Consider the following 144179-nt stretch of genomic DNA (forward strand, 5'->3'; position numbering starts at 1 on the left):
AATAATTAGCCACGACCCGGCCCGGCCTGGCCTGGGCTGCTCGTTACTGCCTCCCACGCGACCCGCCCCCCCGCATACTGGCGCGTAATTGTCGCTCGTCGTGGCCGTGCTCCAGAATCCTGCCGGGGACGCTGCCAGCGTCATTATCTGAGGAAGCTCCACTCACAAGGCACCCGCCGCCCAGCCTTAATGAACGCTCTTGATCGCGGTCACGGAGCTAGCCGGACAAGTGCACTAATTTTCGCAAGTACGGCGTGGACAGTAGTCTTTTCAACCCAGGAATGCATAATGCCGTACAGTGTTCAAATGGCTCTGAGCACTATAGGACTTAACATCTGAGGTCATCAGTCCCCTAGAATTTAGAACTACTTAAACCTATCTAACCGAAGGGCATCACACACATCCATGCCCGAGGCAGGATTCGAACCGGCGACCGCAGCAATCGCGCAGTTCCGGACTGAGGCGCCTAGAACCGCTAGGCCACTGCGGCCGCTCCGTATAGTGTGTGGCGCACGGTATGTACAGGCACGGCTCCAGGAGGCGTGGGTGGGGATCGGGCTGGGGATGATGGGGAGGGGGGGGGGGGGGAGGTTCGTCATGACATTCTCTCCCGCACCCCCCCCCCCCTCCAAAAAAAGCACAGTAGAAGTATTTATATTTTTACATATTTCTATCATTTTTCAAATTTCCAGAATGAGATTCGAGTTCGAGCCTCGGTCGGGCACTCTGTGGTAATCTGCCAGGAAGTTTCATTTTTAAATTAATAGGTTGGTGCGTAAGTTCGTAGCATTTTTCTGTGAGTTTAGTAAACAAAACAGATACGCATAAAGGAGACTTTTGTCATCAGTAATATGTTCTCCTTCACAATTTACATCAGGCAACACTGGAATAACTTTTCGATCCCACGACTGCAGGAATCACACAGTTCTGGGCAGAACAATCTGACGAGCCATTATAGATGACATCATATTTACGCCAGTGCTGTAACACATTCTTTATTTCACGATTGCAATTTCGGCCTTAGGCCATTATCAAGTGCAGATTTTTGTCACTTTAAGCCATGTCAACTTAAAATGTGCTCACACATTTATATGTCGTTGTCATTACTGTCAAATAGTGCATAAGTGACTAGTGATGGGCTAACGAACATGAGTGTGTACAGACTATGTTGTTTTATGACATATGGATATGTGTCCTCGCAATATGTAACAGCGTCACGAATGTATTTAATAGCCTATTTTAACAAATACTATGTACCTTGGCGTCACCCTCGACCGTCGCCTCTCCTGGACTCCCCATCTCCAGACAATCCAAGCCAAGGCACGTTCCCGACTCCGTCTCCTCAAGCTCCTTTCCGGCCGCACGTGGGGTCTGGACCCCTCCACAATCCTCCACACCTATAAATCCATCATCCGCCCTATCCTTTGTTACGCCCATCCAGCCTGGATCTCCGCCCCCCCTACCTTCTATAAATCCCTCCAAATCCTTGAACGCCATGCTCTCCGCCTTGCCTATCGCATCCGTCTCCCCTCCCCCACACGGATCCTGTATGATCTCATCCCCTTCCCCCACCTCCTCCTTTTCCTTGAAAGGATACGTATCCTGTACACCTCACGTAAACTTGATCCTCCTCACCCGCTCGTTTCCTCGCTCCTCTCCCACCCCCGCCCGCTGCCGCGCCTGTATTCGCACGTCCCACCCGGTCTCCATCTCTCCACCCTCCATACCCTCTCCCAAGGTGGCTTCCGCCAGCTCCCTCTCCCTGATGATGTCCTCGTCCCCTCCATCTACCCCTCCTATCAACTTTGACCCTGCCCCACCCCCCACTTCCCGTGTCCTTTCCTTTCGGCACCCTCCCTCCCTTCTCTTCTCTTCCCTTCTTTTTCCATCTCCCTGTCCCCTCCCTTCCCCCTCTTCCCCCGGGCTTCCTCTCCCCCTTCCTCCCTCCCCCCTATCTCCCCTGCCCGTGGCATCTCTGCTCTCCCCTCTCGCTCTCCCACTCCCCTTCCTCCTCCTCCTCTCTTGGCAGGTCCCCGGACTCGCACACGTATAGTGAACATTCGCGCGCCGGAGATCGTCGCCTTTTGTGCTTCGTGTGTGTGACGTCATATAGTGTTTTTGGTGTCCGCCATCCCACTCCTACGTTCACTTGTGCCGTCGGACTCACCAGTGTTTTGTGCGCCGTGCCGACGTGTTTTCCGTGTTGTTATCATCACATGTGAACGACTCCGTGTTTTTTTTTTATGTCTCTGTGACCTCTCTCTTTTGCCCGTCACTTTGTTCATTGTTATTCACCATGTTTTATACTCTTGTAAAACGCTATGGCTGAAGAGCGGCGTAGTGTGCCGCTGCCAGCCTACCTGAATTGTACAGGTTTTAAAATAACAATAAAGTAAAAAAAAAAAAAAAAAAAAAAAAAAAAAAAAAACAAATACTATCACTTCTCCAGAACGAACGCGAGAAAACTCCCCCTTTACAAGTGGACGCAACACTCGTCTCTGACAGTGTTCTAGAAGTAGTGGTCACGAAAAGATCCTGAGGAAGATCCCAGCGGAGAGGTCGAAACGTCGAACATTTTAGAAGAAACATGACGCGGCCTAATAACCCAGTAGATTTTAACTTCAGCTGGAACGTTTTGTTTCACTTCTTACTTGAGCATAGCTGCTCTAAATTATGACCATTGCCTTTTTAGCAATGTAGCCTTACTATTTATTAAAATTTCATTCTGATGAAACACCTTAGTAGGTGTCGAAACATATGCACCTAACAGTTATTTGCAACCGGTTGGCTGTATAATCTTTTGTTGAAACTAGTATATTGTTGCGAAGTAGCGGCGATGTTTAAAACTATAAGTAAAAGAAAAGAATGGTTGAGCCCAAAAAAAGCAGCGCCTCATCGTACAAATATCCGAGCGCATTCACAAACGATAAAATGTTGTGTATCTGGTGGAACTAGGCTAATATTCCCGCTCTGATGCAGAAGAAGGGGCATTGGTAGCTCATCTCCTGTGGATACCATTGGCGGTCCATCGTCATTGGATAGAAAGGCACTATTCCACACTTATGCTAGAGAAGGGTTATTGGTTGGAATGCCTGCTACCGCCATTGGTTGGTCGTCACCAGTGGCTAGATTCGAAACGGACAGAGCAAGGGAGGGGGAATGTTTACCCAAAATATTATTGTTCGCCGAGGTGACTTGCAGCGCGTTGTTTATGCCGCTCATACATCACGGCCGCGTATTTACTTCCTTGATGGCGGGGAGCCACGATGCCGGAAGCCATAGCCGTCCTCTCTATTGAAATTAGATGCATTCTTAGAAATTTCAACCGCTTCTCGGACCTTTCTTCTATAAATGTTTGTTTCTTTAGCCAGTACACGTCCGTTATTAAAATCGATGTCAGAGCCACGGTTCTCGTGATGTTCCGCTACTGCCGATTTTGCACTTTGTTTTACCCGCATGTGCCGTTCGTGTTCCTTAATGCGTTCTTTTACAGTTCTTCCCGTTTCGCCTATATACACTTTGCCGCAGCCACATGACACTTGATAGACGCCTGCATTGTGGAGGTAATCAGGTGCATCCGTCTTCCGTCGGAAAAAGTATTTTATTTTGGTTTGACTAAACAAAGATGTCTGAATACCATTTTTCTTTAAAATTCTGCTTATGTGGTCAGTGACCCCAGAGACGAACGGAAACCGGACGGAGTGAGAAGGCGGTTCCTCGTCATTCTTATTAGCGGTATAAATATTCTGCCCATACGCCCTGTCGATTGAATAACTATCATACCCATTTGCCTTCAATGTCCTCTTTAAAAAATTCATCTCCGATTCCAAGTTGTCGTCATCGCTGATACGGAAGGCACGTGAAGACAGAGTGTTGAGTACTGCTTGCTTCTGGGCTGGGTGGTGGTGCGAAGAGGCATCTAAATACCTGTTTGTGTTAGTCGGCTTTCTGTTCACTCTGTGACCTAGAGTGTTATCGGAACTTCTGTATACCAACACATCTAGGAACGGGAGACCGACCTCACTCTCAACCTCCTAGGTGAATTTGATTTAGCCGGCCGGTGGGGCCGAGCGGTTCTAGGCGCTTCAGTCTGGAACCGCGCGACCGCTACGGTCGCAGGTTCGAATCCTGCCTCGGGCATGGATTTGTGTGATGTCCTTAGGTTAGTTAGGTTTAAGTAGTTCTAAGTTCCAGGGGACTGATGACCTAAGATGTTAAGTCCCATAGTGCTCAGAGCCATTTGAACCATTTTTTTAATTTGATTTTGGGATTAATTCCATTTAAGAAATTATGGAACGCATGAAGTTCTTCTTCGCCGTGTGGCCACATAACGAATGTATCGTCCACATAGCGGAGCCAGCAAGAAGGCTTCAAAGGAGCACTACTTAACACTTGTTGCTCAAAATGTTCCATAAAAACGTCAACTGCAACTGGGGAAATGCGTGAACCCCTAGCAAGGCCGTCAGCCTGTTCATAGAATTCACCATTGTATTTAAAATAGCTCGAACGAAGACATAATTCAATTAAGTGACAAACATCTGGAGCAACATTCTCTCCTATGATCTCCATTGTATCTGATACTGGGACGTTAGTAAATAACGATGTCACATCGAAGCTAACAAGAACGTCACTTGCAGATATCCTCCGTGTGCGTATGATTTCTAAAAAAATGTTTCGAATCTTTTATAAAAGTATTTGTTTTACCAACTACATGTCTCAGTTTGCCAGATAAATGACGTGCTAAAAAATAAGATTTTAACTTCAGTGACAACGGCCACAAAAGCCTGCAGACTTACATAAAACGTTCCAGCCTTTGCTACGTGTGCCCAACTGGGAACGACATCAGACTGATGAAGGCACCCTTAGTAGGTTTCTAGTAGGTGTCGAAACCTAGATCAATGTAGCTAACACTTATTTGCAACCAGTTGGCTGTATAATCCTATGTTGAAATATTTTCCTTAAGTTAGCATAAAGACACCAATTCTCGTCACATGTACGGATGCAGGGTATGAACGGACGGTGCTGTTCGCTGATGACGAACAAGCTGAGGTGCTCATATGGCCACCCGCAAATTTTTCTGATTTTGGCTTAGAGCATGCGGTTCCCACACATCCGATTTTTGAACCTTCCCCACTGCATGCAAATGTCTAACGATGGTGGAATGATCGCAGTTCATCACATTTGCCAGTTCTCAAGTACAGTGACGTGGATCGTTGTGGATTAATGCGTTTAAACGTTCTTCATCAAACCCGAATTTCTTCCTGAACGTGGAGAGTCACTAACACCGAAACGATCCTCCTTAAAACGACAAAACTTTTTTCTTGCCGTGCTCTGTCCAATGGCAGAATCCCCATACACGGAACAAATGTTTCTGGGTGCCTCCGCTGCTGTCGCCCCTCTATTGATCTCAAACATAAGAATATGTCGAAAATGTGCCGATTTCTCCACTTGCCACTCCATTATCTAGCGTCCATAGCACCACACACTATCTCCACATCATAAAATGACAATATGTAAATTCAGACATCAACACTGAACTACAAATTAAAAATGATAATCTATTAATAAAGCGATAGCAACCAGAAGACCAACGTGCAAAACAAGAACACTACGAACTTGCTCACCAACCTAATACGCAACTAAACACCGGAGGATAAAGTACCCCGAAAACTAAGTGTCTCTCAAATGGCAAGGAATTCTAGCAATTAAGGTCGCTTCAGTATACTAGTGTGGCTGCCTGTAAAAGGCGCGGTAGTCTGTGCTAACAGCAGCTGGCAGGCTTTAGCGACAGTAACACGTCACACGCTATGCAAGTTTGAAATAGAACTAAAGAAATGGATCGTAATAAATTAGTTGCGTAGATGTTCTTTAACAGTTGCCTGAAGAAAAAGGAGAAGTAGGAAGCAATAGCTTCATGAAGTCAACATCATCAGGGCATTCTTTGTACATTTTGAGGACTCGAGAAACAATGGTGATAAATTATTCAACTGTTTTAGGATGAGTATGCAAACTTTTGACGATCTGCACGTAAGAATAAAGGACTCAATCCAAAGCCGCAACACATCAGAGAATATATCCGACCTCTAAGCATGTTGACAGTCACAGCCAGGAAATAAAAGATTATAAATTTTGTTTCAAAGTACTTTAATTATTATAGTATTTTGTATTTGACAGATATTTAAAAACCAAAGACGTAAGCATTAAAACATAATATTATAATAGACAAAAATCTTTAATGCGAAACAGTGTTTAAGAAAAATTTTAAATATTAAATTTAGAAACTGAATTAAGTTATGAGGTTTCGGATGATCTGAGACAACGGGAGATACACAAAATGTCCTTGTAAAGCCTGGGTAATGGGGATGTGGGATATGGTGTTGACTGGCTAGTCTGTTCTGTATGGTGTCCATAGGATGTTCAAATAGCTCTGAGCATTATGGGACTTAACTTCTGACGTCAACAGTCCCCTAGAACTTAGAACTACTTAAACCTAACTAACCTAAGGACATCACACACATCCATGCCCGAAGCAGGATTCGAACCTGCGACCGTAGCGGTCTTGCGGTTCCAGACTGTAGGGCCTAGAACCGCTCGGCCACCCCGGCCGGCGTCCATAGGATGTCCTACAATGAGCAGTCACGTTTGCATTTAGTAGCTTGTTTGCGCGTTTTAACTTCAGAAACAATTTATCATACTCTCAACTGGAATTTCACTGTGTCACGGCCGCGAGGGATTAGCCGAGCGGTCTAAGGCGCTGCAGTCATGGACTGCGCGGCTGTTCCTGGCGGAGGTTCGAGTCCTCCCTCGGGCATGGGTGTGTGTGTTTGTCCTTAGGATAATTTAGGTTAAGTAGCGTGTAAGCTTAGGGACTGATGACCTTAGCAGTTAAGTCCCATAAGATTTAACACACACACACACTGTGTCACCGTAGCCGGAACCGTCTAAGGACGGAGTTATCCCACTGAAAAACACCGAGCGAGGTGTCGCAGTGGCTAGCACACTGGTCTCGCATTCGGGAGGACGACGGGTAAACCCACTGTCCGGCCATCCTGATTTAGGTTTTCCGTGATTTCCCTAAATCGCTCCAGGCAAATGCCGGGATGGTTCCCTTGAAAGGGCACGGCCGACTTCCTTCCCCGTCCTTCCCTAATCCGATGAGACCGATGACCTTGCTGTCTGGTCTCTTCCCCCAAACGACCCAACCAAGCAACCAACTGAAAAACGACGCACACGGATCAAACTTTGGCATAAGGACACCAGTTCGCTCTAGTTGAGCTGGATCTGGTTTCCTTCCTTTCGTTTTAAGTAATGTTGGTTTCCAAAATGTTTACCGAGCGAGTTGGCGCAGTGGTTAGTACTCTTGTCTCGGATTCGTGGGGGGAGGACGACGGTTCAAACCCGCGTCGGTCATCCGATTTACAGCAGGTTTTCTGTGATTTCCCTAAATCGCTTCCGGCAAATGCCGGGATGATTCCTTTGAAAGGGCACGGCCGACTCCCTTCCTCAGCCTTCCCTAACCCAATGGGACCGATGATCTCGCTGTTTTTTCCACTCCCCCAAATCAACCAACTAACCAAAATTATTTCTACGTCCGTCATGATAAAAACATATAACAATTTCACGCGAAAGAACATGAAAGCATTGGAGACTACAACAAACGCCAGATACATACATACATTTGTTCGCCCACTGCTTCAATATTGCTCACCAGTGTGGGATCCGTACCAGATAGGGTTGATAGAAGAGATGGAGAAGATCCAACGGAGAGCAGCGCGCTTCGTTACAGGATCATTTAGTAATCACGAAAGCGTTACGGAGATGATAGATAAACTCCAGTGGAAGACTTTGCAGGAGAGACGCTCAGTAGCTCGTTACCGGCTTTTGTTGAAGTTTCGAGAACATACCTTCACCGAGGAGTCAAGCAGTATATTGCACCCTCCAACGTATATCTCGCGAAGAGACCATGAGGATAAAATTAGAGAGATTAGAGCCCACACAGAGGCATACCAACAATCTTTCTTTCCGCGAACAATGCGAGACTGGAATAGAAGGGAGAGCCGATAAAATGTTCAAATGTGTGTGAAATCTAAATGGAGTTAACTGCTAAGGTCATTAGTCCCTAAGCTTACACACTATTTAACCTAAAGTTTCCTAAGGACAAACACACACACCCATGCCCGACTCGAACCTTCGCCGGGACCAGCCCCAGGAGAACCGATAGAGATACTCAAAGTACCCTCCGCCACACACCGTCCGGTGGCTTGCGGAGTATGGATGTAGATGTAGATGTAGATGTAGATGTAAATGTACAGCCAGATGTGAACGCCAGCATTGCCACAGCTGCCACTCCATTGGTCGGTTCAGTTTGTCGTTTGTGACTGTCGGGTTTGACAGTAGGGGCTGCCAGCTCCCTAAGGCATCGACATGGCAGTCGTGCGCCGTTTAGCCAGTGCCGGGCAAGTATGAAATGTCTCACAGAATGTACCTCCCGACAGCCGTGTACTGGCGCCGTATGTACGGCAGCCGGACAAGTGCGAAACGACCCTTACGAGCCATGTTTAATACAGGATAATTTTCAGTTGCTAGCGTAAAGATCTGGCCACATGGATGGGCTTGCCGCCTGACCAGTAACATTCCTACGAGATAAAATGCGCATATGCACCGTCTGACCTGCTATGAACAACAAATCCAACACAGTTCGAAAACCCGCAGGTAGAACCAGCAAACAGTAAAGGACGAATAGACGAATAACATACGGTAGATGAGAAAACGCTCTCCACGCCCGCGGTGACTCCGTCGCCGTCGTATCCTTATATTTAACGGCGGCCTACACTTCCAGATCGGCTGGTATCGTTCCTTCTTCGGTAGGGGCTTCAGAAGCAGGAACATTCCGTTCAGCTGATGCGAGAGCGACTGAGGGCCGCCGTTCCACAGACGCACTGACGACGCCCCGTCCAGGGTTTCAGGCACTGAAACGTTGATTTCCTCAACAGGCAGTGTATCATTTTCCCGTTCCGACGTCGTACGGCGCCTGCTTTTGTGTCGTTTAGAGTAGCGTTATTGCCGGCCGGATTGGCCGTGCGGTTCTAGGTGCTACATTCTGGAACCGAGCGACCGCTACGGTCGCAGGTTCGAATCCTGCCTCGGGCATGGATGTGTGTGGTGTCCTTAGGTTAGTTAGGTTTAATTAGTTCTAAGTTCTAGGCGACTGATGATCTCAGAAGTTAAGTCACATAGTGCTCAGAGCCATTCGAACCATTTGAGCCAGTAGCGTTTGCGCAATCGTCCTTCCGTGTCCGAAGACGGGAGGGAGTCGGGCCGGCCTGGCAGGAAGGCTGCCGTCGGGACAACCAGAAGAGTCGGCCAAGGAGTCACGTTCGACATCAGCGTTGGCCACAGGAACAGCCGGAGCAATCACCGGAGCTGAGATCACGGCTGAAGTCTCATCGCCAGTCACCTCGTCCGCAACCGGTTTGGGAAGAAGCGGAACACTATCCATCAGCTGCTCACGTGATTCCGAAAGCCGCCGGACGGCCGGCGGCCAATTAAGCGCCGTCGCGTATGCGTTCGGAAGTACCATAGACGACGAGGGAAGTACCACTTCTCCAGTTGGTAGCTGCGTTATTCATCGTTGCAGACATCTAGATCTGATTGAACCGTGAATTTACTGTCAAAACCTTGAACAATCTCTGAAAGACTGCACTGGTCCTGGCCGTGCGGTTCTAGGCGCTTCAGTCTGGAACCGCAAGACCGCTACGGTCGCAGGTTCGAATCCTGCCTCGGGCATGGATGTGTGTGATGTCCTTAGGTTAGTTAGGTTTAACTAGTTCTAAGTTCTAGGGGACTAATGACCTCAGAAGTTGAGCCCATAGTGCTCAGAGCCGAGCCATTTGAACCACTACACTGGTGCGAATCTGCAACACACCAGATTACTTTAAACTAAAAATTTTAACAACTCACACAAACACACAAACTATGCACCCCGTAGGAGGGATGGAAATGGTACAAAAGACTCACATTAAAAAAATTACTTGTCACCGAAAGTGCAACTTGTTTTTAAAAGAAAACTGTTACGGTGGAAGGGTGGCAACTTTATATGCTAAAATAATCATTTAAATAAAAACCCATGAAATGCAGTCTTACATAAAATGTACAAACATGCTCTACATTACACAAAAACCGCCTCTCAATATGATAGGCAAGATAAAAAAATATATTTCAGCAATTCGGCTTTTACACCTTAAGCAATAAATTCGTTAACAACGAACCCGACAAACATGACAGAGGCAGCTATAACGTACGGCAGACCGACAGACAGACAGACAGACATTAACTGCCTAACAAATGCGGACGGGAGTCAGACGAGCAAGCTGGGGACGAGAGACTGACCAAGAAAACAAGTAGAATTTAACAAGTAAGTGAAACAACATATCACGAATCACTTAACTTCTAATAAACTGCGATATCTGGCGAACACATGGCGCAGCACCCCCAAAACGCTCTCCCGAACCGTCCGCTGCCGGCCGCTTCAACGGACGCAGGAAGGCGCGCCGATCTCCCGTCTCACGGCGTCGCAGCTCGCGCCGGCCAAACCGATATCGTGGGTTGACTCCTGTTTCTCTCGTGTCGACCGCGAAGCCACTACCCGTCGCTATACGACGCGGCCCACTGGACTGACGTGGCGACCTTACATGCGCTCAAGGCGGACAAGTCATTTCGTGTCTCAGTGCAGGACCGACCAACCGATCGATCCAACCGCCAATGACCATTGCCTGAACAAACTCGAGCAGACTGGCGGCCTAACACATACTAGCACTCCGGGCGACAGACAGACACTGACTGCCCCACACTGACCCGGCTGACCAACTGACCAGACTCGCCCCCTAGCGAGCTCATAGCGACCTTTAAATGCACGTGAGCAGGCTACCTTTCCCCTTTCCCACCAGAGGAAGACACCAAAGCTGCGATTGCCACAGCGGCGCCACCGCCAGAAACGAAGGGCGACTGCTTCACGCTACGCGCTGCGGCGCGCTCTTCAAAACAGCAAATTTTACCACAGCTCACTGATGTGTCCCTCTTTTCCACACGCAGAACAAGTAATCGGCTGTACGTCGTACATGATTACTGCCCGGCATCCGCTGAGGGTCACATAAGACGGAACATGGTTGCGCAGATCAACTGTGATCTGTCGCACCCCGTTAAGGACAGGGTATGTGCGGAAGTGGGCCCAGCGTTCTGCCTTATGATCGTGAACAGCGCCCTATGACCGGAAAGCCGCCATGACGTCCTCTGCAGGTACCTCGAATGGGAATCCGAACACCAAATAGTTCTAACGTCTGATCCCAAATGTTCGACTTTGACCACACCGACATAGTTCGGAAACGGATTCACTGTTTGGTCGCATTCAAAATGAGCTCGCTTGCAGCGTCATTGATCATTTTAACGTAAACGATGTTGCTGCGAATCGACAGGTGGATACCCAGAAGTTCCGATGGAGGGATCGTCGCCTCCACACGAGGGAAACGTTCTACATCTAAGGCTTTCGGTCGTGCAAAGTCTGTGCAAAAGTTGAAACATAATTTCACCAGCTGCGACATAGTCGCGTTTACGAACAGTGATCCCATAGTGTCAAATGTTTTTTATTTCAGTCTTTGATCAGCATATCAATTCTTTTGACGATGACCGGTTTCAGTCCGTAATGACCATCCTCAGATCTACAATATACAAATATATACACCTAGTGAGCAGTGTGTCTTTCAACACAATACAGCAATACGTATCACAATATAATATCATAAAACCACGGAAATGTACAGCCTTGCTTGATGATTTATGTCGAGAACAGTAGGCATTTGCCTTACTTCCATACGTTAGTCGCTCTAATCCTGTAACTGATTATGTCCTACCTATTCATGGAATGTATAGCCAGACTGTATAATTTTATTTATTGACTGTTAATATGTTGTTTAAACGTTTTCTGTGGGAGACATATCACGATGTATGTAAAGCCCTCTAGTGGTCAAGTTCTTACGATCTGTGCGCGCCTACATAACATCCTGGTGGCCGACCCAACAGAGGGCGCTGATCATTGATCTGTCTTTTTTCAGCTGTCATACAGACATTTATCTTTCATAGGTAATTTATAGGTTGCTACTGGCTATGTATTACATATATTAATCTGACACCGTAAATTCACCAAAAAGAGGGTCGGAGCTATTATCTTCATATATTTCCATTTAATAATTTTATATGGGTAACTGTATTCGTCTTTTACTTTATCACAATTGGTTTCTGTGATAATTATCAATGTTTAAAAGTCTGCTTCATGTATTTTACCTAATGTGTTTTTATCAGATTATGTTTTTTGCGTAAGTGATGACTAAATCCAAGCCCACAGTAGCGACATCTAGGTAGGATGTAGGCAAACAGATTTTTGGTAGCTACTGTACTTAAGTAGCCAGTAACAATAATGACTGTGTGGACGATGTGGCGTATTTTGCACCTTATTTTAGATCTATGTGACGATGCTGTGCTGACTATATTTATATTTTTGACGATGCCATTATGGCCTTATCACTTTAGGACGTGGTGTAGAAAAGGTACGTTTTACCGTATTTTTATATATACATTTCCCTGGTTTTATTATAGTATATTGTTATACGTATTGCTGTATTGTGTTGAAAGACACACTGCGGGCTAGGTGTATATATTTGTATATTGTAGATCTGAGGATGGTCATTACGGACTGAAACCGGTCATCGTCAGAAGAATTGATATTGTAATCGAAGACTGGAATAAAAAACATTTGAAACATAATGTCGATTTTCTGAACTTATTTGCCATTATCTCAGTGCGCGAAGCCCGTGCGCAAGCTAAGTCTCAATGTAAACAAATACAAGCTCACACGCTCCGCAAGCGGAAATACGGCACGTCCACTCCGGGCGACCGCTAAAGCCAGACCGTATTGCAGTATCTACAGCCGTAGTGAACTTCCAAGCGTATCTCTTCATTCACTAGTACTTCCATATCGCATTTTTTGCGTATTAATTCTTCCGGGCTAATATCTTAAACTTCAGCCTACTCTTCAACACTACTACATTGTGATGTGAGTCTGTATCTGGTTCTGGGTACACGTTACAATCCACCATTTGATTTCGGAATCTCTGCTTGACCGTGATGTAATCTTAAGTGAAATCCTCCCGTATCTTCCGGCCGTTGCAAGTATACCTCCTCCTCTTGCGATTTTTGAACAGAGTATTCGCTGTTACTCGGTGAAATGTATTGCAGAACTCAATAACTTTCTCCTCTCCCTTTGCTAGTACCAAACCCATATTCTCCCGTAACCTTTTCTTCTACTCCTTCCCCTACAACCGCATTCCAGTCCCCCATGACTATTAGATTCTCTTCTCCGTTTACATACTGTATTACCTGTTCCGTCTCCTCGTATACTTTCTCTGTCTCTTCATCTTCAGCTTACTACGTCGGCGTATATACATTGAACTGTTCACAGCAACACACTCTCTGCCCTACCTTCCTATTCATAATGAATCCTACTGCCTCTATAACATTTTTTGCTGTTGTTCATATTACCCTATACTCATCTGACCAGAAATCCTTGTCTTCTTTCCATTTCACTTCACTCACCCCCGCAACATCTAGATCGAGCCTTTGGATTTCCCGTTTCAGATTTTGAAGCTTACCTACCACGTTCAAATTTCTGGCAGTCCATACTCCGACTCGTAGAACGTTATCCTTTTGTTGGTTATTGAGTCTTTTTCTCATGGCCATATCCCCTTTTAAAGCCCCCTCCCGGAGATACGAATGGGGGACTATTCCGGAATCTTTTGCCAATGGAAAGATCATCGTATTACTTTTTCAATTAAAGGCCACATGTCCTGTGGATACGTATTATGTGTCTTTAATGCAGTGGTTTCCATTGCTATCTCCTCATGCCGTTGATCATCAATGATTCTTCCGCATTTAGGGCCAGTTTTCGACCCCAAGGGCAAGAGAGTGCCCTGAACCTCTATCTGCTCCACCACCCTCTCTGAAAAGGTCATTGGCGGAATGAAGGTGATCTCTTATGCCGGAATGCTGATGATGTCCGCGAACATATTGAATACTAATCAAAGACGCTACTATTTGTTCCGCGTATGTTACGTCGTTGAAGCCCTCTTTGAAGGCTCTTAGCAGTGCCACAGAAAAGTTACATAGCTCCTTTTTTTAAATTCGTGTTATAATGCGGCAAAAACATAAAAGATTACTAGAACCCGTCAGAAAATTTACATTGTTTGCTATAACTTAGCGAAACCTTTTAGAGAGGGTTACTAGTTGTGGATGTATCTGGCGTCGCTTGTCGTAGCTTTCTCACCATGTGTAATGTTGCTGAGAACAACGGCCAACCTTAAATCTGGTGGTTTTTCACAGTTTTCAAGGCAAATATGTAGCTGGTTGCCTTGGTTACATGCTTCGAAGAGAGAGAGAGCGCAAGTCACGAGTACTTGTGACAGGCGACATTTGTAGTGACAAGGTATCCAGCCACAGCAATAAAATCTCGCTCTTTCTCTCTCTATGTATCTTATACTATATTCCACATCTCCACAAAACCACTGGATTGGTTTCAACCAAATTTGGAACACACCCTACATATTGTCTGGAAAGAAATACTGTGGGTATAAGTAGGGGCAGGTGAAGGAAAAAAAGTTGGTAGCCTCTGACGTCTAGTCTGCCTTGAATGACTGGTATGTTGTGCAGTTGGTATCGGAGTGCATTCCAGTGAGTATATGCGTGGATGGGCAGGCTGAGCAGAGAGAGGTGGGAGGTGTTGGACGGCTGAGGGAGCATGAGATGTGCAGAGAAAGGGGGAGAAGGAGGACAGATAGCGGTGGGATTATAAGACGGACGACACAGGGTTGGAGGGGATGGACATGTGAAGATAGAACTTTGAGATGAACAGACAGCGAGAGGCGAAGAGATGGAAAGGTGGATAGGGGGGGGGGGGGGGCGGAGGAGATGGACAGAGGGAGGTGTAAGAAGAGGTGGACAGAGAGAGGTGCAGAGGGGGCAAGGAGGTATAGTCAGAAAGAGGGAGAGAAAGGGATGATCAGAAAAAGGGCGAGGGGGATGGACAGATAGAGGAGGAGGAGCTGTACAGAGAGAGGGGGAAGAAGAGAGGGGCAGGACATGGGCAGAGAGAGGAGGGAGGAGCTTCAGGTGTAGAAGGCAGGTGGAAGGTAGAGAAGGATAGAGGGCAGGTGGAAAAGGAAGAGGGGAGGAAAAGGGGATGTACAGAGAGAGGGAGAGAAGAAGATGGATAAAGTGGGCGGAGGAGAAGATGGACAGAGAGACAGGGGAGGAGAAGATTGTGCGGTATATATGACATATGCGCACGTAGACGACGCTGCGGGTAAAAGACTGGGTACTAAGTAAATAAAAAAATCACCAAATCGTAACCGACCCAGTTAAGGTACATGATGCTTATGCGTTATTTTACTTCATCATTTGTGACCCCTGTTGCTGTGCCACTCACGGATTTCCAAAACACTCAGGAAAAAGCGCGACTAACGCTGCAGAGAAAGGAGAAGAAATATACATCGTCCACTACAGCTGTGCCGCTGCGTGGTGGTGCGATGAAAGCGATTCTCCTCCACATGGAACCTGAGACCTCAGCTAAAGGAGGCAGCAGTGGTTCTGCTGGGAGGGGCTACAGTGGACGCGACCTGTACACTTCCTGCTGCCGAGACTGGTCTAGAAATAAAAGCACTACAACACTGGTTCTTTGGACGCACCACACGACCGTACCCAGAGCAGTTGTGATTTCCTTGTCGCCGCGTGCGGAGCTTGGTGTATTTCCGGGAAAATCGATCAGAATTTCATTTGTTGTATACCACACAACCCCGTGATTACGCACATTTTAATTATTTTTAGCAAAACGTTCTCCACAGATCTATTTTTGCAGAAGTTCATATTTCTACCATAAGCTGCTTTTAGTGAATAATGATCTATCGACGACTGGTTTTGTAAGGTAGTTCCATTGCCAATTCGACGTGAAAAAAAGTATAATAAAAACACCTTATCTATAATAACAGTGGTTTTGTCAAGAAAATTTACATCAAAACCTTCTGCACTACAGTCAAATTTTCTCCACACCAAATGTCAACACTGGCCTATCACAGCTGTACGGTGTACATCAAAAGGTCTGGCATCTGCAGATTGGACTTTTGCTGTCGAATTAAAAACGGCGATGTTACAAACATGTGCTTTTCAAAGAGGATACTGCGTATTGATTTATGATTGTAATACGACCCCTGTCACAGAGCCCAACGCGTGATGTAAACAGCGACTTGTATACTTCAACAAAACTCGTCTCACAAATTTGACGCTTCATTACAGTTGTAAGTATATACACTGGTGTCCAAAATTAAAGCAGCAAACCACTATTTCTCCTTTCTGTGTCCAACTCGAGATATAATTATGCGAACTGTCGACACATGTCCGTACGATCCTCTTCTTCACGGAAGATGGCATTCCGGCCAATGGGCAACTGCGCCAACGATGATGTCAGGCCGCGTATCTAACGGGGTAGTGTTTGCCGGGTAGTCCCACATCTACAGTCGCTGTGTACATAGTCACAGACGGTGCGGTATGGCACAGAGAAGATGCTTACTAGATTCTTTGCTTTGGTGACCATAAGAAGAATGGAACCAGGACAGTCGCAAACTGCTGTGGCCCAGTGGTTTAATGTGAATCGTTCTGTTGTTTCTCGGAGTGGTAACAGTTTATAGAGTCCGAATCAGTATCCCGGAGGCCAGGGTAGGGTCCAACACGTGTGCACCAGAAAGAGAGGACTGTTGTTTGGCTGTAAGGGCACAGCAGTACCGCCTTAGTAGTGCACAGCCTCTGGTACGTGACCTCGCAGCATTCACTGGACGAATTGTATCGAGGGAAACGGTGTACAGAGGGCTTCGGCAGAGTGGCCTTTACTGTGGGAGGTCTGCTGTATGTATACCTCTGACACGTCTTCACAGAAGGAAGCGTCTAGAGTGGAGTCTCAACATGGCACCTGGACGGTTGAACAGTGGCCCAATGTTCGTTTCACAGATGAGTTCCGATATGGTCTGGAGAGTGATTCTCGACGGATTCGCATCCTTAGGAAAATTGGAACAGATTTCGAGACCCAAACATTGTGGATAAAGCCTGATATTAAGGAGGATCCCTAATAGTGTTGGCAGGGATTATGCATGTTAACCATTCGAACACCTCTGCGCAACTGTACAAGTGAATCGGCAAGGTTCAACTGCTGTCAGGTATCGTGACGAGATCTTGGGACTTCATGTGCGGCTGTTGCGAGGTGCTGATGGATGATAATGTTCGACCTTATAGAACAGGGGTGGTTGATGTTTTCTTGGAAACGGATGATATTGCGCGCATGGCGTGGCGTGGGCGCTCTTTCGAGCTGCTCATATAGCATGTCTGGGATGCACTGTGGAGATGGGTTGCATCACGTCGGCATCCACCAACCACTCCCCAAGACTTATGAGCAGCTCTGCAGGAAGAATGGGCGTTATTGCCTCAACATGACATTGACGATGTTATTCATAGCATGCTCCGTCGTTGTCAGGCTTGCATCGCTGCCAGAGGTGGGCACATCCCAAACGGAGCACATTAACGAGTTGTCGGAATGTGTATGCAAATCCGTTAAGTTGGAAAAAACGAAGAACATTTTTGTCTACCGTTATGTATGTTACTGTTGTTTACGTTCTGCCTTCTTTACATTGTTTCTACTTTACTGTCGCCTGTTTGTGTTGTTTCGTGGCAAAATAAACGCAACTTTGCAAATTTCCCTTTGTTGCTTTAATTTTGGGCACCAGTGTAGTACTTTGGTCTAACCGTAGGTGGCAGGACAGTCACTAGAAGTGTAATTCCTGCGCAGCGCACCCCACTCTCCAACTGCTGTCATTACGTGAGGGGACAAAGGGAATTTGATCATAAAGGACAGCGCAGGATCACATGACTTCTGTGGAGGAAGGATGTAAAGGTTGCAGATATTCACTGGCGATTGGTGGCAGTTTGTGGAGAGAGTGCGCCGTCACGAAAAGTGCTCTTGCGACATGACAAAACTCGTTCCACACGAGTCAGAAAACCACGGCTGCCATCGCTGAAATACGGTTCCAGGTACTGATACATCCACTGTATTTCTTGACTTGCCCCCTTTAACTTCTGTAGTCACTCCTCGCCTCGAACCACTTTTCTGGAATCTGTCGCATCCACCCCAGGACAGCTGCTCTCAGTTCCTGGAAGTCTGTGAAATAGTTCCGAATTGGTAATAATCAGAAGGGGCCAAGCCAGAGAATACGGTAGTACCTGAAACCCCGTTTCAGGGATGGCAACCATGGTTTTCCGAATCGTATGGGGCCGACTGTTATCGTGCTGCAAGCGCAGTTTTGATGACGATGCACAGTCTCCATACACTAACACCAATCGGATGTAAATATCCGCCTTTTTTACACCCTCCTTCCACAAAAAAACAACGTCGTCCGCTACTGTACTTGATGATCACACTCAATGTTGTCGGCTCACGCAATAACAGCAGTGAAAATGAACTGTACTGTACAGATTTTAGACTTCTAGTGACTGTCCTGTCACCTACGGTCAGACCAAGTACTACATAGTTGCAACTGCAAGGATGAGTAATCGGAGCACCTGCATGATGGGAAAAAATAAAGTGTAAACCAATATGAAATGTCCTTTATATAATACGTAAAAATGGTACTTTCTACCGAAACTAGTCGTCAGGAAAGCTCTATTCAGCAGAAGCAGCTAAAGTTGATAACATGAATTTCTTCTATGTTTGCTCCACTTTTTTCAATAAATTACGACCTACATCCGCCATCAGCGTTACCCACGGCGAGAGATGCTGGAGGAGCGCCCTTCACCAATGACTGCGGCCAAGTCACGCTCCGTCAGGCAACGATGTAAGTCAGCCTACGTCAAACGCGTCAAACGGAAGTACGGCTGACTGAAGAACGCAGTTGGCGAGACCAACCTCTCGTCGGGCACAGATTCCTTTAGGCTCACAAAGTTTTAGCCCAGTAATGCCCAGGTTCCCCCAAATGATTAGTCATGTTCTCATGTTTGACGAGTAAGCGTCGGGGATGCTTGCGCGCTACCTCTGTCCCATATCTCATACTGCCTGTAAACACGCTTTGCCCTGGGAACTCTGCCAGGATTGGATAGTTACAGACAGTTTTGTGGACTACCCGTCCTGCCTAGGAGCTACATCGGTCTCAGAAGGTAACGTGGACACTAGAGATTCCTACACGTGGCTCGATACCTCAAACGACTGTCCCAGCAATTACCCAACAATCCCCCTCGCTTACTTTCCCAGACAGCGTCAGCATAACTGTAACTACAGCGATGGTGAAGGGTATCAGACGGATGGGGAATCTAGCAGTGCTGGTTAAACAGTCCGATAAATGGAATAACGTACATACAGTTCTGTCAGTTTTGAACGTTCTCAGGCTTTGGTGGAATGGGTCTGTTCGCTGCTGGAAACGGATGCAGTATCAGTTACTTGGCACTACTCTACAGCAGCATAGCAAAGTTTAGCGTCTTATCATGTCAAGAACATCCATTCCTCTACCAGAATAAATTTCTCGTTCAAAAAGTATTGGTAAGATGCTTTCAGTCTTCTGCACTTCTGCTCTGAGAAAATTCTTTGCTACCCGTCGAATCTTCGACATGTTCATAAAGAAGCAGTTTATCGTTCGCATCAACCTGGCTCCACTAAAAGTAACGACACTACGTGTTATCCTCCAGGGAGTAGCCGTTATTCAGACGGTACTACCACAGTCTAATAAATACAGCCACGACGCTCTCTGCTGCGAAAGCTGTTGCCGTTTGACAGCTGGAGCAACACTAGCGCACCAAGCGGTGAGAAAGGAGACCTGCGTCGGATGGGTACTGATTGTTTTTAATTATGTTCTACTTAATCAACGGAACAGTGGTTACATTTTTGCGTACCATGCGTTAATAAGTTACCAAGGGACATAAATTGGCGTGAAATACTTGTTGAAACAGCAGAATCAAGCTACAATTCATGCATGAAAAAATACTTTAGAACTTGTCGATATTTGCAGCTTATTCCGCTGAAAGCAAGATAATATAAACACATTTCAAGCATGACAAGCATATATTTCTGTTGTTTTCCGTTGTTATTATCATTGGCACTTTTGTCGACGTTTAAAAAAATCGTGGAGTCCAGTGATACGCCCTTTCATACACTTCAGTTGGCTTTGTAATCTGCGAATATTTTTGTAAATGTAACTACTTTTGCTTCAAAAGCGAAATTTTTGAAGATACTTCTCATTTGTGGCTCAGATTTAGCAACAATTGTGGATTTGCTTCTGCCTATGTTGGGAAACAGTTTTATTGTTATTGGCGATTTATTATCACATCCGCATAGTTTTCCTTAGCCTACAGTTATGTTGGCTTATTTGGTGCCGGCCTCGGTGGCCGTGCGGTTCTAGGCGCTGCAGTCCGGAACCGCGGGACTGCTACGGTCGCAGGTTCGAATCCTGCCTCGGGCATGGATGTCTGTGATGTCCTTAGGTTAGTTAGGTTTAAGTAGTTCTAAGTTCTAGGGGACTGATGACTCAAGATGTTAAGTCCCATAGTGCTCAGAGCCATTTGAACCATTTTTGCTTATTTGGTACGTTAACTAATATGGGTATTACAATTCGTATTGGTGTCCTACGTTCCATATTCACTGATTTGGCTGAAAGCGTAACGAACAAAACTCTGCTTTGTTGAATAGATATACGGCGTTTTCCAATAAAAGTGTTTGCTGTCAGTTTTTGTAATTAAAGGAAAATGACACTGTTTAGTAAACGTCTGTTCGTTACAGAGCATCGTAAATAAACTGTCCTGGAATGCACCGTTTCGTGTTTCCCAAGGTCCTGAGGAAACTACATAATTACATATGTCGGTTTTAATTTTTTGTTATTGTCGATATTTATGGCAGTACGTACACTCCCTATTTTAAGAACTACGTTACAAATTAGTATAAGCGTTAGTATTCGCACTCAACCCATATCGTTGCCTGCCACGGTGTTCTAGAACTTAGAACTACTTAAACCTGACTAACCTAAGGACATCACACACATCTATGCCCGAGGCAGGATTCGAACCTGCAACCGTAGCAGTCGCGCGGTTCCGGACTGAAGCGCCTAGAACCGCTCGTCCACTCTGGCCGGCCCGTCCGGAAAGCCGTGCGTTAGACCGCACGGCCAACCGAGCAGGCATACACAATGGTACTGCCTCACGTCCCCAAAGCCTACAACTTCCGTGGGATTGTAGAACAGCGGCTTTGTTGTCGTGACAGCGAACGGACACACTCCGCTCTGTGGACGACTTACATGCCACGTAAAGTCATATGATATCGTAAGATAACAATAACGGAAGAAGGATCTCATCAAAGACCCGTGTTATACGCGAAATTTTTGATAATCTTTGTTTAAACGAGAAACTTCGCTCCAAATTCCATAAAAGACGTCTTCGAAGTACCTAAACACAACGTCAAACATTGCATCAAATATCATTTATAAATGATTTGTGAAAAAGTTCTTTTAATGTGTAATACGGTCTTAACTCATATCGCAGTGCTACAGCAGCGCAGTATGGCCGAAAATCTATGGAACTGGGCGTTACGAAGGTACCAGTCACATAAATAATAACATATAGACGTTTGTATAATTATTTATTACGTCACACTCGCTTAGACATACTGTGTGGTCAGGAACAGTCTGAAAATCTTGTAAGAGTGTTGCAGGGTAGGTTTCATGAAAAATAACTGTTGAGAAAAAAATTTCAATATGTTACGCCGTTTCCAAGTTAATTAGCATTGAAGTTAGCAAATCAGGCCGTTGCGCGCGCAAATTCGAGCGCCCCACGAGATAAAATTAGAGTGTTCAAATGTGTGTCAAATCTTATGGGACTTAACTGCTAAGGTCATCAGTCCCTAAGCTTACACACTACTTAACCTAAATTATCCTAAGGACAAACACACACACCCATACCCGAGGGAGGACTCGAACCTCCGCCGGAACTAGCCGCACAGTCTATGACTGCAGCGCCTTAGAGCGCGCGGCTTCGAGTCTGTTGTTCTCATAGAGTGGATGACAGCGCACGAGACTGCTCAGCCTCAGGTTCGAGCCTTTACTATCGTCCCATCTTGTTCTTTTTTTTTCCTTTTGTATCGCTCCCTTGTTCGGTTTTAGGAAACCAAACGAAGAACACTTTTGGCGACAGCGTCTCTGGCGGGCCGGATTGGTTAACTTCAATGCTAATAAACTCGGAAAAGGCGCAACATATTGATTTATTTCAACAATTATTTCTCAGCACAATCTACTCTGCAACATTTGTTACAAGCAGACCGTTTCTGACTACCTTGTTTAAAAAAATTCACATTACTGGGTACAGCTATTAGTTACCATCGTCAGATTTGCTTTGTCCATAAAAAGGTTCATGCAGAACAAACAAATATGCTTCGGCAGTTTAAATATCTTGAAATCATTTAGGAGCGAGCGGTACAGAAAAATGAAGAGGAGGGATTGAAACGGAGAGGATAAACACAAGCGAAGCCGGAGGATAACGTACCGACATTCTACATTCTGTTTTCTATGATCCATAATGTAAAATTTGTATTTTAAAAAATGGCAATATGTCATTTTTTTAAAAAAAAGACGTATGGACACCTCCTTAGTATCGTGGCGTTTAATCTTCATGTAGATTTTCTCCGGGTTCTGATACGTTGAAGTCGACGTTTCCCGAAACTTTGTTATAGTGACAAAAGATACATTTCATTTCCCTACATTTATGTTGGTGCTAGTTTCACATGCTATCGATTTCGAAGCCTTCACTGGACACCTTTAATCAATCGAAATTGGCAAAGTTGTTTTGGCACAAATTTACCTAACCATCTCATTAAAACAAATCTACAGGGCTATTACAAATGATTGAAGCGATTTCATAAATTCACTGTAGCTCCATTCATTGACATATGGTCACGACACACTACAGATACGTAGCAAAACTCATAAAGTTTTGTTCGGCTGAAGCCGCACTTCAGGTTTCTGCCGCCAGAGCGCTCGAGAGCGCAGTGAGACAAAATGGCGACAGGAGCCGAGAAAGCGTATGTCGTGCTTGAAATGCACTCACATCAGTCAGTCATAACAGTGCAACGACACTTCAGGACGAAGTTCAACAAAGATCCACCAACTCCATTCGGCGATGGTATGCGCAGTTTAAAGCTTCTGGATGCCTCTGTAAGGGGAAATCAACGGGTCGGCCCGCAGTGAGCGAAGAAACAGTTGAACGCGTGCGGGCAAGTTTCACGCGTAGCCCGCGGAAGTCGACGAATAAAGCAAGCAGGGAGCTAAACGTACCACAGCCGACGGTTTGGAAAATCTTACGGAAAAGGCTAAAGCAGAAGCCTTACCGTTTACAATTGCTACAAGCCCTGACACCCGATGACAAAGTCAAACGCTTTGAATTTTTGCGCGGTTGCAACAGCTCATGGAAGAGGATGCGTTCAGTGCGAAACTTGTTTTCGGTGATGAAGCAACATTTTTTCTTAATGGTGAAGTGAACAGACACAATGTGCGAATCTGGGCGGTAGAGAATCCTCACGCATTAGTGCAGCAAATTCGCAATTCACCAAAAGTTAACGTGTTTTGTGCAATCTCACGGTTTAAAGTTTACGGCTCCTTTTTCTTCTGCGAAAAAAACGTTACAGGACACATGTATCTGGACATGCTGGAAAATTGGCTCATGCCACAACTGGAGACCGACAGCGCCGACTTCATCATTCAACAGGATGGTGCTCCACCGCACTTCCATCATGATGTTCGGCATTTCTTAAACAGGAGATTGGAAAACCGATGGATCGGTCTTGGTGGAGATCATGATCAGCAATTCATGTCATGGCCTCCACGCTCTCCCGACTTAACCCCATGCGATTTCTTACTGTGGGGTTATGTGAAAGATTCAATGTTTAAACCTCCTCTACCAAGAAACGTGCCAGAACTGCGAGCTCGCATCAACGATGCTTTCGAACTCATTGATGAGGACATGCTACACCGAGTGTGGGAGGAACTTGATTATCGGCTTGATGTCTGCCGAATCACTAAAGGGGCACATATCGAACATTTGTGAATGCCTAAAAAAACTTTTTGAGTTTTTGTATGTGTGTGCAAAGCATTGTGAAAATATCTCAAATAATAAAGTTATTGTAGAGCTGTGAAATCGCTTCAATCATTTGTAATAACCCTGTATATGTAATCTCTGGGAAGAAAAGTAAATATTTATTTGTCTGATCGGTGTTGAATCAAGTGAAGTAACCAGATAGGTGTCACACTCACCAAAGATTTCCATGTTGCGGTGAGATCACTCCAAAGATATTGTAACAACGCGACATGTGACAGTAAGATCAGCGATATCGCACTGAAGAGAAATTTCCTTCTAAATGGAGAACAGGAATAGCATTTAACATGTGAAAAGTGGAACAACACAGTGAAAGTAAAAGAGGTAACAGACGCAACTGTTTCGGACGCTTCGTATAACAGTATGCATATGTACACAACCAAAGCGTGTGGAAAATGTCATTTTCAGTAAAGGAATTTCACTGACAGGAAGTAAAGCAGTTTACGTGAAACAGATGAGGTACAGCTGTGTGTCGAGCTGTTATTGTATTGTATATGTATACTGCGTTGAAAACTAGAAGGATAATGTGGCCTCACAACATTTACTATGCGTTAATTCCAGGAAATCTGTACGCAAGTTGTTCAGCGGAAAGAAAGTAAGGGAAAATGCATCCACGCCAGCGACCACTACAATGGGTGATTCTCAACTTGAAACAAAGCGCAGAAAAATGCAGTTGTGAGTTCAGTCTGAAATTTTGAACAGCTATTCAAGGGAGTAGAATAGTTAGTGAATGTGCTTTTGCAGAGAGTATTGTTTACTAAACGAGCGCAATGGCAGTCTTCACTCGGACGTTTGTCGGTTGTATGGAAGCGTGTTGGTAAGTAATCGCCGTGTTTTAGGATTGAGAGTGTTACTGATTTCTTATTTATAAATCAGATCTCTTTTGTTATCTTCGAAGCTGATCCACCAACGTGCCACACGCTCTACTTTGCGGTACGTGGTGAAGGGTAGTTCGTACCAGTTTTGAAGGCTGTGTCTCCTATTCCGTTTACATAGCGTGCGAAGGAAAAAAAGACAGTTCATGTGCATCCGTTTAAGTGCACTAACCTGTCTTATTATCGTATTCGATACTCTAAATATACGAGGTAGGCAGTAAAACCGTCCTTAACTATCGCTCGTGTAAATGTACCCATCTGGATTTCGCGAGAAAGTAACATACCTGCTAAAATTTTTAGGTTAGACTACTTTTGCCTTAAGAATAATTGCTAACTTTGAGAATGTAGAAATTAAGAACTTAACATGTTTTGCATATTTCGATTCACTGATGTGTTGTGGAATAATACTCTGGGCTAACTCCTCACTTCAAAGGCAAAAAGGAATTGAGAGTAACAGAGATATTCACAAGTGCAACATTAGAAGGAGAAATGATCTCCATTACCCATTAATGAATCTAACTTTCGCACACAGTGGAATTCTCCTTAGCTTCTTCTTCTGTACCATAGAGGAAACGTGATAGAAAAAAATTAGTCATTCTTACAAAGCAGTAAATGACCAGTGTGCAGCCATATAATGTTTTTCGACATATTTTGTGTGTGTGTGTGTGTGTGTGTGTGTGTGTGTGTGTGTGTGTTTTGTATGTTTGTTCTGTTGATATGGTCCACGTCATAACATTTATCGTGAATATGATCTATGGAACAAGTTACTAACTATCAGCGTCACATTCCTCCCAAAGAACTACATTTAAGTTCCTCGTACATATATGTTACGCCTTCATCATGTCTTGTACTGGCCTGATAACAATCCTTGCGAAACGTCTCTTAATTCATTCAATATACCCTTTCCTATTTGTTTATTGCGACAGTGCAGTTTTCTAGAATTTTTGCACTATCGACTTGTACACTATTTACTTTGCAGTTTCATCACACTTACACGAAACTCAAAACAGTTTCTCACCTTCGTTCCATTTCATACCTCTTCACACTAATGCTCTTAAATACACTCTGAGACAGAAAACAAAACGACGGGGCATGAAGGAATTATCCGAATGGGACGGAAATCGGTAGATGTGATGTACATGTACAGACAAACAAATGATTACAAGTTCAGAAAAATTGGATAATTTATTCAAGATAAAGAGCTTCACAAATTGAGCAAATCAGTAACGGGCTGGTCCACCTCTGGCTCTTGTGAGCGGATTTTTGGCTTGGTATTGATTGATAGAGTTATTAGATGTACTCTTGAGAACCGTCGCGCCAAATTCTCTCCAATACCGAGCTGGTTAGCCGGCCTTGCCCATAAAGATCCAAACGTTCTCAATTGCGGAGAGATCCAACGACCGGCCGGTGTGGCCGAGCGGTTCTAGGCGCTTCAGTCGGTCGCAGGTTCGAATCCTGCCTCGTACATAGATGTGTGTAATGTCCTTAGGTTAGTTAGGTTTAAGTAGTTCTAAGTTCTAGGGGACTGATGACCTCAGATGTTAAGTCCCATAGTGCTCCGACCCATTTGAACCATTTCTTTTCATAGATCCAACTACCTTGCTGACTAAGGTTGGTTTTTGGCAAGCACGAAGGCAAGCAGTAGAAACTCTCGCCAAACTTCACAATTTCCTGTTTTCCCTCTATACCCGCAGAACATCAATTTGTGACCAATTTGCACAATTCTATTTGCCAGGGTATTCACTTAATTTCATCCACATTTTAAAAAAGGCTCCGTTTAGTACAATTGGAAATATGTTTTAAGTCGATCTGAATTTCCCTACGTTATCTGAACGATCTTACTTTCCTACAGACAAAAGTATCGACAGCGAGCAATCTGGGAGTGCCTCTGACCTTACCCGATACATCGTTTACGCATAAAGCGAACATTGGCATTCTGATACATTTCTCTGGAGCACACGCGATGTTGTTTATGTTTCTGTTGAACATTTGCCATCCAGTATAGTGCACTGAGGTTTGTTGGTCAAACATTTTTCGAGCCAACACATATTTTTTGAAGCTACTTTTCAAGAATCGTTTCTTAGTTATCACTGGACAATATTGCACAGTCTCGACTGACTTTCAGAAATCTGGGATGGTGGAATCTATCGGTTGACTTACATCTATTGTTTGCAAAATATCGTGTGTGAAAGAACCCACTTGTGGAAGAGGAGATTAGTGTTTAACGTCCCGTCGACAATGAGGGCTTTAGAGACGGAGCACAAGCTCGGAGTAGGGAAGGACGGAGATGGAAATAGGCTGTGCCCTTTCAAGGGAACCATCCCGGCATTTCCCTTAAGCGACTTACGAAAATAGCAGAAATCGAAAATCAGGGAGGCCGGACGAGGGGTTTGCACCGCCATCCTCCCGAATGCGACTCCAGTGTGCTAACCACTGCGCCACCTCGCTCCGTAGCGAATTGCATTTTAGAGTGATTGGTGCTTCCAGAACCCGTGCTGCTTCTTTGAAATAAGTTACTTTCCTTCCAGGAAAGTCTCAATGTTTGACCTTAGAATATGCTGTAGGATCCTACAACAGACGGACTTTAGCAGTATTGCTCTGCAATTCTGTATAACCATTCTCGTACTATTTCTCTAAACGGGAATGACCTACTTCAGTTCCTAGTGAGGTAAGACTCTTGGAATGGGAGAGATCCTCGTTAAGTATGGCGTAGGAGAGGAGTTACGAGGCTGAGAGAGCATCCCCGTACAGGCTGTTGCGTCATGGGTGACAGAGTGAGTGTTGGCTGAGTGGGAACGGCAGTGGGTAACAATAAGCTATTGCCGGTCAGTGAGACTATTCACCCACGGTGCACATACTTTCGAGCTCAACGAAGGGACAAGTGAGCCTCACTCGCCTTCCTATCGACCACTGCGTAATGACGCCTGCATATCTTTTGCAGCAAGAACATCCGCCGGAATACAGCGCTCACGGAGTCAGCACGGTGCACCATGTTTTAACGTTCTGTGTGTTGCATGCTGATAGGAGGAAAGCCTTTGGCCTAGCGAGGGACGTGCCGTCCATTTTAGCGATGACAAACCAATGGCACGATAATTGTTGACATTTCATGTGGCATCAGAACTCCTGCCCAGTTTAATTGGATATAGGTTTTAATGTGTTTTCTAGTGGCTGGCTCCTCTTTTTGGTTCGCAGTTATCCTCTGTTTTCTTAATTCTTTGAATAAGTGTCAACAGTATGACTAAGTCTCCTGGCACATCTATATGTGGCATTTTCTATTGCTGTGGCTATCGTTATGTGGCCTTAGCTTTCCGTTCATTGAGAGTAGCCCTCATTCAGCAGTACCTCCATCTCGTGGAAGGGAGTTGATGACGAAGCTGTTTAGCGTCTAACAATTTTAAATCCATCCATCCATGAACTAGAAGAGGAGTTAATTTCGCAGCATATTGAATATAATGTCTAATTTGAGTTTCGTTAGTGCTTCGTACCTTGTTTTTCATTACCGGGAGTGTTGTTTCAAATTGCACGTATGAGGCGGTATAAGATTCTCTACGTGATAGTAGCATCACTCGTGAAAGCATTTTAGGTGCAGAATGTAACATTTTGGCTTTCTGTCTCTTGTCTTTCGTTGAAGTACGAGACTGAATCTCTAAAGCCTTAACACAACTTTTGGATCACTTTTTTACACAGGATTACAAGTTCCTGGGTTTTTCGGATAAAACTTTAGCCACGATTTCTGACTAACATGAAGGCCATGCCTACTAGTCATCGCCTATTTCGTCCAGATTTGTGATATATAGAGAGCTTGGCCATAAATGAAAATGACGGAGGTGGAAGCTCCAGATGGCTACGCGTTTAGCAAAAAAAACAGCATTTTTGGCGCGGGACGGGTGAGGGATGAGCCAGTTACGTTTCCAGACAGTAGTTGGCGCAGCGGAAAGAGTGCAGAACGCTAATACGAGGGTCGTGGGGTCGAGTGCCTATGAAGGAACTTTCTTTAATTGTTTTACTTTAAATATTTATGTTACTTACACCGAGATATGAATGAAGTAACCGACAACGCAGTATGCTATAACCGTTTCTGGAAAATCATTGCCAACAGTCTGTGTAGGCCTACAAGATAGTATTGGCTCTTTTGGGCTGAGGATTCAACAAACGTTGAATGAATAGGCGGCAAATTATAGGAATGTTAGCATTACTTCGTCAAAATCTGGGAAACTTACAACAGTTTCGTATAAAAAATGTCTGAGCGATGTGATGAAACTCGACGTGCAGAACAAATTTCTTGTCTTAATTGATTCGTAGGAAAGACAAACAAATCCAAAATTATACGACGAGATTTTTCAAGCTGAAGACAGATTGCCATCGTGTGGTATTAAAGTGATTTCTCCCAAATGCCGTGCGCTAGTGCAACCCTACGATGTCTATTTTTGCCATCAGGTAAAGAATTCTATCAAAAAGCTTCGAAACTGCTCTTATCACATCGAAAGAGAAACAGAAATCATTAGCCGAGAAGACTTCTTCAAAGTACTTTCTATTGTAGGTCGTCAGCTCTCCTCGTTCAGCTATCCTCGCCCAGCACGTGTAAATCGTCAACCGTAAAATAATAAAAAGTATCTCTTTTTATACGAAGTTCTCGTACACGTCTTGTAATCTCATCCCGGAAATTTATTACCAATCTTAAATTTTCCTTCACCTTTTCATGGCTTTTATGAAATGTATTGGACATTGCAGTGTGTGATGTCCTTAGGTTAGTTAGGTTTAAGTAGTTCTAAGTTCTAGGGGACTGATGACCATGGATGTTAAGTCTCATAGTGCTCAGAGCCATTTATTTGCAGTGTAACGTAAAAGCTAAAAACAAAAAAAAGTTCGTACGTAGGAACTCGACCGTTGCACTCTTCTCTGTTGTCTGGAAATTAAGCTTACACAAATGGCTGAACTGCATCCAACACGCGCCAAAAATGCTTTTCTCTAAACACTTGGCCATCTGGAGCTCTCATTTCTGTTACTTTCATTTCTAGCCAAGCCCCACACACTCCACAAATTTTGACGAATTTGGTGATGTCGATTAGGCGCCGTCTCCTTGTAAGAATGTTTGCACACATAGCTCATTTTATGAAAGCACGAGTTGCCCTTAAGTCCTCTCTACCAGTTTTCCTACAGTCTCTTAGTTGTGATTGTGGGACCACATCCGTATTCGCTGCATTCTTCGAAACATACCATTATACCAGGTTGGTCTTTGTTGTCTTGTATTACTTTATTAGGTACTTTTTTGTGTACACCGCTATTTGTGATATGTTTGAGCTTTATACATAGAGGGTTTCATTGAATATAAGAATCCCATTGTTCCTCTATGAAAAAAATCTGAACATGGAAACTATTTGATGAAATTTATAATCAGTCAACATTATTCTGATACTTAATGTAAACATATGTTAGGTGCATTGCATATAGTTGCAATAGGCAGTGTCGGTGAGAAACTGGTTTTGAGTGTTTCCGATATGCTGAACTGCTGGACAGTTGCTGAAGGAAAGAAAGCTAAACTCGGTGGTAGCTTCGTCCTCTCGAAAAGTACAACGTTACCCCACTTCCCAATCCGATGAACGGGTTACCGCTAATTATATTTGTATCTTTATTCCGTAACACACTGCGTAAAGTTTTTGAATTAAATACAGGAATGGGAGTTCAACCTGGTCAACATAAGATCCGAACCATCCACTCTACTCCTCTTTCTGATGATATTACGGATTTGAACTTACTTTCTCCTGCAGGATTCCAGCCTGTTAGGGAAGGATGAGCAACGAAATCGACCGTGTTTTTCTATTTTTTTTTAAGAAATAATCTCGGTATTTGCCTGAAGCGGTTACGGCGAACTACAGAAAACTTAAATCTGGATGCCCGGACGAGACTTTACACTATTGTCCAACAAAATACGAGTGAAATGTCTAATCACTGCATCACACCGCCCACTAAGAAGAGGATGAAGGGAGTTAGTTTACAGGATAACGAATCGTTCACATCGGACTCGTTAGAAATGGAGCACTAACCGTTGGTGAAGAGAGGGTAAGTAACTCAGTTGTGCTTTTATTGAAGGATTAATTTTTTGATCACAGAAAACCTGAAGTTGAACCTTCTCCCACCTCCCCCTCCCCCCTCGAAATATAACTCTGTAACACAAGTGTCTTGAACAGCATGTCGCTTCACTTGGGCTCATCAGTGAGACTTAATTACCTCGACCAATGAGTTTCCAAATCATAGTGCTTATTAATGAGCGTATTGTCATTAATGGACGTACCGCATTTTTATGGGGGCATGTCCGTGGTCGAAATGGTTTGCCGTTGTCGTCGTCCGAAATGTGAATATTAAACACTGCTCAGAATAATTACGGGAACATGACTTTGGACGTTTGCCATCCTCCATTGAACAATAATTGAGGACTGGTTTTGCTACCAAATTATACCTTTACCTTTCACAAATTGAGTGCATAACAACACACCACTACATCCTCGTTCATTTTCGTAATAAGAACTGAAACGTCCGACAAGTGTTGCAAACAAAGTGGATACAGTCATTCATCCCGTCACCCTGGATCCTTTTCAATGGACTTTGAAAGCTTCAGTTACATGTATGCCCTCCGTGACTGTTAATCACCGCCCGACACCTAAGTGACGTGTTCCCATATAGGTCTACGGAGGTCGCCCAGTGGTATTCGTTCCTATTCTGCAATGAGAGTTCTCGGTGAGTCAGCAATATAACAGTACGACCACGAACACGTCTATCAAGCATGTCCCATATGTTTTCGATGGGGTTTAGGTCAGGAGCCACCATCGGGAGTCATCACTGGCCATTCCATTACTTCAATGTCGAGGCTTCTCAGGACATCCCTGTTGAAGCCCGCCATTGAAGCCCGCCACATCGTCCCTGGCATTATTGTGCATAAGAAGGAACTCAGGGCCACCAATGTATTCAGCAGCCACCAAAAGCTCCACCAAAGATCTGGTTGATGTATTGCCGGGCGGTAAAGCGACCATGGACAACGAACAAGATTCGCACACCTATCAAAATTGGCGCCTCCCCACACCACCACAGGACCTTCGCCGAATCTGTCGATTTCCTTGACAACATTTGGCAGCTACCGCTCACCGCTGCGTGTCCACAGATGAACACGCAAGAAATTTGGAGTCTGTAGATATCACGTTTCACCAATGACGATGTTGCCAGTTGACATGGGAAGGACAGAACTGAAGGCGAGCTGCGAGATGATGTGTCAAGCGGGGTACTCGAACAGGACGTCCGAGTCGTAAGGTCCTCCCTCGTAACGTGTTCTTTACAGTCCGGCTTCAGTGGCCCTTAAGAGACTCTTGCAGTGCTCTCGAGTTAGCTGTACGATGTTGCAATGCAGAGATGGCCAGATATCGGTCTTCACCTGGGTCTGTAACGTGCCGGCGACCTTGTCCAACTCGCCTTGTGTGGTGACCTGTCTTCTTCTTGTAGCCTGTCCACAGCCTATGGATGACAAATGGAGGGACATTAGCATCTGCAGCAACATGACGGGAAGTTCGTCCTTCTTGAATCATACAGACTATTTTTACAATTTGCAATTCATTAGGATGTTGCTTTGCATGCGCTTGGTTGAATACAACGTCCACAAATGACAAATGTCGTCTATGTACCTCACTAGAAAACACTAGGACGCCGATGCTGAGTTCCTTCCTAGGAGTCACCTGACACTGTAATGCATAACGCAGAATATAGATGACGAATGACTTCAGTTGTGGCCTACAGCGAACATCTCATGCTATGCAACAAGACCACAGGTACTGCCAGTATCTAAATAAATTTAACATACTGGTCGTTGATACACGGGTTCCCCTAATTCTTACCGAGCGGGGTGGCGCAGTGGTTAGACACTGGACTCGCATTCGGGAGGACGACGGTTCAATTCCGCGTCCGGCCATCCTGATTTAGGTTTTCCGTGATTTCCCTAAATCACTCCAGGCAAATGCCGGGATGGTTCCTCTGAAAGGGCACGGCCGACTTCCTTCCCAATCCTTCCCTAATCCGATGAGACCGATGACCACGCTGTCTGGTCTCCTTCCCCAAACCAACCAACCCAACCAACCCTAATTCTTTTGAGCGGTGTTTACCTGAACTTTGTGACTTTTTGAACCGTGAGGATTTGATGAATACCTGTGCGGTCTAGTGTAGTACTGCGTTATTGTGTATGATTACAAAAACGAAAAGAAGGGAGAGCATCAAAGTCGGAGATGGCATGTATAATCAAGGAGGCGACTGATCTAAAAGTCCACACGTATAACAATCACCAGTGTTACACACCCTCCCTAAAAAGAGCTGTAGGACTCAACTCAGCACTTTGAAGCGCAGATGGGCAGTCAGGTCACCACACTCCATGGTGTCGATAATGTGACATAAATATTTACGTGCCAGCGAAATAATATACGTGACCTGTCTGAAATGAATTGAGCTTGTGCTTCAGTATGATCGTCGTCCTTTCTGTGTACCACGCTCCTAGTGGTATAGGAAATGGTGCATCGATATTTATAGCAATAAAAGAAAACAGAATTTACCATCTCTTACGCTACGTCGTGAATTTCAGTGATAGAGTGAGATATTCTGTTAAACCCTAATGTCAGTGGGATATTCTGTTAAACCACTGAAGTGCTATATTGTTTCTTTGTGTGTGTGTGTGTGTGTGTGTGTGTGTGTGTGTGTGTGTGTGTACTGATGATTTTATAGAAAGTCACAAATATTGTATGACAAGCAGTTGCTAGTTGCCGTACACAACTAAACAGAGTAGCGTTTGTAGAAAATGAAGGACTGTCAGTTTCGTGCTGTTATTGAAGGTATTTTTCATTTGGCTATACGAATAGCTGCAAAGATCAAAATGGAACTGAATTATGTCCATGTGGACTCAGCCCTTACATGCAAAATCATTTTTTTCGGAACAAATGAGTTTAATCGTGTACACAGGAGTCGAAGCGTGCCCCGACCGAGCAGTTGAGATTATCAGACGGCAAAGCATTGAAAAAAATAAGTGATAAGGTAATGGAAGGTTGCGTGAGAACACACATTGAAGGCATTTCAGCTGAATGACTCCATTAAATTCTTCACGAAAAAGTCGTTGTGAAAAAATCCTGTCTGAATTGGGGGTCCCACGATAGCTGCCGTTTGGAAGAGACAATAGCTCAGCCCTTACATGCAAAATTATTTCTTTCGGAACAAATGAGTTTAATCGTGTACACAGGAGTCGAAGCGTGCCCCGACCGAGCAGTTGAGATTATCAGACGGCAAAGCATTGAAAAAAATAAGTGATAAGGTAATGGAAGGTTGCGTGAGAACACACATTGAAGGCATTTCAGCTGAATGACTCCATTAAATTCTTCACGAAAAAGTCGTTGTGAAAAAATCCTGTCTGAATTGGGGGTCCCACGATAGCTGCCGTTTGGAAGAGACAATAGCTCACGCGGAAGAACTTTTCAACGTAGAATCTGGCAATCCGGACACTATTTACGCAGTTTCATGACTTAGACGATGTTCGGACTCACGCTCACATTCATGAATCCAAGACACAACAATGCTGTAGTCAACAGTTTGTGAGAGTTGGCCAAACAACTTGAAGATATATTCTGGAAATTTTTTTTTATGCCAACAGCTCTACAGTTTTATTCTTTCTCTACCTGTTTCGGGACTGGGTATCATCTTCATCAGATGGTCAAAAATACAGATCATGCTCTGAATGAGCCTCTGATGATTATTCGATGTTTAAGATCAAGTGTGTACATGTTATCACACTTCGATAAGTAGAAATTCAGTGAAACAATTATTGTGGTAGTGTGATCAAGTGTGTACATGTTATCACACTTCGACAAGTGGAAATTCAATGAAACAATTATTGTGATAGTTCGTCACATGTTGCAGTTGATGTTGCCGTATTTGGCAGAGATGTATTTTTGACCAAATGATGTACATTAGTATCCCCTATGAAGACGGTAGCCGGGAGTGAATAAATAAAATTGTACAGTTGTTGGCACAAAAAATTATTTTAAAAAAATGGTTCAAATGGGTCTGAGCACTATGGGACTTAGCTGCTGAGGTCATCAGTCCCCTAGAACTACTTAAACCGAACTAACCTAAGGACATCACACACATCCATGTCCGAGGCAGGATTCGAACCTGCGACCGTAGCGGTCGCGCGGTTCCAGACTGTAGCGCCTAGAACCGCTCGGCCACAGCAGCCGGCAATTTTTTTTTTTTTTTTTACAAATATTTAGCGGTTGAAGATAAACACTTGAAGAAAGCTTTATTAACTTGAAGATAATTTTGTCGGATGAAAAGTCATTGCATTTTGAAATTCACAGGTATAATGCTTATATATTACACAGACAAAAGCAAAAGAACAATAGTTGGCTCTTATTGTGTTTGTTTATTAAACTGTTTGAAAGAGGGGCTTACTGAAAGACAATTTCGGCTGCCAAACAAGATTATTCTGTCTCACTAGGATAGTGCTGCGTCTAATAATGGCGAAAAACCACCAGTTTATATTCGAATGGGTACACCTTATTCTCTTGACTCAAGCCTATTCTGTAGTTTTAATGTTTGGCTTTTAGTGTTAAAATTTTAATCAATGAGATAGTAATCGTGTCTCCAATGGCCTATTTTGCGTAGTTCAACATAAACTCCTTCTCCGATAGAATGGAAGAGTGAGAATCTCGTCACTTCAAGCGCGTTGTCGTCGAAGAAGGATGTGCTGAGATATAATAAAAATAAGTACAATTCTTTGTTGTTTTTTACCTGATTCATCTATTTAACGTCGGAAGACGCGTAGCAAATGGAAAATACTTTTTGTTGAAGCATGACTTTAAAATTTGTGCATTAAGTAACAAGTAAAAAAAAATCCTTTCTAATCAAAGAAAGAGTGTTCTTGAAGTGTTTTCCATACCTGATGGCCGTGCGCTCATTTTCCTTTCCCTCCCCAATATTGGCGTCCTGTCCTATAACTCACGCACGTAAAAACAACGCGTCAGTAGCTACCGGACGTCTGTCTTTCCCTACATGGTTGCGGAAGGCGACTCACCCGACTTAGGTGTGTTTCCTTGCTCTTCATATTGCGACGTCGTTTGTTGTTAACTCCCAACGTAACACAATAAAGCTCCAGACCTTGCATTATCAATGCCTGCCGAACTTCAGTCTAAATGTTTCCATCTGATACTCATTCTTATCAGTGTAATCAGTCTTCATTTTCAAAACAGATGTCTTCAGAGGTCGGCCTGCAGTGCTATTAACGTGGCCTCTTCCTAATCCGTCCTGACCAAGGGCAAAGCAGCGAGAGGGTCAGGTGCCGTCCCAGGGACGAGGCGAAAGCGAAAACGCGGCTGCCAGCTGGTTGTCGAAGGAAGGGGAGCACATCGGACGGAACCAGCAGCCCAAGTGCGTGCATGTGTGCGTGAGACTGCTCGACAGTGTTGTTCGCCTCCCCACCAAGTCGGACGAATGCGGTAATTGGCGGGGGAGAGGGGGCGGAGTAGGAGATAACACGGAGCGGCTGCCGCCGCCGCCGTAACTACCACGCGAGAAGTCGGCGTCGCCGCACCAGTGCGTTGCTAGCCACCGACGAGGAAGCATCGGGTGTTGTGGAACGCCTTCTTCCACAGCATATCGAGGGAGCGCGAGCGGAGACAGGCTACTGGAGTACCCCTGCGTGCTAGGCAGCTGGACGCACTGCGCACCTCACCTTCAGTCGCTTTGCGATAGCGCAGCCTGCAGCTCGGCGGCAGTGAAGTTTCCAGTTTTCTCCACTGTTGGCGCTGCTGCGGCACTGGCGCCGCTTTGACAAAAGCCTTCAGTTGAGTCAGGGACGCGAGCGCGTGCGCAGCTGCTAGAAGGAGCTGGCAGATCTTTCGCTTCTTCGACATTAACCGAAATCCGAAGTGACGACTGCTGTTGAGGAGCTCGCTGCCGGCATGACGGACGCGATCGAGACTATGATGCTACGTAGCTGTGCACAGCGGGAAGCCTGCTCTTGCTGAAGACGCGATATTTAAACCTCTTCGTACTTATTTCAGCCAGACAGGTACGTCTGTGTGTAGCGTCTGGATTAGTCGTTTCGAAAGTATTAGTGTAGGCTGTTCGTGATGTGACTGCTTATTGAGGCTGTTGTCGCAGATAGGTCTAGCTTGACCATCTGCTACGCGGCACACTACTTTATGTTCAGTGTCCGTGAATGTTTCGTCTAAATGTTCCAATTTACAGTCTTTGCATCTCTTCTATTCTTCTATCCATACAACGCTGTATGCTAATATTGACTCAGGGAGAGATCAGCATAGCAGAGATCAGCATATTCGCATGAGCTACAACGCAATAAGAATAATGCGTGAAATTGGCAACTAAATTAGATTATCAAGACGAATTATGCACGCAGCATACTACCAATAAGAAGTGAATAACACGTAGTCTACAGTGAAGTGCTTAGTGATAGACGACGTAGGGGTGCAGTCTCTCCTTTTCCAGCGTCGTCTTGATTGCAAAGTTGGTAAAGATTTTAATTTGCTTCAACGTTTGCTAGAAGAAACATGTTGTTGGTCATTACACACCGCAAGCTACATATCGACGACTTGTTTACATCATAAATGGCAAACAGTTTTTTATATTTAGGCCAGTTCTATAGTTTGTAGGGTATCTATTCCCAACGTAAGCACAATAAAACAGGTATATTCGTTTTCTACTGCAAGCATATTCACATGATTGCTCAGTTAAGCGTAAGGAAGCTATTGTAGTATATAATGGTACTGTCACTTGCCCTCTTTAGGAGTGTGTGTCCGATTTATTAGAACAACTAGATGGTTCTGTCTAGAAGGCTTGCGTCTAATAGAAGTAATTTGACTCTTGCCTAATATTGACTTGATCTGTAGTTCTGTGTTACCACAGAATATTCTTGTTTTGAAACAATAGCTACAGTATAATTTATTGCTTGAAATAAAATCCTTAGTTGCGGCTGACGTGCGCCAGCATTGCCTTTTGAGGCAAAAATAAGCTGTTTTGCTCTGGTCATTGTGTTGAAAGAGATTGTTGTTTTAGCACTAAAACATTTGTTCTCAGTGTTATCAAGAGTTTCCCTAAATGTTGTATCAGCAAGGAGGTGAAGACGGATATTGCTTCGTGATAAATAATAGGCCAGACAAGCTCACAAACTAAGCAGTTTTTTTTTACGCAAATCTTGCTGTTAAGAAGTTAGCACTGATAATATTTTCCTATTGAAATCAGGATAAATTTTCACGGGAAAGTAGTAATCGAGAGCATTTATGTTTTGCAACAGTGGTGTTTAATGCGGGGTGTCTATAATTTGTGTACATGAATGCTTGGTATTTAGTCTGTAGCGTGGTAGTTTTGATGAAGTCTGGGAGAAAGGGATTTCTGCCTTTTTTTTTTTTTTTTTTTTTTTTTTCGCTTTCGAGATGAATAGATGTTGCGGGTAACGCATACAAAATTGATGCATTATTCTTCCTTTCTTTCGTCACAGATCTGTATCAACATCTCACTTTTGCTTCAATATTTGTTCAAGACACATGAAAGAAATTGACTGTACCGCCCTGCATTGCACTAGAATAAGGTGACTATCATGTCAAACTTGCGGATATTGCCAGAAGTTTTAATCAGAATCGTGCCGCCCTAAGAGAATCCTCAATCCTTAGCTGCATTTGCTTGTCGCAGTGTGATAGTATTATTGTAGTGATTCGGCATCGGACAGGCCTTGCAACATTGATCAAAGTTTCGGCTGTTTTGCAACGTCTAACAGCTTCCCTGGAGCAATATAAACGACTGCTGTTTTGGGGAGGTAGCTACTTCATTATCGATCCACTCGTTGCGGCTCTATCCAGTGTGCTGCTCAGCAGTACGATACTTTCATAGAATGTTTGTCAGATGTGAGGAGACCTTTGCCAACTGTTTCACTAAGTGAAAAGAAAGTGAGGAAGAAAGGCCCAGATGGCGTATGTGCATAGCGTAGGCAACAGGCTACGAGAGTAGCAGGCGTCGTAGAAAGAATCCATGAGTTATGTTTATAATTAGCAATGAGTCTATTCTGATGTAATTTACGCTCAAACTCTAAATGGAGGTAGTGTCAGAAATGCAGTAAATTGCTAAATTCCACTCATATTCGAAGAAATATATAAGAGTTTCATATGAGAGTTTCATAAATGCCATTTACTCAGCTTGAAACAGGTGTTAATTATGCACGCATCGGAATTACATTTGTTGATTGACATAATGTGGGTTCACAGCTTCTATAATTTGTTTGTTTCGTCATTTTCGCTTCAAGTTGTAACTGTCTTTTATTTCACAAGTGCAGTGTCACTATTTGTACCAGTTCCAAGCGTTGTACATATTTGATATAGGTTGTGATCTGCCTCGTATTGAATTAATTAAACCTACCAGGCAGTTACTACTTGTATTTTTAATAACGACTAATAGCTGGATCCCAAATGCCGAGATTACAATTGTGAAATAATAATGTTACAGCTAAAAGCGAACATGAAGTCACTTAAAAACATTAAAACATTCTAAAAATCTTACCCCAGTACCAGTCTTCGTTAATATTTCCTTTACTTATTCGAGAATCCTTGACTTTTACGAAATATTGGGGCATGCCGTCAGGTGTACTTACCACGTACTGCGCAATGCAGCTGCAGCAGTTTACTGTAGATGTTTTTCACGTACCGAGCCACTGAATCCTTAAACGAGCCTCATGAAACTAAACGGTTAAGTGCCTCTGAAGTGCATCCCACCATAATAGATGTCCACCTAAAATGGGCATCCATAATATTTCACTCTCCCTTCAGAACGGCATTTTTATCGTTGTAGCAACTACGGACATTTTTGTTTTACACCCTCGACATTTTTCGTGCAACAATGTACTAAAGACTCAGTGTTGTACTTGTCTCGGTCGTGAATCTGTTGTTTAATGGCGCGACTCACATTTTAACAGCAAAGTGGGGTGTATATGTATATGACGTCTGATAACGCTGGGCTGGACCTGAACCTGAAGTTTGCAGCACGGCGTTGCTGTAGGCGCGATGTTTACCTGGTACTGGGGATAAAACTGTGCTGTATTGGAAATTGGGACGTTTATGCAAAATAAAAGGTACTAGCATTTATATTCTACTTTACTGCTATTATGAGGACACGAATGTCTTAAATGAAGTGAATCGTTATTATGCGCTGTCTTTGCTGCAGTATTTTCGTAGATAGAAGCCAAAGCTGTTGTTGTTGTTGTTGTTTTCAGTCCTGAGACTGGTTTGATGCAGCTCTCCATGCTACTCTATCCTGTGCAAGCTTCTTCATCTCCCAGTAAAGCTATTAATCGTACGAAAGAATATTCTCTCCTTTGGGTGGACTATTACTTGCAAAAAATGGTTTTGTTGTCTTGAGTTATTTATGATATAGTGTCCATTTGTGTGTGTTGCAGAATCAACCTGGTTACAGAGCTGGGGATCGGTTGACGGCACTCCTGTCTGTCCTTGGTAAATCCCAACGTGCGATGTGACGTGCTGCTTAAAAAAAATTAAAAAAACCGGAATTCGAATTTTAGAGGAGCAGCGTTCAAATTCCTTTTCAACGTTTCCCGTTTGACGCATTACTTCAAATTACTGGGATGGTCCCTTCGGCTAAACCGCGGAAGTTTGCCTCTTACATTATTAATCTGTCCCTAATGAATATGCCGTACGCTCATTTCATTTTGGATATCGACGAGACGGCGAACTCTGCTAACCTTGTGTTGCAGGGGGACCAGTAACGTTAAAGACGTAATAATCTGTCCGTAGAACCACAATGCTGTTTGCAAGCTGACAGAGCATCGCGTATGATCTCATGTATTTAGACGTGTTTGCCGTTCGCTTTTTGTGCTCGTCGCCCGTGTGGTTAGGGACATGTGTGCGGCGATGGTTGCCGGCGTTTTGCGCCTCACGCCGGTGACCACAGGCCCGTTTGCTCGTAATAGGCAGCGCTTACGTTCTGTTTGTTTGGTCAGCCCGCGGCAGCAGCAGCAGCGACCTGGTCCCGTTTCGAAAGTAGTCCCGCCGCGCCTGCAGCCGACGCCGCCGATACGGCGCCCAGGGGGACATTTGCATGTGATACCAGCCGCCAGTGAAACGCCACTTTCCCACCGTGGTGAGCGTTTTCGCAGGTGGAAACCACTGGCCTAGTTCACCGTTACGAAATGTGTTTGTATATTGTACAGTGTGTTACGTGATTGGCAGTTGCTGGGCGAAAACACATTGCCAGTTTGTTGTATGTCGCGCTTTCCCCGTACCATATGACAACGAAAATGTTCACCGAATGGGTAACAGTGCGTGCTGTTGGATGTAACGAACGCTGCTGTAGGGCGATGCGCTTCTCGATTGTTTCGGAGAAATGGTGGTTCAGTGTTTGACAAGCCCACTCATTAGCATACAGAGCGCCAACCGCCAAGCAGCAGCGTTAACACAACAGACTACGTCGGCATACTACAGCAGAACTCTGCTCGTGCCGCGTTCGTTTCAAGTGTCTCTTTTTTTCCTTATCTAGCAAACCCTTGTATCATGTTTCTTCAGAAAGGAATAACAATAATGACTGTGATTAATTTTTGGTTATGTATAATAACGATCGTTATGAAATTATCGATACATTGGTGCGTGTACGCGAAATACAATGTAAATTATTCACAGCAGTTACATCCTAGTATGACTGTGCTGTGTGATACTCTGTAACACACCCGCTTCCGAGACACGATGAGACGCTCCAGTCCCGGTTCGAAACCGACCGGCGAACTGACGAGAATCGGTGTGGAGGCCAGCGTGGACGTGGTTTTTAGGCGGTTTCCTACATCGCACTATGTGAATACGGGACTGATACCCATGTCCCGCCTCAGATACACGCTACGCATTTAGAAAAGTGAAACTTACTGGTACATTAAAACTGTGTGCCGGACCGGTATCTTTATCTTTCTCAAGGAAGTGCTCCACCAATTGAGCTATCCGAGCATGACTCGTAACTCTTCATAGCTTTACTTCCGCCAGTACTTCACCCCCTAATCTGCAAACTTTACGGAAGTTCTCCTGCGGGACTGGCACTCCTGGAAGTTAAGGGTATTACGGAGGCGTAGCTTGCCCACAGCCTGGGGACAATCGAGAATTAAAGCTGTGAGGACGGGTCGTAAGTCGTGCTCGGCTAGCACTTGCCCACGAAACGCAAAAGTCCTGGCTTCGAGTCTCGATCCAGCACACAATTTTAATTTCCAGGACGTTTCATATTACTGCACACTCCGCTGCAGACTGAAAAGTTCATTCATTTAGAAAACATTCTCACACTTGCATATCGAATTCACTTTCAACTCAAACAGATGGGACACACACATTTCGCTCTGATGAATGAACTGGAGACTGATGACCTTACATGTTTCGCCTCCTTAAACACTTAATCAGCAGATACGCTCTATCGCCGCAGTTTGCGGGCATGGCACTGTATACCCCCGCGCTAGGGGAAGTAGCATCTTGTAGGCATGTCAGTTGGCGCCGACGCTAGTCTCAGCTGCCAAGTTTCGTCCGCTTACCACAGTTAAAAAATGTTTGCCGCTAGGATCCAGCTCCCCTTGTTGCTAATGTGCACGCTGCACATACCGCGTTCTGTGCCCCTCTGCGACAGCGGGCATCTCATGGCGCGACTATAGTTTTCAGGAGGAGCATGAACTTCGAATCTCGAATTCTAGAAATCGCTTGAGAAGTCTATCGTACGAGAGTAGCATTTTTTAAAATCTTGTTTGTACTACAGTTGTGTGAAGAATGATAAATGTTGGTGATCCGTTGGATGTGTGCTTCCCTTGTGAGTGTGAAGGTTTCTAGGACCAGAAACTTAGTATTTTGGCTACATGCATGTTGATACCATTAGAGATGGAACGCTACCTCTGATTGGGCAGGGACAGACTGTCTCCAGTTGTTTCATCAGCATTCACCCGAAGCGAGTTAGGTAACTGCGGCAAACCTAAGTCTCGATGATAGGGAGGAAGGAGTATTGGAGTTCTGAAGTCAGGTCGACGGCACCAGTGGCGTCGTCACACAACCACAGACTCTGAAGAAAATCGGTCTTATCCTTTTTAAAGGAACCGTCCCGGCATTTGCCTTACATGCAGTTTCTGGAAACAAAGCAAAATCTAAATCAGCTGTGTCTTAAAGTGCGCCAACCCGGCATGGTGCTTCTTTGGTAATATTAGTGGTTACAAAAAGCCGTTACATAGGCATTGGAGAATAATTTATCGACACAGTATTAACAACGCTTGACACAGCATGCGAAATTCGTTCTCGCTAAACAGTCCAGTTGGTGAAGTATTGCAATGGTCAACACACTTGATTTGTGTTCAGGAGGACCGCGTTCAAACTGCCGTTCAGTCATCCCAAGTTAGATTTTGCTCTGTTCCTAACTCACTCCAGGCAGTCGCTAGACTGAAAAGACTGCTCTTGATTCCCTAGCTTACAAATTACGAAATGGTCTCCGTCTCTGGCGATCATGATGTCGCTGGGACATCACATTACGTCGTAATCAGCTACGGTTGAATTCCACACTATTTGCAGAAGAGCTTGTGGGGGTTTTCAGCTTGATTCTGTTAACAGAAAATTGAGGAAGAAGCAATCCAAATTTGTGAATTAGCCAAAAAACAAAAATTCCAAAAACTTCAGTCAGAATCAGAAATACTACAGCAGATATCCCTTATATCGTAAGCAGATGGAAGGGTCTAGCGTAAAGTGATCACATCTAATATTTGAAGAAACTGAAAAAATCAACAATATCCCACAGCAGGGACCATTTATAGTCATTAAAAACCCGTTTTTACAGCCCCCGATGTTATTTATTCAAACAAATCTATAGTTTTTTCGGCGTCTCTTGTTAGAGTGATATGAAAATCAAGCAAGCAGTAAAATGCTCGTACCTTTACACTCAGTACTTCTTTAGGTATCTTGAAGTGTTAGTTGATTTTCCGTACTGGCGAATTCTATATTCATCGAGCATTGAAATCTTGCAGTAATCTTTGATAACACGTGAGACTTATCAAAGCGTGGGTTTGTTCTCTCATCAGCCTTATCTATCGGTAACGGCTCTGTAATTGTTCTATGGATTTTCAGATAAGCAGGTTTCGAAGAAACAGGGTAGTGGATGTAACCATTCATCTGCGGTCAGTTACCGAAATAGATACGTTACGAAACAGCGAACGACCTATGCTAAGTGGTTTTGCCATTCTTCTCCCAATATGAACGCTTCGATTGGTCACATGGTCTTAGCTTACTGGCTAAAAGGCCTTCTTTCTCTTCAGTCAGTCTCAGGATTCCATTTCCATTAAAGTCGCGTGAGTGCTGTGAAATAGATTTAGCACTAAAATGGTCCAGTTACAACCTTAAGAGTCCTTAGGCTTTATAACTTTGTGTGCGTGTGCATATGCGTGCGGTTTTTGGGGGGGGGAGACTAAAGCTGAACTTCCTGAGTGTTAAATATTATCCTATCTGAATTTTCATACGTATTCAATCTGTTCGTGACACGGGAGCTGAATTTTGATGTCAACTGGAAATAGCAGACTGTACCGGAGAGTGCGTCGGCTAGTTAAATGGAGTACAGAGAGTGATCCACGTTCCTTGCTGCGACGCACCTGTGTATTGATTCCCTAGGTGTACAACTGACCTGCAACCTCCTTACTGCCGATCGCATTGCTTTGTTGTGCGTGTGACTTCGCAGCCGTTACATAATGGCCACTGCTATAGGGCGTTCACAACCACGTCCGGTACGCGCTGATGATGCTCCGATCGTTTGGTTGGTTCCGAAAAGCACAGATGATCGCCAGCCCATTAACACTGATTCAGAGTTCTGTCGCTACATATAAGTGTAATTGTATTGTAGTTTTGGAGCCTAAGTCGGTCTTTCCCTCGCCACCCCCCTTCCCTCCTTCAAGGGGGAAATTGGTTAAGAACCAAAAGAGGGCCATGCAACTACGGACTGGAAGTTGCCAAGAACATTATTCTGTTGATGGAACCGCTGTCTGTTCCGCTCAAGGTCGCTTGTAATTTAAATGCCCTGAGAGGTGAGGAAGTGCAATTTCGTATAGCCTCGAGAACTTAACCGCTATTTTTTTTCTTCTCGTTCCTCTTCTGTCGCCAGGTTGTGACTTACGCAGGTGCCAGAGAGAAAAGTAGCAGCTAAACGAACGAGTTTCCTGAAAAGATTCCACGGACATAATCGAGGTGCCGCGGAGTATCCTCCACCGATTCTGTGATCCATGTGATAGATAGTCGTGCATGTAGTCTTTCGTGGCATCCATGGGCCAGGTTTTATAAATCGCTCATCAGAAAATCTGTACTAGTATCCTAAAAATAAACGTATGTTTATTCCCTGTGCAGTTTTTCTAGTTTTTTCAAGGCGCAGGAGGGTGGAGGGCTGCGCCTACTGTAGGATAGTCGCTGCAATACAAGGTCAGCCACCAGGTCGTGAAAACTAGGATCATTTCCAGTGACAGTTGTTACCCAGTATGACGTAATCACATTCATAACATTCGACAGCCAACGCAAATGGATGCAACTGCTTATACTGCACGTAAAAAAAGTGAATGGCTGTTTATACAGATCGTGATAGCACAAAATTTAAGCCAGTCATCTGTTTTTCGGGAAGTTCAGAGTTCATATCCCCATCCTGACATACTAATTTAGTTCCCATGGTATCTGCACCACCTGAGGCGAAAACTTTTTGTTTGTAAAAAATTTGAAACAGACTAGCAAAATTTTACACCTTTTACTTTATTCTTTCGCCTCTTCTGTAATCAAGATGCAAATCTTACTTCGATGAAACCTCAGATGAAAGTGACGACAAACAGTATTTTAAATATTTACAGGCGACAGAGGGATTCTGCAACTGTGTTAAAGTAAAGAGTGTGCTAGAATGGTAGCAGTCACTGATTCCATGTATAGTCTCTTACATTTTTTGTGATTTTCTGCTTTCGAACTTCATAGGTACCTGACTTGGTATGCTTTAAATGAGCAAAAACCGAACATTATTTTCACTATTCCTATATAAAACTTTCACCAAAGTTTCGAAGCTTCAACGACGTGCTCTTAGTCAAAAGGCGAACGATTTATTCGTCTTGTGGCCTTTGCATAAAGACTGGATTACTGGCATTTCTCCTTATTTATAACGATGTTGAACTTTCTGGGGTCGCGCTGTTGCGCTGACACTTCAAATAGGAATGTAAAAATCGTTTAAAAACGATATTTGTTTCAGCATTGAGTTGCGTGTTCGCAGTGATTAAAACGCGCGATGTGAATTCGTAATAGGTTCAGAAGCTCGCCCATCCATTAAAACGTAGGTTGTCTGTCGGTGTAATCGCCAGAGAAGATCGTCTGTATGGTTCTACAGACTAACCCTCGCACGATTTGTGTCTGCAGTCTTCTCCTAAGAGAGCGTGCGCTCCGCCTCTCGTTATCTCCGTATCGACGGGACGTTAAACCCTAACCTCCCTCCTACAGTAGTGATACCTTCTGTCTGCTTTGTGGCGCTATCAGCGGCGTATGTATTCATTTTATGTTCAAATAAACTGTTGTTGCCGTTTGAAGCCAGTGTTTATCGTTATTGTGAACTGAAATTTTGTAGCCGCTGCGTGAAAATGTGTACATTTTTGCCCAAGGAACCGGAACAAGTTTTTATGGTGATGGTGCCAAAGGTAGACGGCGATTAAATTTGCCGGTCATGGCACCGCTAAAAAGCTGTGGAGTGGCTGTAGCAGCGAGTCGCGGTGCCAGCGGAAGTAGTCTTCGGTTCGCGGCAGTGTTTCTTGCCGGCCGTGGCCCGCTGCGGCTCTGCTTGGGAACCGGCGGCGGGTCGACGGACTCCGTGAAACAGCAGGAAGTGCGCCATAAAGAGCCCAAGCTCCGAGCCAATTCAGCTCTCTTTCCGTTTTTACTCCTCCCCGTAGAGCTGAGTCCGTTCGTAGAACAATTTGTGCTAACTGTTCAGAATAGTTCAGTCCGATCGGCGTTCGTTGGCTTTCGCGTGCTGCCGGTTTTTCATTGAGCAGGGATTGTCGGTAATTTATCAGTGTGGTCCATTTCTGCTTTAGTTACGTGTGGGCACATACCCTTCCCGACGCCACACCGTCACTTTGGTCTAACGACGGCAAAGTCTTATACGTCGTCTGTAAATTAATTTGGGATGTGGCGCAATGGTTAGCACATTGACCTTGCATTCAGGACGACGCTGGATCTAATCTCCGTCCAGTCATCCCAATTTAGTGTTTTTCCTTGGTATACCTGACTCACCCACGCCAAATGATGGGGCGGATCCTTCGAAAAGGACATAGCCGGTTCCGTTACAATTCCTTCCCCAATCGATACTTCGGGTCCGTCTCTAGTTTCTCCGTCGTCAGTGGGAATTTTAACGCTAATCCTTCTTTCATTACCTTCACTGTAGGTACAACATGCAAAAATTTATTAAATGGATGCAGCGTTTGCCACTTAGACTGTTCGTTTCACAGTTACTTTCGTCTTTGTAAGCCGGTATCTAGTGATTAGCTAGGAAAAAAGGTGCCATAGTTTAAAAATAGCTGCATATTCACATTATGTGTTTCCGTCCGTTTTGCTTTACAAATTTGGCTCAAAATGGTTCAAATGGCTCTGAGCACTATGGGATCAACATCTGTGGTCATCAGTTCCCTAGAACTTAGAACTACTTAAACCTAACTAACCTAAAGACATCACACACATCCATGCCCGAGGCAGGATTCGAACCTGCGACCATAGTGGTCGCACGGTTCCAGACTGTAGCGCCTAGAACCTCTCGGCCACCCCGGCCGGCGGCGCACAGGGACATTTTCCGTCTGGGCAGCTGTAACCAACATCAGCCTTGTTCAATGAGGAAATCCCATTTACGTGAAACACGCTTGGTACCAGAGGAAGAGAAAGGGCGGTGAAACATGTAAAGGAAGTAATGTGTACTCCTGCTTTCCTTCCGTTTTTCAGGAGCTGCATTGAATACGATTTGATGACGTCGAGTTGACTGGTTTCTGTCATTGATATGTAGTATTCTTAGAGTTTTAAACTGCAGATGCCCTGTTGCTATTTCGTCATCTCTAGTAAATAATATGACACTAAGATTAGTTTGCAGTATACGGCACATACAAGTAGTACTTGTGTCTCTGAAGATGTCTGCTGTTGGACTTGTTGCTTGGACGATATTTCTTCAGCTCTGATCCACTACGGAATCAAGACTCGCTATTACGATCTTCTTTCGGACAATGTTCGTCGATATTGAAAGAACGGAAAGTTTAAACTGTTCGTGTGGATTGTAGCGACGCGTTAGACAGATTTAAGACCCGGAAGCAAGGCAGGTGTTACGTTTCCGTGAGAATTCGCGCACCTGTACTGTGAAGCGGGGACAGGGGAAGTAGGCCCTCATGTACGAACAACTACCTTGTCTTTACTCTATAACAACGCGATAACGGCGTGGTCCTTTTTCTTTGCACTTGAAGTCCTTGTTTAACTGCAGGAACTATTTCATAGTATGTTGCTTAAATTGGTGGGCTGTTCAAGGTTCTATCAAGGAAATTATACACATTCTCCCTATTTGAGTAGTGTCGTGTATGATCAAGTTGCACAGCTGGTGAAGTATTAGATAACATTTCAGAAGTTTGTGGTTTTCTGTTCTGGCGGTACTACACGAGCATCAGTGAAGGCGTTTCCTACGATAAAATGTAAAGCTGTCATCAAACCGAAGCATGTTTTGAACACAATCATGCTTTACAAGGCGTGGCCTTATTTTGATGCGGTGCTCTCGTTCTTCTCCCGACTCACACCCCAGTTATAGGGAATTGAACGTGGATTCCGAACCGCGTTATCAACTCGGCATTTTTCAGGTAAACAAATATTGCCAGGGGTGAAAGAAATGATAAGTTACAGATCAAAATGCTACGACTAACGGGGAATCGAACACCAGATCCGTTGTCTGGCGTTTAACCATTAAATCAATGAGCCACGTGCTTCCGATGTGTGTGATATAAATGAGTCTCGATAACTACACCAACCATCTCATGTATTGGCTCGTTTGGATCTTCCTCGACGAATACTTTCCGACACACTTTTCGGTTGAGTCGATAAGGCTTGAGTATTGATTGTCGGTCGTTATCAACCCGTGCGTGCCCTACTTGGACAGCGCCAAAGCTGCTCTAACGTAAAGAGGGATTATTTATAGAATAAAAATTGTGGAAAACGTTGTTCTTACCGACAATAAACTACCCGAACCGAGAAATTAGGACAACAGAGCACAGCTGAAAGCACAGTTCCCTTCAGCAACGCGCAAAGAGGCGGAGTTATGCAAACAGATTTCAGTTATCTTAAGTCTTTGACAATGGCGTACTTAACATTATCGATTAACCCGTGTCATTAGTGCAATGGAACTTACCTGCTCGTATAGCTTAACGCCTACGCTAGCTTGGAAGACAGGAAGGTAGACCAGACGGGTGTCGATTCCCCGCTGCGGGTTAACGACTATATTGGTCTGGTAGTACGTCCACACTGAATGTGGTTTTTAGGGGGTTTTCCACGCTCGCTTTAGGCATATTCTGGGCTAGTCCCCCGGTGTACGCTTCAGGAAAGACGTGACACACACTAAAAACACGCAGATCTAAGTTTAGACGATTCACAAAAAGATGACAGACATGCTTAGGTTAGTTGACGACAGGAAGCACATCCGGCCACAAGTCAAGAGCGTTAGCCAAACCATGGAAACAGCATACGACGGCAGAAACACGAGGAGACATAGTTCTGAAATATCGATAACCTATCAGAATCGAAATGTTTTATGACAGTTCGTAGTTGACAAGGTTACACCGCCGACAGTTGACCATCAGTTGTTCATTCGGTGTGAGGTGCCGTTGCTCGATTGTGGCAAGTCGTTACAATGTCTTTTCGATGTCGACTTCTAATTGCGAGGCATCTTGTTATTTTGAAGTGTGCTGTGGACAAACCGTTTGGCTTATTGCCGTCTCCAGTGGTGTGTACGTGGTCCGGAGAGCCAGGCAGTCCACTGTCGGGTTTCGGGCGGCCGCTCGCTTCAGGCCGAAGATCGACCGCCCCTCGGCGCCGAGCGCAGCGGCTGCTGCATCTGGGTTACGTCATCGCCGCGTGTGGGCGGATGTCGCACCGCAGCTATCGACGGTTGCCCTCTTCTGGTCCGCCTCGCCCATCCCGCGTATGGCGCATCCTGTAACACCGCGGTATTCATTTAACTGAGCACAAGAGGAGAGCCTCCATATATTATCGAGTAGTCAGAACATTATGACCACCAAATACTCTCTCTCACCCTCCACCCCTCCCCCCTCCCCTCCACTATACATGGTGGCATTTTTAAGAAAATCGACCAGTCTCCAGCTTCTTAAATTCAACAGCCTCATTTCTTTACTTTCCTTTAATTCGGAAGGGTCGTACATCCATTGCGATTCAAAATAACGATTTGTTCGTTCCAACTGGATAACTAGTGTTCCAGATATGATACCTAGACAAGTGTCACATCCTTAAAGCTGACAATCATGAATTCATTTTGCGCTTGCGTAGTTCGCGACGTTCGAGAACCACGAATGTTAAAACTGTACTGACGCCAAATTTCATATTTCGTGTACAAGAGGAGACTTGAAAGGCTGTGTCTATTCCTAGCCGAATGAATCACGTTTGAAATTGCTTGCACGTATCTGTAGCCCATCTGTGTGCGATTGCGCCCCTATACGCGACATCGATTGAGACGCTTTAAAGTCAAAAGCTCGCAGGGCAGGAAGTAAGTTGCAAAGAACGATGCGTTCACAGTGCTACGGCGTGTTGCATTGTTTAGTGGTTGGGTTTGGCAACAGGGAAAAACATTCCCTACCGGTCCGAAGTCATACGAGCTCCACCGATTCCTTCGCTCTCAGAAAAGGGGTCGAGTTATAGGCTCTATTGTGCGTACAGTACAGTACAGTCTGAATGTTTGAATGCTACCAGTTATTACCGGTAGAGCAGAAAAATCGCTACCTCCCATCCAAGAAACGGATAGTATTAAACTATGCGATTAACAAATCTGTATGCTTTGCAATAGCCTTCCGTCCCTGTTAAGAATATTGTTTACTGTCGATAGTTTTTATCTGTCTCCGGATTGTTATTTTATCAATTTCGAGACGTCTTAAGAGAGAGGAGTCATCTTACTAGCCTCTCGAGACACAAGACAGTTTTAAATACGTCCTCACCTTTGAGGCTTTTGATGATAGCCAACATGTGTTTTGATTTCTCTGGGTGATAGACTGAAGGAGTATGATTTCGGCTGTTCACCCTACTTGTTGATCCTATTTTTCTGCACACTGTTTCGGCGTCTGCCACTGTCTTTATATGTTGCAACTTCGTTACGCGTACTGGAGTCCAACGCAGCTCGCAGCATCTGAAGACGACGACTCGGCCTTCGAGATATTGTACATAAAAATAAAATCAACAATTCGGCTGAAGCGATCTGTCAGGTTTTCTCGCTACTATTGATTAATGACATTCTTCCGGGTGTTATGCCGAGGTGGCGCTACCATTATGTGCACAGGATTTCGACGACCTACCCACCCATCTTGTTCACGTACGCGAGGTGTGCCGTTGGTTACTCGCTGTCTGGACTCATCTCTCGCCGAAATATATGGCAGAGTTCGATTCCTGGCGCCTACTACGCCCTTTTATCTCTCTTTTTCAGAGCTCGCACTGATGTTCCGTGAAATACAAATTGTATCAGCTGTTACCTACTATGTTTGACGTGGTGGCCGGCGAGATTTTGACAAATTAAGTGCCGAACCCCCAGGCGTTACGAAAATTCAAACCTCTGTCCCTGCTTGTGAAGATTTCCGACATCTTTACTTCGACAGTCTCTTTAATTATACTGGCCCAGAAATTTGGCTTTTGCACGATGATACAGATCTCATTGTATTTTATTTCATTGTTGTATTCCAGGGAGAGCTCGGCGGCAGCTGATTGTCTTGGTTGTTGCAGTCTGGTCGCTGAAGTTCCATGCGTCTCTCCTTGATGTTCTGCCACATTCGGATGGAATGCGATACACGTGGGTCTTTCGGAGACAATGAATACTTTTGCCTTAGTGCGAGACATGGTGATACAATAAAGGGAGATGGCGCTACAGATTTAGGCTGCACGGTCCTTTGACGTCGTTGCCGCCGTGTGAGATACTCCAAAACATTAGCAGACTACTGTTTACGATTCTTTTTTGTTCTTAATTTCTCTCGTGTAAACAGAACAGTTGCATGAAATAGTAAATGTTACAGCGTTTTCGTGAATAACACCGTGTCTGGAAGGCATTTTCAGACGTTTTATGGTCTGACATGCATATTGATCCAGTAGCTTTCGTAATTCAGCATTTTCCTAAATACGGACCGAGGAAGCTGAGATTTGGCCTACGTCTTCTCGAAAACTATAAGAACATATTTTATTCTGTTTGGCTGATTTCCAATATTTCCTTCCCACAGTATTGACCGAGAATGGTTTTCGAGTTGGGTTGGCAGGAAATGTAAAGTCAAATGACGAAAATAAAAGCACTACGGTAAAATTAAACAGCGCAAGCAAAATTCATGTACGTAAGAAAAACATTGGTGAAACAATTCCATTTACACATGAAATGTGATTCCTTACCACTTTAGATAATAATCAGAATCATTGGTAAGTACGTAAATTGCACAAGCTGGCATTCTTTATCAAAAGGCTTCCAACGGAGGACAATATTTGCTGCAGCTGACAGGCGGACGTCGACTTCAGGTTCGTGACGTCGTGATAAGTCTCGGCAAGGCCCACGAGAAAGACAGGCCGCGGCGCGTACGTCATAGCATGTGACACTACAGGTCTTACGAGCTGCAGCGACCGTCTCCAGCAGAAAGCGATTTACTATTTGAGACCAGTTTAATACTTCGTAGCTGCACGTTAAGAGAGATACACGCTCTCATTAACATGTGACAAATATAAGGTCTCGACTGGGTGCCATTTCTTTGATATAGTGATTCCCTGCCTGGCCCCGGACGAATCGTGGTGTATGTCGGATATAGCGACTAGTGCGACGCCATAAGTTCGCTGCTGGAGTCCGCTATTTCCCAGGGGCTCGACGGCCCGCACTCGTGAGTGAGGAACGAAAGAGCATAAAAGGGCATAATGGCCGACGGGAATCGAAAGCGGCTATAAACAGCGATGTGAGACCAATAGATCAATCTGCTTGCAAACCAAGCAGCGAGTACACAAAACAGCAGAAGTGGCAGCGCAGAAGGAAGGTGGGTCGGGTGTTGAAATACTGTGCAGGAAATTGGAACAGCAGCTCGGGAGAACAGCCGCAAGTAGACTAACTCGGCGGAACACCTGAAAGCGTTGCTGAAGGAACTCGCGGCTAGCGACTGCGTCGCGCGTAATTTTGGGCAGGAAGCAGGCAGCCTGGGCCACGGAAGAGAGGCTGCCCAGCTTGGTCTGAAGTAGGCCACTGGGTGCCTGCCTGCTGGTGAGGCCGCCCGCTGTACACGCAGACAGCTGGGCGCCGCGTCATACGTGCGCCCTCTCACCGCCTCTCCTGGCTGCCACGGGCACCACATGTCTTGAACTCCACTGTACAGAGGTTTTGCAAGGTATTGGGCAATTTCATAAGGCTATATACCCACCACCACTGTACACGATCTCACGTTAACCTGAAAGAGAGAAGATATAAGTTTCTACACTAATCGTGGATCCACTAGATGTGAGTCTCATATGTACTACGACAAAGTGCAGCAACAAGATGTGGCATGGACTCAAAAAGACGATACAAGTCCCCGGCAGAAATATTGAGCCATTCTTCAAACCAATCTCGAACAACTGTGGGCCGGTGACATGGCGCATTGTCATCCATAAAAATTCCATCGTTTCTTGGGAACGTGAAGCCCATGAATGGCTGCAAATCGTCTCCAAGTAGCCGAAGTTAACCATTTCCAGTCAATAATCGGTTCAGCTGGACCCAGTCAATTTCACATTAACACAGCCCTCACCATTATGGAGCCACCATCAGCTTACATAGTGCCTTTTTGACAGCGCGGGTCCATGGCTTCGTGGGGTCTGCGATACATTCGAACTCTACCATCAGCTCCTTAAATGGACCAATCTTTCAGTCGATATACGAGTGACAGTAATCGTAAAGTTTTGATTATAACCTCGAAAAAATAGTTACTTAATGAATTTTTTGTTTCAAGTTATATGTCTGCAGATCTGTGGTCTACACTAAATCCCCGCACCACAGTACTGTAGAACGCCGCTAAGGGAACCAGGGTTGCACAGACGGCTGATGAATCGTTCACGGCGTTACAGAGGCGATGTAGCTGCGTCGGATCGCGGAAGTTTTTCTACGTTCACATGGAGTCAGTTTCGCCTCAGACTTCATAAATTTCAAGCAAACAGCATGTTTAGTGCGCTACATAAGGCTTTCCTTGTTTTTGTATTTCTGCGGCTCTCTGGGTTCGCGTCCAATATTGTCGCTCCGTCGAAAAATTGCGACATCATCCGAAAGCCTCAGCAACATACGAACGTTTCACTCCACTTGCGGTTAGCAAAGTGAGACATTTTTTTGTATCTGTCTTTAATATACCGCAACGACTTTGCCGTTACCTGTAATCGCAACTTCTTGCCTTGTAGTAAGATGTTATCCCATTGTTACTTCTTCCACGGAATTTGCAACATATATTTCGTGATGTAGGAAGTAATGGTAAGCAGTTGGCGGTAAGGCCTCTAGTCTCCCTGAGGTACTCTCGTCTTGTGTTACGTACGACCATCACCGTATTTAGCGTATCTTAGCATAAGTAAAATCTGGGAGGCGTCAAAATTTGAGCTACTGATAAAAATTCTATCGAGCAGGTATTTCTTTGTGTTGTGGTCAGCGCGACAGAATGTCAATCCTAAGGGCCCGGGTTCGATTCCCGGCTGGGTCGGAGATTTTCTCCGCTCAGGGACTGGGTGTTGTGTTGTCCTAATCATTATCATTTCATCTCCATCGAACCGCAAGTCGCCGAAGTGGCGTCAAATCGCAAGACGTGCACCCGGCGAGCGGTCTACCCGGCAGGAGGCCCCAGTCACACGACATTTGTTATTTATCACCACCATGTCGGAATATAAAATCGCTGACGCACGTGTCAGCGACCTGACGTTTCGTCTATAAATTCCAGAGGCGATCTTCGGAAGCTTTATGACGATGTCTCCAGCATCACGAGACGAAATATTAGGCAAAGACTTCGGCCTAATCTCCACACAACTAGAATCATAAACGAAGTAAATACCGGCCGTGAAATGAATTGTATGCCTCGAAACTATTTTTCAGAGCTCGTGTGACGCCTTGAAAAATCGTATATATGGCACTCAGCAACAGTTAAGTTCATGTATTTTTTTACTTTATATACACCTCTATCTAGACTGGCGGTGCGTAATGTTAAAAAATTAGTTGTTGATGCGATAGCTGTGTCGCCTTTCTAAGAAAGAACTACTAGAGTGTAGCAGAGGTCTTTCGTAATGCATCCTACTGTGTAACTGGGCTCTTTTCTGGGAGCAAAGAAATCTGTAGAAATCGCATGACTTCGGGCCGATACGGAGTGTTTCCACCTGTTGCCGACATTAGCTACGTAACAATACAAAACGCCGTAGCGTTGTTGTAGCAGTGGTATGCCATGTTGATTCCAGGGCCACCTCTCCGCTTACCCCCACCCCTTTCTCCCGGTGGCACACAATGGACTAGACGGCAATAACTTGCCTACGTTCATGGCGTCGGCCGCAAAAGGGCCAAGTAATATTGTGCTTCTGTTAGTAGTTTTTGACAGTTACTTCTGTGATTTGATTTGAATATGAATGTTCCCCTCCACGGTGGAACTTCGTATGAATGAATGAAAATGATTGACTGAATTACGATATACGCTTTACTAACGTACTTTAAATTAAGTTTCGCAGGAAAGACGCTTCGTTAGCTGCTACGCAGAGCTGACAGGTAACTCAGTTGTATTTTTTCGTGTGTTGCAGGAAGATGGGAGAGAAACGAGGCATGAAGGCGCTGGAGATGTGGTGCAAGCGCGTGACGGCGGGCTACCCAGGCGTCAGAATTGACAACATGACCACGTCCTGGCGGGACGGGCTCGCCTTCTGCGCGCTCATACACCACTTCCGGCCGGACCTCATGTGAGTACCGCTGTGACAGGAAGTCACTTCCGGCGTGACCCGCAGTCCCTGCCTGACAGCCGGCGCACCGCTGTGCAGTCTCTCTCTCTTGCAAGTTAGGCAAAGAGTAGGTGACGCCGGCCTACGTGTTCGGTACGGTATTCCATTGCTTTCATGTTGATGCCTCGCAAACGTTTATGGATTCGTGGAAACTGCGAAAGTTTGCGCGGGAAGGAACATTCAATGCAAAACATTGCAAGACTCAAAACATACCTTCCAGTTAGTGTCAGGAAAGCACGAAACCTTTGCCACTTAGCAGCAGAATTGTTACAAATAATCTGCAGAATTCATTTAAGTTTTGTGACATTGCCAGTCCCACACACTGATACTCTGAACAAAATCTCACGAAGTGGTAATAAAAGAGGAACACAGGGTAGTTGGCACCAGATTTGAGTCCGATATTACCACAGCACTTTTGTTCACAGTGGAATTTCAGTTCACTTCCGTTGTTCTGGAGAGGTCAACTGTGTATCTTAATAACGGTATTACAGTTGGTACTGATATTTTGCAGCTTAATGTAGCAAGTAATGTTTGGGGGATCGTTTGAGATCAGACTGTGATGGAAGGCCACTGATAGACAGCCACTGACAGCCTAAAATCAGATGGAGGTTGCCAGGTGAGACGTAGGATTGTGCATCTAGGTAGACGTAAAATGTCCGCAAACTAGGTTAACATTTGGTGCAGTGGATGCTGGGAGTGACTGTAAAGGCGTTTCCCATATGCAGTTACTCCCGTCAGACCACGCTGAGTGTCAGCTTTGTTTGCGCGTATAATACAATTCTCCAGAAGGCAGTGGAACTGCACAGGTCTACAGGAGATATCATTAGTGCTTATGTACAACCTCCATCTTGTTCAACATGTGACAACTGCATCTTACAAGACAACAGTCTGTGACATGAGAGGATTGATCCTGTGTGTGATAAATCTTCAACAGCAATAATCCAGAGCGTGTAAATGGTCAGCTTGATACCCAGTGTGTTTGGAACGCTTGTCCTACTCCTTAGGTTCTTGCTGTGCTACATAGTAAGACTTAAATTTACTTTCTATGGATCTCATAGACTTGCATCATTAATAGCATCACAGTAGTACTGTTAGAGAATCTCACCCAGCGTACTGGAATGTGAAATATGAGAACGATGAGAGCATTTTGAACATTTTAAAAATATTCAAAGTTTGAAATGTGTTATCAGTTTTTTATACATGCAGCGCCACATGTTTCTCATGTTGACTCAGTTTTATTACAACAGAGATAAAAAATTTTGAATTTTTACATTTGTATGTTTTCTTAAATTTTGCAGAAACCAGTGGATGTAAATGCTTAGTAAAGTTACTGTGCACAGCAGTAAGTGTAGCAGCATGTCATCGTATCATCTCAAAGAACTTCGGCTATTCCTCAGGATTTGATCTGTCATGCTGCTTCGATCCATGTTCCACAGCTTGCTCAGTTGTTTGGCATTGACTGTTGGGGTGCTCATGGTCTCTTGTAATTGTAACTGATGACATACCTGGCCAACAAACAGACTAGAAGTAGTTGTTAATACTCTCAAATCCTTACTGATCCAGTTGGGCAATGTCTTTTTAAAATTTTGCCGAAGATTGCCGAAGGAAGTGCCATTTGAACCTAAATCTTAAATCACTTAGGGCAGGACATCTTTGATGTTGAGGACACATGCAATTTGTACCAATGAGGGCATTGATGAAATCTGTGACTGCCCACACCATTTCATTTGACATTCACTTATCTCAATACCCTAACTTGAATACTAAAATATACCATGTTAAGTGTCAAAAATGTGGCCACAATTTTACTAAAATATAAATGAGGCTTGTCTCTACAGAATTGTCTGTATGTGAATCCAAAACATGAGGACTGTAATTAACCATTCAATATATGCTCTAACACGTACTTCAGACCACTGTTTTGGAACAAATTACTGCCAGTGTAGGATGCAGTAGAGCACTATTTGTGCAAACAAAGTCAACACTTGATGCTGTATCTGAGGGGAGCAACCGTAAATGAGAAATGCCATCAGTCACTGTGCTGACTATCAGCTTAGTGCTATGTGTTTAGTGTCTGCTATGTGTTTAGTGTGTGGATCAATCTTAGGGAAGCTAGTTTTCTTCTGCTGCCTGTTCTCAATCTCTCTTACTGACAAGACAGTCAAGGAAATTCAGTAAGATGTCTTGTACTGTTCTCTTCAGTTCAGAATAAAACAACTGTGAACCTTAATTGTAGTAGTACAACAGTAAATGCACAATATTCTGCAAACACTTCTCCAATTTAAGATCACAAAAGAAACCAATTGAAATGTGATTTCATGAACCTATCACACAATATTGACATCAAGCCCTAAATTGATTCTTTTGATCTAAGATTATTTGTTTATTTATACCACTAGTGTTCATATGTGGTATAAATTTCATGTTTTTGAATAGTGTCACAGTTTTTCTATCCAGGGCTGTAGTTTAAAATATCAGAGGATTAGTGGGCTAATTGGCTACTGGGAAACCAACCTTGCTTGTAACAATAGGAAGTGAGCATCCAAGTAATGGCATTGTGAATATGCAGTGAATTGAGATTTTTGCTATGCATAAATGAGTTCATAATGATTTGATTACAACAATTGAGTGCTCTGAAAATGCATATTACTAGTTTCATTTCTCTTTTTAAAGAATTTCTTTGCAATCCTGTTGTCTTATTTTGATCAGGTTTCTGCTTAGTATATACAAGTGTAAAAAAAACGAATCACTAAAAATAAACTATCTACTGTGATTATGACAGTGACAAGATCATGTGTGTTCCTATTCCCCAATGTACTTTCCGCATAAATTACTTCATTATTTTATCAAATATAATGACTAAAATGGTTTCCCATCCTTCACCATCTGAGCTAATGCTCTTTCTGTAATGACCTCCCTGTCTGTGAGGAATTACGGCTGCCTTCAGCCATTTTCCATTTAAATAACTGTTTCTGATCGAGAATTTTACTCAGCCAGAGCTAAACTGATACCACCAGGATAGATATTTGTTGTTGAATTGAGAACTGTAATTTCCATCTGTAGTATCATTGTTTTCTGTCTAAGGCAACTCCATCATCACTTAAATTAATGAAATAAGTTGCCTGCCATTCTGTACAGTGTAAAGAGTCTTAGTTTACTTGATTGCATGAATATAAGTACTTTGTTTAACATTTCTTAATTTTCACAACTTACAACATACCCAGTCTCGGCATCCATACTCTCAGGACACTGGCTTTCAGAGGAACTATAATTATGATTAAACTTTGTAGGTACATTTGATTTTGCAATTGTGATTTAGGCATTGATTGGCATTGAATTATACTCACCTTTAGAGCAGTCTCATCAAGGTATCGTGTTTTTGTCAGTGGTCATTGGCATAACCCCTAAAATGTGGATTTAGTGCTACAAACTGCTATTTTAGAGTTCAAAATATGCATGAAACATGATGCAGGAATATATGTAGTGTAAGCTACAGTTTCTTTGATTTGTAGGTAATGGAGGCATTTAGACACTATATTCCACCTCTTTAGTGTTAGCATCAATATGATTTTCTATATTGTAACTGCAAGGTTCTCTCTTTCCTTTTTCATTGTGAACTTGTCCTTAATAGAGTAAAGGCTGTGATCTTGTTTTGTGGCAGTGTAGAGTTGGACACATGCACATTTTCGGAATTTCCCCATCATGAACATGTAAAATAGCACCTTTTTCTACTTATTTGGAAGCATACGTTAGCTTTAAACCACCTTGGAGTTTCTCTTTATTGATTGATTATTATAAATAACTTAGCCTCATTGTAATAATTATTTTCAGTGGAAGTGATGTAGTCTTTAGAATGTAATAATTCAGATTCTCAGTTTAAATGAGCTGCCTCATGCAAACATAAATTTCACTACTTGTAATTGTTGTTCATACTTGGAAGGGGATACATGTTGGAACTAATAACCATTATATCTGATATTGAAGTTGCAGTCTTACATAAAAGGACAAACCACTACCAAGAGATCACAATTACCCATTTACTGACTTAATGTATTGTTTGCTTTTTGTTGCAGTGATTTTAACAGCCTCAATAAAGATGACATATACCATAACAATGAGCTGGCATTCCGCACAGCTGAACTTCATCTTGGTATTCCAGCTCTACTTGATGCTGAAGACATGGTGGAATATGAAGTACCTGACAGATTGTCAATTTTGACTTATTTGTCTCAGTTCTACCAGGCATTCGCAGGGAGCCAGCAAAGTGAGCACTTTTCATGGATAACTGTCAAAGCAAAAATATTTTATCAGCTATTTGAAGACATCTCTTTTGCAAAGTAAATCATGTCTCACTGACACGTATAATTTTAAATAAAAGAATATTGAATTCCTGGAAATTGTGATCTTTAAATCGATGACTTCAGAATAAAATATCTTTTCAGATTTAATGTTCTGTGGTTAACAGTATTTGCTTAAAAACTGAACCTGCTTCTAGTGATATGTTTTGTTTGTGTGCAGATTCTCCTTTGGGGCGGTCTGTTAACAAAAGGCCATTAAGTACACCAGAAAAAGTGGTGGTTGCTGAAAGTCCACCTTCAAAGGTAAGTGAATTTCTTTCTATGTTACTGCTGAATTTAAAATCAAGACTGGAAATTTAGTTTCAAGAAGTGTGAACAATACACGAAATTAATAAGAGTAAGTTCATCACCAGATACCCTCCTGTTCTCCATTGTTGTCGTAAACATTTAAAGTTTTTAAAATATTCGACAACTGTATTTACACCTACCTTGACTCTTTTACACCTCATAATTTCCAGATTTTAATTAAGATAAAACATTTGTGCCAGAAATATAAAAAGCAATGTAAATTAGTAATTATAACCATTACAAGATTCATATACATCTGGAAGTTGTACAAATTAGCATGCAAGGCAAGGTACATTACTCCAAGATAATATGCAGGATGGTGTGTTGTGTTCAGTGAAATTTCTGGCACAGAAAATCTTGTGAAATGTTAAGTAAAGACAGAAAGTTAGAGACCTGCGCAAAGTCCCATTATCTGTACATTATGACATTTGTCATTATTGCTCCTGTTGTCTTACATGTGAGAAAGGACCCGGTCAGGGATCTTGGCAGATACAGTATTAAAACAGTGATCACAGCAGAACCTATAATTTAAAGCAGAATTGAAACCATGCCACAAGTTGACATTTTTCACCTACAGGAACCACGCGGGAGTCACAAATACCAAATGATTGACTGTCTATAGATTTAACACAAAAACCAACTAACACAGTAGTAAGAACAAGAACAGCAACAGCAGCAACACCACCACCACCTGAAAATCAAATGACCCTAATCTGTGCTGTTGTATATTTGATTATCATTTCTTTCTATTTCCAGTCTTGATTTATGTGTTTTATCATCTTATATTTTAAGAATGATTTAGAAAATGTTAGTTATAATGAGAGTATTTTATGTTTATTGTGGCTGCTTTAGATAGCTCATTCATATTTTTGTATAATATAGTTTTCTCCATTAGTTCTGCATGCATGAGGAAATGCTACTAATACACTTAAACATGTTGCATGTTGTGTGCTTGGTAAAAGTTATTTCTCCCATAGGATCGCTCCATTGGGCATAGTAGGCCTATTTGTGCTATGTTGTGCATGCGTGGAATTTCTATATGCAGCTTGAAAGGGGATGTCCTAAGTTAAACAGGTCCAGGAACATATAAGTTCGAAAGAAGTAAATTTCTTAATTTTATTTCATTATTTTTGTTACTTGTTCTTTAATTATTTATTGTTTGAAAACTGCTACCTGTATATATGTATATTTCCTTTGGTTTACCAGAATGTCCTACACTTGGTTTGTATGTAATCTTCTCATGAACGCAGTTTCAAAAATTGTTCTTTGTTCTTCATTTCCATGTTCACTGTTCCTTCATAGCTTTTGATGTACAATTAACATTTACTGCTTTTATAAAAATGTTGATAGCTTTCAATGGCCTTTGTTGCATGTTGGTGGATGGTATGTATCAAATCTTTTATACTATACTAAAATCTCTTTCAATGTTTATGTGTGCAATTTGGCCTGTCCCCAAATTATAGCTCTCTCTCTCTCTCTCTCTCTCTCTCTCTCTCTCTCTCTCTCTCTTGGGAGCTAAGCAAATACAGTGTGGGGATAGGTTCAGATAACTGTTCTTCTCTCTGTATTGTACATTTGAGTATAAATGGCATTGGCATTAAAAATTTAATTCATTCAAGTGGACGTTGTAGTGTTTTGCAGAAACTACAGCAGAAAACTCTGCAGAATCAGTTTAACTATATACAATAACAGAAAATGTCAGGAGAAATGCAGATCAGAGGAAGTCAGTGGCCACACATTCAGATGCTCAGCCTCACTACATCACTATCTAAATGCAGAATAAAATGTATTTAATTTGCATCCTTTGTTGGGAATGTTAAATATAATATTGCTTTAGCTAATTATTAATCAAATATAAGACTCAACTAGTTACCTTTGGAATGTTAATGGAAAAAGCATTTCTGCAAAAACAGTTACTGGATTTTAACTTTTTTGGTTTTCAATGGAAAAATATAATTTTGTAATTAATATGTTCCTATAAAGACATTGTTTTATAGTTGTGTGTGGCTGATGGGTACTACCTCTTTATGGAAATAAAGTTACTAATAAATAACAGATTATAAATTCAGTTACTTATGTGAGAATAATTGCATAACCTGTCATTTTGTGACAACCTACTGATTCATTTGCTGGAATGCTGTTGCTGTTGCGGGAAGTCAATAAGCAGTAAGCATCCTAAGGCATCCATCACTTTGACGTATTTTTTCTTCATATTTTTGTGTTCACTGAAGTGTGTATGGGTAATAGATACTAAACAGATATGCTAGTTCTCTTTACAAAATAGATGTTTTGCTGAAGCATTGTAAAAATTATTATCTAACACATACATATACTCTTGATTGGCTAAGAGCCTAACCCCACACTGTACCTTTTTTTTTATTTCCTCAGGAAGAAAGCTTGGACATAATTGGCCAGTATAAACCTGAAATATTCTGCTAGAAGGTAAATTACTTGTTCCATTTGTTTTACTTTTTATTTTAGATGTAATGATCATTACATAAATTTTACTTACTTCAAAGTAAAATCTTTTTTTTTATGTAACTAACTACTTTTCCATATTTACACTTATTGTGTGCATTAATTTTAACCAAGTATTGTGCATTCCCTTGTGCTTTTTAATACATTAACCAGTCTGCTTTTATAGTGCTTTCATTCTAATTTTATTGTAACATTAAAATAATTTTGTTGTGGGTCTACTTTTTGCTTTTAGTTCATAAGACATTTACATGGTTGTTTTAATTTAACTTATGTATGTTTATTCATTTGTACATGTGTTATAGATTACATTTAATAGTTTAAAATTACAAATGTCAGTCATGCCGCATGAAAACCTACACATATAATAACAGCCTTATTAGCATCAAAACTAAACTGCTGTTACTGCATAAATGGAGTGTGCTGACTATAAAAGTTGTAATAATTTTGTGACACAGTTACAGCTTTATCATCTGCACAATAGCCAACTTTCAGTTGCCAACATCTGTATTGGGAATATATAGACTGCTATGAAAGTTCTATTGCTCTTATTAGTACAGAACTTTTATTTCATTAGCATTTCACACATTTGTGTAAATTTGTAGTTTAAAATCTTCTGAATATGACGGCTATGGTAGCATAATTTTATTCCTTTCTGCAGCTCCGTATTTAACATGTTGTAGCTGCATATGTCCTCTCTCTTCCTTTTAGGAGTGTGATGTAATGGTAATATTTGGAATGTAGAAACATACCTGCAAATAATGTGGCAAGACGTGGGAGACTATGAAAAATTTAGGTTCACTAACTTTTAGAACTTAGCCATCTACAGATAACAAGACTCAGAAGAATGTTTGTAGAAAGCATGACTTTACAAAGATTAATCGACAAAGTCTTCATTTGCTTATTTCTTGTAAAGTCTGATTATTTCCTCAAAATATCATTACTCCTTCTCTTGCACCAAACTAAGGAATCCAACAACGGAAACTCTAGGTAGGAATATCAGCAACGTAGGAAAATACAGATTGCTACTTACTGTAAAGGAGACACATTAAGTTGCAGAGAGGCACAGTTAAGACACTTGCACAAAGCTTACAGCCACAGCCTTTATCAGTAAAAGAAACACACACACAAACACACACACACACAAGCACAGACACACAAGCAAGCACACCTATGCACACGTGACAGTCAATTCCAGCGTCTTGGGTGGGAATGCAACTATCACATGAGATGCTAGCAGTAATCTGGAAGGGGTGGGGAAGGGGAAGGAATAGTAGTGCATGGGCGGGGAAAGAGACGAACACTGTGTGGTGGAGTGGAGGGATTAGAATGCCAACAGGTGCAGCGTCAGGATGTTGTGGGGCAGGGAGGCGGAGAAGAAAGGAGAGGAGGAGTGGGGGGAGGGGGGGAAGATGGGCGGATGCATTGGCAGAGGGCAGCACATAAACAGGATGGGAGATGAGAATGGGATAGAGGTGACAGGACAGAGGAGTTGGAAACTGTTGGGTGGTGGATATGGAGACAGTATGTTACTGTATGTTGAGGCCAGGATAATCATAGAAGTGGAGAATGTGTTTTAGGGATAACTCCCATCTGCATAGCTCAGAAAAGCTGGTTGCATAGGAAAGAATCCAAATGGTTGGATAGTGAAGCAGCCATTGAAACCAAGTGCGTTACGTTCAGCTCCACGTTGTGTCACGGGGTGTGCCTCTTGGCATTCTCATCCCTGCACAGTCCACCAAACAGTGTTTGTCTCTCTCCTCACCCATACCCTAATGTCCCTTCCCCTTTGCTCGCCCCCCCCAGATCACTGCTTGTATTCCACATGTTAGTTGCATTCCGGCCCAAGATTGGCGGTCACATGTGTGAGGTGTGCTTGTTTGTACGTGTGTATGGACTGTGGCTGCCTTTTAATTGTGCATCTCTGCAACTTACTGTGTCTTCTTTATGGTAAGTTACAATCTGTCTTTTCCTACATTGTTGATAAACTAAGGAATCCTATGTTTTGAAAGCTAATCAGTTTTTCATATTTTGTATATGTCTACAGGTCTTCTGTGAGCTGCAAAACGGACATATTTTTTGATAATTCGTTTTGAATTTCAATTTGGAATGATCATCTTCATATATCATTTAATGAGATACTTCGCTGTGCATCAAGCAGCTTACATGCTGCTGTAAAATCTCAGATAAATATTTTTGCTCAGTTGCTTCTCTCTGACAGTTAAGAAAGCCTGAAGAAAATCTTTTGACTGTTAATACCTCGGCCTGTGCAGAAAACTCTTTACAGTTTACAGAGAAATTAAAATATATGTGCTATTGGATATTTCTAGCTCATTCCTTTCTGCAGGAATGACAGACTTTTGTCAGTGAAGTAGTGTGTGTCCATGTTATATAGGAAGACTGTGAAACTATGGGTAACTGCAGCTTCACTTTGAAAAGATTGCATATAAATACTTGTTTCCTAATCAGTTGTCAGAGTCAGGTTGAAATTGCATGTATTGTGACTTTTTTCCCCCTTCATGTACACAATACAAATAAACATGATAGCATCTTAGAACAAATGCGACGTGGTGCAAAAATAGTTTGAACACTTTGGTTACCAGTTAGTATGTATGTCATGCTAGTGAGTTTACCAACTAGGAAAAACAAAATCTGTTTCTTTTGTGTTATCCAAAAAATATCAGGAAGCAAATAGTTTATTCCCTAAACATGCTTGTTTTATTGGTGGACAATGGCACCCATCAGATAGAATCCGGAAAAGGCGATGAAAACAATTTCTTTGTTGATTAACTGTAATTTTACATTCATATACTAATTTTAGTAACAGTTATTACATGCTATCTATGGTCAAGACAAACACTAGAAACCTGATCTGAAATTAAATCCAAATTATAGATAAAGGCTAATTTAATGATCAGATTAAAGAAATATTGATCACAGATTTATGGTTAGCTGTACTACTCACAGTAGCATTAAAAACCTGTTTATGTCGTTACTGTGACAGCTTGACAAACTGACATTCTCAGACTACAATAAATATATTAGTCTACTGAAATTTTTAGATGCATAAATAAGTCATTATTTTCATTATTGCTCCCAAAGATAGTCAAATTGATCAGTGCGCATGACTCAAGACAGTGCTCAATATGTAATAAGTAACATGAAATGAAACTTTCTATTCTACATAACATACGGATTGTTAACAGGACCATCTGTGTCACATGAGACTAAAATAGTTGAAAATCTCAGGTAATAGCAAGTAAACTTATATCATCTAAAATATTTGTTTCTAACATCACTTTACCTTCAGGAAAAAGTTATACTGCTGAAGACATTCTATATAGTTATAGAAATGCTACATCTGAGATAAATTGCACAAATTGGGACACCAGAAAAGAAATTGAAGCTTCAGGAATTAATCATACATTTTCAAGGACATTAAAGCATACTTTTTCTTTTATTATTTTTTTTTTAATAGGAAGAAATAAAAATGTTGTTTTCTGTACAAAGTGTACTGTATAAACTGTTCACATTTTATTCTACAGTAGTTTGGTGATAATACACTTAAGTTCATTTATTTGGTGCAGGGATAATAATCTCACTGCATGTAATTGGATGATCAGGCAGACCAAGTGATGTTTTCATGCAAAGAAACCAGTTGACTTGGACAAACATTATTTAGTTACCACCTTAATAATGTCATTTTCATTGTATATTCTCTGTGTAAAGTGTTGTGCAGTCCTTGTACAAACCAATATTTACTGGTGTTCAAAATTTTCTATCTACAACTTTGGATGTGGGTCTCTATTCTGCTTTATCTTTGGATGTTGCCATAAATTGTTTCTGTAAGCTCCTAATACTCTATTAACTGTTCGTTGTATTGCAAATACCTAACTGCGCAGTGTGCTATATCAAAAGGGAAATCACTTCAGAAAGCTGTGAAATTACAAGAAGACAGAATGACTAGCCAAAGGGCTGATTCAAACCCCCAAGTGACACAAGCAGCTGTTTGGGGTGCCAGAGACAGCCAAGTGCAAAACTCGTTTGTAGGGTGAAAGTATAAGAGTGAGCAGGGGATGGAGTCACCAAGTGATATGTAACTTGATTGCAAGAATGTTCTTGAACCTGCCATGGCTAGCCAGTACTTTCTATCAGAAGCTGATCAAAATTGTGTAGGAGTTCCACCTCCTGATCATAGTACTGGCCAGCCATTCTCTCTTGCTTCAATGCTGGAGAGTTTAAGCTGTTTTATGGTGGTCATATATTTTCAATGCACACTGGTGCTGTAGTAATCACTAACAAATTTTAGTGTCAACATTCTGTGCATAATTTTGAGCGAAAACTTTTGAATTGCTCTAGAAGTACTAAACAGCACATTTGTTGCAGTAATTACTAAAATTTTAAAATAACTGAGAGTAAAAGTATCATCGATACATGAAATATGCAGTCTTTGTACAGACATTACAATGTTTTAAATAGTCACAACAAAAAAAGTTCTATTTATGGACCAGTGTAAAATGGAGTACTGTTGTGTCACAGTTAAAGTCCTGTAGTATTCACCTGCACTATTAATTCTTACGTGAAGCTCTTTTTCCAGTTAGTGGTTATGGCATTGACATCAAGTATAAATAATTGTGAGAAAATGAGAATCCCAGCTGGTGAAACAGACTTTCTGAAGGGTGTTTATTTGTGGGAAGGAGATCAGGGAGGAGTAACTAAAAATTTTGTAGACTGCAATGTCATCTCAATGAAAGAGCCACTCAAATGACTGGAATCTTTAATAATGAATTCATTAAACACAGATATCGAAATTGGCTCTCTAAATAGGATGTTACACAAGTAAGTTATACTGTGGCACAATGATTCTCATCTTTTTTCAGTATGTGTCTCATAGTTTATTAATGCTGGAAAAACAAGTCTCTTACTGGGGTCAGTTTCTCAGCATGTAGTCAGTACCATAATATATTTGCTGCCACTTTCTTTTGGAGAGTCCATTCATAAGAAATATGTTACATAGTTTCAATCAAACCACCAGAGTTCACAATTTAACAAATCAGAATTATTCATAAATGTTAATATTGTGTGTGTTGGTGTTATATATTGTTGGCTTCTGTGGTAATGAACAAATTTGCATCCACTCTGAAATTTCTCACAATCAATGAAAACAGTTAATCTTGAAAAATTGTCAAATTTTAACTCTGATCCTTTCACTGTTTTCACACTTGAATACTGCTTATTGTTGTAGAAGTTCAGATCAATACTCTAAAGAAATTTAGGTTCATTTAACATGATGAGCGGCCTATAATGGCTGTACAGGTTGCCTGATGATCAAAAAGATTGAAACTGTTGCAAATAAAGTTTCATTTATTAACAGACTATAGTGTTACATAAAAATGACTTTCTGTAAGTATTTAGGAGCTGTGGGACACTGACTTCACTGCCCCTGTGCAAAATACACTGATGACATTAATATTTACATCATCTTTATAGATTATCACATAATAACTTAAAAATTTGTTAAATCTCATATAAAAATATAAATTATGGCACCAGCTGACATACATAATGCATATGACTTAAAATTTTTTGGTGAAGATCTTTCTCCACAATCAGTAATCGAAGCTGGAACTTCTTAATTTTGCTCTTTGTTTGTCATGGAGCTTACTGTAGCAAAACTTACATTTTGCATGGAGTAAATTTTAAGAACATTCTCAATAATTGTGGGTAAACCATTTACATAATGGAGTTCACGAAAACTGTCTTTGCTTAATTCGGCAAGTACAAAATTTTGATGAGCTCAGCATTTTTGAGTTGAAACTACCATGAACAAAAGAGGATTAATATATGAGGTGCTGAGAACAATGAGGGCATAGATTTTGAGATTGTATCATGTATCCTTGTTCCTGGCATATGTTTATCTTATGGTGAACCAACTTTATCTGTGCTATACCCTTATACTGCAAAAAGCAGTGTCACTGAATTTTCTGATATTCACTTTCATATGTGCCCAAAGCAAAAATTTTCATTGCTGTAGGGGTAGTCAATGGAGCTGTAGGGATACTCAGCGGCTGCACTGATGCCCATTTCTACATAAAAGTTGGAAGCTCCTGAATGAATCCTCCCCAACCACCTCATGTTCCATGGTGTCAGCATTCAAGTGTTTAAAATGAGGCACTGAGGATTTCCAAACCATTGAGTGTTACCTACCTCACTACCAAACCAAAAGCTGATTTTCATCATAAAAATGTACATTTCAAAAATATTACGAGGATGAAGTTCTCACAAGGTTGCTGTGAACTGTTGCTTAAAGTAACATATTCTTCATTGGAGTTGTGAGATGTCGCAGTTCTCAAGTCACATTAAGGGAGACCACAGTTTGTCATATTACCACAGTTAGTGCCCAAATACATAGGTGGAAGGCAAGTATCAACCTTGAAACACAAAGACTTAACAAAACTACTAGATCCAATTTAAAACAGTTAGATGCCTGAAGTGAACAGAAAGTTTTATCTGAACCTCAATGCAGAAAGTGTGCTTATTGAAAATGCAGATAATGAGGACTTCGAAGTGTTGGGATAGGTCATAATTGTATGTGTGGTGCATTTATTATCTGTTATTTATGTTCTGATTCTAATTTCACATTAATTACAAGCCATACAACCATCAAAAAGACATTGTCACTAGTCTATATACAAAATTTTTATGAATTAACATTAACAGTAATAACTCTAAATATGAATAAAAATTGCATAACAAAGTGGTCACATTTTTTTTATAGAAAATATAAGCTGTTGAGACTTGGTTAAAAAACATGTCAAACCTATGAGACTGGTGGTTTGCCTATACATCTGATTCTCATAAACATCTATTTTTCTCAAAAATTTGTCTCTGTGCTTTGGGCCCTTCTGGTTCTCAGCAACTCTCTTAATCGTATATGATTTATGTTGCAAATGAAACATTATGGACAGTGCTTAGACCAGCCCTGCTGTCAGAGTTGTAGAGAAAATCCAACCTTGGTCTGTTTCAAACATTATAACAGAAATTGGCACTTTCCACAAAAAGCATACATAAAACCAGAGAATTATGTGGTTGAGTGTCATAGTGATGTAGTTTTATATACATATACAAATGTAATGTATTTATTATTTGTTCATCTGTAATATATCTCATTTAACAAATAATAAAGTAAAATGTTTTGAAAGGCTGCCACAGAGGAGGCTCCAGTATTACAGAGTAAGGAACCCAAATAGAGAAATCAAGAACCTGCTGACAAAAAGTGAAAAGGTGGAGATGTATGACAAAAGTAGTATTCTGATAGATTATGTAAATGATGATAAATATTCTACTACTGTATCACACAAGATTAATCAAAAAATACCTCTCCCCTCCTTTTCAAAAGTGTATGGTGGTCAACTGTTTTGTTAGCCAATTCCTAGGTTAAGAAGTCTGCCTAACATTTGTGATCTTATGTTAAAGAATGTGAGTATTGTTAAGTGATGGATGTAACATCAAATGACACATGTGCATGGGACAGTGTAACTAGTTGACGGAAGCAACATCACTTGCCCTCTCAATATAATAATTCGTCACAGCATCTGATGCATTGATTACCCTACAAACAGAAAAGTAACAAAAGATGAAATGTATTGTCTATTGTCCATTTGTAAACTATGTCACATCAGCATAACACTACAGGGTACTTAATGTAATACGTATAATAGGAGTAGCAAAGGTAGTTAAAGGCATTGAGCCATCAATGGCACATTCACAATACTGAAAGTGTTGCTCAGCCTTCAGACAATGTTTTTCAGTGCTAACACATACAGAACACACATGTAGACATGCACAGCTTAATCGTCCCAGCTTGTTATAGGGACACTGTCCCAGCCAGCTACAGCAACATTGTCTGAAAGCTCAACAATGTTTTGTCTGTTGCATCGGTTATTGTTTGAAAGTTTCTGCATGATAGGTCCTAAAATTTTTGGCTGAGGCCTATAACAGCTCAAAGAAAAAAATATCAGCTGAAATATTACACTGGTTAGAGAGAGGAAGAGACTTTAATTGATCATTGTGACGACATATCTTTGGACGAAACACCAGCCCATGGAATGGTGACATTTGGCCTTACAAAGCAAGAAGACTCCCAAAAGTTTACTGCTGCTAAGAAAGATAATGACTTGTGGCATTTTAGTTATGGAATGAGTGTTTTATTCTGATTTCCTGGGTCAAAGAGTCACAGTATGTTTAAAGTGCTATACTGAAACTGTAAAGAAAGCTTAGAGATTGGCTGCGGTAGTTTCTTAAAAGTAGAAAGAGCCATTGTTGTTCTGTTTCTTTTAATTAATTTCACAACTATGTTAGACCACTTATTTGTTCTGACGCTATAGGCAAAGTTTAATTGTTTCATTGGCAGACTTCACAGTGTCCACCTGACCATCCAGACCTAGCACCATCTGATACATCCATAGGACTCAAAGTGAAGCTTTGAAACACATCACATTCTGAAAGTGTCTGAAGTAACTGCTACCTTATTTAACTTCAACAAACACACAATCCAGACCAGTGGTGGACAGAAACTACATAAAAATAAGTAATTTATGGTATGACATACTTGAAAACTAGGTTATAAACATATTTGGTGTAACTTCATCCACTGTTTCCAGGGGGAAAAGAATAAAACAGTAAGTTTATCGTGTGAATTCAAATTCTGGTGCAGGAATGTGGTTCATTCTTGACTCATTATGTGATGATAAAATTTGCTAATACATTCTATGTAGGAAGTTTGATAAAAGCAACATAATGCAAAGTTTTCCATATTTTCCTGAATCATATAAAATAAGACTCCAAAAATGGCTACACCCATTTACTTACTTTGATTTGAAACTCAAGGATTAAAAACTATATCTGTTGAGTGTTAATGAATTCCAGTGCTTCAGTCAACCAAACATTGTGCAGAGTTTTGAAATTTATTTAATTTAATCCAGGGGATCATCCTATAATTGCTCTGTGTTGTAAGACCGTAGGGAATAAATTTTGATACAGCTTCCTGTGAGATGAAGTTTCAAATTTATCAAACTGCAAAGGCTCTAGGGACATTATGTAAGTACGTTTTGTAGAACTACAGACTACTGTATTATTTTGTAGTTCCCATAGTGTATCAGACCAATACTGTAACTCTTCACCTAATGAATTCCCCAGTTCCTGTGAATGAAGAATGTATCACACCAAATGAATTCCCCAGTTCCAGTGAATGAAAAATGTATCACACCAAATGATATTTATTTCAGCCAGAGCGACTCTTGCTTAGGATGACTACTTTTTTGAGTAGTGCAATTCAGTCAAAATGATGTAATGGTTTCATGTAGGCAATTCCATTGGAAGAATCAAATATGCTTATGATTTTAAATGTTGTTAAATAATTGATATTTAATTTTATGACTATATTGCACAAAGTGGGTTATGAGTTTTACTGACTTTGTTTTTATATTATTTTAAAAAAATAGGTTTTATGTTTTGATTTCTGAGGTCTTCATTGGTGTCTTCATATAAGTTTATGTTTATGATTTTGTACTAAACTGACTGATGTAGTCTGATGGTCTTTTTTGTCCTTTGCACCTGCCATCTCATCAGAATCCAGGTAGACTCATGGTGCCCTGATCACTGAAAGCGAAAGAGAAATATTGTGTCCAGAAATGGAATTTGAAACTTGAATGAAAATCTGGAAATATGGCTTCAGTATGTTTTAGTTAATGAATATAGAAAATTGACAGCTTTCATTTTTTGCCCATTAAACACAATGTAGAAGCCTGTACATAATAAATGGAAACTTAGCTGTCATTCCCTGCCACTGCCACTGACATTAATTCTTGTTTTTATTGTGTTCTAGGTTGCAGTAAGAGCAGCATCATGGCGAGGCCGTGAACCATGTGTTGGCTGTGGTATGCCTGTATTCTTGGCAGAGCGACTCATTGTGGACAAACGTCTGTTCCATCGCTCCTGTTTTCGCTGTGCCCGCTGTCATAACCAGATGAGCGTTGCCAACTGCTATGAAACGGAAGGTGGCAGCTACTGCTGTGAGACGTGCCCTGATGAAGTGCTTGCTGTGGATGGTGTTCGCATTCCTGACACACCACCTACAGAGAGCAGTGATGAATCAGTAATGGCAGAAGAGGAAGCAAATGATACTCCATCCAAATCTTCAGTACACCTTCCTCCAACACATGTAAAGGACACCGGAGCAAGAGCCAATTTCTTAAGTAGGCTTGTGGATGCAGACGTAAGTTCATCTGCAGAGAAAAACCAAGCAAGTAATTCTTCTGTTTCTGAGTCATCACTGAGTCCTGCAGTTGATGAGTTACAAACTAGGACATCTGATACGAAATCAGGAACTGCCGATTTTACTGTGGACTCTGTTAGTAAAGTTGGTGATAGTGGTGAAACTGAAACAAAAATTACAGAAGGTTCATCTGAAAGGACTGCTGGATCAGATCTGAAATACAGTGAAAGTGATATCACTAAAAATAATAGTACTGTTAAAAGTGAAGTTAGCCAACCTCTTACTGCTGTTGAACTGCATAAAGACTTGCCTCAGGAAAACAGAAAAGCAGATTCAAAAAATACCAAAGAAAGTGACACCCTGTCACCTAGTTCATTAGTGAAAATGCGTCTTAAAATGTTTGAAAATGGTGAGTCTTCAAAAGCATCAAAAACAGATGTAAATAAAAAGTATGCTAATTACCGAAAAAATTCTGAGGAAGAAAAGGAAAGTAAAACCGAGGAAAATTTAAGGACATTGAATTGTGAAGTTTCTCCTGCACTGTCTAGTAATAATTTGCCCTTAAATGATGATAGAGTAGATAAAAAACTTGATAAACTTAAAACTATTGAGTGTGAAAATAACTCCAAACAGGTACCTGTTCATACCTCAGTGAAACCCACACTGCCAGTAGAAGGAAAAAGTGAACATTCTGAAGTGCCTTTAGAAATGTATTCACCTCTCTCCAATCTGAAGGACACTAGTGACACCTCGGATATAAGTGTTTTGAGTACTCAGCCAGAGGATAGTAATCTTGACAATAAACCATCCTCCATAAGTGACAGCAGAAATATTGTAACTAGTCCAGAAACTGCTGTCACTGTAGCAGACCTCCCAGCACAGACTGAAGTAACTAACTTATCAGATTATCCTGAAGAACTAAATCCTTTTGGAGACAGTGATGATGAAAGTGAAAGTAAATCTCAGATAAAAACATCCACCCCAGTTAATAAACAAAAATATATAAATCCTTTTGAATCCAGTGACGATGACAATGAGCTCAAACACAGTGAAAATATTGTAGGGGGAAATAAAAAGAACCCTCCCAGGGTAGATACAAAGCTGGATTCACCTAAGGACAAAAGGAGATTAATAAAAGCCCCAGATTTTAGTCTCAATCCTTTCTCAGATGATGATGATGATGAAGTAACCAGTGAAGAAGAAATTCCACCCTCTGTACGGGAACAGGCTGCAAAAACCCCTGTGCCACTGCCTAGGAATCTGAAGTGAGTAGAGCTACATATATGTTAAACTTAGTAGTGTAACTTCATATACCAAAGTGTTTTTACTGTTAGTGTAGAAAATTATGAAAGATCTGTATCATAATTGCTCATACTTTGTATAAAAAATAAAGTTTATCAAATATAGATAAAATAAAAAATTTGTGACTGTGATTATGTTGCATTTAAGGAGTTGTATGTTTTAACCTGCATTCAGGTTTAAAAGTGATGTGTCTACAGGTTTTCAAATTTAGAAATGAAGTAATGCTGTACAATTCTGTGTTATGTATGGAAATAAACTGTTTTGTAATAAAAGTAATTCAATCAAATCGCCATTACATATAAACAACAGACTACAAAATTTAAGTTGTCTTTTAAACGGAAGACTCATTTTATTGAGAATTATTAAAGTACCATAACGTGACCCCACACACCATTGAATATTAATGAATACAGTAGGTCTAATTCCCACATTACTATGTTATATATAATCTTTTTGCGTAGTGTATCATTACTTTTCACACCCACCTTCCATAGCTGGCAGCTACACCGGTGATAACATAAAAGAAATGGAAAACTTTGACAAAAATAAAAACTTTGTTATAGACGTAGTACCGACTAGCATTTAAAACATTAAGCATCCTCACTTGCACTATGTCAGTCAACATACACCAGAAGTACATCATTATATATAGATTTTTCTAGTCAATATGTCTCTCATTTCATTCAAGTGGACCACAACTAAAAAGTATTTTTAAATTCAGTTCACAAAGCTGGTCCGTGAGATGTAACTTAGTAAGAAATGTACGGTGTTCTGTTGCTCCAATATTGGGGTTACCAATTACTCAATGATCATGTTGCTGCTGCATGCATTGCTATTGATCTAGCATGGCAGGGACCTTATCTGCTCATGTACAGTGTGAGGTGTAGGTTTCTCATGCTTTACCAGTGACCTGATGTCTAATATTCACTTATGAAGCAGTTAAATGGAATGGGTATTTTATTTATATTATCTCACATCATGAGTAATTCACAAAGTTAACAGAATTATCCTATTTAACAAGTTTTACTTTTTTTTTACTTCACACTTCTCTGAATTCAACGCCTATCACTATGTACTGCATCACGCCTCGACCATATCAAGCAACTTGTACCATAAATTTCCCTTAACAAACTCATAATGTGTGAATAATCTCTTTGTTGGTGCACACTGTGAGCAGTTAGTACTATGAGACACTGTGTGCCTGTTGATGAGCTGTGGCAAAGACAGTATTGCTAGCTGTTTGATAATAAATGACCAGCTTAATTCAAATGTGGTCCAGTTTCTCACAGTAATGAATTTGTGTCTTTAGATCATAGTCACCAACTAAATCATACCTTTCCTTCTGCTCAGCTGTTAACCAAGAAGAACTGTTACTGAATGTGTCAATGTACACATTTATTTTATGTATTTCTTGTGCAGTCATTTTAAAAATATAAGAAACAAGCTCTCTCTCTCTCTCTCTCTCTCTCTCTCTCTCTCTCTCTCTCTCTCTCTCTCTCTCTCTCTCTCATTAGTGCCATTAAAGATACATAAAACATGTTCCTTTCTTTATTGACTTAAAGACACTGTATAGCTCTATTTCTGACACCATTCCTTTCATGTATATTTATCACAGGACAAACTTTTATTTATATACAATACTTGTACTGTGCAGAAATGTCTATTTATTGGAATTACCCAGTTTGTTCCACAAAGCGCAAGTAAGCAGGGTGTAACATGGAAGTGTTTCCAGTGCAGTGTTACTGCAACACTAGTATGATTACATTTTTGACATTATAAAAAAGTAAAAAAATTAAAGAGCTGGAAATTGAAACCATTTGCAACATTATAGCTGCTAGCGTGAAGTAAAATGTTCATATATAAATTTTTTCCTACCTAGTTTGCCTGTGAAATATATAAATTTGCTGACACAGTATGGCATAATATTTATAATATTAATATTCTGTTGCAAAGGAAACAGCTGAATGAAGGATAGGTGAAGGTGTGCATGTTGTTACTTTTTATTCTCTCTTTATCATGAAGACATAGTAACTGGAATACATGTTTCTGTACAGGGTGAAAATGTAAATGATGCTCACATTAGAAAATTGTTCTAACAGAAACTTGGATGGAGACCAAATCTGAGCCTTGATCATGAAGCTTATTTAATCAATCAGAAAGTGAGAATAAGTTGTTAACTATGATCTCTAGCAAACAAAAGAAACAAAACATATTTTGTACTTCTGTCCAGTGGGAAAGAAGAAAATTAATAGTTGGGGCATTTTTAACTTTAGAAACAGGTAAATGGGTTGGGTGCACCACAAAAATTATTTTCCTGTATTAATGCAAAGCTCCATTTTACTTGAGAGAACAGTTTCATACCCGGAAACACACATTTGAGGATGTGCCGTGCAGTGATTTATTTGTTACTAATTACCAGAGGCAATGATGTGATCAACATGCAAATATGTAATATGATGATGCATCATCTCAATGTGAATGATTTGTAAAAGTTGTCATGTCCATTAATGAGTGAGCGCTACTCAGATCAGTGCTATTACACTAGATAGAAAGGAATGGTATAGAAGAAAATCTATAATTTTTTAGGCCAAAGATGCATCTTACTAGCTCTGTAACCTTACCTTCAATGCCTTTATACTTGTGTTTACTTTCTCGTAGAAAATTTGTGTTGCTGTCAATTTCATATTTAAAATCAAAGAAAGACACATGAAAGTCAATCTCTCTCTCTCTCTCTCTCTCTCTCTCTCTCTCTCTCTCTCTCTCTCTCTCTCTCTCTCTCTCTCTCCCCCCCCCCCTCCATGTGAGGGTATTGCAATAATAATGCTTGTTTTTGCCATCACAGTCACTTCCATTCTTATTTGTAAAGGCTTTTCCTTCATGCAGGTAATGAAGTCTTTAAAGTTCGTTCATTATGAAATGCAGTGTTTCAAGGTTACTGTTTATCTTACTTTTTAGGACGCTATCTACACCTGAACCACTGCCACGCAAAACCGCAGGGCGGAAGGATACTATAAGTGGCAACAGTGATCGGTATGATTCAAACACTTCACTGTCCAGTGTGGGGGGTTCAGGTACACCAGTGGGTAGTGTTCCACGAAGAAAGAAGAAACCTGCCCCACAACCACCTTCTGCCCAAGAGCTGTTCCCTCCAGTTTCAGCTGGCTCATCTCGTGCATCTTCACCAACACTCAGTGTGGTAAATGTCCTGTACTACTTCCTATGCCATTAAGTAATGGTATAATTATGAGAATCATTAGCATCTTAAATAAATTTTAGTCCAAAAATTAATAAGCTGTTTCTTGTTTATTTGTGAGAGAGTGGTCAGCTTATTTTTAGTTTTAGAAAGCACTGTACTTATGTTATACTCTATCATATAGTTATATCTAAAAACAAAGATGATGTGACTTACCAAATGAAAGTGCTGGCAGGTCGACAGACACACAAACAAACACAAACATACACACAAAATTCAAGCTTTCGCAACAAACTGTTGCCTCATCAGGAAGGAGGGAAGGAGAGGATATGCGTGTGTGTGTGTGAGTGTATACCCGTCCTTTTTTCCCCCTAAGGTAAGTCTTTCCGCTCCCGGGATTGGAATGACTCCTTACCCTCTCCCTTAAAACCCACATCCTTTCGTCTTTCCCTCTCCTTCCCTCCTTCCTGATGAGGCAACAGTTTGTTGCGAAAGCTTGAATTTTGTGTGTATGTTTGTGTTTGTTTGTGTGTCTGTCGACCTGCCAGCACTTTCATTTGGTAAGTCACATCATCTTTGTTTTTAGATATATTTTTCCTACGTGGAATGTTTCCCTCTATTATAATCCTATCATATAGTTATGAAGAAATTCCATCTTTTGCAACTAAATGTTATATTTGTCTCCCCTAAACACATTTCACTTATTCATGCTAGGCATTGTCAGTGGTACATACAGGTTGTTTATTTTAACTGAAGACATTGAATTATGTTGAAAACTACACAGTGGGTCAAAAAGAGCTGTAATTCCAATTTGTTTGTCTCTTAGGAGGACATCCAACGATACCACACTTGACCTGCCACCCCACCCCTTGCGTGGGTGGTGGTGGTGGGGGGGGGGGGGGGAACTTTTAAATCTTCATGGGAACACCCCATTTTTTATTATTGCAGATTAAGATTCTATGGAAAAATCAACATACATTTTTTCTTATGCATTTATTCACTCTGCCACAGATGGCACTGTAATCAGAGGATTGGAAGTGGGAACACAATTGTAATTTATGACATGCTACTCAATGGCCCTTGAACATGCAATGGCACATGAGATCCCAACTCCATGCTGTGAGGGTAGAACAGTCCAGTACTTCATAACTTCTTATTGGAAACCCCATTTGCATTGTTGTATTCCTCCAACATATGGAACAAGGGACTACTCGATGCACCACCATGACTGTGTAGTGAACTACGACCCATTAGGTTGCCAATGGTGCTTGAAGACATAGTTGACCACATCAGAAATGCCTGTGCTGACATTCGTGCAGATTATGCTTCTGTCCTGTGTAGGGTCATTTGAAAATCAGATCACTAAGTGTATTGAATTTGGTGGTACTACATTTGAACACTTACTCTAATTTGAAAACTAGAGTAGCGTTCGCCTCAAGCACCAGCCACACAGCATGAAGGTGGGGTCCCATGTGCCATAAGATATTCAAGGACCATTGAGTAGCACGTCATAAATAATGAGTGTGCATCCATTTCTATTCCTCTGATTACAGTGCCATCTGTGGCAAAATGAAGGAAATGCTTCAGACAAAACAGTATGTAGATTTTGCCGTCCGCAGCTCGTGGTCGTGCGATAGCGTTCTCGCTTCCCGCACCCGGGTTCCTGGGTTCGATTCCCGGCAGGGTCAGGGATTTTCTCTGCCTCGTGATGACTGGGTGTTGTGTGCTGTCCTTAGGTTAGTTAGGTTTACGTAGTTCTAAGTTCTAGGGGACTGATGACCATAGATGTTAAGTCCCATAGTGCTCAGAGCCATTTGAACCATTTTTTTAGATTTTGCCATAGGATCTTAATCTGTAGTAAAAAATGGGAGTTCCCATTGAAGATTTAAAAGTTGTTCCCCACCACCCACTCAAGGGGTAGGGTGGGGATGGGGGTCAAATGTGGTATCAATTATGTCCCCCTCTGAGACAAACAAATTGGAATATTAACTTTTTTTTAATCCTTTGTGTAGTTTTCAAGATATTTCTGTGTCTTCAGTTAAAATGAACATCCTGTATGTATATGAAATTATTTAATTCTACATATTTTGGTAGGATATCTGCAATGGTTCAAGGCAGCACATGTGGTCATGTGTTTTTCTCATTACATTAATTTATATATCACGTTTATCTATCAGTGTGTTGTTCTGTATGTACGAGATGCACGTCAGCTCTCCTGTTACGCATAGCACATTGTCTTCCTCATGCTGAAGGACTGACTGATGGATCGTGAAAGTGGGCAATTTTCTTTTATTAGTTCTGCATTAGTGGAGTTGGGATACATACTCTTCAGTGCCCCTTTATGATCTTTGGACCTGATATTAAAATATCTTGCAGGCATCACAGTATATTTATAGAGTTCCAACGATTACACTCTTGTATTCATCTTTCTCTCCTGTCACAGTTTTCAATTTCTTTTGTGTTGTGCTGTTCTTTGTGAAGAAGTTCTAAGTTTTTAGAAGATGTTACTACTTTTGTGAGAGAGTTGGTTGTGATATGTTATGGTTGTGCCAGTTTGTGTTCATTTTGAGGGCTGAGCTTTCCTTTGCGAGTGTGCATTGAGTGTTGCTGTTATGTGTTGATACATCTGGATTTTTTAAATCTGCTGACTTCTATTTGTATTTGCATCTTAATGGTGTTGTTTAGCTTTGTGTGTGGTCTTCTTGTGTGTCCATTGTTTTGTGCTGTGTTGATAATCATGTTTATTTCATCTTGATAATTATCTTTACTTAGAGGTGTTGTGCATAGCGTTTATTCCAGATTTCTAATCACTGCCATTTTTTGTGAATGTCAGTGCATGGTTTCATGTTTGTAGCTGTTACTTTTGCAAATGTTGAAGCTTTACCTGTTGTTACATCTTGTGATAATGTATTGTCTTCTGTTTCCATTTCCACAATGAACTGGATGTTTTGTTGTATTCTGTTTACCTGCCTGAGTAACTGCTTATACTGGCAGTAAACACTAGTTGTTTTATAGTTTACCACAGTGGTGTGAAAGAAGTTGACCCAAACTAATTTATACAGGACACTTGTGATCTATCATTTTGGGTCAGTACCTCAGACTGGCCTACTAAGACCACCTAAGCTACAGCACATGTGTGTCATGCGAATTTTCATATTGTCTCACTCACTATGTACAGAGTATTAGTCTAGAGAAAAAAATGAAGAGGACTTTTTTTGGGAATTTAATGTAGTTCAGTTTGGTACTGGCATATATTTGTGTAAATTGTGCATAATGATTTTGTGAAGTGAAGTGTAACAGCATAAAATTAACAAATAAATTTCAGTATGTTTGTCTGGCCTTCTCAGGAACTACTGTGTTTGTAAGGATTACATTTGTATCAAATTGTCAACGTAATTAGTTTCTCATAACATTTACAAAAGTTAATTCTTTTTCGGAACCCAGAAGGGACATTTAAATCAACAATGCTAATTAAACATGTGACTATGCCAGTGATGTGATATCCCAGTCAACGAAGATGAGAAAAAAGATTGAGTATGGGAGGTAATTCAAGTAGTCACAAATTTTTGTGCAGTGGTAGAAGAGTGACATGAAAAAAAATTAAAAATCCTGAACGTTGGACCGTCAGTGTAGGAAATTTTTTACTGAGATATGCTTTTGCTAGAGGCCTTGGTTTTCGACTTACGCAAGAAAAACGTACAAAAGTGAGCTTCAAATGCACCCCTACTCCCATTAATTGAAAAAGAAATTGAATGTTTAAGAACTAAAGATACTCCACATGGGTTTGAGTACTCATATGTTCACTGACACAGACATAGTAGTATGTCTTCACACAACATAAATTTTATCCATCATTGCTTCTATTTAAAATTATTTATTATGCTACTATTAATGGTCTTCCAATCATCATTGGGTGGTAGCTGCATTACATTGCACAATAAATTATTTATGTAAATATGTTGTATATAAGTTTAATTACATTATGATGAAAAGATGTATAAGAGAGTTAGATATAGCTCACCATCACCATTGCCACCATTTATCATCAGCCATTGATCATCCACTGCTAAATACAGGCCTTTTCCAGATTTCACCATACATAATAATATTTTGCTTTTCACATCCAACTTAGTCCTGCATGTTTCCTTATATAGTTACTCCATCTTCCATCATGTCAGCATCTAAGCCTTTCCCTATCATGAGGAATGAAACACAGAATTTCCTTAGTCCTTCTCATATTCGTTAATCTCACTATATGCTTAGCCCATCTCAAGTTCAGTTTTGTAAGAGCCACTATTATGTCCTGAACTTCCATCCTTTTTTTTTTTCTCTGTCTTAATTTATCTGTCACTTCTTGCCTTGACCAACATGCATTTCTCCAATGCCGATTGGGCTATCCTCAGTTTTGTGTAACTGTTTGATCATTTAACATCATTTTTCTTCCACACGTTAATACTGCCAGTATTTCAGCAGTTGTGGACTTTTCATTTAAGGCCAATTGGGTATTTCCTTGGAATACAGAATTTATTTTCTCATATGAGTTCCAAGTAAATTTTCACTCTCCTATGTATCCTTCTGAGTATCCATCTGCTTGTTGTTTTCAGTTGCCCTAAGCATACAGATTCATTGGCTGTTTCTGTAACTTCTTTATTACTCTTTAGTATTCTCTTATTGACATCCTGATTTGTGCACAGCTGTACACAACAGTAGATATTATGCCAGAACTGTAATCTACAATTTTTATAGATTCTGACTCAAAACATAACCTAATATGAGAAAGGAAAACAAATACTGAGGAGACTAAAGTAAAAAGCATGCTCTGATCCACGGTAATAATATCCAATATGCATGTAAAAGGTGTAAGAGCCCAGAATGCATGTAAGGTGGAGAATCTGCACATTCCTCCAAAATTTTCACACATGTTGCATGTATGACAAATGTCAATGAGAACTGTTTGCAGCTAGAGCAAAGTGGAAGGCTGAAGCAGTCAGAATACTGGAAATTCCTTGATGGAACTGTATGTAAAATAAGGGAAGACAACCACTCACCTGTAGCAGAATGATAAGTGGCTCATACACACGTGGAATGGAAACCAGTATACTAGCTTTCGAGCTTGAGCCCTTCTTCTGTTAGAACGGCTAATTGATGTACAGAAGGATGCACAAGGCAAGAAGAGAGTAGCAGGGTCATGCAGCAAGGAAAAGATAGGGAAAAGATAGAGAAGACAGAGGGGAGGGGGGGGGGGAGAGAGAGAGAGAGAGAGAGAGAGAGAGAGAGAGAGAGAGAGAGAGAGAGAGAGAAGTAATTGCAGCATAGCTAGTATGTAACATGGCTGCTTTTACATGTGGCCCTACCATTTGGCTAGTCAGTTGTAAATCACAGTGCTAATGAGTCAATAATGTATTCATATGGTTGTCATCACATTAATTTATTCTAACTACAAAAATGATACTCATGAAAATCGTCTATTTGCACTACAAAAATTGCTTACTGTTACAGAAAACCATCTATTATCCGAATTCGGTCTGCCATATGCAAATGCACGTTTCGCAGGAACATGCTATGTGTAGATATGTGTTGAGCTAAATGATGAATAAAATAGTTTGGGTTTAGTATGAATTTATTTTAAATTACACTTGACATGTATTTGCCCTGATTTTAAAGTCGAAGTTTGTTTCAACTGCAGCATTGCTCAAAATGAATGAATGAATGAAAAAGACCTACAAGAGTTCATTACCAAGAGTGTCGTTTATGACTGGAAGCAAACTAATGAATGATTAAATTGGACGCCTCTTATCAATTGATCAATTGTGTTTGGTATGCCTTCCTGATTTGCACTAAGCTGAAGGCAGTGACTAGTTGTGCCATGGATTCAAGATAATGGAAGAAAGTTGTTATGGCACTGGATTTTGTTTAAGAGGTATAGGTTTCAAATCTGTATCTGTCTATCAACATTCAGGTTTCCTGTGGTTTGTCTTTATCACTTACAGGAAATGTGGGGGCATTTCCTTTGACAAGAACAAGGCAAATTCCCTTATCCATCCTTTTCTAGTCTGAGCTAGTGCTAAATTTCCTACGATCCTATCAACAATGCAATAAAGCCTAGCCTTCCTTCTTTTCAAAATAATGTGTTCTGCAGCCAGTAGGATGTCTAATAGCTCTTCAAGAGACTTCTTTTTTGTCTTGTCTGTGTAATTAATGTTGAGTTCATGATTTATTTGCTGCCTAATTATGAAGACCTTTTACGTTGAAGAGCCAAAGAAACTGGTACACCTGCCTAATATCGTGTAGGGCTCCCGTGAGGACACAGAAGTGCCACAACATGTCGTGGCATGGACTTGACTAATGTCTGAAGTAGTGCTGGAGGGAATTGACACCACAAATCCTGCAGGGCTGCCCTTAAATCCATAGGAGTACGAGGGGGTGGAGGTCTCTTCTGCGCAGCACATTGCATCGCATTCCAGATGTGCTCAATAATGTTCATGTCTGGGGAGTTTGTTGGCCAGCGGAAGTGTTTAAACTCAGAAGAGTGATCCTGGAACCACTCTGTGAAAATTCTGGATGTGTGGGATGTTGCGTTGTCGTGCTGGAACTGCCCAAGTCCGTTGGAATGCACAGTGGACATGAATGGATGTAGGTGATCTGAAAGGATGCTTACATGTTTCATATGTCAGAGCATATCTGTACATGTCAGGGATCCCATATCACTCCACCCGCATGTGCCCACACCGTTACAAACCCTCCACCAGCTTGAAGAGTCCCCTGCTGACAAGCAGGGACCATGGATTCATGAGATTGTCTCCATACCTGTATATGTCTATTCACTCGATACAATCTGAAATGAGACTTGTCAGACCAGGCTACATGTTTCCGGTCATTAGCAGTCCAGTTTTATTGTTGACGGGCACAAGCGAGGTGTAAAGCTTTGTGTCGTGCAGTCATAAAGGGCACATGAGTGGGCCTTTGGCTCTAAAAGCTAATACCAGTGATGTTTCATTAAAAGGTTTGCGTGCTGACACTTGTTGATGGTCCAACAGTGAAATCTGCAGAAATTTGCGGAAAGGTTGCACTTCTGTCATGTTGAACAATTCTCTTCAGTTGTCATTGGTCCCATTGTTGCAGGATCTTTTTCTGGCCACAGCAATGTTAGAGATTTGATGTTTTACCAGATTCCTGATATTCATGGTACACTCATGAAATGGTTGTAAGGGAAAATCCCCACTTCATCACCACCTCAGAGATGCGGTGTCCCATAGCTCGTGCATCAACTATAGCACCACATTCAAACTCACTTAACTCTTGACAACCTGCCATTGTAGTAGCAATAGCCAATCTAACAACTGTGCCAGACATTGATTGTCTTGTATAGGTGTTGCCGACCACAGCACTGTATTATGTCTGTTTACATATCTTTGTATTTGAATATGCATTCCTGTACCAGTGTCTATTACCAGTGTGTAACAACATATTGCATCTGTTTCCAATTTCTTCTTCTTTGGTTTTACAACTAATCGTTCTTCTCATCCAAATAATGATGTATTGAGGAGTGACAGTTTTAGCAAATTCTTGTCAACAATCAATACCAGTAAATTTCTTTAGTTACAGAAATAGTTCTGTAATAAAACTGGAAGCTCACCAAATATTAGAAGTGTTGAATTGTCAATAGACATATAAACAAAACTGAAAACTCTGGTAGCTTTTGTATGAATAATGGGTAATATTTAACTATGATCCAGTGGTTGAGTTGGTAGGTGTATAGCACGACTTGCAATCGAAGCAGTTGCAACCACTGCAAGTAGGTGGCCACAAAAAGACACCTACAACCATGCTAGTTTGGGCTGGTAATTTGTACGATTACTGACAGTAAGAGAGAGAGATAACATAAATGTAAAATATGAAACTGTAGCGAAGGATGGATGATGCAATGTTTAGGGTGGAAGAGAGCCATGTGATGACCAGAACTTTTCCATAACAATATGTTGTTAAAGAAAGCTTTTGTGGTTTATGCTTTTGTACTTCTAGTACTTTGCTTCAGGTGCCCTGTGTGTTCTTGCTTCACTTTGTGTTTTGTATGGTTAGAATTGCATTGAGTAAAGCTATCAGTGTCATGGAATTCATTGAGATCTGTGGTTGTATAAAAAAAAGTATGAAATAATTTTTCAGTTTGTCAGTGCAAAGAGTCTCTCAAATTTTCCTTACTTACAGCCAGAGAAACAGTCAGCTTCAAATCTTAACTTTCATTTATGCTGTTCTAGCACGTTTTAAACATTGCTTCTTTGATGTACATGTTAAACAATATTGGTGCTAAACTACATTTGTGCCTTACATTCTTCTCAACACAACTTTCACCCTTTAGATCACTTTTATTATTTCTGCATGTTTTTGTAGGTGTTGTAGATTACTTTTGACCTCTCATGGTATTGAACATGTTATTCCTCAGTACACTGATGAGAATTTCTGTAAGTCCACAGTTTTTTTTTTTTTTTTTTTTCTGTTCGTAAGATCAAGGAAATAGCTCTGTCTCTTCGCATATTTGGCTTTGATGTTTCTTATCCAGTACTCCTTATGAACTTTTTTGTAAACTTTTGTATAATGTACTTGTCAGCATTGTAGGAGTGAGTGACGCAAAACTAATTATACAGTAGTTTCCACTTTGTCCACTTGTTTATTCTTTGGTAGTGCAATGACAATACTTCTTGCAAATCTGTTGGTAGGTGTTCTGCTTTATGTATTCTGAACATAAGATCATATAACTTTCAATTTCCTATACACCACACTAATTTTGGGCATCAGAAAGACTGCAGCTGACTTGTTTGGGATAAAATAATCAGATAATTCAGTGGCCAGTCAGACTTTGTGTGCAGTATTGCATCTTCTGTGACACCAGTACCGTATTTACTCGAATCTAAGCCGCACTTTTTTGCCTGTTTTTGTAATCCAAAAAACTGCCTGCGGCTTAGAATCGAGTGCAAAGTAAGCAGAAGTTCTGAAAAATGTTGGTAGGTGCCGTCACAACTAATTCCTGCCGTCGAATATATGTAGCGCTACACAGGCATGCTTTGCAGGCACAAAGATAAATCTGGCACCAAAACCTCTGTGTCAGTAAATAAATTAAAAAAAAAAAAAGGTGGAAGATGAGCTTTTTTTCTCCGCCCCCAGTTTCGATCACTGCATTTTCATACATTATCCAACGAAGTAAATACAAATTCCGTATTGTTCATCTTCGAATGTAGCAGCATTTCAATGTACTACGAAAATCTGACTGGCAAGACTGTTTGGGATGTTTGTCAATATGGCCAATTCTATGTTCTGAATTTTTTCCTAACTGTGGGAAGAGATGGTTGCTAATAGGAACTTTTATGTATTGTGTATCAAATGCAGTATTCTCTTCACCATAAGAATAATATGAATACAAACATTTTACCATGTATTGTTGCGTGTTTGCTGCTATCTCATTTAAATCCTGTCTGCCCAATAAACTACGAAACTAGAGTGCGACAACAGAAAACGTGGAAGAATATACATATCATGTCATATTTATATCCGTATTATTCTTACGTGTAATAGTGATACAGTCAGAAATGAAGCACTGCAATTGACTAGATTTTTAAATCTAAGATGACTCTAATTTCTGTGCAGAATGTAAAGTACTAAAGAGGCGTCTGCAAAGATTTTAAAACGTAGAAAATTTTTCGCTAAACTCCTGTTCAGAACATCTTCTATCATACGCAGTCTATTATTTGGTTCTTGTTGATCATTATCAAAGAAAGCAGCAGTGTAAGTAACAACAAATAGCAGTCTCTTGCCATTGTTTCGCTAATAAGATGATCTCTCTCTCTCTCTCTCTCTCTCTCTCTCTCTCTCTCTCTCTCTCTCTCTCTCTCTTTTTAAGCCATGCCACGAGTGGCGACAGGCCGTAAACACTCATTATCAGAATGCGACAAACAATGAATGACACAGTACAGTAATGCATCTTCAGCTTAGAGTGACGTAAACACCTATAACAAAGAGAACGGCACTTATCAGATCAAAGAAAAATAAGCAATCAATTCAAACCAGACAAAGCATGTGAAAAAGGAAGGGTACCGGTATAAATACAGATGGAGCACCTGACACATAGCAATGGTTACATGGTAAAGCTTAACTGCTAAGCTTACGACTTGAACCAAACTACTGTAGCTGTATCGTCATTCATTTGACCTAAATTGTGTCTCATATTACAATGGACCAACTTTGTTTCGATTTGGACGTGCAGCCTAAAACTTTTCTCTCCCCTTGAATTTCGAGTCTCAAATTTCAGGTGCAGCTTAGATTCGGGAAAATTATTTTTCCCTTGATTTTGAGTCTCATTTTTCAGGTGAGGCTTAGATTCGAGTGCGGCTTAGATTTGAGTAAATACGGTACTTCCGGCAGCTCCGTTGTCTGCCTGTTTTTTTTTTTTTTTTTTTTTTTTTTTTTTTTTTCAAACACTGCCATCAGTCATATTTGAGTTTTTGATTATAGCTTCTTCTTCATTTCGGACTCTTTTAAGCCATTTATTACTTACTGTAATTCTAATTCTAATCTTTTCCTTGGTCTGCCAATATCTGTCCTTGTCTTTTATTTTGCTTTTGATGTGGAATATTTTTAACTTTACTGGTAATTATTGTTGATCCATTCTCTTGATATTTTCATTATATCTTCTGCTATTTTCTTATAACTTTTCTCATACAATACTTGCTTGAGAGTTTTTCCGTAAAGTTCTAATTTTTTATTATTATTATTTTTTTTAAATATCCCTACTCTGAGAGATTTCATTTCTGCTCTTTGAATACATATTTCTTATTTAATTTTAGTGACTCGCTTCCATATAACAATGCTTAGAGAGCAACCACACTGAAAAAAATTTCGTAGGCTTTCTTTTGATGTTTTAGTTTCTAGGTGCCAGTTAATTGCTGTGCATATCATGCTAAATGTGTTGATTTTACTTTATATGTCATTATCACATTCATAAGAGAAACCACAACAAAGTTAATTTAATTAGTTTATAAGGAATAACATTTTATAATTAAAAACAGTTTTATTTCAGATGGGCCTCTCACCCGAAAAACCTTTGCTGTTTTCATAATATTAATATTTTCATATTATATTTAGTACATACTTCGTTAAATTCGTATAATACTCTTCATGGATCATCCTCTTCTAAAATGTAGAGTGAGTTCATTAGCATAAGGAAATGAATTCAGCAGTCATTTGATGTACAGTGCCATCTGTATGTAGCATCAACAATTGATGTGATGAATACTGCAGGATATAAACTATAATACTAGTTCACACCCTTATTTACTGATTCTGGATCTGTTGAGTTTCAATCAGTATCTATCACAATTGTCATGTATTCATAATAATATTATGAGTAAGGCATATCTTCATTACTTCATTATATTGCAGTTCTTTTCTCTAAGTACATTGTCAAACCCTTTTTCAAAGTTTATAGAAGCTTAGTGTATTTGCAAGTTAAATTCTTTGTTTTTCAGTAAGATGACATAAAAGAAACATTGTGTCAGTGATGGAATGATAGTTTCTAAATCATTAAATTACAGGATGGTTATAATTAAACTTCCACTACCCTAGCCATTGTAGATGAAAAGTATCTACCAAATGGTCACCCAGTTTATAGGAATTATGCTCAGACTGTGCACTCCAGGATCTGTGTTGTTAGTAGTGTTAGTGTCATGACTTGCCTTAGTCGCTGGTACTGGTACAGCAACAAAGGGTTGAAACTTAAGCATCAGTGTGCATTACAGTTGCAGTCAGTCCATGCAGGTCTGAAGCAGTTTTACCTAAACAGGAATATTGCTGCTGCTCTTCACAAGTATTGATGCATTAAAGGAAAATGTGAGGTCCTCTTTCTGCACTGGCATTGAACGTACTTCAGGAGTTCGAATTAACTGGCCGTTTGGGAACTGCTCTTGAGAGTCTGATGGCTAGTTGTGCCACAAATTGTTGAAGTTACTTTACTGTTGCTGTGGCTGACAATGCTGGATGCACGTGTTTGCTCTTCAAGCAGCGTACAAACTTTGTCCTGACAGCTGAACATTCTGTGCTCCACACCCGAACTGAGATGTTTTGGGCAGCAGCAGTGTGGTTCCAGGATTTTGTGGATGCAGGTGTTTGTCACATTAAGCAACATTTAAAACCTAGAACATTAACATGTACACAATTAACAAATGTTACCTACTCATGTGGAAATTAAAATGTGTTTCTGTCAATCATTATTTCTCTTCTGCATGACCTTACAAATTTTTTCCATTAAGTTTCATTCTCCTACATTCATTCATTTTTTGTGGGGGAATGGGAGGGAGAGGGGGGGAGGGGGGGGGGGGCTCTCAGGTGCCACAAGTGTAATTATAACTGCCCTGTATGTGTTGCCATCATTTTCTCATTTTTATTGCGTATTTTCATAATTTAAATTTGTCGAACGTATGATGTATATATTATAACAAACACATAAAAATGCACACCAGAAAATGAAGAACCTATACGTTATTAAATTTTTGTTTCAACCTGTTCCACAAGCAGTTAATATAAATTCCAATCTTGTGAATAATGTTTACGTTAATAATTATCAGACACTCTCACCACGAAGTGCACGTAAGCAACGTAAGTCGAGACCAGCTCCTCCGCCACCACTGCCATCATCATTGCCACCAAATGCGACACCAGGTGCTGAATGGGAAAAGACTGAGAAAGAAGCAGCTAATCGAAACCGACAAAGTCAAACCAGTATAACACTAGGTAAAAATATTTTACATTCTTTTCATAATTATTTTTGTAATTATGTGGCGCTAGAAAATCTAGTATAGTCATTATAGGTATCTCTTTGAGTCCTGCATCATAACAGAAAATTTCATCTCAAAAGTGAATGCATTGTAAATTGTAATATTACATCAGAAGAAGTCAGGTGGTAAATATTTTTTATAAAATTAAGGCATAATACTTTTTGTAACAAGATTATATCAGTTTGATAGTGAAAGAACAATATTCCCTTTCTGAATTCAGATTCAACATCTCTTACTGACCAGTCACCATCAGCACCAAACAAAAGTACTTTTGGGCAGTGGAAGAGAAAGAAAGGTCCTGCACCTCCAAGACCAGTGCCACAGAGGAGACAGGTAAAGTATACATAAATCTGCATAACATTTCTTAATTTTCTGATAGTTGATCACAAAGCTAGTGACGATAATTTAATATATAAAAATGACTATAAAATATATGTAAAAGTATAGTATTTCTGTTTATAAAATCTACTATAGCCAGACCAGGTGCGTACCTGGAGGGACACCAATACAATTTGGAACAACGTTACAATGTTCACAGCCATTCTTCAATTTTTTTTATTTTTCACGTCCCCAGTAAGCAATATTCTTCCATCTATTTACACTCATAGTTCATCATAGCACTTTGCTGTCTTCATTATCAGACTTGGGTGGAGTTTAACTAAGTTACAATTTGAATGCTACAGTGCTCCTGCTGATCCTGCACTTCCGTGCTATCAAATCACCTTCTGTAGATAGTGCACTGGTTTACCTACTAAACTCACTGTCAGGAGGAGTGAGGCCGAAATCTGCATGAGACTATCCAGATTTAGTTTTTATGTGATGTCTTGAAATCAATAAAGGCAAAAGCTTGCCAGTGGCCATCATAGTCCTCAATCAGAACATGAATCTGGTTTTAATTACCTCAACATTGACAAGGTGTTAAATCTTCTGTTTCCTTCCTTCATTCTGGTGTTGCACATATAGCAGTTTCATTTATTTCCTCACTTTTTCTTCAAATCTCAGTATTTAATCAACGTTCTGTATAATTTGTTCCACAGTCTGGTGTTTTAGTGGTTACAACTTGGTACTGTCATTTGTTAATAATTAATAATTTATCAGTGTCCCCTCTTTGATTTATGATTCATTTCACATAAATTATTCATGTTGCTTAAATGTATTATGCATTCATCCTTCTTTTGATCTGACCATGGTTGTATTACCTGCCTTGCTTCCTCAGTTTCTTAACTTTTTTTGACATAACTCTCTTGCCCCAAGAGTGCATAACTCTCATTTATCGACAGTTCTTAACCATATCTTACTTTTCCTTTCTTTTTTCTTTTATTTTTCTTCTTCTTCTTCTTCTTCTTCTTCTTCTTTTTCTTTTTTTCCCCATGTCTTTGTGGACTAATCCTGTCTCCCATTTCACATAATTTTCTGTCCCACAATAAATTCTGGTTCTGGACTATATCTCATGCTTGTGTAAAACATTATTTAACTTATTGCCACGTCAGTTCTGCGTAAAACCTCAAACTCTTGATGATTACCACTATTGTGTTTGTTAGGATCAGCTGATTGTTGTGGCTGCCCGCTGATGAACAGGATGGTGGTAATGTGTAGAGCTTGAGACATTACCCAGAAATGATGGTAGAGAAGTTTGAGAATGTTTGATACAAGTGTGTCATCAAAAAACTTTGTTCTCAATCATGTGGTGTTTGACAGTGATAGAAGCAACTTGCAATATGTTAGAAGTAAAACCACTTTATTCATAAAGTGGTGTTTTTGTATTTTCCAATCAATAACATTTCATAACGAGATTTTCTTTTTCCTTATGTTATCTGTTATATTGTTTGTTGTTCTCCTAGATAAAATCCATGCCTATGCTGGAAGTCAAGCGTGAACTGGAGGACATTGAAGTGAAACAACAAGAGCTTGAAAGACAAGGAGTGAAACTGGAAAAAACCATCAGAGACAAGTTTGAAATGACAGCAACTGAAGAAGGTAGTGAATTTTAATATTGACCTATCATTCAGTTATACATTTATTTGTATTTGCCTGACAAATGCTTGGTTGTATCTTCTCATATCATTTTGATTTGCAGAGGCCAGCATGACACCTGATGTTGAAGACTTAGTCCTGCAGTTATTTGAGTTAGTAAATGAGAAAAATGAACTGTTCAGAAGGCAGGCAGAATTGATGTACCTGTAAGTATGACAGCAGAAGAAGTCATATGTTAATTTAAAATGAGTATGGTATTAATTTCCACTTGTTTAAACAATTATGAGACAAAAGTCTAGCAAGAATAAACATTAAAAAGTAAAATCAAATTTCTGAATGCGAAAGCCAGCAGTTATTGAGATTCAGCTGTAATATTTTACAAGTGGCTCAGAGTTGGATGTAGGTACAGGTAATTAGATTTGGGTGTGTACAATTATACAGTATAATGGCTGTAGGGTGTTCAACTTCCATTGTGCGGAAAAAGGCACAGACTTTGTTCATTTTGTAGTGCTTAGCTCATTACTCAGCTTTGGTGCTATGCACAGCCTTTTGTGCCTGACTTTAAATTGTGAGTGAATGACAGCCACACAGTGATTGCAAGGCTTCTTTTCCTTGTTATCATACCACATCATGTTACTTCTCTCTGGATCTGGATAGCTGTTTGTTGTATATCAAGGAATATGGCTGAAGGATGGTCAAGTGCAGAAATCAATATTATAGTTCGCAACTGCTTCAAAATCATTGGTGCTCCTGTGAGAAGATACCACTAGCTTCAAGGGACAATCATATTTACAAAAGGGATCCAAGTAATGTGTGAATTGAATAAGCAAATTTAGGTTCCTGTTTCTGTGCTACTTAAAAGCTTTTGTTTGGTAAACAACCAAAAGCTGTCAGTAACAGGTAGTTATCTAATTTAAAAATTGCAGGGAATGACTGGCGAGACAGAATTTTTCCATGTTTCTGGGTACAGACAGAAAGGTAGCAAACCTAGCTTCAACTGATTTTTGTGCAGTAATGTGTTCATTGTAAATAAGTATTGTAGTAGTTCTGTTATATGTATATTACCTTATAAATAAATAAAAAGTTTTTCTTAAATTCAGTGCATTAATGCGATCTTAGTAAATGAATGTCGTGAAATGATCATTTCATATAGTGTTCACTAAAAAAGGAGGGGGGAGGGAGGGGGAGAGAGAGAGAGAGAGAGAGAGAGAGAGAGAGAGAGAGAGAGAGAGAGAGATCGACGGTCTTTCCACCTGGGACCTGTGGAAGGTACGGACTGGACAATAAGTGCACCCTTATTGGCCTAAAAATGCAAAAAATTATCATATGGTTTGAAGAAAGTTTAATTTATGTTCCACATATAAGAATTTCTCATTCAGCTGGCTTGTAGATCACATATTTGATGTGGAAAGGTAACCATTAAGAATCTGATGTAAAACACACTAGCCACATGCAGTGGCCCTTTCAAGGCACCATTAACATTTTTATACTTGTGTGGAAGAACATTGAATGTGTCAGTGTGTGTAACAGAGAACGCTACTGATCTACAGGTTCTGATTTAGTTAGCAAGGATACAAAATCTAAGTCAATGTTTTTTATTTTTAAAACAAAGATTAACAGGCTACTAGCAAATGTAGAACAGGAATCTAGGAAGTTACTGATATTCATAACGAAATTTAATTGTGTATACCAGCAGTATAAATTATCTCTGTTATAGATCTCAGTTGTCCATTATCAAATCATGCTACAATATTTCTCATAAAGCTAAGTTTTTCAGCTTTACGAAATAGCTGTACACACAATTATATTCCTTAGCATTGTATTGTACATTGTTTTAGACGCAGACAACAACGTTTGGAAGAGGAACATGCAGATCTGGAATATCAGATACGCTGCTTGTTAGAGAGGCCAGAACATACAAAGACAGACTCAGACAAAGCACGTGAGGAAGAGCTGATTCAACGCCTTGTGGAAGTAGTAGAAAGACGAAATGAAATTGTTGAATGTCTTGAAATGGATCGTATACGTGAAGCAGAAGAGGACCAGAGTATTCACACACAGCTCGGCATCTTTGCAGGTAAACCTGTCAAATCAACTATCATCACATTATTTCACAGAAGCTCACATACAATAAGTAGTCTGATGTTTCACTTGTTGCATGACATGGGTACATTTCTGACAGTATCATCATTACTAGTACTTTATTGTCATATAGCCTCTGTAGTGTGTTATCCAGTGTGGGTATATGTTCCATCTAGGTTACAGAAAATGGGTTTCCACAAAAATTAAACTTGTAGAAACAAGCAAGCACTGTGGAAAGATGATGTCTCACATTGGATTGGTCCATCAACACTAAATCTAATTCAGTTTTGCTTTCAAAGCAGTTTTTGTTCTACGGGAAAACACACCCGCCCTATACAAGACATGAGTACTGACAAGTTTTCAGTGACTCTTTTTTCCCCCTATTCTTCTTCTTCTTCTTCTTCTTCTTCTGCTTCACTTTAACACTCGTCCTTTTTGCCAGCCAAATGATCAAGCTCTAACTTTGGCATCATCAACTGTGGACCCACAAATAAAATATTGGAGAATATTATTAAAAATTTGAGTGACTTGGTTTCGTTTCATCTTTCAACACAGGTAGAAGGAAATCTGCATCAGTGCCCACCTACTGTTGCTTGATTTGCATAAATATGAAATAGGAAGTAGAAGGCAAAGGAAATTCTCATAAAAAATTTTCATAGAGTGTGGTACAGGAGAATGATCTCCCAACAGAACTGTATACCTATGATATTTTCTCACAGAGCAACACTTTGTTGGCAGTTCTTCTTTGATTTCATTTTTTTCCAGAAAAAGTACATTAATAAGTGATTTTTTTATTTGTAACTTACTAAACTATTTAGATACAATGGAAGAAGTAAAGGTAACAACTCACTCTGTAAATGAGGTGTTGAATCATTGACAGGCCCATAAACAAAATTAAGAATATTCCTAAGCTTCCACACAAATCTTTCTTCAGGGCTAACAGGAAAAAGAAAAAAAGAAAACGCACTCTCACACAAGTATGTGCAGTGGAGGGGGGGGGGGGGGGGGGGGGAATAGAGAGAGAGAGAGAGAGAGAGAGAGAGAGAGAGAGAGAGAGAGAGAGAGAACTATGTTGTCCCAAGTACACTTGTACAGGCCTGCAACTTAACAGGGCTGAGAGGTTGTATCGGGTGCAGTGGAGAAGTTGAAAAAGGAGGCAGGGAATTGGAGGGAAGGAGGAGGAAGGAGCAGCTGACATCTGGCTGGAAGGGAGAGCTAGCAAGTGCACAAAATAGGAATGTGGCACCAGTGACCTCATTGTGGTGCAGGCATGAGGAATTGCATGTGGCCCACAATGATGTGGATAGGGGAATGGAATTGAATGGGGGGATAGAATGACGAAGAGGGAGACTGAGGAAAGGATGATGTGAATATAGAATCAGTGAAGCGCAGGTCACAGATATAGGAATGGGCAGGTGTAAGACAATGGCTTGTGGAGATTGCAGGCACGAGATTCCAGGAACAAAGGATATAGTGTAAGGACAAATCCCATCTACATAATTTGGAGAACTGCATCTCTGAGGGACTGATCTAGATGGCAGAGACCATGTGGCAGCCATTGGTTGATCATGGATAGTCAGTACTGTTGTTGGCTGCAGTTTGGTAATGATCATTCATTGTGTTTGAAAAGTTGCTTGCTGGTCATGCCCATACAAAAAACTGTATGGAAGTTCCACCAGAGGTTGTATGTGATGTGACTGCTTTCACAGGTGGCCTGACCTGTGATAGGAAGGGATATGCCTATGATGGTACTGGAAGCAGATGTGCTGGATGGTTGTATGAGACAGGTCTTGTGCCTGGAGCTTCCACAGTAATTTGCTTTACCGTATTTTACTGACTATAAGATGCACCTTAATTTTTCAGCAATTTTTGTAAAAAAAAAAATAAATACACATTTTTACCATTTTTATTATTAGGTTGCAAAGCCAGACAAAAAACTTCTTTGTTTATGAAACTGAACTGACCTCTCTAAAATAATTGTAATCTTAACTTTCTTCCTCCTCCTCCTCCTCCTCCTCCTCCTCCTCCTTGTCGTTGTCGTCATAGTCATAGTCATAGTCATAGTCATATATAAGGTGGTCTCCACTGCCATTTAGAGCATTAATTATGCTGCACTTCTTGACAGATTTAACAATAATGTATTTCCCCACTCTAGACCATGAACATTTTACCCACTGACACACTTGTTTCATTGTGGGTCATTTTAAAGCTCTCTTGGACATGAATTCATGTTGGGTTTCATCCATTGACCATTTGTTGCATTCCTCTCTCATATACAATTTAAATGATTTATTTATCGAGACATCAAGAGGTTGCAATTGTGGAGAGTCCTCCCAGAATAACAGCAAGCTCTGTATTTCCCAGAATTTTTCAAATGACTACTAGACTGATCTAATACAAGAAGAGCACTCTTCTGCTATAGAACACCTTTCCTTCTCTCTCTCACTCTGGTAATCCATAATTTCATAGTAGCCTCTTCCATCCAACCCTTGTCATACACATGATCAACAACACCTGGAATTGTTTTGCATTTGAAGATGATCATTGAATTAAGTTTAGTACCATCAGACAAGGGCGATGTACTGGAGGGCAATATTATGGAAATGGAAGAGGATGTAGATGAAGATGAAATGGGAGATATGATACTGCGTCAAGAGTTTGACAGAGCACTGAAAGACCTGAGTCAAAACAAGGCCCCGAGAGTAGACAACATTCCATTAGAACTACTGACGGCCTTGGGAGAGCCAGTCCTGACAAAACTCTACCATCTGGTGAGCAAGATGTATGAGACGGGCGAAATACCATCAGACTTCAAGAAGAATATAATAATTCCAATCCCAAAGAAAGCAGGTGTTGACAGATGCGAAAATTACCGAACTATCAGTTTAATAAGTCACAGCTGCAAAATACTAACGCGAATTCTTTACAGATGAATGGAAAAGCTGGTAGAAGCCGACCTCGGGGAAGATGAGTTTGGATTCCGTAGAAATGTTGGAACACGTGAGGCAATTCTGGCCTTACGACTTATCTTAGAAGAAAGATTAAGGAAAGGCAAACCTACGTTTCTAGCATTTGTAGACTTAGAGAAAGTTTTTGACAATGTTGACTGGAATACTCTCTTTCAAATCTAAAGGTGGAAGGGGTAAAATACAGGGAGCGAAAGGCTATTTACAATTTGTACAGAAACCAGATGGCAGTTATAAGAGTCAAGGGGTATGAAAGGGAAGCAGTGGTTGGGAAGGGAGTGAGACAGGGTTGTAGCCTATCACCGATGGTATTCAATCTGTATATTGAGCAAGCAATAAAGGAAACAAAAGAAAAGTTTGGAGTAGGTATTAAAATCCATGGAGAAGAAATAAAAACTTTGAGATTCACTGATGACATTGTAATTCTGTCAGAGACAGCAAAGGACTTGGAAGAGCAGTTGAACGGAATGGACAGTGTCTTGAAAGGAGGGTTTAAGTTGAACATCAACAAAAGCAAAATGAGGATAATGGAATGTAGTCGAATTAAGTTGGGTGATGCTGAGGGAATTAGATTAGGAAATGAGACACTTAAAGTAGTAAAGGAGTTTTGCTATTTGGGGAGCAAAATAGCTGATGATGGTCGAAGTAGAGTGGATATAAAATGTAGACTGGCAATGGGAAGGAAAGCATTTCTGAAGAAGAGAAATTTCTTAACATCGAGTATAGATTTAAGTGTCAGGAAGTCGTTTATGAAACTATTTGTATGGAGTGTAGCCATGTATAGAAGTGAAACATGGACGATAAATAGTTTAGACAAGAAGAGAATAGAAGCTTTCGAAATGTGGTGCTACAGAAGAATGCTCAAGATTAAATTGGTAGATCACATAACTAATGAGGAGATATTGAATATAACTGGGAGAAGAGGAGCTTGTGGCACAACTTGACTAGAAGAAGGGATCGGTTGGTAGGACATGTTCTGAGACATCAAGTGATCACCAATTTAGTATTGGAGGGCAGCGTGGAGGGTAAAAATCATAGAGGGAGACCAAGAGATGAATACACTAAGCATATTAAGAAGGATGTAGGCTGCAGTAGGTACTGGGAGATGAAGAAGCTTGCACAGGATAGAGTAGCATGGAGAGCTGCATCAAACCAGTCTCAGGACTGAAGACTACAACACAACACACCATCAGCATGTCATGAAAGTACAATATTATAGTGAATTTTTTCATGTTTACTTGCTTTTATAGTTACAGTTTTAGCACCTTTCATAACAGAACTATTGTTACTCAGCACATCAAATGTCAGAGAAGTTTCATCCATATTCACTGTTCAGCTTGTTTCCACATTAGTTTTCTAATGATGTTGATTAATGAAGCGATGGAAAGATAATATTTTCACTTCATACTCTTGTGGAATTTTCTGATATATTTTGGCTGTGGTTTGCATGCAAAGTCCATGATGCTTCATAAACCTGTAGCACCAACCAATTCCATCCTCAAAATCTGTGAAGTTTCACTATAGTACTAGCTTACAAGCAAGCATTTGAATCATTTTTGTATTAATTCCAATGTAATTTTGACAGTGTCCTTGAATTCTTTTCAGTTTGCCATATTTTAGTTTTGGCCATTTTGCATTCAGTACTCTGCACATTTAATCTTCCTCATTTTTTCCAGTTCTTCTTTAATAGCCCACCAGTTGCGACTGTTTTTTTTTTTCTGTTGATGGAGGCCCAAAATTCCACTCAGCTGCTCTGTTTCCATGTCCTTTTGCGTATGCTATTACTTTCAGTTTATAGCCCACATAAAATGAATATTTTTTTCCATTGCAAAACTAGCTACTAACGAAAATATTGTACTTTGACCAATAACACAAATCGCTTTCAATTCAGGTTCACTGGCACCAAAGACTGCAATGGTGCATCATAGGCTAGACAGTGTTCCGGGTTTGTGATAGCTGGATGGGAGGAAGATACAAGGCCTGTCTAAAAAGTATCTGACCTTTGGCCAAAAAAAAATATTTCGAATACCTGACAGGGTTGGGATCCTAATCCCCTTCAAAGTAGGCCCCTTGTGCTTGCGCACACTGAGCCCACCAATCCTTCCACTGCTGGAAACACCTCTGGAAGTCCTCTTTTGGAATGGTGTTCAGCTCCGTCGTCGTGTTCCGCACTATCTCCTCTCTGCTTTCAAAACAGGATCCTTTCAGTGGTGTCTTCAATTTTGGAAACAATCAAAAGTCGCAAGGAGCCATTCCTGGAGAGTAGGGAGGTTGGCAAATGGCTGTAATTCCATGTTCGGCCAAGAAATTTTGGATCAAGTGGGATGAATGTGTGGGGGCGTTGTTGTAATGCAGTTGCAGTTTTTCCCTGTCCACATTTCTGGTCTTTTTCCCTGAACTGCATCACGGAGTTGCCGGAGAACATCTTGATAGTACTCTTTTGTCACTGTTTGTCCTTCCAGTGCGTATTCGTGATGCACAATTCCATGGACATCAAAGAAAACGTTCTTCGACCTTGGAGACTCGGGATGCTTCCATTGCAACCACTGCCTTTTTGTTTCTAGGTCGTACCCATACCCCCATGACTATCTCCAGTTGTCACGGTGTTCAGAAACTCAGGATCAGTGTTGGTGGTGTCCAGAAGGTCCTGTGCAGCATCAAAACGGAGATCTTTTTGCTCTGGCGATGACAACTTGGCACGAATTTCACGGCCACTCAGTTCATGTTCATATTATCATGCAAAATTGCATGTGCAGAATCTTTACTCACTCCAACCTCTTGGGCAATCTCCTGCATGCTCAAACAACAATGTGCCATCACCAAATTTTGCATCCTCTCAACAACAGCTGCACTAAAAGTAATTTGGGGCCTGCCAGAACGCTGGTCACTCTCCGCTGATGTGCGGCCATTTTTGAATTGGTTGAACCACTCCTTAATTTGTGTTACACCCATCGCATCTTCTCCAAACACCTGCTGAATCTTACGAACTGTTTCGCTTCGAGAATCACCAAACTTTTGACAAAATTTGATGCAGTATCTTTGCTCAAAATGCTCAGTCATCTTAAGAGAATTGATAACCTGATGAATACCTTGTGTAGCACCTCACTCTGAGCAGATTTTTAAAAAGCCGCAGTATTTTGACCGTGCAAAGGTAGCATGATCATTAGTCTCTTAATTAGGCAGCGACTGATGCTCTGGAGGGCAGGGACAAAGTTCACGCTTGTGCATAAAGGTCTCTTCCTTTACTGTGTACAGTGGTGCCATGCTATCGTCTCTATTTTGTGCAGGAAAGTCAAAGTTCGGATACTTTTTAGACAGACCTTGTAGTGTTAGCAAGCTTGTTAATCCCCACAATTCATGTTCATAGCAACTGTGCACTGCTGCTGCCAGTTGAATCCATTGTTGCCAGATAGAGATAGGTTTCCTGTAACATCGAATATATGGCCATTTTTAAGACTGGTGAAAAATTTAAATCAAACAGTGGACATTTTTCATTAATTTTGAGTATAAAATTGAAGAAAGTGCTTCTTATAGTCCATAAAATGTGGTATGTGTCATGGGGTTTGCTATTAAATATGATGTAAGGACAGACTGCATTACTTCATAGATTGAATAGGTGATGCAATACGACCACAGAAAGGGTGGGAACAGTTGTGGGTAGACTGTCCCTCATTTTTGGGGATGATGACTAGCCATTCTTAATTTAATCTGTGGAAAATTTTTTAGTAATGTTGTCTGCCTGAACACTAGAATCACAAAAACTCAGTAATCTTGTATGTGCTTGTTGATATTCTCATAAGTAATAAATAATGGGGAAGTGATTGGTCACCCCCTTTACACACAGATCCACATCATACCTTAATGAGACACTGCATATTTTGTGTTCTGAACCTTTTGCAGACAATATTAAAGTGTAATGTAATTAACTGCCAGCTACTTTAAGAGCAGCTGACATTTTGAAGTAATTGCATTTCTTAAGGTGAATGGTTGTTGTTTAAAATTACTAGTATCTTTACTTGAACAGAAGATATGTATGTGGACACTAAAATTTATTACAAAAAAAACAAGAAATGACACCAAGATGACACTTTGCTAACTTACTGTAAGTTGAGACTTTTATTGTCATGGCATATCTGTATCATCACTATTTATTGGTGGATTAAAGCACTGTAATTTGCGAAACTTGCAGTTTTGTTGCTCATCTTATGTTTCGTGTCCTGTCTTTCCATTTGTGTATCAAATTACTTCAAATACTGTAATATTTTTTCCAGCCAAGAACAAGGCTGCAAATGAGAAAAAAGTCATCAGTACTGTAAAGGCAGAAACAAAAGTAATAAAAAAGGACAAGAAACTTAAAAAACTTAAAGAAAAGGCTCTTCATAAGAAAGCCACAAAAGCTCCTATTGATGCTGATAAGGATATTGACGAGGCAGAAGTGCTGGCTGAAAACACTAAGGAGAAAAAGACAAAGAAGAAATGGTTTATTTAATAAATTACTATGTTTAAAAAGAAAGGTTCAAATTTTTTCTTCAGTTTGGTGCTTTTACTGGAGGGGTGTATATTTATTTTTCAGGTGTCACATTAGATTATATAATTACATTATTTTCAATAAAAGTGTACTATATTATTATTATTATTTTGTACTGAATTTTCAGATGATTGTACATAGAAATACTGCTGATTACTGTGATATTGAATGGTAGAAACAAGCTGAAATTATGAGAAATAATTGTTGTATAATATTTTTGCATTTAGATGTTGTGCACTGTTTATAGATTATTTAAAGCTGCATTCAGATTTCTTTGAGAAATGCACATTTACCAAACATGTACTTATTAAGCTCTGCTTTGCTCAGCAGAAAAAAAATAATTCTTCACATTTCTCATTTTTATTTGAAATTCATTTACTCTGTCATGTGTGACAATATTGTCGCCAAAACTATCTGTTGGTGCCAAATCTTTTTATTGACTGTAAAACTACAAAAATAGCTGCATTTTGAATTATGGTTTTCCCCAGTCCCCTTTTCCATGTTACACCACTAGTGCCTTGATGTGAAAGCAGTTCCTTTTGCTAATTACAGTACCAATATGTTTCTGGAAGGTGCCTTGTTAATGACATGATGATCAATTTGTCTTAAGAGGAAAAACATTACATTCTGTTTCCATGTAGCAAAAATGTAATGGGTCGCTGTTGCTTTTCACCTGATTGTTGCACAAATAAGGTTTGTCCTAAAAATTGTTGACACAAGTTATCCTCAGAACACACAGTGAATTTATGGTAGCAGAGTGCAGTTTTACGATATTCTTTGCTCAGTAACTGTTGGAAATTGACATTTGCTGCATTCAAGCTTATTATTATTATTAATAATTTAAAAAAGTTATTTGACCAAAAATTGTGATTTATGACCAGACACTCCTTTTAGAAATGAAGGACCTGTGTGTTGTGAAGTAATTGAGAGTAACATTTTGTTCTTATAATACTAACCATCAGCAAAAATTCGAGCTATATAAATGAAGAGTGCTTACTGTAGATATTAAAATTACATTTACGTTTGGTACTTGTTCTACTAAAACTATTCTTGGACTTCCTGTTTTATTGTGCAGATGGAGAGAACCAGTATCTGTTGCATTGGTTGCTTAAGAACTAGCTGTAATGTGATATGGAGTACAAACTTTTGCACAGTCTTCTGAAAGCACTAAATCATTTTATTTAGTATATTTCACTGCAACATGAAGAATCTCATTAATGATTATGAAATTTTGATTTGCACAATTTTCATTCCAGTGGCTGTGTACTGATGCTAGGATATAAAAGTTTTTGTATTTTATGGAATAATGTACATATCTTGATCTCTGAAGTTGCTTTGAAAAACAGTTTGTCAAATTACCAAACATTACGTGAAAGATTAGCTATATTTTTGTGCAGAATATATGGAACAAATCAGCTACAGCTAAAATAAATTATTTTTTCTGAGGAGTCTTTATTATTATTATTATTATTATTATTATTATTATTATTATTATTTCTCCTATAATACCTCTGTGTTCTCATTTCAATGTGATTGAAAATGTTGTTTCAACTACTTGATAAGGTTAGGCCACTATTCTAATCTTAATGCAACTCTTAACCAGTTGGAGTTTGATCTGACTTTTCCAACACATTTGAGTACGTACTTCACTTAAGAACTATTTTGAAATAATATATTCAGGCCTCGAAATTCCAGAGGTATCATTTTACATTGAATAACCATTTTTAACTGATTTAGAACAATATTTTTACTGTCAAAATGAGTAATTGTGGACACTGCAGCAGAATATCAGTAATGGAAACCAGTGTGAGGAATTCAGGTTATTTATTTCATATCTAACAATTATGAAAAGTAAAGTTGTTACTAAACATATAGTGGAGATGCTGAGTCGCGGATGGAACTACAAAAAGACTCTCACAATTAAAGCTTTTGGCCAAGGCCTTTGTCAACAATAAACCACACACACACACACACACACACACACACACACACACACACACACACCTGCTGCAGTCTCAGGCAACTGAAACCATACTTGGTTGCCCGAAACTGCAGTTGTGCGTGTGTGTGTTTCTCTGTCCATTTTCTATTGTTGCTGAAGGCCTTAACAGCCAAAAGCTTTACTTGTGAGTGTCTTTTTGTGGTTCCTATCTGCAACTCAGCATCTCTGCTATATGGTGAGTAGCAACTTTACTTTTCATAATTGTTATATTCCATCCTGGATTTTCCATTGTTTTATTTCATATCTAGGGAGACATCAACTTTATTCCACAGTTCCATCATCACCAGCCTTGAAAAGTGACAGAACAGCACTTTACAGAAGGTGCATTGCTATCACATCAGATACTAATGCACTCATATGTTCTAATGAGTACCAAGCTAGTCTGCCAGGCCTCTAATCTCAGCATTGGATGCCAGGCAGATTATTTTGTCCCTGAAAGTGGTTGCCTTTAAGAGACTGCTCATAAGATTTTGACATCCAAATTGACAGTCTCTCCTGAAGTCTGTAATCCAGGCAGCACAGTGCAGTGAAGGTTTTTTGCAATGTTTCAGGATGATTCCTTTGAAAGGGCATGGCCTATTTCCTTTTTATTCTTTCCCAATCTGGGAATGTGACAGATCCGTAATGACTGACATCGTTGTTGATGGGACATCAACTCCTATTCATCTTTCCTTCATACTGTTTCATAAATTTGACCTAGGTGGCCACTAAGTCTTATGTGTACGTAAATGACTAGACAGTGGTAACAAATTTATTGATAAGCCAGATTACTTAGATCTATATTATACTAATGCACTATCTTATCTTAATGAGAACAAAGGCAGTCCATATATGTAACTGAAAAGTGTTGCCAAGTTAACAGTAAACTCTGCCAAACAACTACTAAGTTGGTAACAATATTTGTAGTGGAGCAAGCAAGTAGACATTGCCAGTCATTTAATGTCCCCTGCTGGTCAGTGGCCTGTTGCTAGGATTTGATGATGATTGCAATGCTGATGCTGTCATGCATTAAATGCTCATGATGAGCTCCTATAGCCCGCATCACGTAGGATGGCGCTTTTCACGCATTGTGGCAGGGTGATAGCAAAGTGTGGAAGGGATGAGGTTGCGTGTGTCCGCCGGCGGAGTGTGGGCAAACAAAGTCCATGTTGCCAAACTGTGTTGCTGTGGACAGCAATCAGGTTCATTTGCCTTTGGTACATCATCTCATACATTCAAATCTATGAGGTCATAATACATTTTAAAACCAATTTTGATCAGTCGTCTACATGAAAGAAATTTTACTTCGTCTTGAAGGTGTGTCCACTGCTCCACAGCAATTGTCCGTGTGATGTCGGAAGGTGAGGAGAGCTGACGCAGCTTTGTGAAGACATCAAGTACAATTTTTCTCAAAATGATGATTGTGTAATGACAAGATCATCAAAAAGGGTTTCAATAATTGCTGTTTACTGCAATTTGGACTATACAACAAGTAAAACTGCAATACACAACAAAATAAACTTCAAATTCAAACCAAAACATTATATTTGCTTTGTATATAATGAACGTATGTGGGTATGTTTCACTGCAGTTCAGTGTATATCACTATGTATAAAAAAGAATTAATGGTGGCAGAGACTAGTGCAAAAGACTACCGTAAAAATTGTCATCATCTGATCATATTTTTTCAGTGTCAACAGGCATTGTGACATTGAGAGTTTAAACTAATTCATTACACATTACAGTGGGAGAACACATTCATTCATGATCCATTGAACAAGCTAACAATTAACCATCTTCTGTGAATAACTTGATGGAATGCTCACCAATAACATCTAAAACCACCAGTATCTCAACAGGTAACCCTCCCTTTCATTTTAAGGCATTTCCCAATTCGTGCTTTGAAAATGGCAGTGGTTTTCGTGTCAAAATATTGGAGTTTTTGATGAATTTATCCATCTGCATTCTTGTGAGTAATTAGAGCATACAACACAGACACTGTATATGTGTGGATGGATATTTGTGTGTGTGCGAGTGTATACCTGTCCTTTTTTCCCCCTAAGGTATGTCTTTCCGCTCCCGGGATTGGAATGACTCCTTACCCTCTCCCTTAAAACCCACACCCTTTTGTCTTTCCCTCTCCTTCCCTCTTTCCTGATGAAGCAACCGTTGGTTGCGAAAGCTTGAATTTTGTGTGTGTGCTTGTGTTTGTTTGTGTGCCTATCAACATGCCAACGCTTTCGTTTGGTATGTTACATCATCTTTGTTTTTAGATATATTTTTCCCACGTGGAATGTTTCCCTCTATTATATTCATATCATTTTGTAATTTGTTTTAATCATCTGATGACTTTATAAAATGGTAAATCACAGCATCATCTGCAAACAGTGTAAGAGTGCTGCTGCTCAGATTGTCTTCTAAATCGTTTATTAGATCAGGAACACTTCCTTACAAACGCTAGATATCACTTCTAGTTTACTTGATGATTTTCCATTGTTTGCTACATACTGTGACCTTTCTGGCAGGAAATCATGAATCCAGTCTCACAAAGACGACGATACTCCACAGGCGTGCAATTAAATTAAAATCGTTTGTGAGGAACTTCATGTTCATTGCCGTCACCTGACATATTCATTTTTAAATCACACTAAAACATTTACAGATATGCATTCACAGCTATATTGCTACAAGAAAGTATTATCAACATCTGAATGAATAATTCAGCTGCTCTGTGAATGAAACTGCATTGTCGTAAAATACCCCAACAGCACAGCACGCAGCAGAGAGGTTCTCGCAGTCTAGTTTGTAACTCGTGGCTAGCTGCTTGGAAAGAGAATAAATCTTATTGGCTGCTAGCAGTTAATGGTGAGGGATGCACAGAATGGCCAAAAGTAGGGCCGCCTTCCTACATGATGTGAACTATAAGTGTGCCTAATTTTGCCCATATTTTAATGTGTCTGTGGGATATTGTACTGCAACCCACATGGTTGGTTGGTTTGTGGGATTAAAGGGACCAAACTGCGACAGTCATCGGTCCAACAACCCACATGAACATTGCTGGCCATTGTTGGTGATGCAGTGATTGTCACTATTCCTTGATAATACCAGAAAAAGAGCAACTCAAATTTGAACTTTGCATGCGAAGTTAACACAGTTATGCCTTCAACTTGCATCAGTACTTTTAGGGATAGGTGATATGGCTGAATTGTGTTTCTTTTTCTTTTTCTTGTGGCACTGTCCCACAGTCATGCAGGGTCGGCATGGTTACCCCCAAGGACAATGTGTGTATCCCAACTGTCTGCATGCAGTATTATTCATGTGAAAGTGGGTAAAAGTTTTCTAGCATTTGCAAATCATGTAACTGAGGCTTGGCTTAGGTATAAACCTGGTACTCACTTAGTGGGATCTAGGAAATCACCCAAAAACTACATCCAGGCAGCCGGCACACCACCCTCGTAAATCCACCAGGTTGGTTTGATCCTGGGCTGGAACGTCTTGTCACCCCAGAAGTAGCACTTTCACATGCATGGGTATCTGGTTGGGTCAGATGGCTAAATTGGGGTTAAGCCTGCCAAATCAGTGAAATGATCCAGAAGGGGCTGAAAGTCTAATAGCTTCAGCTGTAAATCTCTAGTATTATCATGATTTACTTGTGGACAAAAGTGTTCAAGACAAGACAGAAAAATAATTTCCACAAAGACTTTGCTTTCTTGTCTAGCGTTCAGAGTAAAGTTTTGTGATGAGAGGGAAGAGACTTTAGTTTTAAGTGATTTATTTACTGAAGAAAGAACAATACATTAGATGCATTTACAACAATAACAAAAATATGCACTCAGTGTACAGAACAAGTCAAAGGCTGTCCATTACCAGAGATGAATGCACAGCAAACAAATAAAGATTTTAATATAAAATTGTTATTCTTTCACTTGGCCTCTGTGCTGTATAATTCCAGTGTACAACTTTATACAATCCCAATCCTCATGACAGGTTTTGAAATTTTTGTTTGCACAGCAATTTTGTAAAAATGTCAGTTAATTGATTTTCTTTAGCAATGTACTTAACATCTATTTTGCTTTTAAAAAGTAAGCCTCACAACAAACTCATACTTAACATTTATGTGTGTTAATAATTTATATACTCACTCACAAAGAGAGGCAATACAAGACTGATTGTCCCATAACTTATAAGTTTCTCAGTTTTCAAAATTATTAGGTTATTGAACAGCTTCTCAAATTACAAATATCCTGCAACACCCAAGTTGAAGTGAAACAGGTTTTGCATCTCTAGAAGAGAATGTCATAGTACTTAATGTTTAGTTCCCCAACATATTGTTGTGAAATTGATGTTGTTTTTCTGTCTGACAAAGAGCTATTGTCTCAACTAGCATCAGCATAAGCTACTACAGTTTCATGGTTTTCTTGATTTTTATAATGCATCCCATAATCTAGGGTGGCTTTTATTTAATTTTATTTATTTTTATTTATTGCAATATGTATTCTGTAGATCCAGTTCTGCATGTTAATGCATGGATGTGGAACAAGTCAAAAACATTTAGTTCATTATTACATTAGTTTCCGTAAGGACAAAAAACAAAGATTAATGATACAAGTTGGAAACACAATTGGTAGGATAAAATTACACTCACAAGCAGAGTTCCAGACACAACATTCTGATTTTGTCCAAACATTTTTTTACAGATCACATTTAATTCATTATTACAGCAGTATTCTCTTTAAACTTTTCCCATGTGATTCCTTTGGATGACTTTGATAATGATTCAAATAATCAACAGTTGTGTAGTTTGAGTTCCATTAAACAAACATCTTGATAATTCTCTGTAAGGCACTTTCTCATGTGGTATCTTATCACCCTCAACTTCTCCCTGATTCAGTTACATGGATGTATTACTTGGCTTGCATTCATTCATACCACAGCCATTCAACAGAGTATCCAAATAAGTTTTGCAACTCAAAATTGTTTCATCCTCCCTTTTATGTACCTTAATCCTTAAGGGCACTCTCATTTTTCATTTTAAATTTATTTCTTAAAGTTGATTGGCGTTCTTAAAATTTTAACTTGTAATTTCCTATAATGATAAGCATCATCTACAAATAACAAAACCTGAATCTTAGTACTCAAATTCAAAGAAAGTCTAGATCATAAACAGACCTGTCAAACATTAAATGCCAAGATCTTGAGGCATGCTTGAAACTACAACTTGCTTTGTTTAGTTTATGTACAGTACCTGGTTCTACATTGAATCTTACTGATATCTTTATGTATTTCTTCACCTAAATTTCCATGGAGAAGAGTACCTTTTACATCCATTCGATTTGCAATAGATTTTTTTTTATTCATAGCAGCAAGTTGTCAATCTTGCTACAGGGGCATATGTTTCATTATAGGAAAGAGAACATGGCCCATTCAGGCTGTAATATATTTACTGTCTGTGCTATTAGCTAGGGTTAGTAATTTCAAGCACTTATCACAATCTTCAAGCTTGACTAAAAAGCCAGTACATATGTAAAGGCACCCATCACTTTAATTTGCATGTGTAGGACAAATACAATTATATTACATTCGTTACAGTCAAAACCTCTTCTTTGAGATAAACTTCAAGCAACTAGTTTAGCTTTATAACTACTGATGTTGCCTACATCATAGTGTTTCAGTTTAAAAACCCACTTAATGTCAATAGTCGTCTTGTTTTTAGATCAGACACACACTGTCCATGTATTGTTTTCATCAATTGTTTGCATTTCTTCTGCCACAGCATGATGCCATTCCTCTTTATCCGATATGCTGTGGACGTCACTGACCTCAGAATATTGTAAATGTTCATTTCTGCATTCAGTACTAATACAGCATGGTTTTCCATCCACACCAGATAGTTTAGTTCTTTACAATTGTGTAGATTACAGGAGATTTCATATCTTCAGCTTCATTCTTGGAGACTTGACATTTTCTTCATCAGTAATAAAATAATAGTTTTTGTCTTCTTGATATCTCTTCCAAAAAAGATGTGTCTCTCCTCCAGAAATTGTAGCTGATACCCCTAAACACAACATCCAAGCATGAAGCACTTCTTTACTCTGGAATCAAACTTCCCACAATCATTTCTCAAGGAACCCACAAATATACCACACAACCAAACACTTTCAGTTTCTTCCACTTTGGTATTTCACCATACCACAGAGAACCAGGAACTGTCATTTTAATGCACTCACTGATGGTCTGTTTATCAAGTAAACAGCAGTCTGTACTGCTTCTGACAAAATAATTTTACAATTCTTTGATTCAACAACATCTACAAGACCTGATTGATTGGTAGGTAGTCAGAGAGCGCACAGGACAAGGTTAAGGTCGTGGATGGGGCTGTAAACAATTGTGAGAGTTGCACAATCAAACATACAACTTTATTTTTCTAAGAACCGCTTATTTACACATTGGCTTTAAAGATCACAACTAAACAATACGGCTGAAGGCCTAATTAAAGAAAACTTGAGATGCTTTCTGGGCTGAAGGCCCAAAACCACAGAGCGAACCCAAGAATAGCTGAAGGCTTGCCTTAGAAATCAAAAACAATTAAAAATAAAATGTAAAAAAATTTAAAAAAAGCATGCAATGGAAACAATTAACGGCTGATGGCCTACACTACACATCTGAAAGACAACTATAATTAAGGCACATTAATAAACAAATTTTTTCTAAGCAAGAAAATTTCGTTTTAAACTTACAACAGAACGGCCAAAGCCTGATTAACTTATTGCACGGCTGAAGACCACAAACAAATTTGAAACAATGGCTGAAGGCCTGAACAACAGGTCAGATAAATAAATTAGAATAAACCCCTTGCTCCTTATAAAAAAATTTTCCTTTAGAGAATACATGTGGCTGAAGGCCTTATTGAAGGGTTCACGCAATCCTCGGCTGAAGGCCAGACATAACACATGGAACAACTAAAGGCTTAGGGACAGGATTACAAACAATTTCAGATAGAATAATTTCTAAGAATTAAAAAACAATTCTAAAACAATCAATGCTCAAAATTTTTGTTTACATGGCTGAAGGCCTTTATGTAAAAAAACAAAAATAAAATAAAAAAATAAAACCCTGAATTAACACAATGCCAAAGGCCTTGCACAATACTTCAACTAAAATGAAAATCACAATTTAAAACAAACAGAACAAGAGGTACTCAGAAGTGTTCCAAGGGTCGGCCTGGAAAAGTGGGCAGGTAACTGGAGTATTAACGGCCGCAGGGCAGAAAATACCGCTGGTGCACTTCACTGATAAGTAACAGTCAATTTAATAATTAATCACAACATAGGAAGATGGCTGCAAGATTTCATTGACTCCAACACATCATACCATGCAGCTAGCCCAAACGGCCAAGGGGGTAACAACCTGCAAATGAACGAAGAAATCTCACAATAGTTGAGGTTTCATAACAGATTAACTGATCACTCAACTTCAGCATCCAGGTTCAGTGAGCAATGAACTTGTCGCTCTCGCAGCTAGCACCTCACGATCCGACAGCGTGTGCACACCGCCAGTGGCCCCGGCCTGGCCTCGCACCCTGGAGACTTGCTTGCTGCACCATCCCAACCGACTCACTGTATGCAGCATGCAGACAGCATTAAAATAGCTGCTCAGTCAAAATCACACAAGCTAAACACAGTTCCACGAAAACACTTCCACAAACAATTCAATCAGTATTAAAACCAGTGATTGTGGAACAACAAAGATGAATCACAAGTCGACACACACAGAGAACCCAGAAGGGTCGGCGACCAAATACACATCATCCGATGAGACGACGAATCGAACGACCATCCAAGTCATGTGTCGGCAATGGTCGGGCGAGTCATGGCTGTCTGTACCTCACTGCTGCCCCGTCCCAACTCCCTTGATGTCTGTTTGCAACTCGGAGACACAATGACCTGGAGACACTGGCTCAGACCCAACCATGCAGAGGGAACACTTGCCTGTTGGCCAACCAACATCTGTGCACAAGAAAGGAACTGACCCATGTCCTGCAAGATGACCAATTGAAGGGGCCCAGAAACGGTGGGGCGAGTACTGGCTGTCTGGACCTCACTGGAGCTCCATCCCCGACTGAACTCGACGCACACCACGACCCGGAAATACTAGTGGTCACTCCAAAGATAGTATGATGGTGCTCTTATCAATAGTGCTGCTGCTGGCACTCACGGGCCGGCAGGCCAGCAACTTAGTGACACCAGTAAATTGAATAAGGAACAGAATGGCAGTACCACAAATACAAAATGTGAAGCAACAACAGTGTGAACACAAGCCGTGCACAGCTCAATATAGCAAGCCTTGTTTATAATATTCTTTTTCAGGAAGTCACTCACTCTATTTTGTTGTGGTGAATAACTCATTGTCAGTTCATACTGGATTCTCTTCTCTTGAAAGAAGCTTGCATTTTGGTCGACAAATATTCATTCACACTATCGTAGGGGAGTCTACCAATCCTCGTGTTTCAAAATGAGCAGGTGCTATAACTTCATATTGTTTAATGTATTCCATTACTTCAAATTTCTTTATATATACAGCTGTGAAATGGGTATAATCATCCATAAACAAATTTGTGTTCCTCTTTAGATTGTAATATGTGAGACTAATAGCATCCATAGCACTATTGCGACCTAGCTCCAGTGGACGTTTTACCCTTGTGCTCTTATAATGCATGGAAGTTTTCTTTGCTTGCCTTACATGCAAGTGATGCACGGTTATGGTGTCTCCATATCTTCAATGTTCATTCCTTACACATATTTTGCAAGCACTTTTAGATAGGTATAATTCAAATATCCTAACCTTTAGTGCCAGAGTTTCAGTAGAAAAGTTGCACAGGTGTCTACAGAAAATTTCAGAACATATATTTTCACTGCAGTCCCCCCCAGCCCAACAGCAAAATCAAATAGCGGTAACACAAGGGTGGGTTTAATAATGAATTAGAAAACAAGAATGCTGGTAGGCTTCTATAAACTGCATAGTGAATGCATTATCATATTCATGATGGATACAAAGCTAATACCTACCACACTAGCACAACTTTACATGTCGACTAGCTCCACAGATGATGAAGAGATTGAAGAAATGTATGATGAGATAAAAGAAATTATTCAGATAATTAAACGAGATGAAAATTTGGTTGTACTGCGGGACTGGAACTTGATAACGGGAAAAGGAAGAGAATGAAAGATGGTAGGTGAATATGGATTCAGGGAAAAGAATGAAAGAGGAAGCCACCTGGTAGAATTTTGAATAGAGCGTAATTTAATCCTCACTAACACCTGGTTTAAGAATCATCAAAGTAGATTGTATACATGGAAGAGACCTGGAACACCAGAAGGTATCATATTGATTATATAAAGGTAAGACAGAGATTACAGAGTGAGATTTCAAATTGTAAGACATTTCCAGGGGCAGATGTAGACTCTGATCACAGTGGGTTTGTTATGAACTGTAGATTAAAACTTAAGAAAGTGGAAAAATATAGGAAATTAAGGAGATGGGATCTGGATAAGTTGAAAGATCCAGAGGTTGCTGAAAGTTTCAGATGGAGCATTAGGCAATGTTGATTAGAAGTGGGGAAAGGAATATAGCAGAAGATGAAGGAGTTGCTGTAAGTGATGAAATAGTGAAGGAAGCAGAGGATCAAATAGGTATAAAGACAAGGCCCAGTAGGAATCCTTGGATAACACAAGAGAGATTGAATTTAATAACTAAAGGGAGAAAATATAAAAATGCATCAAATGAAGCAGATGAAAGGGAATACAAATGTTTAAAAAATGAACTGGTAGGAAGTGCAAAATGACTAAGCAGGAATGGTTAGAGGAAAAAGTAAGGATTTAGAAGCATATTTCACTAAGGGAATGGTAGATACCACCTACAAGAAAATTAAAGAGGCATTTGGAGAAAAGGGGAGTAGCTGTGCAAATATAAAGAGTTCAGATGGGAAAACAGTTCTAAGAAAAGAAGAGAAATCTGAAAGATGGAAGGAGTACATAGAGGGTCTATACAAGGGAGATAAACTAGAAGGCAAGCTTACAGAAAGGGAAGTGGACATAGATGAAGATTAGATGGGAGATATGATACTATGAGAGGAAAGATCTAAGTTGAGAAAAGGTCCCAGGAATAGATGATATTCAATCAGAACTACTGAAAGCCTTGGGAGAACCAGCAATGACAAAACTCTTCCATCTGGTGTGCAACATGTATAAGACAGGTGAAATACCCCATACTTCAAGAAGAATGTAGTAATTACAATTTCAAAGACAGCAGTTGCTGACAGGTGTGAAACTCATTGAACTATCAGTTTAATAAGTCATGGTTGCAAAATACTAACATGAATTCTTTACAGAAGAATAAAAAAACTGGTAGAAACCGACTTTGGGGACAATTATTTGTAGACTTTGAGAAAGCTTTGGACAATATTGACTGGAATACACTCTTTGAAATTCTGAAGGTAGCAGGGGTAAAATAGAGGGAGCAAAAGGTTATATACAACTTGTACAGAAACCAGAAGGCAGTTATAATAGTCCAGGGCATGAAAGGGAAGCAGTGGTTGAGAAGGGAGTGAGACAGGTTTGTAGCCTATCCCTGATGTTATTCAAACTGTACATTGAGCAAGCAGTAAAGGGGAAAAGAAAGAAAAATTTGGAGTAGGAATTAAAGTTCAAGGCAAAGAAATAAAAACGTTGAACTTTGCCAATGACATTGCAGTTCTGTCAGAGACAGTAAAGGACTGGGAAGAGCAGTTGAATGGAATTGACAATGTCTTGAAAAGAAGAAGTAAGATGAACATCAACAAAACAAAGATAATGGCATCCAGTCAAATTAAATCAAGTGATGCTAAGAACTACTGAACCATCAGCCTGCAACCCATCAGCTTGCTCCCATCCCTGTTGAAGGCTTTTGAGAAGCTGTACGCGAGAAGACAGATACAGCATGTCCCCAAAAGGGCATAATCCTGGATGAACAGTTCGGGTTTCTAGAAGAACATGCTACTTCCCACCAGCCCCTGTGAGTGGTAGAACCAGTGATGAGAGCACTGGAAACAAGGGAATATCTTGGGGCAGTGTTCCTCGATGTTTCCCGAGCATTTGACTCAGTGCGGCTTGATGGTCTTGAGTTCAAACTTTTTGAACACAGGATACCGACATCCCATATGACACTACTGTGGTTGTACTTGTCTGAATGAACCTCCCACGTGAGGCTCAACGATGGTACGTCCACAGATTGGCAGATACGTGCAGGGGTGCCACAGGGGATGGCACCTTGTCCCTTGCTATTAACCTATTACACTGCTGACGTGCCCCAGAAGTGGCAGGAGTTGAACTGGCATTGTACACAGATGATACAGCCCTGTTCACTCACAGAATGAATGTCCAAGTGCTGAGAAACCACCTCCAATGTGGGTTTGATGCCTTGGGCTTATGGGCAACAAAGTGGCAGCTGAAATTCAACACCACGAGGAGCCAGGCAGCTGTCTTCACCCGAAGTCTCCTGCCACCAGGGCTTATGCCAGTCGAAATCCTGGGAGAACCTATTCCATGAAGTGGGACGGCGAAATGCCTATGGGTTACTGCAGGCTCACCTGGAAGCATCACATTCTTGATCTCAAAGGGAGAGTGACTTGTTGGGTTGTTTGGGGAAGGAGACCAGACAGCGAGGTCATCGATCTCATCGGATTAGGGAAGGATGGAGAAGGAAGTCGTCCATGCCCTTTCAAAGGATCCATCCTGGCATTTGCCTGGAGTGATTTAGGGAAATCATGGAAAACCTAAATCAGGATGGCCGGATGCAGGATTGAACCATCGTCCTCCCAAATGCGAGTCAAAGGGAGAGCAATAGGACGCCTTCGTGTATCCACTGCTAAACCCATATTCGTCATTGCCACTGCAACATGGCATCATGCTATACCTAACATTGGTTCACCCACTGTGAGTATGCGGCCATGGTCTGGGGGAATGCCGTAGATATTCACATTGTGACTCTGCAGCGGATACAGAATCGCACCCTGAAGACTACCACGCATCTTCCGAGGAGTTATTCGATGCACCAGCTCCATGAGGACACTGGGATCCTGCTGCTCTGAGATAGGATCTGTGCCATTGCTAGGAGGCTCTACCAGAAAGCGAGCTGCTCCTGCTACTGACTCATAAGGGGACTGGGCCAACAACCACACCACAGGCCAACCACACATTAGCCTGACCTGCTGAGGGATTAAGTTTCACTAATCGCGCAACAGAGTGTGTTTACATCATCTACAGGTTTCTACCAGCAAGAACAAATCAGGAACACAGGTAATATTGAATCCCTCCCCCTTAGGAACTGTAGGAATAACAATTCTGTCTAAACTGCACCGTCTCGAGCCAAGGACCAGCTTGTTATTTAGTGACAGTCGTCAGCTGTCAGGTGATGCTAAGGGAATTAGATTAGGAAATGAGACATTTAAAGCAGAGCAGCAAAATCAGTGGCTGAAGTACAGAGGATATAAAATGTAGACTGGCAATGGCAAGAAAAGTATTTTTGAAGAAGAGAAATTTGTTAAAATTAATTATAGATTTAAGTGCTAGGAAGCCTTTTCTGACAGCATTTGTCTGGAATGTAGCCATGTATGGAAGTGAAACATCCATGGTAAACAGTTTAGACAAGAAGAGAGTAGAAGCTTTTGAAATGTGCTCCTACAGAAGAATGCTGAAGATTAGATGGGTAGATCACATAACTAATAAGGAGATACTGAACAGAACTGGGGAGACAAGAAATTTGAGGCATAACCTGACCAGAAGGATGGATCAGTTGATGGTACACATTCTGAGACATCAAGGGATCACCAATTCAATGTTGGAGGTAAGTGTGGAGGGTAAAAATTGTAGAGGGCGACCAAGAGACAAATACAGCAAGCTTTTCAGAAGGATGTAGGTTGCAGTACTTATTTGGAGATGAAGAGGTTTGCTCAGGCTAGAGTAGCATGGAGAGCTGCATCAAACCAATCTTAGGGCTGAAGACTGCAACAACAACAACAATATCTTGATTCCATTTACAGCATTATCATATACTTGTAGCATTATGAACAAAAGATGGCACAAAACATCTGTTTCTTCATCTGTCACTCCTTCCCACTGAAGATTACAAAGCAGCTTGTCACGCTCTAAAGAATGGTCACCCAATGTACTTTCTTGCTTTATGGATTTTCAGTTACAGTAACTATTTATCTAGAGGTTATTGACAATGCTTTTTTCTAGATGTGTCACACAAGTTTTTCTACATTAAAAATGCAATGCTGCAGTCTTCCATGTATTCCAGGTGGCTGTCTGCAGTGTGTTGTGTTGTTTTTCAATGACACATTTATCACGCTCTGTAAGAATTGAGTTGGTAGTCTTTCTGAGTTTGTTGCTTTTCTGTGTCGCTATCTGTGTATTCTTCTGCAGTGAGATCCTGCAAATCTAATTTGTGTAGCATACATTGCATCCAAAATTTCCAATTTCCAAAACTGTATTCATCAAAAAGTGGAACTTAATGTTTACTTTAATATTCTTCTTACATCTTGGCATTCAAACGTCATGGAACAAAAATACAAAAATGCTTGTGCAATAGCAAAAATTTTTAAACTTCCTGGTACAGGAGTGTAGCTGTGAGTGAGAAACTTCAGTTTTAATTAATTTGTTCACTGAAAAAATCTCAACACATTAGGCATACTTTACAACATTAAAAATATGTACTCAGTGCAAAGAACAAGCTAAAGACTCTCTATTGCCAAAGATTAATATATAACAAATAAATCATAAGGAGATCATCAACAAACTCCTGTTCGATGTAAAACAAGAAATTGAGAAATAAATTAAAAGCAAATCAAAAGCATGCCTTCATTCATGTCAGCTGCATGATATTTGCAATGCTCATTGTTAATAGGCATTGATTGGATGGCAAACAGATAGCCCACACACTACTCTATAATAAATGTAATATGGTCATGGACATATGAAGCAAGTACTAGGACAAGTAATGGGCCATAAACAACAGCTTGTTTTATTTAAGTGGAAAAGCTGAAGTTTTTTTAAGAGTTTCCATGGTTTATTGATAGCTAAATGTTAATGCTGCTTCTAATGGCTGCTTCACTTTATATCTCATGTTGTTCCACTCCCCTGTGGGCTGTGATGAATGAATAAATGAATGAACAATATTTTAATACATAGATACACAGTTATGCTACAGCAAAACCCCATTTGTGTGGCTGGAATCTTACCTCCTGAACAGGAAATGAAACTTCGAGACAACAGACTTCACTGTAGGAATAAACATGTTCTCAGAGCATCAAGTAAGGTTTGGTTGTTGGCTTGCTTCAAGTTTTGTCCCATATAAATAGTCCACCAATGATACTAAAATGCCTTCCAACAACTGATGACATTAGCATACTAATAAATGGAACAAAGTCAGCCACATGTCACCACCAAGAATTTAACTTGTACGTCTAGTTGGCTGTGATGTCTTCTTCCTTCGTGACACCAAAAGCTAGTAGTATCGAACTGGAAAATGTATCTGGAAATTCTAATTAAGTTCAGCAACAATGACTGCAACACCATGTGATTTCAGATTCACTGGTATGCAAATTTATTCTTTTCAACACAGAATTGACTGATGTCCAGTCTCTAATGCCTGACAGTAACCTATCATCGACTAGTAGATATCATAAAAATTGTCCTGTCAAACTCTGAACAAAACATTGTTGTGGAGCCATCAAGTAAAGCATCCTTACGTCTTTAAGTTTTAAATAAAAGCAACAGTACTAAGAGAACATTCCAAAGTGTCAATAAACAATCTATAGGAAACTTGACAGGTGTGAAGAGGGGGCAAAATAATGCAATATGTACTTATTGTTTGTGCCCAGTTTCACTTTTAAGTTGTAAAACACACCCTGGAAGGTAATTTGGAATATTAGGTTTGGAGGGAATATTTTCAGAACAATAATTTACAGAAAATATTTCTCGTGTAAGAGTTGATACGCAGTTAACATTCTTGAAAACTGCATAATCAAATTTTGTAATAATTTGAAATTTTGAAAAATACTGCACTGTCATTAATTAATTGTGAAAAAATAGAGCTTTTGTTATAACATAAATTAAACAAATTTTCAAGCTACATAGATCTGTGTGTAACAGTGCTGGTTTCTGAAACACAATTTTTGCTAAATAAGCTGTACACAATGTGCTGTCAGAATATTTTCAGCAAACATAGTTAAAACAGCTAAACACTCATTATTAGCCTAGTTCTTTAATTTACTTATATTTGTTTTATGTTTTAAATGATTATTTTACATTCTTTTTTTAGCTTTTTACTTTAAGCCTTCACATGTTTGTATTTTGCTAACTGAAAATATAAGAAAGTCATTATTATAACACAAAATCGTTTCAATAATGATAATCTGTAAATACATACTTAAAACTTACCTTCTTCTTAGTCCATCTGCATAAAATGAATGAAATTTCTTCACATAATATACACGGCAGAGAGAACAATATACTCGTAAAACAAATTTCAGCAGGATTTCAAGTTGTTGTGGGTGATCTTCTAAGTATCCTGATTTGTATCAGTCATTTTCAAATATGTTTTGACCTGGTAAGATGTTTGTTTACAATATTTCAATGTTGTCAAGGGATATTTGGGGTTTCAAAAAGAGACTCTCAAACTCTTGGTCCAAACTCACAATTACTTTCTTTTAAAACTATGAAACAGTGGGTAGTCAGTTTGAAAAAATAATGATAACTATCATACCTGAGAATAAGAAACTCATTCATCTTGTGATCCCAAAAGACTCGACATTACAAGTCAGATGTGGTACATATATGTCTTTCAAAGTTGGAAGAAGCTTGTGAAAAGATTTTCATGATTTTGATGTCATTTTCCACTTGAGAAACAATGTAATTAAACTGCAGTCACTAGTACATAATCAATTCTTTTTGCCAGTGCTAAACAGTGTCCTGAAATATGTCTGATACAAATTAGGATATATAGAGGAACAGGAAGGAGAGGTACATAGCAATCTCATTACTTTTTATTATTCTTGCAAATCTAGATTTCGGCTATAAATAGCCATATTTAGTGCTAAAATACAAGGAAAAATTACAGAAACAAACTTAATTTATCTTATATAGGACGATAAGTAAACACCATTTCATTCACTAGCAGCTATCCACTCTGGTCAACATACCATTTTTGTTACAGTTCAACAGACTTGTTGCAGTTCATGTCACCATATGTTCTTACAGGTGTATAGGTAGAAGAAACTGAGGTGGCTGTTTACAGCAAGTACAACAGACTTAGCTTACATCATGTAATACAAGCAACACCCTCTACGTTATGAATCATGTAACATAATTTGTTTCAATACAGTAGTTTAGAAAGCCTTTTTATATAACATACAGGGTGTTACAAAAAGGTACAGCTAAACTTTCAGGAAACATTCCTCACACACAAATAAAGAAAAGATGTTATGTGGACATGTGTCCGGAAACGCTTAATTGGCATGTTAGAGCTCATTTCAGTTTCGTGAGTATGTGCTGTACTTACTCGATTCACCACCAGTTGGCCCAATTGAAGGAAGGTAATGTTGACTTCGGTGCTTGTGTTGACATGCAACTCATTGCTCTACAGTACTAGCATCAAGCACATCAGTACCTAGCATCAACAGGTTAGTGTTCATCACGAACGTGGTTTTGCAGTCAGTGCAATCTTTACAAATGCGGAGTTGGCAGATGCCCATTTGATGTATGGATTAGCACGGGGCAATAGCCGTGGCGCGGTATGTTTGTATCGAGACAGATTTCCTGAACGAAGGTGTCCCGACAGGAAGACGTTCGAAACAATTGATCGGCGTCTTAGGGAGCACGGAACATTCCAGCCTATGACTCACGACTGGGGAAGACCTAGAACGACAAGGACACCTGCAATGGACAAGGAAATTCTTCGTGCAGTTGACGATAACCCTAATGTCAGCGTCAGAGAAGTTGCTGCTGTACAAGGTAACGTTGACCACGTCACTGTATGGAGAGTGCTATGGGAGAACCAGTTGTTTCCGTACCATGTACAGTGTGTGCAGGCACTATCAGCAGCTGATTGGCCTCCACAGGTACACTTCTGTGAATGGTTCATCTAACAATGTATCAATCCTCATTTCGGTGCAAATGTTCTCTTTACGGATGAGGCTTCATTCCAACGTGATCAAATTGTAAATTTTCACAATCAACATGTGTGGGCTGATGAGAATCCGCAAGCAATTGTGCAATCACGTCATCAACACAGATTTTCTGTGAACATTTGGGCAGGCATTGTTGTTGATGTCTTGATTGGGCCCCATGTTCTTCCACCTACGCTCAATGGAACACGTTATCATGATTTCATATGGTATACTCAACCTGTGCTGCTAGAACATGTGCCTTTACAAGTACGACACAACATGTGGTTCATGCACGATGGAGCTCCTGCACATTTCAGTCGAAGTGTTCGTACGCTTCTCAACAACAGATTCGGTGACCGATGGATTGGTAGAAGCAGACCAATTCCATGGCCTCCACATTCTCCTGACCTCAATCCTCTTGAGTTTCATTTATGGGGGCATTTGAAAGCTCTTGTCTACGCAACCCCGGTACCAAATGTAGAGACTCTTCGTGCTTGTATTATGGACGGCTGTGATACAATACACCATTCTCCAGGGCTGCATCAGCGCATCAGGGATTCCATGCAACGGAGGGTGGATGCATGTATCCTCACTAATGGAGGACATTTTGAACATTTCCTGTAACAAAGTGTTTGAAGTCACGATGGTACGTTCTCTTGCTGTGTGTTTCCATTCCATGATTAATGTGATTTGAAGATAAGTAATAAAATGAGCTCTAACATGGAAAGTAAGCGTTTCTGGACACATGTCCACATAACATATTTTCTTTCTTTGTGTGTGAGGAATGTTTCCTGAAAGTTTGGCCGTACCTTTTTGTAACACCCTGTATAAAATCAAAAAGTATATTTGCATATCACTTTGAAATATACTAGAAATGCCAAATTACAATGTACTTTCTCATATCTTAGTGGTGAAGTAATCAAAGGATCATTAATAAACTCATATAATTATCTTACACAAAATTATTACATCACTTTAGAAATAAAAATCAATGAATTAAAAAGTTTTTGTTGATAACTGTCTTGATAAAATAAAGTTACATACCAAACTGAAATTCATCAGAAGCTAAAACCTAGTGTAGTCACTCATATCATCATGGTTATGTGATCCACAAAATATTTAATAAAAATGAAATAAAGTCCTTTCAAACAATTTTTATGAAGATCTGTTAACATCATAATAAAATAATGAAGATAAAAATGACAAGGCTGATTTAACCAGGTACATTTAATAAAATATACAAATCCCCTCTACTGATGTAAACTGCATACATAAATGTATTGAGTAGTTGCAACTCCTTTTTAGTGTTTCCACGAAGGCAATAAAACAAACTGCCATTATACCTATCCTTTAGGCTAAAATTGCATAGTGATTTACATGTTTGGTGGTAACATAGATATAGCATTAGATAGTACCATCAAAATGGAAGATAAAATGATCCTCTAATAATAATAAATTATGTTCTCGCATATTACCATGACAAGTGCTGTCTTTTTAAAGACAGGCCAAAATTCCCATATCAGCTCCCCCCTGGGTTGTGATGCGTCTTGCCATGAAGCATGTGAGTGTCATTGCAAGAGATGTCAGGACCCAGAAGGGAGCTGATATGGGAATTTCAGCTTGCCTTTAAAAAGACAGATCTTGGCATGATAATATGCGAGAATATAATTTATTATTATTATTAGAGGATCATTATTATTAGAGAATCATGGTGTTTTTCATTTCGTTGGTGCTACCCAATGCTGCATCTATTTTACCACCAAATAAGTAAATCATTATTCAGTTTTAGTCTAAACAATAGGTAAAATGGCAGTTTGTTTTATCGTCTTTCTGCAAATAGCATAAAGCAGTTGCAACTACATAATATGTTTATGTATGAAGTTTTATGTCAATAGAAGGTGTTTGTTTGTTGTGTTAAATGTTCCTGGTTAAATCAGCTTTTTTTCATTTTTATCTTCATTATTTTATTATGATGTTAATGAATCTTCATAAAAATTGTTTGTAAGGAATTTATTTCTTTTATATTAAATATTTAGTCGATCACATAGCCACTGTGATATGAGTGACTGCACTAGGTTTAAGCTTCTGACGAATTTGAGTTTGGTCCAGATCAACCACTACAACATTGGTTGATCTGGACATGGTGTCACTTTTTCTGAAGGTGTCAGTATAAGTCATGCTGGATCTTTTGGCCCAACAGTTTCCACCTGGAACTGTCAAGTTGTTCCACCATGTTCTAATGACAATGATCTTCCTGTACTGTGATGAATATTATGAAATGACAGATGGCACATCAAGTGGCTCACCACTGTCTCCTGCAGTTGCAAATTTATTCATGGAGCACTTTGAGGAGCAGGCTCTGAACTCTGTGGTATTGCATTCATCTTGCTTCCTAAGGCATGTCAATCACACCTTCCAGATATGGCTTCACAGTGAAAATACACTGTAGCAGGACATGGGTAACATGAATGGTGTCCATCCCAACATTAAATTTACCATCGAGATGGAGGATGGCAAACTACCATTCTTAGATGTTTTAGTTTAGTAAGACACAGAGATAATGGTTATAGCAGAAGAGACATTGCAAATTCTTTCAGGTGTCACCAAAGAAGGACACCTTGTGTACTGCAGACTCGTGTTGTGGCCGACCCCCAAGATACGAGATATGTTGCCCCCTGTTAAAGATGTCTTAGCTCTTTGTGTGTCCGGTGTGTGTGGTGTCCCTTGCGAATGAGGCAGCATCTATATAGGCCTGACAATTCATACAATTGCAGAGTACTGTACCAAGAGAATATTAAACAAAGGAGCTTGACAAGTTGGCCATAGCTGAGCCGTTAGAAAATGGACACAAAATATAGCTTGAGAACACGAGAGTCTTGGCTCATGCATCACCATACTGGGGTCCTGTTACAAAAGAGGCAGCTGAGATTAAATGAACAGCAACAATTTTAACAGAGACCAGAGGTATACACTGAGTAGGGCATGGGGGTGGGCTTTGGATGTCGAAAGGAAGCAATAACATATGCTTAACACTTGTAGGGAGTTGGGAGTAGCAATTTAAAATGTGGCGTGGCCCCTTGTGCCATGTCATGTCACCCAGTCCTGTGGCAGGCCAGAGCTGCTATGAGCTGCCCAACTCACCTTCTGTGCATGCATCATTTCTGCCCTCTGTGATTGGTGCCAGTAGCCATAATAGTGACCCAGCCCTGGCAATCTGTAGTTTTACTCCTGACAATGATGGCAGGAAGCTCAAGAATTTTATTCGAATTGACGTGGCTTGAAAACTGAGAGGATTTTGTTAATCAATTTTCATAGTTCTACCTTCAAAATTGCCTTAATAGTGACGTCTTTTCACAAAGCCTTTTATCGCCTATTTCACCCCCTTGGGAGTGGAATTTTAAACAGTTTCTTCTTAAATGATGCATACAATATAAAATCAACATCCTTTCCAAATTTCTATTTTCTATCCTTGGTCATCTGGGATGGGCAATGATGAGTCAGTGAATCAGTCTGGCTCTGTTTCACTGCCTTAGAAGCTGAATTTCCAAAAACAGTGAAATGTCCATTTTTTATTCTTTATTTTATTTTATTTTTCTTAAACCAAGGAGCCGATGCCAGTCTTCAAAGACTTGGTTTTAAATATGTTTTCACCGTGAAATATTTTCATAAAACATTTTACCCCCTAATGCACCTCCTTTGGGACTGAATTTCCAAAAACAGTGAATACGTATTATTTTATTTCTCATAGAGAAGCCCAATACAAATTTTCATAGAGAGAGCTTCAAAAATGCCTGTGCAATGAAATACATTCATGAAATATTTCATCCCTTATTCACACCTTAGGGGTTGAATTTCCAAAAGCAGCGAAATACTTATTTTTTTTAAATTTTCATTCAAGTTCAAATTTCCATTGATTTAGCTTTAAAAATGCTTTCATAATGAAATATTTTCATGAAACATTTCATCCCCTGTTTCACCCTCTTAAGGTTTGAATTTCCAATAATGCTTAAACATGTGCTGTAAAATGGATTACTTTGAACACTTTCAAAGTTTATTACATTACCACAGAAATAGTTTTTATTATTTTAACGTAAGGAGTGTAGCTATGCAAGGGGACTAGAGACCTCAAAAGATTGTTCATGCCAAAAATAATCATACATGAGCTTATTATATGTAATAAAAATAAAAGGCAGTGTTTAAAGTTACCCTGAGATGGGGGTAACTTTGAACGCACAGTACCTTTGTAATGCTGTTCAGAATGTAAGTCGTTGACAGTAACTTTGTGGAACAATACTGCTTTTAAATGAAATTAGTGATATAATAATACTTTATTAAGGTGAAATACCATCACAATTTAACTTAACTTAATTAAAATTGGAAAATAAAGTTTGTAAAAAATGTTTAGCAGTCATTTTTAATGTCCTAAAATAGAACACAGTAAAATAAAATCATTAGTTTGCTGCTGTATATAGAATTTATTTTGGTACACTTTAAATTCTTTCACGCTGAAAAGTAAAAATCCCTGCCTATCAACATGTGGAGCACTACAAAACCTTTCAACATTCTTCTCACTGGCAGTTTCTTCATCAGATACGTTAGGCCAGTAAAATTTAAACTGAACTATATGACTGTGACAAAGAAAAGCTAAATTATAACTTATTTGCTCATTATCTTGACTGATGTTTAGAATTTTACCTACATAGTGTTTCAGAGTCTTTTTGGCAATAGAATGAACCAAACAAATGTCTCCAATTTCAGGAATATTGTTAGTACCCAAAGAGCATTTCCAGAATTTTTGTTGGAATCATCACTGATTGATAGTTTGTACTCATTATCACTGAGTTCCAGGAGTTATCTCTCATGTTCATCAGCACTTGTACTAGTAGAGTCATCTCCTTGCAAAGAGTACTGTTTTTTTTCATCTTTATTGGTTCTTCCAGCCCTCTCACTTTCACAGCATGTCAATTACTATCTGTGACACAGTATGTGATGGTGAATATTTTTCACCATTTCCAGAACTGCTGGAGGACTGGTCATAAATTCCATCTGGTAGGTGCAACAGCACCTTGTTGGCATTGAGAGGACATATTCCATATTTGTCAAAACCAGACACTAGATTTTCACTTATTTCATGTTGTGTTAAATATACCTCCTTGTAAAGTTGATTGAGGAATCATGAAAATTGATTTTTGCTGAGTGTTTGAAATTTCTTTCATCCAGATGATTTCCAAGTGTCTAGTACATTTCGCCAGCAAAGTTATAAAGATCCATAAAAGGCAACATCCTGTGGTTGCAGCAGGTGTGTTCCATTTGCTGATAGCTGTGAATATAATATTATTTTCTTGTGTCTGTTTCAGAACATATTTTTTAAATGACTGCTGAAACTGTCACCTATTAGTACTTTTCTCCCTGGACTACTTTGGACATGAGGAACAAAAACTGTTTCAAAACAGTCACTGAACACAACTACATTGAACCAGCCACTCTTACTCTGATTATATCATGTATTTGGTGGACCACCTTCTGTCCAAGTAGACCAGCTTGCTCTGCCTTATATACAATGTAAGCTTGTAATGAAACACGAGAGGTTGAACCACAAAACATGAGTGAAATGTAGATTTTGATACTGTTCCAGATTCTATCTGGGCATTTGACTCCTCTCTTAAATATACAATGTCTCTGGCCAGGGTCATCCAACAAACTGGTCTTGTCATAATTAAATATATTATCATGTGGTACATCAGAGCCATTATCATTTTGCAGAGTGAAACTCAACTTGTTAAAGGAATCTTAAACAGTTCCTGCAGATAAGGAAGCACTGTTTGCTGTAATGTTATGACTCATGCACAGTGAAATTCTGTTCAAATGTCTTTTTGGAAATCCAAGAGCCCAATCTGTACCTGGCACATTATTTTTAAATGCAGGTAACTTACATCCCTGTGCTGTCAAATAGAAGTTTGCTATCATTTGTAAGTCTACCAGGTCCAATGGAAATTCCCAGTCGGACACAGTTGAGAAATGATCAACAAAGCTGCTTTCCTCCTCGTCAGAAAATGCCAGTGCTACCCAATATTGTTGGTGTGTTTGTTTCTCAATTTATTGCTGAGAGTTCCTATGGCAATGGAAAAATGTCTGCTAGCTGTTCTTATAATCATTTACCATTTCTTACTACATTCACAGCTTCCTCCAAGATCTGCATAGAGTACCTTTTGTACGGACAGGAATCAACTTTACAGAGGTATATCCTTGGCATTTTAAAACTGAAACACAAAAAATCCACCATGTAATGCCAAAAAACACTAACTTTAGTATAAAGTAACAATTAACTTCATACAAAATGGCAGGAATTGTGAGTGGTAGATAATTTAACTTGTGGGGTAGCTTTGAAAAGTGTTCAGTGTTACCCCATTTTGGGTTAGAATCTTCCCCCAATAAATATTTTTTGATATAACCTGAAGATACACAAATTCAATGCAAAATTCATGCATGCTACATTTAAAGAACTTATTAAAGGTTATTATACAAATATTTTCAGAAGGTTAAAGTCAATACTAAGCTGTATGCACATAAAATAGGTCACATGTGAAAAAATTAGGCAAGTGTTAGCATCATTTCAAATTCCAGCCAAAGAATATATATACAAATGCTAAAATACGCAGACATTGGTACCAACATGTTCAATATAATTATCCTAAATATCCCAAAGAGAAATTTATTTTCGAATATTGTTTGAATAGTATTTATAGTAGTATATACAACTTTCTAGAAAACTGTTTAGTGTTACACCACTCTTCAAAGTAACCCCATTTTACGGTGTGTGTTTATTTCTAGCTGAGTATAACAATTTTCATAGATGTATCTTGAAAGGTTCTTTAATAATCATTTATTAAAAAATAAACCCTTTCACTCATTATTTCATCTCCATGTGGGTAAAATTTCCAAAAATGCTGAAAAACATATTTCTTTATTTCTGACTGACAAATCAGACACCACTCTTCACATGTCTAGCTTGGAAATTCCCTTAATAGTGATGTATTTTCAGAAAATGTTTCATCCCATATTTCATGCCCTTAGGAGTAGAATTTTGAAACATTCCTTCCTAAATGACATCTACAGTTAAAGCTCGACAACCGCCCCAAATTTTAAGTTTCTATCCTTAGTGGTTTGAGCTGGGCAATGATGGGTCAGTCAAGACGTTGCCTTTTACATATAAATATAGATTATCATTATTGTACTGATTTTGTATCATAATAATGAGTTACTTATTATTTTGTTGTTGTTGTTGTGGTCTTCAGTCCTGAGACTGGTTTGATGCAGCTCTCCATGCTACTCTATCCTGTGCAAGCTTCTTCATCTCCCAGTACCTACTGCAACCTACATCCTTCTGAATCTGCTTAGTGTATTCACCTCTTGGTCTCCCTCTACGATTTTTACCCTCCACCCTGCCCTCCAATACTAAATTGGTGATCCCTTGATGCCTCAGAACATGTCCTACCAACCGATCCCTTCTTCTGGTCAAGTTGTGCCACAAACTTCTCTTCTCCCCAATCCTATTCAATACTTCCTCATTAGTTATGTGATCTACCCATCTAATCTTTAGCATTCTTCTGTAGCACCACATTTCGAAAGCTTCTATTCTCTTCTTGTCCAAACTATTTATCGTCCATGTTTCACTTCCATACATGGCTACACTCCATACAAATACTTTCAGAAACGACTTCCTGACACTTAAATCTATACTCAATGTTAACAAATTTCTCTTCTTCAGAAACGCTTTCCTTGCCATTGCCAGTCTACATTTTATATCCTCTCTACTTCGACCATCATCAGTTTATTTTGCTCCCCAAATAGCAAAACTCCTTTACTACTTTAAGTGTCTCATTTCCTAATCTAATTTCCTCAGCATCACCCGACTTAATTCGACTACATTCCATTATCCTCGTTTTGCTTTTGTTGATGTTCATCTTATATCCTCCTTTCAAGACACTGTCCATTCCGTTCAACTGCTCTTCCAAGTCCTTTGCTGTCTCTGACAGAATTACAATGTCATCGGCGAACCTCAAAGTTTTTATTTCTTCTGCATGGATTTTAATACGTACTCCGAATTTTTCTTTTGTTTCCTTTACTGCTTGCTCAATATACAGATTGAACAACATCGGGGAGAGGCTACAACCCTGTCTTACTCCCTTCCCAACCACTGCTTCCCTTTCATGTCTCTCGACTCTTATAACTGCCATCTGGTTTCTGTACAAATTGTAAATAGCCTTTCACTCCCTGTATTTCACCCCTGCCACCTTTAGAATTTGAAAGAGAGTATTCCAGTCAACATTGTCGAAAGCTTTCTCTAAGTCTACAAATGCTAGAAACGTAGGTTTGCCTTTCCTTAATCTTTCTTCTAAGATAAGTCATAAGATCAGTATTGCCTCACGTGTTCCAGTGTTTCTACGGAATCCAAACTGATCTTCCCCGAGGTTGGCTTCTACTAGTTTTTCCATTCGTCTGTAAAGAATTCGTGTTAGTATTTTGCAGCTGTGACTTATTAAACTGATAGTTCGGTAATTTTCACATCTGTCAACACCTGCTTTCTTTGGGATTGGAATTATTATATTCTTCTTGAAGTCTGAGGGTATTTCGCCTGTTTCATACATCTTGCTCACCAGATGGTAGAGTTTTGTCAGGACTGGCTCTCCCAGGGCCGTCAGAAGTTCCAATGGAATGTTGTCTACTCCGGGGGCCTTGTTTCGACTCAGGTCTTTCAGTACTCTGTCAAACTCTTCATGCAGTATCGTATCTCCCATTTCATCTTCATCTACATCCTCTTCCATTTCCATAATATTGTCCTCAAGTACATCGCCCTTGTATAGACCCTCTATATACTCCTTCCACCTTTCTGCTTTCCCTTCTTTGCTTAGAACTGGGTTTCCATCTGAGCTCTTGATATTCATATAAGTCGTTCTCTTATCTCCAAAGGTCTCTTTAATTTTCCTGTAGGCAGTATCTATCTTACCCCTAGTGAGATAAGCCTCTACATCCTTACATTTGTCCTCTAGCCATCCTTGCTTAGCCATTTTGCACTTCCTGTCGATCTCATTTTTGAGACGTTTGTATTCCTTTTTGCCTGCTTCATTTACTGCATTTTTATATTTTCTCCTTTCATCAATTAAATTCAATATTTCTTCTGTTACCCAAGGATTTCTACTAGCCCTCGTCTTTTTACCTACTTGATCCTCTGCTGCCTTCACTACTTCATCCCTCAAAGCTACCCCATTCTTCTTCTACTGTATTTCTTTCCCCCATTCCTGTCAATTATTCCCTTATGCTCTCCCTGAAACTCTGTACAATCTCTGGTTCTTTCAGTTTATCCAGGTCCCATCTCCTTAAATTCCCACCTTTTTGCAGTTTCTTCAGTTTTAATCTACAGGTCATAACCAATAGATTGTGGTCAGAGTCCACATCTGCCCCTGGAAATGTCTTACAATTTAAAACCTGGTTCCTAAATCTCTGTCTTACCATTATATAATCTATCTGATACCTTTTAGTATCTCCAGGGTTCTTCCATGTATACAATCATCTTTCATGATTCTTAAACCAAGTGTTAGCTATGATTATGTTGTGCTCTGTGCAAAATTCTACCAGGCGGCTCTCTTTCATTTCTTAGCCCCAATCCATATTCTACACTCGAATTCCAGTCACCCATGACTATTAAATTTTCGTCTCCCTTCACTATCTGAATAATTTCTTTTATTTCATCATACATTTCTTCAATTTCTTCATCATCTGCAGAGCTAGTTGGCATATAAACTTGTACTACTGTAGTAGGTGTTGGCTTCGTATCTATCTTGGCCACAATAATGCGTTCACTATGCTGTTTGTAGTAGCTTACCCGCATACTTATTTTGCTATTCATTATTAAACCTACTCCTGCTTTACCCCTATTTGATTTTATGTTTATAACCCTGTAGTCACCTGACCAGAAGTCTTGTTCCTCCTGCCACCGAACTTCATTAATTCCCACTATATCTAACTTCAACCTATCCATTTCCCTTTTTAAATTTTCTAACCTACCTGCCCGATTAAGGGAGCTGACATTCCACGCTCCGATCCGTAGAACGCCAGTATTCTTTCTCCTGATAACGACATCCTCCTGAGTAGTCCCTGCCCGGAGATCCGAATGGGGGACTATTTTACCTCCGGAATATTTTACCCAAGAGGACGCCATCATCATTCAATCATACAGTAAAGCTGCATGCCCTCAGGAAAAATTATGGCTGTAGTTTCCCCTTGCTTTCAGCCGTTCGCAGTACCAGCACAGCAAGGCCGTTTTGGTTAGTGTTACAAGGCCAGATCAGTCAATCATCCAGACTGTTGCCCTTGCAACTACTGAAAAGGCTGCTGCCCCTCTTCAGGAACCACACGTTTGTCTGGCCTCTCAACAGATACCCCTCAGTTGTGGTTGCACCTACGGTACGGCTATCTGTATCGCTGAGGCACGCAGGTCTCCCCACCAACGGCAAGGTCCATGGTTCATGGGGGGGACTTATTATTTTAAATTAACGAAATGCATGTATGAAATGGCAAACTAAAAAACAAGAAAAGAAGAACGTAATACATAAAATAATTTAAAATATAAAACAAATATAAGTAAAGTAAATAACTCAATTGATAATGGATATTTAGATATTTAATTAGATATGTTGAAAAAACTCTGTCACCACATTGTGTACAACTTATTCAAAAACCAGCTTTACTGTACCTGTACATTTGTAGCTTGAAAGCTACTTTAATTTATGTTATAACAAAAGTTTTCATTTTTAAAAATTAATTAATGGTAGTGCAAAATTTCAAATTATTACAAAATTTGATTGTACAGTTTTCAAGAATGTTAATTATTTATGAGCTCTTACATAAGAAATACACTCCTGGAAATTGAAATAAGAACACCGTGAATTCATTGTCCCAGGAAGGGGAAACTTTATTGACACATTCCTGGGGTCAGATACATCACATGATCACACTGAAAGAACCACAGGCACATAGACACAGGCAACAGAGCATGCACAATGTCGGCACTAGTACAGTGTATATCCACCTTTCGCAGCAATGCAGGCTGCTATTCTCCCATGGAGACGATCGTAGAGATGCTGGATGTAGTCCTGTGGAACAGCTTGCCATGCCATTTCCACCTGGCGCCTCAGTTGGACCAGCGTTCGTGCTGGACGTGCAGACCGCGTGAGACGACGCTTCATCCAGTCCCAAACATGCTCAATGGGGGACAGATCCGGAGATCTTGATGGCCAGGGTAGTTGACTTACACCTTCTAGAGCACGTTGGGTGGCACGGGATACATGCGGACGTGCATTGTCCTGTTGGAACAGCAAGTTCCCTTGCCGGTCTAGGAATGGTAGAACGATGGGTTCGATGACGGTTTGGATGTACCGTGCACTATTCAGTGTCCCCTCGACGATCACCAGTGGTGTACGGCCAGTGTAGGAGATCGCTCCCCACACCATGATGCCGGGTGTTGACCCTGTGTGCCTAGGTCGTATGCAGTTCTGATTGTGGCGCTCACCTGCACGGCGCCAAACACGCATACGACCATCATTGGCACCAAGGCAGAAGCGACTCTCATCACTGAAAACGACACGTCTCCATTCGTCCCTCCATTCACGCCTGTCGCGACACCACTGGAGGTGGGCTGCACGATGTTGAGGCGTGAACGGAAGACGGCCTAACGGTGTGCGGGACCGTAGCCCAGCTTCATGGAGACGGTTGCGAATGGTCCTCGCTGATACCCCAGGAGCAACAGTGTCCCTAATTTGCTGGGAAGTGGCGGTGCGGTCCCCTACGGCACTGCGTAGGATCCTACGGTCTTGGCGTGCATCCGTGCGTCGCTGCGGTCCGGTCCCAGATCGACGGGCACGTGCACCTTCCGCCGACCACTGGCGACAACATCGATGTACTGTGGAGACCTCCCGCCCCACGTGTTGAGCAATTCGGCGGTACGTCCACCCGGCCTCCCGCATGCCCACTATACGCCCTCGCTCGAAGTCCGTCAACTGCACATACGGTTCACGTCCACGCTGTCGCGGCATGCTACCAGTGTTTAAGACTGCGATGGAGCTCCGTATGCCACGGCAAACTGGCTGACACTGACGGCGGCGGTGCACAAATGCTGCGCAGCTAGCGCCATTCGACGGCCAACACCGCGGTTCCTGGTGTGTCCGCTGTGCCGTGCGTGTGATCATTGCTTGTACAGCCCTCTCGCAGTGTCCGGAGCAAGTATGGTGGGTCTGACACACCGGTGTCAATGTGTTCTTTTTTCCATTTCCAGGAGTGTATTTTTTCTTATATCATAATTTCGAAGATATTCTCTCCAAACCTAAACTGCTAAACTGCCAAATTACCTATCAGGGTGTGTTTTGCCCCAGTTCAATATTTAGTGACTGTGAGCCTAAGTACCTTTCAAATCACAGTTTGCCAAAAATAACAAAACTCTTCTTTATCATTTGCACATATGTGCCCTGATGTTTCCAGTAGACAAGTTAATGACACTAGCTCCATACAGTCTGTAATAAACATTACTGTACAAAGTGAGCCGTTGATCTTCATTGATAGAAATATCATTGACTGTTTTTATGATCATAAGTGGCCACGCATTTGTATCAAAATGTTAGTTTGATGTGGTGGTATAGGGACTCCAGTGATACGGATGTTATAGGATTCTATTGAAATGAGAGATATGGAATTAACCAGTTGACTGCCTTGCGTAGACTCTCATTAGATGTGAACTGAGTGTGAACTCGATGCGGACTGAAGATTTTTGTGGTGTGGTTGGTATGTGAAGACAAGTGTAATGATATTTTGTAATCTTGATAATTACATTAGAGTTTATAAAACTTCAGGGTGAAAATTTAATAATGTCAACAACCTATAGGTTCAAGCAGTTATTTAGTTTAACAAAAAGATAGTTGGCTGTAAAATTATAAAAGTTCTCAATACTATCTGCTTAGCAAACTGTTTGCCTTCATGGTTGATTATCTATTTTCATGTAAAGTTAATGTGTATGCAATTCTGCTAAGTTATGCATATTTTTGATCAAGGGCATAATTGATCAATGAAGTGAATTATCTAGTTCACAAAAATTAGCGTAACAGAAATATAAAATCAGATCATGAAATTTAACAAACATTATGGCTCAACTGGCAAAAGTAAATCTGGACATGATTAATCTTTAACTACAACTATCATTCAACTTAACTAGCTTTCAGAAAAATGAAACAGGTTACCAGAAACAATTATATGAGGACTTTCCATTAAGTGGTGTCAGTTCTCTCAGAACACCAATTAGCTCATATGGATTTCACCATTGAACATTGTTGCAACAATTTCAGTTATCCATTTCTGTTGATTAATAAAGTTTTCAATGAAACTAAATATACCACTATCATCAACAGTTGCTAAATTCTGAGACAAGTTATGAACTCACATGAAATACTATTTGAATAAGAAATTACCCATTGAATATGTAAATGGCATTTGCCGTACTTGTGTGGAATTCTGGTGGTGGGAGGCTTGCGGAATGAAGCTCGATACTAGCGAGTGAGGTTAACACAAAATTATTACTAACTATGGAGCATACAGAAATATCACTTTCTTACAAAAGCATATTTTTGAAAATTTTCATTAATTATGAGTGTTGTCGATAACTTATTCATAGAAAATTGGTATTTTTTATTTACAGTTAGTGTCAAAAAATAGTTAAGTCAGAACTGCAGTGTATATCAGCACAAATAAACATACATTTTTGAGAATTTTTGGAAGTTATTGTTGTATGGATGAGCTATTTCATAGTAAATTGGCAATTGTGATTTAGTTACTGTACCATATATTATATAACTAACATATAAAATGTCATCTCTAGTTTTCCCGTTCAAGAAGAGTGTGTATTGTCTACAATAACCATAAATTAGAGCTAGTTTCAAATTTTTTACTCACTATAACCTCAGAGAGTTTTAGAAAACTAGTAATTTTTACCGCAGGTTTTTATGTTACCTTAATAGAAATATCATTTTATGTATTAACTGCTTCAGTTCTTAAAGGGAATTGGTAATATTTTTAGCTCAACAGATTTAAAGATGAGCAGCAGGCTTAGTTTAAAATTATTAGTCCATTGTCTTGTAAAAAAAATTGCAGCAGCCATGATACAGCCCCCCTGTGAATGCTGTTCTTGAATATGAAATGAGTAAGTTAATGTTCGTAAAAAGAAATCACCCTGACTACTGTCAAATAATTGCCCGTTAGACATGTTAACATGAACTGGAGAGGGTGCTGATAGCAGAGGGCATGGATCACATTTCAGTAGTGACAGTTGGGTCTATCAGTAGATCAGGTTTTATTAGGCATACCTCAATCGGTATGGGAAGGGAAGGATGGCAGAACTTGTAGGTGACAGTGTAGTGGGTGGTGGTGGGATTGCTCATGGAAAAATTCCTGAAGTAGTTGATATTAGAGCTGCACCTTTTTTACATTGAAGTCAGCTGACATATATACTTGCTTTAAGGAAGTCGCTCTAGGAGATCACCTTCAAAGGACGTCACATTTCCAATTAGAGAAGAAATTAGCATATTTCATCAAAATATAATAGGTATTAGAGATAAAGTTAGTGAACTGCTTATAGATGTTGACTATGAAATTTTTGGTATATCAGAGCACCACTTAAATAATCTGACAATTCAGAGGCTTCCTTTACCAAGATACAGATTAGCTGGCTGTTTTTAAGGAGTTCCTTGTGTGGTGGGGGAGTGGCTGTGTACATAAAAAACTGTATTCCATTTGAGTCCATAGATGTATCATGGCACTGCACTGAACAGATATTTGAATGTTGTGCAGGGGCAGTTGAATTTAGTGAAACTAAGCTTCTAATTACTTCAGAGCATTTCTGCTCAAACTAGAGAGGGTTCTTGATTCACTTTGTAGCAAGTACCAGAAATTAGTTACATGTGGTGATTCAATATAAATGTTGTATATGATGGTGCAAGAAAAAGGATGTTGGTAGATCTGATAAATTCATATAATCTGATGCAGACGGTGTTTTTTCCAACTAGGGTGCAGGGGAACAGTACCACAGCCATACACAATATTTTTATTCATACTTCATTACTAGATGGGCATTCTGTCAATAAAAGTTTCAGACCATGATGCACAAATTTTAACTCTAAAAGGCTTTTGTACTCAAACAAATGTCACATATAATTACAAACTATGTAGGAAAGTCAACCCAACAGCAATAGAGAGTTTTTTAAACCTTGTCAAGGAACGAGGGTGGCAGGATGTCTATGGCACCAATAACATAGATGATAAATATAATGCTTTCCTTAAAACATTTCTCATGCTCTTTGAGAGTTGCTTCTCATTAGAACATTCTAAATGGGGTACTAGCAGTAATAGGCAGCCCAAGTGGCTGACTAGTGGGATAAGGATGTCATGTAGAACAAAGTGAGAATTATGTCAAAATGTTAGAAGCAGTCACAATCAAGCTACAGTAGCTCATTACAAACAGTGTTATAAGGTGCTTAAAAATGTTATTAGGAAAGCAAAGAGTATATGTGATATGCATATAGTATAGCTAATTCACAGGATAAAATTAAAACCATAAGGTCAGTTGTGAAGGAAGTGTCTGTTCCTGATAAATCAGATACATGTACAGTATTTAACAATCATTTTCTGAGCATTGCTGGTGAATTAAATAAAAATTTAGTTTCTACAGGAAATCATATAACTTTCTTGGCAAATATCTTTCTGAGATCAATGTCTGAAATACTCCTCTGCGATACAGACAAAGGGGAGATTGAGTCCATAATTACATCACTGAAGACTAAGGACTCTCATGGATATGATGGGGTGCCTAGCAGAATATTAAAGTACTGTGCTGCACATGTTAGCCCTGCATTTAGTAATATTTGTAATTTTTTCTTTAGGAATCGTTAGTTTCTTAAACTATTAAAGTACTCAGTAGTAGAGCCGCTTTATAAAAAGGCAGAGAGGGATAATGTAGACAATTTGAGACCTATTTATATGCCATCAGTGTTTGCTAAAGTTATTGAAAAGGCTGTGTATGTAAGGATAATTGATCATTTTACATCACGCGATTTGCTATCAAATGTACAGTTTGGCTTTAGAATTCATTTAACAACTGAAAATGCTATAATCTCTTTTCTCTGTAAGGTATTGGATCAGTTAAATAAAAGATTTTGAACACTAGGCATATTTTTTTTTTATTTAACTAAGGAATTTGATTGTGTTTATCACAAAATATTGCTCAAGAAGTTGGACTGTTATGGAATATGGGGAGTAGCTCACAATTGGTTCACCTCTTACTTTAGCAACAGGCAGCAAAAGGTCATTATTCATAATGTTGAGAATGGCTGTGATGTAGGGTCTGAGTGGGGTTACGATCAAGTGGGTTGTGCCCCCAAGGATCAGTGTTGGGACCACTCTTGTTTCATATTAATAAAAATGACATGCCTTCTAGTATTATGAGTAACTAAGATATTTCTGTTTGCTGATGACACTAGCTTGGTAGTAAAGGATGTTGAATGCAACACTGGCTTGATTTCAAATAGTGCAGTTCATGACATAAGTTTGTGGCTTGTAGAAAACAAATTAACACTAAATCACAGTAAGGCTCAGTTTTTACAGTTTCTAACATACAATTCAACAAAACCTGACGTTTTAATTTCACAGAATGGGCATATGATCAGTGAAACTGAACATTTCAAATTTCTAGGTGTTCAGATAGATAGTAAACTGTCGTGGAAAGCCCACGTTCAAGTTCTTGTTCAAAGACTCAATGCTGTCATTTTTACTATTCGAAAGGTATCTAAAGTGAGTGATCATTCAGCATGAAAATTAGTCTACTTTGCTTTTCATTCACTTATGTCATGCAGTATTATATTTTGGGGTAACTCTTCCCACTCTAAAAGGGGCGGTTCAAGCAATAAGTGGTATAAGTTCACAAATCTCTTGTCAACCAATGTTCACGAGTCTGGGTATTTTGACAATGGCCTCTCAATATATTTATATTCCTTAGTGTGATTTCTTGTTAAAAATATTAGCTTATTCCCAAGAATAAGCAACTTTCACTCAGTTAATTCTTGGCAGAAATCAAACTTGCATTTGGATTGGACTTCTTTAATTCTTGTGCAGAAAGGTGTGCAGTATACTGCTACATCCATTTTCAATAAGCTACCATTCGAATTCAAAAATCTTAGCAGTAATCCACATGCTTTCAAATTGTAACTCAAGAGTTTTCTGATGGGTCACTCCTATCCTGTCGAGGAGTTCCTTGAAAAATTGATTCTTGTTGCATTGTTGATTGTGTTTGCTTAAACTTATGGATTGATGTTTTTCAGGTTCATAAACATTTTATTTTTATCTGTTATTACTTTTATGTTGTAATTTCATCTACTGACACATTCCATGATGGAGATTTGCTCCTCAATTTGTTCCTGCAGAACTTGATGTGTAAATAAAAATAAATAAATAAAATAGAGCTTCTGAGAGCAGTGTACCAGAGGTACCAGAGGTACCTCAAGTACTATCTACATTTACACACATACTCCACAAGCCACTGTAAGGTGCATGGTGGAAAGTACCCTGCATCAGTACTAGTCATTTCATTTCCTGTTCCACTCGCAAATATGGTGCGGGAAAAATGACTATCTATATGTCTCTGTACATGCCCTAATTCTCAGACCTTATATTTATGGTCCTTTTGTGAAATGTGCATTGACAGCAGGAGAATTGTTCTGCAGTCAGCCTGAAATGCCAGTTCTCTAAGTTTTCTCAAAAGTGCTCCTCGGAAAGAATGTCACTTTCCCCCCAGTGATTCCCACTTGAGTTCCCAAAGTATCTCCATAATACTTGCATGTTGTTCAAGCCTATTGGTAACAAATGTAACAGTCTGCCTCTGAACTGTTTCAGTGTCTTCCTTTAATCCAACCCAGTGCAGATCTCACATACTCAAACAGTATTCAACAATGGGCTGCACTAGTGTCCTATTACACTTTCCTAAAATTCTCCCAATAAATTGAGATAGACCATTTGCCTTCCCTACTACAATCCTGAGTTGCTCATTCGATTTCATATTGCTTTGCAGCATTATGACTAGATATTTAAATAAATTTGACTGTGTCAAGTAACACACTATTAACACTGTACTCAAACCTTATGGGTCTGTTTTTCCTACTCATCTGCATTAACTTACATTTTTCTACATTTAGAGCTAGCTGCCACTCATCCCATCTTCTTGGTATCCTCATCACTATCCTTTTCTGTGGCTCCTGTCTCCTCTATGGGAAGTATGGGATCTGTCATTGCTCATCCACTTGACTTCAGTGGCACGTCAGTGGTATGTCTAGTCATTCTCTGCAGGACAAACAAGGACCAAAGAGGACACAGTGTTACACCAATCCTCCTAACAGAGAGGTTCATGGCACTGCATTTCACTGAAACTGAAACTGAGCCGGTGGGACTCAATTCACTTGTGGGGAAACTTACTTTGTCCTGTGTCAAGAGGAGGCAAGTGCAAAAGGGTAGGGGTCTATTAATCATTGGTAGTTCACATGTATGGCAAATAATGGTACCTCTTTGGGGAATGGCAGCAAGGGATGGGAAGGAACAACAGGTGTACTCAGTGTGTATGCCTGTAGGTCTCATTCAATGTGTTGAAGAGAGTATCCCAGCAGCCATTGAGGGAACAGGGTGCAACCAACTGCAGATTGTGGTGCATGTTGGAACAAATGATCTGTCTAGGCTTCGAGGTCATACTTCAATCATTCCAGTGACTGGCAGAGAAGGTTGAGAAGACCAGCCTTGCACACGGAGTATCAATGAAGCTCTGTCCCCAGAACTGATCGTGGACCTCTGGTTCTCAGCCAAGTCAAAGGTTTGAACCAGGGACTTCAAAGGTTCTGGAACAAGCCAACAAGCTAGGTTGAAACTTCCTGGACTTGAGAACAGTATGATTCCCCTGAACTAAATGGGTCAGGTGTGACCTACACACCAGCTGATTGTGTGTGGGATGCACACAAATGTTTTTTACAGTAGGCAGCTCTCCATTCAGTCCAGATAACAAAAGCTGTAGAAAACCTAGAAGTACTGTATTAATGTAAGATCTGAAGGAATGGCCCCACAGGTGAAAGTATTAAAATCATAGTAGTTTACTGCCAAAGTGTTCACAAGAAAATGCCGGAGTTTGAAGTGCTCCTGAAAAGCAGTGAAGCTCACATAATACTAGGTACAGATAGCTGGTTGAAACCTGAAGTTGATAAAATGAGATTTTGGGGGAAAATTTAAGCGTACATCAAAAGGCTAGGCTAAGGGGAATTATAGGTGGTGTATCTGCCACAGTAGACAAGTCAGTTAAATCCACAGAGTTAGAAATTGAAGCTGTGTGTGAGATTTATTGGACAAGATCAGTATCAGGGGTGGGCATAAAGTGGTAACTGGATCCTTCTATCGCCCACCAGAGTCACATTCTGATGTTACCAAAAACTTTAGAGAAAACCTCATTTCACTTGTACATAAGTTCCCCAATCATATTGTAATAATCGGAGGAGAGTTCAATCACCCAGCAGTCGGTTGGGAGAGTTAGAGATTTGTTAGTGGTGACATCACAAATACCCCTTGAAACATTACCAAAAGCCTTCTCTGAAAAGTATCTACAACAGATGGTTCAGAGTACCACTTGTGATGGAAGGCTTTTAGATCTATTGGCAATAACTTGACCTGACCTCTTTGAGGATGTCCACATTGAAACTGGTATCAGGTACCATGACACAGTTGTTGTAACAATAATTACCAAAGTACAAAGTAGAACTAAAACAAGTACAAAACATATATGTTCAGTAAAATAAATAAAAATGAAATAGTGTCATATCTCAATGAGGAACTTCAAAGTTTTAGCACAGGGCAGGAGCACTTAGAGCAGCTATGGCTCAAGTTTAAAAGAATAGTTGAAAATGTACTGGACAGATATGTATCCACTAAAACAGTTCATAGTGGGAGGGCCCCTCCATGGTGTGCAGTCACTGCAAAAAAAAACTTATAAAGAGACAGAGGCAACTCATCAAGTTACCTTCCATTAGGAATGTGGATGCATTCAATGACTGTGACATGACTTTCAAAATGATGGAGCTCAGCAATCAGTCATCCATTTCTTTCAGACTGATTGCTGTGCTCCATCATTTTGACCGAGACAACTGCATAATAGCTGTAAAACAAAACATAGGGCTATGGATAGAAACTGAATCAAACATGCCTGGCTGTCAAGAGAGCAATGCATGAAGCCTTTGGTGACTACCACAGCAGAATTTTGTTTAATTATCTTTCACAAAACCCAAAGAAATTCTGGTTGTATGTAAAGGCCGTTAATGGCACCAAAGTTAGGATCTATTCACTCATGTATGAGACAGGAACTGAAATTCGTGGTAGTGTTACACCACAAATTGGTAAGGAAATGAGGGAGTAAAATTTTCTAAGTTCGAACAGTGAATTACTGAATCACATGGAGTATCAACAGCCACCAGCTCAGAAGCATAAACATTTCAATGCTGTTACTCAGTCAGGAAGGTAGCAATGTCTATGCTGTTGAGGGAGACTGTGAGTGAGTTTAACAGAATATCATTATAAGAGTGCAGATTGAACTGTTTCTGTAATGTTGTGTAAGGGATGCTAGGTAGGATGCAACATTGCTAGCAGGGTCTGACTAAGCAGTAAAGACACCGAAACAAATTCATTAAGTAAATGTCATGAAACTGCAGAGCACTGATGATTCAAGAACAGCAGAATCAATTTGGTCATTACAGATGACATTGTAGAGCAGAGCCTCTCCTTGATGACATAAATACCCCATTCCCATTAGTCTATAGCACTTGATAAGTAGAATTGATGCTTTTCATGTCATCTGCACTCAATTCTCTGGATACGATATGGTAACATCTTGTGTATGAGATTGGACTTACACTTGCTGCTAACAAGAAGATCAGTTATCTGTAGCTGCAGATAATAAAGTCCAGTATGTAGTAATGAAACCAGCACACCATCCAGGATTGATGGTTAGTCCAGGGGTCTAGCAACATGGCTCTGGCTAAGGGTAGAAGCTGCCCTAGAACTCCAACTCCAGTGTTGCATGAGTCTGATGGGACAATATGGGCAGTGATTTGGGAGAGACTGAATATTCTCCAAAATGACTTGTGAATCACACTCACACACACATATCATGGTCACTGCCATTTCCAAGCAGGGCTACAGATCGGGGAAGCCTTCCTCGCCAGCATGTGGTAAACTGCTGCACCAGGGTGTCACTGGCTTCCAGTCAGAGCTGATGCAGCATCCTTGGCAGCCCTGAATCCACCGCTGGGTTCAGTGGATTCCTCTCCATCTTACATAGCCACCAACCATTTCAGAAAAAACATCAATGACTTATATTGTGAGTAATAAATGGAATAATCTTAAATACTATATTATTCATATAACAACATCACACAGGTCCTCTGTACGCTTCATGACAAAACAGTAGGGGCTTCCAGCCCAGCAGTGGGCAATGCCTGCAAATTAGTGCTCAGAAATGCTCCAGCCCAGCGCCAGTAGGAGCTGGAGGGAAACTATCTGGCACACCAACATCAGCAACAGTCACAGAGGTTGAGTCAAGGAGCAGACATTGTTGTTTGTTCTCAAAAGAAAAAAATTGTATTCTTTGCTATGTTCAGGTTAGGACTTACAAGACTTCAAAGTTACTTTGTATAGACCAAGAGAATCAGCAAATTTATCACAGTTCACAGGTAATAGTCAGCAAGAGTAAGTCATTCTGACACTTTGTAAAGCTTGCAATTTAATAGGACATAGTTAACCAGGTGATAGATTTGCACCAGTAATGTGTACTGAAGGTAGAAGATATGGTCACACAGGAGACTATTCTTCAGAGTTTGTTGGTTAATGATTAGATGTAGGAATTAGATGTAACACATTTATTTTGGCAACTGAGGCTATCAAGTTATTGTCTGAAGTAACAGTAGTTTGATTTGTGTAAAAGAGAGAAAGGCAAATTGCAGAAAAATGGCAGAGACATGGTCAGCTAGTACTAATGAGGCAATAGACACTCACAGGAAAAAGTTCCCAAATCGTTAGAGGATAATGAACAACAGAATGCACTTTATGTTAGCACCCACAAGGTTTATTGGCAGAGTAATAACCACAATCAGGTTTGAATGAAATTAAAACTATAGTAAATCTTCCCCATTCATCCACTGATT

General features: G+C 40.3%; 1 protein-coding gene across 1 annotated transcript; it reads left to right on the plus strand.

The window, feature by feature from the left end:
• The first annotated feature begins 36728 nt into the window (after nt 1–36728).
• Nucleotides 36729–104127, plus strand: LOC124603335 (MICAL-like protein 1). Its single transcript, XM_047136388.1, has 12 exons — nt 36729–37224; nt 56222–56377; nt 60490–60680; nt 60935–61017; nt 73424–75078; nt 78071–78311; nt 90920–91085; nt 91350–91462; nt 92971–93106; nt 93207–93309; nt 94942–95180; nt 102423–104127. Exons 2-12 carry the CDS (start codon nt 56226–56228, stop codon nt 102638–102640), a joined length of 3297 nt encoding a protein of 1098 aa, XP_046992344.1. The 5' UTR covers nt 36729–37224; nt 56222–56225; the 3' UTR covers nt 102641–104127.
• Nucleotides 104128–144179: the final 40052 nt, after the last annotated feature.

The sequence above is a fragment of the Schistocerca americana genome, chromosome 1 (assembly GCF_021461395.2).
Source record: "Schistocerca americana isolate TAMUIC-IGC-003095 chromosome 1, iqSchAmer2.1, whole genome shotgun sequence".
In the NCBI taxonomy this organism is placed as follows: Eukaryota; Metazoa; Arthropoda; class Insecta; order Orthoptera; family Acrididae; genus Schistocerca; species Schistocerca americana.

What these genes read in the sequence shown, in the direction of transcription:
- LOC124603335 (XM_047136388.1), top strand. Translation starts at nt 56,226, where the DNA reads ATGGGAGAGAAACGAGGCATGAAGGCGCTGGAGATGTGGTGCAAGCGC. An exon ending in ATTCGCAGGGAGCCAGCAAA is followed by an intron (nt 60,681 to 60,934) that starts GTGAGCACTTTT and finishes GTTTGTGTGCAG; the next exon opens with ATTCTCCTTTGGGGCGGTCT. An exon ending in CTGAAAGTCCACCTTCAAAG is followed by an intron (nt 61,018 to 73,423) that starts GTAAGTGAATTT and finishes ATTGTGTTCTAG; the next exon opens with GTTGCAGTAAGAGCAGCATC.